Here is a 142,589-nt window from a genome sequence, read left to right on the forward strand (position 1 = left end):
CCATAACTTTGCGCACTTGTTCCTCTTACTGATGTGTTTTGACTAATCACACTTATACTTGCCAGTCAGGCACTGCTATTTTTATGCTGTAAATTCAGACTCGTCTGATGACGACTATTTTGCTTGTGGAAAGATTTTGCTTCCTTCGTGCAACTCATTCATTAGCTCTGCCCTTAAAACAACATTTGCTATAACTACAAATTAAATTAATGTACTCTTTGCCAGTACTACTTCGCTGCCCAAAAATTTAGTGCCTCTTTTAAGGCATTTACTTACTTCAGGTATGTACAGGCCTTTCTTCCCAGCTTCACATTGCTTTACCATACCTATCCTTGTCATACCGTTTGTAACTGCATAACAAGATGTATATGGCTTCTCTGTACATTTCTGGTATGGCAGCCGCACACTCACTTCCATTTCTACCACTCATAGGCGATAATACCACAGAGGTCAATGTGGGATGCGCAAAGAAAGTATACATTAGGACAGTGCGGCGAAATTTGATGATAATGGGCTATGGAAGCAAATGATCAATGTGAGTCGCTTTGTTAAAAGTATGCCATCACCTGCAGCACCTCTCCTGGTTAGTGATCATATTGGTTGGGACTAGACGACTGTAAAACCATGGCCTGGCGCGATTTCAGTTGGTAGGAGCTGATAGTAGAGTTGAAGTTTGGCGCAGACGTTATGAATCCATGGGCCCAAGTTGTCAACAAGGCACTGTGCCAGCTAATGGTGGCTCTGTAATGGTCTGGGCTGTATTTGGTATGGACTGGGTCCTGGTTATACACTCCTGGAAATTGTAATAAGAACACCGTGAATTCATTGTCCCAGGAAGGGGAATCTATATTGACACATTCCTGGGGTCAGATACATCATATGATCACACTGACAGAACCACAGGCACATAGACACAGGCAACAGAGCATGCACATTGTCGGCACTAGTACAGTGTATACCCACCTTTCGCAGCAATGCAGGCTGCTATTCTCCCATGGAGACGATCGTAGAGATGCTGGATGTAGTCCTGTGGAACGGCTTGCCATGCCATTTCCACCTGGCGCCTCAGTTGGACCAGAGTTCGTGCTGGACGTGCAGACCGCGTGAGACGACGCTTCATCCAGTCCCAAACATGCTCAATGGGGAACAGATCCGGAGATCTTGCTGGCCAGGGTAGTTGACTTACACCTTCTAGAGCACGTTGGGTGGCACGGGATACATGCGGACGTGCATTGTCCTGTTGGAACAGCAAGTTCCCTTGCCGGTCTAGGAATGGTAGAACGATGGGTTCGATGACGGTTTGGATGTACCGTGCACTATTCAATGTCCCCTCGACGATCACCAGAGGTGTACGGCCAGTGTAGGAGATCGCTCACCACACCATGATGCCGGGTGTTGGCCCTGTGTGCCTCGGTCGTATGCAGTCCTGATTGTGGCGCTCACCTGCACTGCGCCAAACACGCATACGACCATCATTGGCACCAAGGTAGAAGCGACTCTCATCGCTGAAGACGACACGTCTCCATTCGTCCATCCATTCACGCCTGTCGCGACACCACTGGAGGCAGGCTGCACGATGTTGGGGCGTGAGCAGAAGACGGCCTAACGGTGTGCGGGACCGTAGCCCAGCTTCATGGAGACGGTTGCGAATGGTCCTCGCCGATACCCCAGGAGCAACAGTGTCCCTAATTTGCTGGGAAGTGGCGGTGCGGTCCCCTACAGCACTGCGTAGGATCCTACGGTCTTGGCGTGCATCCGTGCGTCGCTGTGGTCCGGTCCCAGGTCGACGGGCACGTGCACCTTTCGCCGACCACTGGCGACAACATCGATGTACTGTGGAGACCTCACGCCCCACGTGTTGAGCAATTCGGCGGTACGTCCACCCGGCCTCCCGCATGCCCACTATACGCCCGCGCTCAAAGTCCGTCAACTTTACATGCGGTTCACGTCCACGCTGTCGCGGCATGCTACCAGTGTTAAAGACTGCGATGGAGCTCCGTATGCCACGGCAAACTGGCTGACACTGACGGCGGCGGTGCACAAATGCTGCGCAGCTAGCGCCATTCGACGGCCAACACCGCGGTTCCTGTTGTGTCCGCTGTTCCGTGCGTGTGATCATTGCTTGTACAGCCCTCTCGCAGTGTCCGGAGCAAGTATGGTGGGGCTGACACACCGGTGTCAATGTGTTCTTTTTTCCATTTCCAGTAGTGTAGTTTCCATAGTATACACCACCTGAATAATAGCCGTAATCTCTGCAAGTTTGTCGGCCGTAGAAGCCACTACTCGAGATTTATATTTTGAGTAGCTGCTAGTATAGAGTGCTCATTGGTTGGTAGTGTTGGAGAAATATAGTTCTTAAGAAATCACCGGTTCCTTTCGTTCCAGTAAAACCACGCGTCTCTCGGAGCAAAGTAGATGGGTTCTTTGTTGCCTATTTCGGTTGGCAGTTTTTAACTTTGGTGACTCTGATTCTTCAAATTCCATAGTAAAATGTGTCTTACGTCTGTATATGAGGAATCTGATAAGGACATGAAATCTGAAATCAGCACACGAATTTCACTATCAGACAATCAGCACAGGACCTTCACTACCAGACAATCCCAAAACATAATATTATGCCATCTCAGTGCTAACATTTGCGGTAGTAAATTGGGATTCCACTTCCAAGCGATATTTCAATACCGGTGTCATTCGATGATGAGTAGTCATTAAAAAACGTATTTAAATTGCCACAGTGTAATTGAAATAGTGATTACAATGATTTCTGTGTATTCATTATCAAATCGGCGTCACCATTTGTGGGTTCTGGTAAAAAGAATTATTTATTTCACACCATATAAATGAAACTACCAACAATGCCCACGTAACATAACTTTATAACAACAGCTGCAATGGAAACGATAAAAAGATAAACATAAGATCTTTTTCTATGTGCAAGCTGGCTGGTGCGAATTGAGAAAACTGGTGCGACATACAAGTTAAGGTTTTCAAAGCATTTGAAGCACATCTTTATAACAACGCCAAAGTCAAAGTTGATGTGCAACTGTAATCATAACAAGGAACAGTAAAATCTGTGACATATTTGGAAGTGGTATGTGTCACTGAAGTTGACAGGAGTAGGAAGGGAAGGGTATGTTTAAGCCGTAATATTTCTTATTTATTAAGTGTCACTGCTCTCTAGTTGCCGGAAACAGGTTCGATTGTGTACGACATCGCGTCAACAGAGACCGCGTGGGAATGTACATGTCACAGTAGAGAAGTCAGTTCGACAGCAGTGCAGCGCATTCTTATAGAAAATTAGTCGTAATGCATCGGAATCCCTGCTGTATGAATAAGTTATTTAGGACACCCAGTGAATTATAGTAGATACGCGATAATTTGATGGTTTACAACTACGAACATAAAGTAGCGGAAATCTATAAAGGTTAAATACTTGTTTCGCTTCAGGAGGAAAAAGTGTGAATAATTTGCAGTTGTGTGACCGTATTACTGCTACATGACACAAAGAGCAGCTGAAACAAGCAGAAAGATTTAAATGTCCAGGAAACTAGACAGAGAAAGGATAGTGCCATACCTCTGTGAGGAATTTGAAACTTTTAATTAAGGTCAGGAACATGTAGAGAAACTACGGCTGAAGTTTGAAAGAATAGTTGACCATGTGCTTTTAGGTGTGTGCCCAGTAGGACAGTTCGTAATGGAAGAAATTCTCCTTGGTGTACAGTGAAAGTGAAAAACTTCTAAAGAAACAGGCACTACTGAATAATGTATATAAAATAAAACATAGGCTATAGATAGATTTTGAATGAAACGTGTTTTGCACTCAATAGACTCAACACTTGAAGCCTTCAGTGACTTCGGTATCTGAATGTTATTAAATGATTTTTCACAATACTCGAGGAAATTCTAGGTGTATGTAAAGGCGATATTTTTGGTGCACAGCCACTCATGGATGAGACCGGATATGATGTTTAGAGTAGCTAAGGAAAATCGGAAATGCTTAACTCTGTTTCTAAATGTTCCTTTACAAGGAAAACCCAGGAATACTGTCCCAGCTTAATTCTCGTACCACTGAAGAGATGAGTAAGAGACATTTGTGTTAGTGGCATTGAGAATGACTGAAGTCATTAAAACTGAAGGAAGCTCCTTGGCCTATCAGATTCTACAATAAATTTTCAGCTGAGTTAACCTCTGCTAACTATATTCTATCATAGGTCCCTTGAACACTGCTAAATATTGCTCGCATACAGATCATGAGGATAAGATTAGAATAATTGCAGGATGCACAGAGACATTTAAACACTGATCTTTGCACACTTCATACTTGAATGGTACAGTGAGACCTACCCTCTGCTGTACACTTCAGTGGTTTACAGAGTATAGATCTAGATGTAAAGGTGTATGCAAATAAATCGGTATTATAGTTAACGAACTGGCAGGGTGAAAATTTCAATTTGTTTATTCAAAAAATATTCTTCTAAGACATGAAAAAAGGAGGCACTGTGCAACATCATCAACCAAATAACTGTAATCATATCTGAGTGCTGTTTATATTGACAGTGTCCAGTGGAAAATTCTGAAAGCTTTAACAACATTTTGATTTGAACCCTTATACTGTGCTTTCTGCTAGTACTCTGGAAAATTACATACATGTAGGTAGAATGTTTCATTACATTGTGTTCTCTGTGTCTTGTGGAGAGGATGTATACTTTGAGTGTATGGTAGTTCGCATGTACACTAATACAAATTTTATGAGGGCAAAGGCCTATGTATTGCTTCAGAATGGTACTTCTAAAAGAGTTTGTAGTTATCACGTATGGTTGGTCAGTAATAACACACACTAAGTATTGAATATGCATTTCTTAATCACTGAGCCAAAATGAAAAAAACATAACATAACAGAACAAGAAGTTACGTGATGAGAAGATGCTAGAACAAAAGCAGTCCAAAGAAATAAGTCAAAGGTAGGGCACTCTGCACGAGGGATGCCACAAGTTAAATTGAAATCTCCACATAATTTATTTTATTATGTCGAAAATAAATTTTTTTAAAAATTTAATGAATAATTTTAAATTACCATCAAACACTCTGCATTGCTGTGATCTTTCCATGAATTTCTACCACTATAGTTTCAAAATACTTGTTACAGGATCTCAAACTTTCAGTGTTCCCATATTTGTATCCTTTCTTTGATAAGTTATTTGTTTCAAATCCTTTGTATCCACTTAGTGAGCGATTCACTTGATGTAGGCCCTAGGTAGAGTCAGAACACATTTTTCAAACCCCCGCCCCAGTAGCGGCGAGTATGGCAGAGGAAAGCTTCGTCACACACATTCATAATCTTCGTGCCAGTGCAGTGGTTGTCGGCGCCGTCCGGTGCGAGAAGTAGGCACGTCGGGACCTGCGGTGCAAGGGTCCCGTGGGTCCAACGGCTACACAGGCGGAGAAATATTGGCCGAAGGCAGGTCGACAATGTCGGCAGGCAGGTCGACAATGTCGGCAGGCAGGTCCGTGAGTGACGACACTGGTTTCAGTTGATTAACAGACACAGTCTGTGGGTGTCCATGTAGTTGGATGATGAATGTGTCCGTACCATGATGTAGTACATGGTGAGGGCCCGAATAAGACGGATGCAAGGCTGCTCACAATGTGTCATCCTGCAGCATCACAGTCGCACGAAGCGAGGTCCTTGTGGATGGACATAGGTGGGATGGAGTGAGGGTGTGGAAGGTGGGTGCGGAGGCATGCGATGTGCATATGAACTCGGTCAATGAGAGTGGGAAGATCCACGGTAGTCGCTGACAGTGAATCCTTCATGAACTTGGCGGGAAAGAGGAGGGCGTTCGCCGTATAGAATTTCAGTGTGCGGTGCCACCGTTCGACCAGGTCGTTCTCCTGTCTGTGGTAAGCCGTGGTGTGAAATCTGGCAAAGCTGCAGAGTCATGCTAAGAGGATGGACTCAAACTGACATCCCTGGTCGGTCGTGAGAGACAGGGGACAGCCGAAACAAGCAACCTACACCCAGATGAAATAGCCTGCTATGGCCTCGGCCATGATGTCGATATGAGGGTCCACCTCAACCCAGCAGGTCACACAGTCAATGATCGATAAGATGTATCTGTAACCCTTGAAAGGAGGAAGGGGACCTATGACGTCAATATGGAAGTGCCAAAGACTCCCTGTTGGAATGTCAACCTTGCTGCGCTGGCACGGGACACATGCATGGGTCCAAGTGTGGCAGTTGTGCTTCATACCGGGTCAGACAAAACGCTCCGTAACCAGCGGTGTCGTAACTTGCGTTCCAGGATGAGCCAAGCTGTGCAAGGCAGTAAAGACCCCATAGCGAAGGGCAGTAGGGACCAAGGGGCAGGGTGTGCTTGTCGAGGTGTCACAAAGGACAGGGATCGTCAACCCTTGTAGTATGTGGGGCTGAACAGAGAGCAATGACTCTTCTGATATTATTTGTTGTATATCATCGTCTTTGGCCTGAAGTTGGGCGAGCTCTTCCAGATTCAGCGGTGTGGTTAGCTTGCAGGTGCCGGAAAGGTAGTGCGCCACAATGTTCTCCACACCGTGGATATAGTATGTGTCTGAAGAATGTTGACAGATGTAGTCCATTGGCGGAAACACCTCGGCGGAAGGATAACAAGTAGCATCTACGAGTGGCTTGTGATCTGTAGACTGGGTGAAAAGTACTTAAACCGACAAACTCTGGGATGTTTTAGGGTACATCAAAACAAATATTTTTCCCTAATGTCATTTTTTCCTATGAGGAGTATTTAAACCAGTTGAGGGAGATTTCTCGGGCAGCAAATTAATTAAATCAACAGACACTTTTCCATTTTTTTATGACAAAGAGACAACACATTAACACAATCCAATTTCAGTTACAGTAGATTTTCAAAAATGCCTCCATTGACATGTGAACAAAGGTTACACTGTCGGATGATGTTCTATCTGACACGGGCAACCAGATCCTCTTCTGATGCAACAGGAGTTTGAATAAACAAGGTTGCGCTTCTCTCCCCACACAAAAAAGTTCAGAGAGGACATATCTGGGGATCGAGCAGGCCATGGTACAGGACCACCTCTGCCAATCCACATTTTTGGGAACCGTCGGTCCAGGAACCGATGTACACAACGACTGAAATGTGCCGGTGCTCTGCCATGTTCGAACCACATGCGTTGTCTTGTAGGGAGTGGGACGTCTTCCACCACTTTTGGCAATGCTCTGGCGAAAAAATTGTTATAGTGCCTGCTATTTAATAGCCTAGGTAGCAGATACGGCCCAATTAAACAGTTTCCAACAACACCGACCCACACATTAATGAAGAAACCGCACCTGATGAGCACTATAGTTCTGTTCTTTTATCTTGGCGGTTCACGCATGCCCTCCCAGACGAGGGAGATTGCTGCATTGCCAGTTGCACACACCAAGAGAAGCAGCACCATAGTATAGTTCGCAATCTTACATTTAGGGAGGAGTGCACAGTGTACGAAATAAGTCACCACGGCAGCGTTAACCATTTCGCTGCTACGGAGACGTGCTCCCCGCATTCCGCGCTGTACGCGATTTTCTCATGACTCCACTGTTTGCCTGTGCAGACACATGGTGTTTCGACTGCTTTGACACACATTATCATTCGATTTGGCAAAAACTATTTCGCCCAAAAATTTGATTTTTACACATCTTCTTGACTGATACCTTCCCCCCCCCCCCCTCCCATAAATGACATAATTTTGTTTCAATGTTCAATGCAGTTCTTGTACAGCATTAGACTTAGTAAACCATTGCATGAAATTTTGAAGAGTTTTCAGACGTAAAAGTCCATAGCGTATACTCTCCATTTGGTTGATTTTAGTTGCCACTAGAAATTTCAAAAAATTACATTCAAACGAATAAAATTCATGAAGACAGAGACTTTGATATTGTTTTAAAATAAAGAAAATATTAGGCACCAAACAAGGTTTAAACTCAGAACCTTTCGGTTAGCAGCCAAACACTTTAACCATTACGTTAATGCAGCTCGTCGTTCAATAGATCTACTGGAGGACTTTAAAATATCGTGCAAAATACTGACAAAACACTGTCGGTATTACTATGAATTACTCACATTTCGTCAAAGTACAATAGGAAGTAAGCAATTACCACTGTTCTTTATTGCGAAAAAGTCGTTAGTGAAAATGATACAAACACCTACCCTTGCTACCTCCTGAATTAGGAGGCTTATTGCTTGTTTGGTTTAATTAATTAATTTGTATAAAGAATGCTTTTTCCAAACTTTCTATAAAAGAAAGTCTCCTATCAAGACATTGCTTTTGTTCAATTACTTTATTTATGACTGAATGTTTCTAAAACTGAAGACACTCGTCCGTGCTCTGCACTGCAGTCGAGCTCTGGCAACGTCGTTCTCTTTTCCTTGACTGACTGTGTTTTGTGACGTCAGATGCGCAGAACAAACCTAAACTCGGCCGCCAACATAAATGACACGCACTGTAGTAACTGTGGCATATGGATTATCCTCACTACAAACATGCAAATTGTGCTTGTTGAAGACTCCATCACACCCGAACGTTGCTTTATCGGTAAACAACACAGAGAATGGAAATACAGGATGCGTTCCACACTGTTCCAGGTACCACTGCGAAAACTATGCTCTGGGTGGATAATCAGCTGGTTCCAGGTTGTGGACACGCTGTAAGTGAAATGGACATAACAATTGTTCTCGTAGGACTGTTCTTACATTTGTCTTATTCGTCCTCATGTTACGTGCAATTGTACGAGTGCTGATGGAAGGATCCCGCTCCACATGTTGCAAGAGAGCTTCCTCATATTGCAGCGTTCTTACCATGCGACGGCATCCCTGTCTAGGTAATCTTCTAAATGACCCAGTCTCACGCAGCCGTTGGTACACAGCAGCAAAGGTCGTATGATGCGGGATACAGCAATTAGAATATTGTTGTTGATAAACCTGCTGTGGAGCTCATCCGTTGGGGAGTGCTACATAGTATGCACCAACCATATCATTGTAATAACTCCAGGTCTATCACTCCATTAGTAAACAGAAACAATGCACTACTACACTGGTGGATAGCAGTTGCCTACAACTGAAGATCGTAATACAGCCTCCACTGGTTCAAATAATCCTCATACGAAAAAATGACATTAGGGAAAAATATTTGTTTTGATGTCCCCTACAACCTCCCAGCGTTTGTCGGTTTAAATACTTTTCACCCTGTAGATCAAGATAGGTCGCCCCTTCAGGTCACTATGGAAAATTGCCTCGTACACTGCAAGCAACTCGTGGTCGAAAGCTGACCATTTACACTGGCTCTTAGTTAGTTTCTTGGAAAAGAATTGGAGGGATTGGGTGGAATCAGCGGCGTGCTTGTGTAAAACAGCACCCACAGCTGAGTCACTGGCATCTGTAGCGATTGAGACATGGGCCTCAGGATTATGGTGGGCAAGTGTGACGGCCTTGGCGAGGGCAGTTTTAAGGTTACAAAGTGCATTGAGCATGGGTTTGGTCCACTCCGACTTCCATTTCCCAGTGGTGTTCGTCAAAGAGGACATTGGTGAGGGCCATTTGGTTGGAGGCAGCCTGAGGAATATGGTGACGATAAAAATTAGCCATACTCAGAAAACGACGGCGCTGGGCTTAATCCTTTGGGAGGAGGGATATCAAGTATGGTTTCGGCATGAGAACTCATTGGTCATAGGCCGTCGGCGGAGACGGTATGGCCTAGGAATGTCACTGATGTGGAACACAGTTGAGATTTACCATGGTTGATCACGACACCATTGGCAGCAAGGATGTAATGAATGGCATCAAGGTGAACTTGATACTCCTCAGCAAAGGAAGAAAAGATCACTGTAGCATCTAAGTAAGCGTAAGCAAATGGCAAAGGGAGCAGAATGGAGTCAATGAACCACTGCCATGTTTGCGCATCATTTTTCAATCCATAAGGCGTGTAACAGTATTCAAATAGGCCGAAGGGTGTGATGATGGCCGTCTTAGGAGTGTCCGGGGGATGCACAGGGATCTGATGGTATGTCTCGGAACAATTTGAAACAGAGAAAAAATTAAAACCATATAGTTATTGCATGAAATCCTGTATATGAGGAACTGGGTAGATATCGATAGTGATGCAAGTGTTAAGGGACCTGTAGTCCCTATACATGCGTAAGGTGCCATCGTTTATAGGAACAAGGTGAATGGGTGAAGACCAATTGCTATTGGAGGGGTGAAGGACGCCCAAAACCAACAGATCCTGGACGATCTCCTTGGCGCGCAGAAGTTTGGAAGTGTTTAGGCGCCTGGCCTTATAACAGGTGGGCCGTTGGTGGTGCAAAAACCTACAAAAAGTGCCATTACTGATGGCAGATACTCATGAAGGGTGGTCAGCAAGAGGGGTCAAGAAGAGATCCGCAGGCAAAGTTGCTTCACTGACCTTGGTGAACCGAGGCGGCGTAGGTGGGACATTGGCTGTAGTAGACGATGGAAGGCATGGTGAAGGAGCAACCCTGTGTGAAGAATCAGGAGGGGCGCATGCAGGTGCAGCTTGGAGATTCGTCCGCAGGGATGCGAAAACGACAGCTAGTGGTGGAATGCTCAACACGGGCAGGTTGGTGAGAAGACGTGGTAGAGGCGTATGTTGGGTTGCCTCGTTGCGGTTCTGCAGATAGACGATCTATTGGCAATTCAGCAGAGGTAGAGGCTATGCGGGTGCATAAGGCAGCATTCTGGGTGCGGAGTTTGTTGATTTGTGAGCGCACGTTTGACATGTCAGTGAACTGTGCAGTAATGCGCTTAAGCAGGGATGCACATGTGGAAAGCGTAGCCAAGCAGGTATAGAGCAAAGTCATCCTGAACTCACGCGAGCATGGAACAGCAGCATCAGATGGCGGCTTGCAGGTCTGGTGAAAGGTCATAACAATGTAAAAAATCCAAGCCCGATCACAGGTTCATCCACATCAGCAACATGGAAGGTCCAAGGGAAGGCGTGGACAGGTAATAGGGGAAACAATATCATGATGGAGCCATGGACTGCAATAGGAGAATGATTATCAGCAATCAAGGAGAAGGTAGTAGGTGAAAGTGTCACCGGCATAACGCTAACTTCGACGCTAGTGTTGACGTGTCTGTGGCATAGAGACATCGCGTTGCTGAAGCGAGTGGTGCCATGTCGGACAGTAGGTGCCGTGAAGGAACATGGTGGGATGTGGCATCTAATCATGCCCGCCAGAATTGTTTGGGTATCGCGCAAGGCGCACAACAATTGCGGGCCGCATCCCCGTAAGTTGCATGGAACCAGCACAGCGGATTGGCCAGTAAGCAGGGCAGTGCGGAATGGGAGGGGACCACAGCTGATTGCATTGGGGCCGGTAACCAATCGGGCTGCTGCTCAAGCGAGGTCAGCGGCCGTCAGGAAACTGTAGGCAGTACCTTCTCTAGACTGCTAGGTGACAGCTCCTGACTGGCAGCTGAGGCCCCTATGCGAGTGCGCTGGCCTCTGCTGGCAGAGAGCAGAACACTTCAGGTGTGCCAACTGAGGGTGATGGAGATGTCATCCATGACAGGCGGTGTCTGTGACGAATGATAGTGTAAGCTCGATCTTCCATGCATAAACAAACGTCAAGTAGATCAGTGACGTGAGACAGTAGATGGATTTGCCGATCTGAAGGCATTTTGACCATGCACAGGGTCCAAAACGCGGCATCAAGTAAGGCTTCATCGTCAATTAATACACATAGCTGCCGCCAAAGCTGGGGAGTGCAGTTGTTGAGAAGCTCGTTGTGAATAATGTGGTGGATGGTCTCCACTGGAGGGAGACAAAGGCACTTGATGAGCAGTCCTTTTGCTGTCGAATACTTGTGCAAGTTTCTGTTGAGGTTCGGATGAGCAGGTAGCTTGGGAAACCTGCTGGGTAATACATGTTGAGGCAGCACCAGCAGTCGGAGATATGCAATCAGAGCAGGATGCCTCCGACACTGGAAGTGCAGTAGCAGTGAATGGTGTGTTGCCCAAGGTCTGCGTGGGGTGGCACCCGCATGCAGCACACAGTGTGGAGGTGGTGGGCATAAAAGTCGCCACAGTGTGTCCAGACGAACAGGCCTGACAAAGAACACGGCACAGGTATAACAGCTAGTGGCGTTGCAACAGCGGGCTGAAGGCGGTCGAGGTGCAGCCATGAGGAGGCTGACCTGGGAACTGCAAGAATGTGCAATCCTGTGCATAGAAATGTTCGATTCATGGTTCTGGATCTTCTTTGGCATGTCAAACCATCTTGAAGATAAAGGCGTTGATGAAGGATAAACTGCAATGTCTTTAACTGGAAGATCATTCCACAATGTCATTAGGCGGCATGCACTGTTCATGTTGTGGCTGTTGTGCTGCCACACTAGACGGTGGCCATGTTGAGCTGGTTAAGGTTTGGTGGCCGTCGGCATGGCCGGGCATAAATAATTGTTCACTTTTAACCAAACTCGCATTAGATACATTTGACCACTCGTGGTCCCAAGCATGGTTAATAGGGTATGTGGCATTTGCACCATAGATCCATTGTGGCGGAAACAATGTGGGCTGGCACATGAAGTTCATAAATGACGAAAACAAGCACAAAATAACTCACAATGAGACGATGATGATGATGACGGTGTTGGGGTCACCAGTGTGGTTATCACATATGGTTGGTCAGTAATAACACACACTAAGTAGATTTATTAATCACTGAGACAAAATGATCAAACGTGGAAGAACAAGAAGTTACATGCTGAGAAGCAGCTAGAACAAAAGCAGTCCAAAGAAATAAGAGTCAAAGTTAGGGCACTCTGCGCCAGAGACGCCACAAGTTAAATTGAAATCTCCACGTGGTTTATTTTATTATGTAGGATATAAAAATTTTAAAAAAGTTCATCACACATTTTAATGAATAATGTTAAATTACTAGCAAACTCTATGCATTACTGTGATCGCTCCACAAATTTCTAGCACTGTGGTTTCAAAATGCCCATTACAGGAGCTCAGAATTTCAGTGTTTCTAAATTTGCATTCCTTCTTTGCTATTTGTTTCAAATCCTTTGTATCCACTTAGTGAGCGATTCACTTGATGTAGGTAGAGTCGGAACACATTTTTCAAAGCTTATTTCAGGTAAAGCAGATGCCAGACTGAGATTCATTGGAAGAATCCTAAGGAAATGCAATCCGACAACAAAGGAAGTAGGTTACTGTACGCTTGTTCGCCCAATGCTTGAATACTGCTCAGCAGTGTGGGATCCGCACCAGGTAGGGTTGATAGAAGAGACAGAGAAGATCCAACGAAGAGCAGCGCGCTTCGTTACAGGATCATTTAGTAATTGCGAAAGCGTTACGGAGATGATAGATAAACTCCAGTGGAAGACTCTGCAGGAGAGACGCTCAGTAGCTCGGTACGGGCTTTTGTTAAAGTTTCGAGAACATACCTTCACCGAAGAGTCAAGCAGTATATTGCTCCCTCCTACGTATATCTCGCGAAGAGACCATGAGGATAAAATCAGAGAGATTAGAGCCCACACAGAAGCACACCGACAATCCTTCTTTCCACGTACAATACGAGACTGGAATAGAAGGGAGAACCGATAGAGGTACTCAGGGTACCCTCCGCCACACACCGTCAGGTGGCTTGCGGAGTATGGATGCAGATGTAGATGTAGATATAACTGCAAGGTAGCCCTACATGGAATATAAGAATTAAAATATAAAGAATTGTTCGATAAACATCAGCACAGTGCAGGAGTTTTTCAAATTTCCCCATTAATGTAAATCAGTGTCCACTAGCAGCTACATTTCATAATTCCTTTGTACTGATAGTGGCTGTAGGATCAAAATGGTGTGTGTTGTTTTTGACATGTCCAAAAGAGCAGACTCTACATATACAATTAAGGGGAGATTGGCCAATGATCTTGTCAGTGCAGATTCACACCACATTCGAATTCTTATGGGATTTGGCAAAACGCTACGAATAGTGAGGATAATGGGCAGGAGCACTGCATCAGTAATTTGCAGGTAAGTTGAGAATTTTGGTCTGACGAGAGGCATGCTAGGGAAGTCTGTGCAGTTGCAATGACCACTGTGTCCAGATGGCTCAGTGGTCAGAGCATCTGCCTAGTAAGCAGGAGACCTGAGTTCAAATCCGGGTGTGGCACAAATTTTAAACTTTCTTCATTGGCGTAAATCAGTGTCCACTAACAGCTACATGTTGTAATTCCTTTGTGTCTTAATCTCTACCTCCTCCATATCTGTGCTGCATTGAAGTAGAAGTTATATCCACACACATTCAGCATTCCTATTTCACTGCTGAAATGTCCTGAAATTTGTATATGTGAAGTGCTTTGGAACACGATTAAGAATGGAACAAACTCTGTTAAACTCTTCTAACATTAGCATTGTGAGAGATGATATTAAATTCAAATGATTGGCTTCCAAATTCAGTGAATTGTTTCTACAGTAGCTGATAACATGAGGGGGGGGGGGGGGTGGCAACATAGAAAGCAGATTTATTAGACTTGGTTAGACATTGAATGCACCATCAAACAGCAGTTTTGACAAATCATCTATTATAGAAGTCACAAGAATCATTAGGTCACTGAAAAGCAATAGGCTAACTCGTCAATTTCTATTTCAGTGAAAGTACTAATGTCTTGTGCCAAGATAAAAATCTTCTCGGTTTTGAAACCACATCAGTCCCAATAAAATTCTTGAGTTTTTGTGTCTAGTTCTACCATTGTCGTAAGGAGTAAAACTACTGACTGCCAGGGATGGCACTGTCTTGTGCCAACTTGGTAATTCCTTGTCTGAGTTACCTTTGCAACCAGATAGTGGGTCAAGGTACAGGTCTTGAAATATTGAAGTATGTGGTAGTACACTCATTTATAAAAGTGGAGATAAACAAGTGACCTCTTGTTAGAGACCCATCTCTCTCCTTTCCATGCGATCAAACAGTTTTGAGAAGGTATCACAACAGAGCATTGAACCACTTCTCTGATAATAATCTGTCAACAGCAGCTCAGTTCAGCTTCTATAAGAGCTTCTGTACAAAGGAACTAGTAGATATCCACAAAAACTCAGTTCTAGTTTAATAAAACAAGAAAAGCTGTGCTGTTGCCATTTTATGTGATCTTACCAAATTCTGTAATTACATAGATCATAAATTCCATTAGGGAAACTAAAATGATATATCATTAAATGGTGAAGTCATGTATTAACAATACAAAACAGAGGGTCACATTGACAAGTGCTACAATAGACATAAGACTGAATTCAAAGTGGACATCTTTAAATATTGTTTTTCCACAATATTTGGCAATTGGCTCCTCCTGTTCTTGGCCTGTGTAAATAACTTACCTGAGACATTGGAGAACACTTCTGAAATGTCAATATTTGTCTTAAAGTTTAACATCTGATCTTACAAAGATTGGTATAATGCAATTTCAAGCAAATAAAACTGATTTGCAGACAACGGAAGTAGAGGTCAATTGGCACACCCTGAGTGAGGCTCTGTGTATGAAATTCTTAGGCATCTAGATGGATAATAAACTGAGATGGCACCTGCATGCGAATATGGAGAAAGTATCAAGAACACTGTCAGCTGTAATTTCATCTCCAATTTATTTTCCTCACTACTTTTTCAGTGATATAATATGCCACCATGAGGCCCTAAACAACAAAATTAGCAGCAGTGTTACTAACAAGACTTGCATGACGTAAAGTTACAAACTGGATACATTAGAGCATATTTGTCATTGATAATATCTGAGTAAGTCTCAAAAATGCCAGTATGTAAGGATAATCCACAAGCTACATTTCTTATGTAATACGGAGGATAATAAGAACTGTAAAAACAAGTCTCCAAATATGGGTAAGCCAATAACGAAGTATATGTTCTTAGTATATCAGTGATAGTTAAATATCAGTTAGATAAGTGGACAGTTATAATAGCAGCCTAATCTTGCTACTAATAATCCTACACACAAATTTATTCATTATTTTATTTATTTGTCCGTGGACCATTTGGTACAATAGTATTGGATATGTCAGCATCATACAGAAATATTTACATATAAATTTTTGCAAAATAGTATAGGATAAAATGAGGATAAGGCAGGAAATCTACTATGACCTCATCAAAGGAACCATCATAGCATTCACCTCTGCTACAGGGGACTCTATGGAAAACCCAAGTCAGAATGGCTGGACTGAGGATAAACTCCAGCCGTTCTGAATGTGAGTCCACTACATTAAGACTGGAGTAGCAAACTCCCTCAGTCATGCTTGTATGGAGAATAAAAAAATCTAGATTGTGAGTGCAACATGCCCAGTCAATAAGTAAATAAATGAAAAAGAAATTTTGAAAATAAAACTGCTTCTGAAAAAGTGAAAACATATGAACAAATCACATGACACTGCATAAAGTACAAAATGCACAATAAGTCAATCAGTAATGTCGGTAAAATGTGAAACTTTGATTTAAAACACAATAGCATATTGTGTAGCACTGCTAAAAGGTATAAAGCACAAGGGTATGAAAACCTGCTAAGAATATAATATAACCATCACAATTAGGTTAGCACCACAACTTATCTCAGCAAAGGTGTGTCGCACTGCATCTAAAACAGAGGATACAGAAGTCCAACAGGAGAATCGTTCTTTGCAAAGACCAACACAGTGCTATAGCTCCATCAGCAGTTAACAGAATCACAGGAACTCAACATAGAATCATACAGGGTAATGTATTCATTTACATTGTAGAAACTCTTCTGAACAAAAAGTGATTTTAACTATGATCTAAAAGCTGTTTTCATCTCCAGCATCTTTGTATATGTTGGCAGTGCATTATTTTAAAGAACGGCACCAACATGACTCATGTGTCTTTGAGTGCAGGTTGTTGTTCTGTATGGAGGGACCAATGGTTGCGAGTATTATAACTGTGATAGATGAGGTTGGTTAGCAGATTACCAACTCTAGCTCGTCATCAAGCCATATTTGTATATGTACAAGGAGGGGAAAAAAAAGTCCAAACTGAGCTAAGTGACAAGATTCAAATAGCGCTTCACTTTAGTGTAAAAATTTCATTTAATCAGCTGTTAATTTACCCCAGAAAACTATTCCATAAGCTACAAGGACTAGAAATAACCAAAATAAGCCATTCTAGCAACATCTATTAAGCAGACTTTAGAAATAATTCTCAAAGCAAAACATGAAGAACTGAGTTTCTGGGAGGTTAGGTACATGGTCTTTTCAGTTTGTCTTGGTCAACATACGTACCTAATTTATGTGCACCATGTCCGTTGGCTCATTTCCACCCAGTACCAGATGGAGATCTTGGTTTCGACTAGCCTTCCCAAATGTTACTGTTGCATGTTTTCTTCACATTTAGGGCCAGCCTGTTGGCACTAAATCATGAATGAAAGGACTTAAGGACTTGATCATTTGTAGTGAACAGAAATTTCTTAATGTCACATACTAATCTGATTTTATGATTAGCATGAACTGATGATTTCCACAACTTGTAATCTAGTTTGCAAATATGATTGAACCATTCATTTTCTGTTCCTTTTATCCACATTACATACAACTTTATCTAAACGGATTTCATAACTAACCGTATCGAAAGCTTTTGACAGCTCTAAAGTAACTCAGACAACAGTAATGTTGTTATCAAAATTACTAACTATTTTAGTTGTGTAATAATTTCTTACTGTTTCCGTACTTCTACCAGTTAAAGAGCCATGCTGGTTATTATTCAGTGTGCTGTGTTCATCTAAGCACTTCATGAGTCCTGGTTTCATTAACCTGTCAATTACTTTAGAGAATGTCGAGAGGAGTCAAATGGGTTGGTAATTTTCAGCATCATGCCTATTCCCACACTTGAATAGAGACAATTTTTGATCTTTCATGAACCAAATCCTACTAAACTTAAAATCATCATGTGGCTAACTGTATAACATCTTAGCTGTATGCTTGAGGCCTACGTTAAACTAGAGACACTGTCAAAAATTAGAAGAATGGAAAACCTTCTTGTGAGAATTGAATGTGTTAATAGCAGTATCAGTATCGAAGTAGACAGCCATAACAAATATCACACAATCAGTATAGGGAAAGTTGTAAACAGAAATCAATAGAAGACATTTTTTTAATTTTTTATATATAAATATAATAAATGGGTTACGTTAATATCATTTGTAAATACATTGTATTTGCACAACTTAACTATTTATGTAGGTAGGCTGACATAAAAGAAAATGTACAAATCAAATCTAATAATTAGAATGGGGTACTGTGCGCTGTAGGATTGCCACCAGTGACACCGGCCATGCAGAAGCTGGTCCGTTAAAACATACAGAATATTGCAATGCTGGGACAATTTACACTATCTGCCTCTTACAAGTCACTTGTCCATTCCATTACATTTTTGGTGGTTGCTGATGCCAGTGTTGAGAACTTGATTGGAGTGGGTGCGTTTTGGACATCCTGATTTTCTGTCACTAACCTTGTGCGCGTTCCAGTACTGTATATTCAATTAGAAACACTGTGATAAGTTCATGGACCTTTTTTTCGGAAGGTATAGGGTGTGCTATGAATTTTCCTTCTCGAATTTCTTCAGAAACCATGGTTTGACCTTGTTTTTGTGATGCGCATCCTATTCCTGTCACCCTGAAAGATCAAATGAAAGCTGAAAGCAGAGCTGAACAGACGTCAATCTGTAGGAGCAGTGCAAACCTATTATGGCTGCTGAATGGTTATGTCTGCTGGTTGTAGTTCAAAAGCCGTTGGGTAAACTTCACCACTGTGGTGGCCTCAGTATTGCTGTCAATGTGCAGTCGATCAAGGATACATATCCTCTACCGCACCAGGAGAAACTGCGAAAATTGATTTGTCTGAAGCATATCTGCTGGTCCCTGTGGACAGATTCTCAGCAAGTTCTGGTTTTGAATACTCCTTTTTGTCTCTCTCAATATATGGTGTGGGTAGCACCCCTGCTATTTTCTAATGATTTTTAGAGTAGTTGACAATGCCTACCAGGTTGCATTAATTATCAGGATGATATTGTTGTCACAGGCTCCTCCATGGCTGATCACTTGAAAAAATTGTAGACTTTGTTTTCTTCTTACAGTCCGCAGGCTTACATCATAACCTCACGAAATGTTTATTTAGGGTTCGAGGTCTCGCGGAATGGGGTTTTCCCTTTGCCACATAACATTGCTGCTGTTGCATTTGAAAACTGCTTCCCCAAGAAAATAGCTAAATATACTCGTAAGAAACCATGTAACAAACCATGGCTTACTAAGGGTATAAAAATATCTTGTAACCAGAAAAGGGAAATGTATCTGACAGCAAGAAAGATTAGTGACCCAGAAACTATCAAACATTATGGCAACAATATCATCCTGATAATTAATGCAACCTGGCAGGCATTGTCAACTACTCTAAAAATCATTAGAAAATAGCAGGGGTGCTACCTACACCAAATATTGAGAGAGACAAAAAGGAGTATTCAAAACCAGAACTTGCTGAGAACCTTTGTCCACAGGGACCAGCAGATATGCTTTAGACAATGCTATATTAAGAAAAGTTATTAAAAAAATCCAGAAATATGTGTATCATGTCTGAAATCAGCAACTCTGATAATAAAATTAAAACAATGGGAATATTATTAAAAGAGAAACAGGTCAACCAGGAGCACAGAAAGACAGTATTACCATCATATTGAATGAAAACTTTATGTACAAAAAGTTAGAAGTTGAAAATATTTTTAATAATCATTTTCTAAATGTTGTGGATATAGTAGGATCCAGGTGTTCATTAGAAGATGCTAGGCTGTTAATGGAAGAGGCCATACCTATGCAATTTGATACAATTGAAATCTCACCCACTTCTCCCTCTGAAATTAGGAAAATAATAAACTTGCTTAAAAGCAAAACCTCACATGGAATTGATGGCATTTCCAGCAAAATACTAAAAGATTGTTCTCATCAGATAAGTAAGATTCTCAGCCACCTGTGTAATAGCTCTCCGGAACAGGGCATTTTCCCTGTTAGACTGAAATATGCTATTGTTACAGCTTTGCATAAAAAAGGGGATAGATCTGATGTCAACATTTACTGTCCAATCTCCCTTCTAACAGTTTTATCCAAAATTTTTGAGAAAGTAATGTATTCAAGAGTAGCTTCACATATCTGTAAAAATGGAGTACTAACAAAATGTCAGTTTGGTTTCCAGAAAAGTTTTTCAACAGAAAATGCCATATATGCTTTCACCAATCAAGTTTTGAATGATCTGAATAACCAAGCACCACCCATTGGGATTTTTGGTGATCTCTCAAAGGCTTTTGATTGTGTAAATCATGAAAGTCTGCTAGACAAGCTCAAGTATTGTGGCATGAGTGGGACAGCGCACAAATGGTGTAATTCGTACCTAATTGGAAGAGTGCAGAGAGTTGAAATAAGCAGTTCTCATAATATGCAAAGATCAGCACATTCCTCAAACTGGGGAACTATCAAGAATGGGGGTTCCACAAGGGTCGGTCTTGGGTCCTTTGTTGTTCATTAATATATATTAATGACTTGCCATTCTGTATTATTGAAGAGGCAAAGTTCTCTTTGCTGATGATACAAGTATAGTAATCACACCTGACAAACAAGAATTAACTGATGAAATTGTCAATAATGTTCCTTGTAAATGGACCCTCACTGAATTTTGATAAGACACAGTACATACAGTTCTGTACAGTAAATGGTATGATGCCATTAATAAATATAGACCTTAATCAGAAGTATATAGCTAAGGTAGAATATTCAAAATTGTTAGGTGTGTCCATTGATGAGACATTAAATTGGAAGAAACACATTGATGTTCTGCTGAAACGTTTGAGTTCAGCTACTTATGCAATTAGGATCATTGCAAATTTTGGTGATAAACATCTTAGTAAATTAGCTTATTATGCCTCTTTTCACTCATTGCTTGTATATGGCATCATATTTTGGGGTAATTCATCACTGAGGAATAAAGTATTTATTGCACAAAAGCGTGTAATCAGAATGATAGCTGGAGTCCACCCAAGATCATCCCACAGACATTTATTTAAGGATCTAGGGATACTCACAGTAGCTTTTCAGTATATATACTCTCTTATGAAATTTGTTATTAACAACCAAGGCCACTTGAAAAATAATAGCAGTGTGCATAACTACAATACTAGGAGAAAGGATGATCTTCACTATTCAAGATTAAATCTAACTTTGGCACAGAAAGGGATGAATTATACTGCCACTAAAGTCTTACCAAATAGTATCAAAAGTCTGACAGATAACCAACAAGTATTTAAGAAGAAATTAAAAGAATTTCTGAGTGACAACTGCTTCCACTCCATAGAGGAATTTTTAGATATAAATTGAGAAAAAACAAAAAAATAAAATAAAATAAGTTGTGAAATTAACATAATTATGTCAAGTATTGGAAAATTTGACTCGTTCCACATCAATATGAAATATTGTATTCATGATCCATAGCACTAGTATTAATCTAATCTAATCTAACCTACCAGCAACTGCCACTTTGGCCTATCCATTGCATGCAAGAATGTACCTTTTTGCTGGAGCCCATATTGTAAACTTGCTTTTCAAACATTGAAATCCAAGCTACTCTTGGTCCTTTGTTTAGCTACGTTGTAATTGGTGGAGACTTCAATCTACCCTCGATTTGTTGGCAAAAATACATGTTCAAAGCCGACAGTAGACAGAAAACATCTTCCGAAATTGTACTAAATGCTTTCGCTGAGAATTTCTTTGAACAATTAGTTCATGAGGAGCCCACATGAATTGTAAATGGTTGCGAAAACACTCTTAACCTCATAGCCACAAATAATCCTGATATAATAGAGAGCGTCATGGGGCGGATACAGGGATTAGTGAACACAAGGTCATAGTAGCGAAGCTCAAAACCATAGCAGCCGAAACCACTATAAATAAACGCAAAATATATCTCTACTTAAAACAGCAGATAAAAATTCACTTGATGCCTTCCGAGGAGAGAGTCTTCATTCCTTCCAAGCTAATTATGTAAGTGTAGACCAGATATGGCTCAAATTCATAGATACAGTATTGACAGCAATAGATAGATTCATACCGCATAAGTTAATAAGAGATGGGACTGATCCACCATGGTACACAAAACACTTCAGTACACCGTTGCAGAACCAACGAAAAAAGCATACCAAATTCAGAACACAAAATCCCCAAGACTGGCGAAGTTTCACAGAAGCTCGAAATTTAGTGCGGACATCAATGAGAGATGCTTTTAATAGTTTCCGCAACACAAACATTGTCTCAAAATATGGTAGAACACCCAAAGAGATTCTGGTTTTATGTAAAGTACACCAGTGGCAAAAAAACAATCAATAATGTCACTGCGCAATAGCGATGGAAGTGCTACCGATGATGGTGCCACTAAAGCGGAGTTACTAAGTACAGTTTTCCATAATTCCTTCAAGAAGGAAGACGAAGTAAATATTCCAGAATTTGAAACCAGAGCAGCTGTTAGCATGAGTGACATAAAAGTAGTTAGGTGTTGCGAAATAACTCAAATCACGTAAGAAAGGCAAGTCTTCTGGTCCAGATGGTATACCAATCAGGTTCCTTTCAGAGTATGCACACACAATAGCATCTTTCTTAGCAATCATATACAACCGCTCACTTGACGAAAGGTCTGTTCCTAAAGACTGGAAAGTAGCACTGGTCACACCAATATTCAAGAAAGGAAAAAGGAAATAGGAGTAGCACATTGAATTACAGACCCACATCACTGACCTCAATTTGCAGTAGGAATTTGGAGCATATACTGTACTCGAACATTATGAATCCTCTTGAAGAAAATGACTTATTGATACATAACGAACATGGATTCAGAAAATATTGTTTTTGTGCAATTCAGCTAGCTCTTTATTCCCATGAAGCAATGAGTGCTGTCAACAAGGGATCTTAGATCGATTCCACATTCCTAGATTTCCAGAAGGCTTTTGATACCATTCCTCACAAGTGACTATTAATCAAATTGTGTGCATGTGGAGTATTGTCTGAGTTGTGTGACTGGATTTGTGATTTCCTCTCAGAGAGGTCACAGTTCATAGTGATAGATGGTAAATCATTGAGTAGAACAGAAGTGATATATGGCATTTCACAAGGGAGTGTAAGAGGCCCTCTGCTGTTCCTGATTTACATAAATGATCTAGGTGGTAATCTGTGCAGCCACCTTAGATTGTTTGCAGATGACACTGTAATTTACCATCTAGTAAAATCATCAGACGATCAATTCCAATTACAAAATGATTTAGAGAGAATTTCTGTATGGTGTGAAAAGTGGCAATTGGCACTAAACAAAGAAAAGTGTGAGGTCATCCACATGGGTACTACTGCATCAAAACAGTCTTTGGACTGAAGGCAGTGACGGATTATTTTTCGGTCAGAACTGATGGAATAAAAGTTCCGCAATAAAAACAACTATTACTATGCAATTTGAAACAAATTTCGTTCGAAAGCGCGCGCGTGTGTGTGTGTGTGTGTGTGTGTGTGTGTGTGTGTGTGTGTGTACAACTCACTAGAAAGTCAAATTGATGCTTGCTAGCTCTATCATTGATCAGGACTATAAATTTTTAATGTATTTAGCAGTTTTTGGTATGGAATCAAAGACTTGCGTGCTGTGCCAGTGTGGGTTGCCCTGGAAGAAAGCAGTTGAATCACACCTCACTAATCTGTACAAGGACATTGATCAACTGAGCGAGGTGGCACAGTGGTTAGCATGCTGGACTCGCATTCGGGAGGACGATGGTTCAATCCCACATCCGGCCATCCTGATTTAGGTTTTCTGTGATTTCCCTAAATCACTCCAGGCAAATTCTGGGGATGGTTCCTTTGATAGGGCATGGCCGATTTCCTTCCTTGTCCTTCCCCAATCCTATGAGACCAATGACCTCGCTGTTTGGTCTCCTCCCACAAACAATCCAACCCAACCCTACCCAACCCAACCCAACCCAACACTGATCCCGAAGAAACTGTGGAGTAAAACCAATAGCTCCAGACAGATTATGCATCACTTGAAACAAAGCAACTGTCAGTGCACAATTTTTTCACTGAGATAACATCAAAAATCTCTGACGTGACCATTCACCACTTTGTTTAAAAAAAAAAAGTAAAATGCAATACCTGAAAACTGTGAAATAAAACCTTGTCTGGTGAAGCAAATGAAGTGCTAGATTTTGCAGAGAATTGCCCCTTTGTTGTCCAGAATGCTCTCCATGGTTTTCACTGGGAAAAATAGTCCAGCTGCTGTGCATTTAGTTTTTATGTATTTTGTTAAAAATGAACAAATACAATGTAACAGGTTTTGTATAATTAGTGACAGTCCAAGACATGATACAGTTGCAGTTGCCTTTGGATGAAACGTGAATTTACATAAACAAAATGGAACAAATCTGTAGAAAATAGCATACTTCAGCAATGAGTATGTAGCTATTACAAAAATTTCTGTGCTACCAACTCAAAGATTTTGGTGTAAATGCTGAGTGGAACCCTTTTTTTTTTGTGCTGCGATTGGAGACACTGGAGCACAAGATAGCCTGTAGCACACAAAGCAAAACCTAAATTCTCACACATTTTGATTTACATAAATTCTGTGAGTAAAATTTGAATAAAATTGAAATAATTTTTGTTGAGAAGCCACAAATTGAATCAGCCAGATCTTCCCAGTGTTTTCTTTGGTACAAGAGAAAATGAGCAGTTTATTGCAGTTGATCTTAAAGCAATTCAAGTGAAAAAGGTTGTCAGGAGACTTCATGTTATTAGTTCCCAAAATATCAGAACCAACTGATCATATCTCAGAATTTATGGTTTCAACATTGAAACCAGTGTTGTATGTTGCATGCATGTGTGACCACAGCTGGTGGGTTGGGAGTGTTTGTCATTTCATTTGAGGTGAATGGTGCTCTTGGATCAGCAATATAGTTTATCAGAATCAGTAAATAGAGTTGATGAGAAATTTTAATCACTGCAACAATGATGCTGTGAAAATCTTTATGTCAGCTTGGGAATTGTAAACAGGGCCAAACAAGAGGTTTGAGAAACTCTGCTCAGTCTGTTTAAAGAACCCATGCAAGGATTGGTAACTTTTATTAAGCAATTTCCTGTAGTGACCCGTGTAAGATTCCACACCTGCAATCTGGGCATACAGCTGTATGGTGCACCACTAGTCACAAGACGCTAGCATCGGCAGAGGCCTCCACTCTCGGGTGTGCATTTAGCCTCTCTGTAGTGCACTGTACTGACTGGGTGACGACTTATAGACTTGGGCCAGTTCAGCCTTGCTCTCAGTCATATGTTGACATTCAACCTGTTTATCTCGAACTAGTACTGCAGCCACTCCATGTTCCAGTATCCTTGAAGTAATAAAGTGTTAGGTTTGTTATTATCTGTGTGTTCTTGTAGTCAGAACACATTGGCGATGAGTAGGGCTATTTTTCACGTGTTTCATTGTGCAGTTGCTTTTCACATTTAGTTGTGACCCCCTTTTTTTTTTACATGGAAGGTCTGCTTCACATGGAACTTCTTATGGTCATGCGACAGGCTGTGCCGGAGTTGTTCTGTCCCCTTTTGTCCTCCTCTGTTTCCTCCTCCATTCCTGCCATTTGATGAGGCAGCAGAAGATTGGGAAACATACAAACATCGCCCACGGCAACATTTTTACACCATCCATGGTCCGGATGCAGAGGAATGTCACACACTGTTTTTGTCTTGTATTTCTCCTGCTTTGTATCAGATGTTGCGGAATTCCTATTATCCCCATCACACATGTGCTGTGGCCACTAGGGTTGAATTCTATGTACGGAAGAAACAGCCCCATCAGCCTTACCATGTCGGGGCTGCGACTCAAAAGCCTTAGTAGCCAGTGCCATTTTGTCACATCCAATTCAAAAGAGTTGAATGTGAATGTTGTGATTCATGAAGTTATAATCTACTCTGCCCTGGATAAGAAAGTCCGGCAGTGGGCTATCCAATTAGAAAATTCATCCATCTATTAGGTATTGTCCATTGCTGAGTCACATGAGGTCTCACACACCGCTGGTCAGCAGCTGGAAGCATAGTGCGGTATCATGGTGATACAAGGTGGCCCGGCTGTGTCCACTGCATCCGGGGATGATGACATAGTGGCAGTTCAAGCTGATGAGTCTAGTGACTTCTGCACAGTGTGTAAACAGTGTCCCAGCAGCCGCTCCCTGTTGCCTTATGTGCATTTTGTTACTCACACCATGATAGATTTGTGTCCTCAGCATTGGGACATCTATCGTAAGTGTCGGAGAGAAGGCACATTGTAGCAGTCTGCCAATCAATGGCCAGAAAACAGTTTCAGAGAATATGGATATGGATATGCAGGAAGTGTCATTCTTGCAGCTGGTTCGTGATCAGAAGTCTTTAACAACCTTTTTATTGAGGGTTTGGTTCACTCACAGCAGATGTGTTTGCAGATGGATATCAGCATGGCTGTTTCCCTGCTTAATGCCCAAACATATTCAGACGTTGGCTCTTCTCCACTGTCACCTGTAAACAGGAGCCTATGGGGCTATGGTAAACAGCAAATCTGCTTGCTTGGTCAATTCACTGTTAACTTTATCTGTAGATCAGTAACTCGGGCTATTACCATTATTGTTGTTCATTATGTTAGTTCAGCAAACCTTTACGGGTTTGATGCCTTTTAGGCCTTTGGCTTTTTGGTCACCGACTCCGTAGAACTGGTATCTGCTGACATCCAATATCAGTCATTGGAATCTCTGTGCTCTGAATTTCAGGATATTTTTGAAGAAGGCCTAGTGTTTGCATTAGACCTTAAAGTAGTCAGCTTGTTCTAGATTTTTTTCGGGCTCGGCATATTCTGATAACCCTCCACATCCAAGTCAAGGCGGAGCTGGACCGGCACGCATCTCTCAGGGTTGTGGTTCATATTTCCTCTAGTAAATGGGCCACACGCCTTATCATGATGAAGCCCTACCCATTGTCATGTCTGGGAGAGTTGTTCATATGCTCAGCAGGAGTAAGTTCTTCTCAAAACTTGATATTTTCAAAGCATATCACCAGTTATCCTTGGATGAGGGTTCAACTGTATCATGGTTCTTAATATGCCTTTCGGCTTGTAACAGTACCAACTGTTAATGTTTGGCATCGCAAGTGCCCCTGCAATTTTTCAATGCTATCTGGAACATGTCACATCCACTTTTCTGTTTCAGCTACTTGGATGACATTGTGATTATTGTACATACCATGAGTGACCACCTGCATAATCTCTGGGCTCTTTTTCAAAAATTTTGTGCCGTGGGTCTGTATTGCAATCTACAGCAGTCTTAAATTTTTCCATTGCACCCTTGAGTATCTGGGGCACACCATATCACAAAAGGGTGTCCATTCCTTCACAAGTCTGGTCTAGGCCATTATGGATCTGCTGTGTCCCTTATTGTTGCCTGAACTGTAGGCTTTCTTGGGTAAAACTGATATATTACCACTGGTTCATTCCTGGAGCGTTCACCAATACATACCCTCACTACCTTCTTCTCTACAAGGTTGCTTCCTTTGTCTGGTCTCCAGCAAGCGACCAAGCCTTTTCCTTGCCAAAGGATTGCCCACCTTGGTACCTAAACTTTTGCTCCTAACAAACCATTGGTTTTGGCTACAGACGCCTTGTGGTACGGTGTGGGGACAGTCTTCACCAGTCAGAATGCAGACGGCTTGGAGCAGCAACTGAAGTTTGCATCCAAAACTCTGTCCAGCACGGGTCCACTACTCTCATGTCAAGGAAGAGGCTTTTGCCATTGTGTATGTGGTCACCAAATTTCACATGTTCTTGTGTGGCGCCACATTCCAACTGATTACAGACCACAATATGATAGTTTCATAATGCAGTCTGTCTGGCCAGATCCTCTATAAGGCAGCCCACAGGTTGCAGCAGCTAGCCTTGTTCGTCTCCAGATACGACTGTGACATGAATTTTCACCCCACTGGATGCCATGCCAACACGGACACCTTATCCAGGCTGCCTGTCTGTCCAGACCCCAAGTTTGGTCAAGAAAAACTCATGTGTTTTTATTTAGATGTCTTCTCTTGCCAAGTGGTAGACGGCTTTCTGATCACTAGCGCCCAGGTCGCCAAGGACACAATGTCTAACCCCGTCCTCAAACAGTCTTTACTGCTGGATGCAGTGCACGTTCCACCTTTTGTATCTTACCATCTTTTTACTCCTCCTTCAAAAGTTCTACACCCAAAACCCAACACAGTAGTCATCCTATTTTGGGGGTGGTTGTCAAGAACCTGCACAGTGGTAGCACACTGGTCATGCATCACACTATTGCTACCTGAGCAGGAACACCCTGTGCACGCCAATGAGTATGTGCCCATCATAACTGGGGCACAGGTACCCTGGGCAATGGTTAACCAGCCAGGCTGCAACTGCTATGGCTGGGTGGTGCCCATGAGGAGAGCCCCTGTTCAGTAGCACCAAATCTGATGGCTCACAAATTAAGCAGATAAGCCTTCCTTCCGATAGTCGCCACATGGCCCCATCTGTCTCTTCAGAAGGAAAGGATTACTATAGTGCAGAAAGATATGACCCCACGGTGCTTCCTCCTCCGACTACACTTTAGGAGGAATTGTAGGGCTAAAAGACAAGGGGAGACATACTCCTCAGAATACTTAGTTTGCTCTAAGACTGATAGGGACTCGTTTTAGGCCATAAAGCCATTACGTTTTGTTGGGGACAGGTTTGGGGAAGTACCAGTGAATTCAAAAATGAAAAGTTGTTCAGTTCTTAATAAAGCAGCATCTCCTGCTCACTCACTGGTACTGCTCACTTGTGACAAGCTGGGTTACATTCCTGTAACTGTTAACCCCCGCCCCCTTCCCAATAACAGCCTCAATATAATACAAAGTATCATCTTCCATCCTGACCTCCTTTTACAGACTGATATCAAGTTATGTGCAATTTGGAGTGACTGTATTTTGTCCTTTGTGTACAGTGAGTATGACAGAAAATATGGTTAATAATAGACTTTTCACCATGGCCTTAGAAGGTGACTTGTTACCATAAAAGGTCAAGGTGATGGAGTATCAAAGTGATGTGAAACTTTTTTTTCCTCCTCCCATGCAGTGTTTCAAATGTGTGGATTTTGGGCACATGTCTTGACACTGTAATGCCAGCCCCATCTGTACAGATTGTTGGTGGCAGTTGCACATGAATTCTCCTTGTGCCCCTTCCCCTGTCTATGTCAACTGCAGGGAGCAGCATTCCCCCTCATCACCGGACTGCACCGTATTTCAAAGAGAAAATAGAATAAAAGACTCTTTGAAAGACTTAGATATCAGAAGGACAAAAGCAAATATGATCGTTTGCATCCTGTATGTATGAAGTTGACCTTTGCTATCTCTACGATAATGTAATCCTCTCTAGTAACTGTATCCTTGCCCTTTGTGCCTTCCTTCTGCATCTGGCACTTGGGGCTGCTCAACTACATCTGCTTCCCTCGTGGTTAGGGTTCCTAGTGTTTCTGCCACACCCACTTTGGGAGTGTCAACACCACACTCACCTGGGATGTCTATCACCTTCCCCCAGCCAGAGAAGCAATACCCTCCTGTGGCATCTCTCACTGTAAAGGGGGCTCTTGGGATACTCCCGTCCCAGCTATCTGCTGATCTGCATCTGTATGCCAGTTAAGTATACCTGATTTCTCCCTGAATGGTGTAGTCTACAGTGACCCAGATGCTGTCGCTGCATTATTCAGGAGCCTCTGTGTGTGAGAATTGTTGGCCTGCATTTCATGTCCCCAGAAAGAACGTAAAGCACATTTCACTACGCGTAATCTAGAGCCATAGAATGCTCCATTTAGTGAGTGGGAATCCCTCAGTACTCTAGCCCTACAAGCTGACATGTCTACTGGGTCAGACTACATCACAGCCAGACGCCCGCACCTATCAGTGGATAGCCAATGTCCCATCCTTGCCTTTTTCAACCATATGTAGAGTGAGGGTGAGTTCCCATTTCAGTGGTGAGAAAACATGATCATCCTTGTACCAAGACTGGGTGCACAAATGTTCTTTGCAAGTTGTGCAAATATATGGTGAACTGGTGGCTGTGTTGGTACCTTGAATCTCGTGGTTTTTTGGCTTTGTCCCAGGGTGTTTTCACCAAGGTGCCTCTACAGCTCACAATTTGATCTGCCTAGAATCTACCATCTGGTCAGCTCTTGCCCAATGTCAACATCTTATCACTGTCTTCTTCGACTTGCAAAAGGTTTATGACACCACATCAGATCATCACATCCTCGTTTTCCTACATGAGTGGGATCTCTGGGCATGCTCTCAATTATGGTCTGGAACTTCTTGTCAAAACTTACTTTCTGGGTTAAAGTTGGTACTTCCTGCTGGGCTCTACATTGAGGTCCTCCTTTTTCTAATGGCTATCAATGGTCTAGCTGCAGTTGTGGGGTCTACAGTGTCCCCTCCCTGTAGGCTGATGATTTTTGCGTTACTATTGCTCCTGTACTGTGAGTGTTGGTGAATACTGATTGCTGGGTGTCATACGAAAGGTGCAGCCCTGGACTTTCACCCTTGGCTTCTGGTTTCCAGTCACCAAGAAATGCATCAAGCACTTGTCTCACTGTCACACTGGCACTCCGCGACCTGAATGGTGCCTCAATAACTAATTGCTCAGTTTGCTAAAGTCGTATTGCTTTCAGGGAATGGTCTTCAAAGCCCAGTTGACGTGGCTTTCCCATCTTTGCCAACTTAAACAAATGTGTTGAAGGCTCAGTAACACCAGCTGGGGTGCAGCCCACTGTACACTTTGTGGCTTTACAAAGCTCTGATTCTGTCCCACCTCGCTTACGGAAGTCTGACATATGGCTTGATATCACATGCAGCATTGTGTATGCTGGAACCTGTACACCATTAGAGGGTCCAACTTGCAGCATGTGCTTTTTGGACCAGCCCTGCTACTCATGGAGGATGGGTTCCTCAACTGCAGATCAGACACCAACAACTCCTGCTCAACTATGTGATACACATTCACTTGAGAGGTGTCCTATTGCCTGCGTGACCCAGTGGACCTATGGCTGCCCTTGCTCGCTATTCCAGCCTGGTTCCTGCCCTTGCCACCTTTTTAACTCTTCTTACTCTTTCACATCTGTCTCTGATTTACTGTCTTGTTGCTATTGTTCTGTTTCCTGAGATTTTATCAACTTATCTATGTTGCCAATAAAATAGAAAGAAACTTCCACATGGGAAAAATATATTAAAAACAAAGATTCCAAGACTTACCAAGCGGGAAAGCGCCGGTAGAAAGGCACAATAAATAAAACACACACACAGAATTTCTAGCTTTCGCAACCGACGGTTGCTTCTTCAGGAAAGAGGGAAGGAGAGGGAAAGACGAAAGGATGTGGTTTTTAAGGGAGAGGGTAAGGAGTCATTCCAATCCCGGGAGCGGAAAGACTTACCTTAGGGGGAAAAAGGACAGGTGTACACTCGCACACACACACATATCCATCCGCACATACACAGACACAAACAGACATTTGTAAAGGCAAAGAGTTCGTGTAGAGATGTCAGTCGAGGCAGAAGTACAGAGGCAAAGAAGTTGTTGAAAGACAGGTGAGGTATGAGTGGCGGCAACTTGAAATTAGCGGAGGTTGAGGCCTGGCGGATATCGAGAAGAGAGGATATACTGAAGGGCAAGTTCCCATCTCCGGAGTTCGGATAGGTTGGTGTTGGTGGGAAGTATCCAGATAACCCAGATGGTGTAACACTGTGCCAAGATGTGCTGGCCGTGCACCAAGGCATGTTTAGCCACAAGGTGATCCTCATTACCAACAAACACTGTCTGCCTGTGTCCATTCATGCGAATGGACAGTTTGTTGCTGGTCATTCCCACATAGAAAGCATCACAGTGTAGGCAGGTCAGTTGGTAAATCACATGGGTGCTTTCACACGTGGCTCTGCCTTTGATCGTGTACACCTTCCGGGTTACAGGACTGGAGTAGGTGGTGGTGGGAGGGTGCATAGGACAGGTTTTACACCGGGGGCAGTTACAAGGGTAGGAGCCAGAGGGTAGGGAAGGTGGTTTGGGGATTTCATAGGGATGAACCAAGAGGTTACGAAGGTTAGGTGGACGGCGGAAAGACACTCTTGGTGTAGTGGGGAGGATTTCATGAAGGATGGATCTCATTTCGAGGCAGGATTTTAGGAAGTCGTATCCCTGCTGGAGAGCCACATTCAGAGTCTGATCCAGTCCCAGGAAGTATCCTGTCACAAGTGGGGCACTTTTAATGTTCTTCTGTGAGAGGTTCTGGGTTCCTCGAACTTGTTTTTAATATATCTATGTTGCCAGTTTCTTTTGGTAATGGAGGTTGAAGAAACACTGCTTGGATGCAGAGGGTGTCGCCCCCATTGCATAACATGTTTCAGGTGGCTCCAGCTGCCTTCAACTCTCTCCCACCTTTGCCCTCTTACAGCTCTTGTACTTCTACTTGCTTCTATTGATTTTCAGTTACAATCGGGTTCATCGAGATTTGACTTCTGTGTTCTTTTTCTCTGAGGTCTCCTCCTGACTTGAAGTAGTTTGCTCCCTTTTAAGACCATCAATCCAATCCAGTCTTTATGCATTAAATGTCTGCTAGCACCTCTGTCTTAGCCCATTCTTCCTACCCCACTGCATTCACCCTTTTTTCTCTTCCTTTATTTTTCCTCTCTCTTCTCCCATCACATTGTTCACCTACCCTATTCGTTGCCTACTCCTTCCATTGCATCCATCTCTGACAATATGCCCACTTTTCCCTTTATGTGTGTGTGTGTGTGTGTGTGTGTGTGTGTGTGTGTGTGTGTGTGTCTGTGTGTCTGTGTCTGAGATGGTGTTGTCAGCTTTGGCCCAATTACTCCACCCGTAGCCATCACTCCTGACAGCTATTCATGTCCCCTCTCCTACTTCTGAACAATTCCCTATCCTTTTCCTTACCCTGCATGTCTTACTTCCTCACAGCAGTGTCAATCCACCCCTCCCCTCTTCTCCTTCCCTGTTTGTCATTTCACACAATGTAAGTTCGAATCAACATAATATTTTGGATTTTTTGAGGAGAAAATTGATGATAGGAATTTCTTAAAAATATATTGCTACATTGAAGGAAGCCTTTGCTTTAATAAGGAAGCCTTTGCTTTAATGATTACCAACCAAGTGTGCTTATCATACTTGTGACACTCTCTACCCTGTTTTCCAATAATGCAAAATGAGATTCCCTTCTTTGAACCTTTTCAAAGAAATCCTATCTGTTAAGGATCTGAACGTCTATTTGCAACATTCTGGGCACAGTACCATCATTTTCATGCTGTGCTGTAGGGTCCTAATCCATGTATTGTGTGTGTGTGTGTGTGTGTGTGTGTGTGTGTGTGTGTGTAAGGCCTCTTTTCATTCTTTTATGTCAAATATAGTGTGTTTCATGGTTAGGTTCACAGTGCATGGCATATCCTTAAGAGCTTAGGCAATTCTCTTGAATATTTTTTGCTATATTTGCTACATTAAATAAGCCTCAAATATGATTAGTTCTGAGGTCCATTTCCCAGGCCATTGTCTCTGTAACCTGGAGCTTCCGTTTGCCTTATTTGTGCGTTGCCTAGCATTCTGAACTGTTTATTAGACTTTCATAGGCATTTTTGCCTTCATGGGTTCAGCATTGATTTGCTAGGTACGGGCTTGGCGACCCCAGGGTTCCTGAGCTGGGAACTGTTAAGCACCACCAATGCCCCGTCACCGTAAGCTCTCAGCATGCTTCAGTGACCACTGCGCAGCGGTGGAACGTTGTGTGTCTCAGGGAGCGGGGATCTTGGCTTGACTGTCCGGATCACGAGGACAGGATAAACCTCTATAAAAGAAACCTAAATCTCAAATTGTGCTGCATGCTGAGGGGGTGCATGGCTGTTGAGGTGGAACACTCATTAGTGGGCAACCTTTGGGGAACTTGGTGCACCTCAGTTGTATAAGGCTTACTCAGTCACAAGAGGCTCTGTCTGAGTAGACCCTTATTTCCATACCTGCTCGTGGGACTGAGATGGAACCTGTGCCGAAGCAAGCTAGGATATTTTTTATGTCCCCTCTTGTTTTGCGATCTGCCTCCTTAAAATTCATTTTTTTCCTGACTAATTACCATTAACATATGCGAGTATAATCTGCATTTTCATAAAAGAGAGAGGTTGGCCCTCAGTTCTAAAGAATATAGCACTAGATCTAATTTCATGCTTAGTTTTATGTATGTAATTGATTTTCTGATTTATTTAGACTATTCCTAGTTAGTAGCTTTTATTATAGGGTGAAATCAGAATTGTTTCATAACTTAAATTCTATTGTTGACTTATAAACAAATGTAAATTCTGTACTAATTATAAATATTTGGAGGAAAAACTAATAGTATTCTTAAAGGAGCTATTTGGCTCTGTTCGAGAACATGTTAGCAAAGCCAGCCCTTAATTAATTCCAAAGTAATTAACAGCTTTGTCTGAAGTATTGTTTGCATGATGATATCTGTTATTTCATCATTTAAACAAATAATTTGGCCTAATTCTTGTACTAGAAGAAACTGTTAAAAAGAACCAATTTTTTCAATGTGTTCAGTTAATCGAACAACTTAAGTTTCAGTAGTAATTTCTGTAAATTAAATGTCAAAAATGTGTAATTTCAGTGTCTATTATTGTGAGGATATATATAAGGGCCCGATTTTTGGTCCCGAGATAGTAAGTCCACGGCAGAGTTACAGATGAGAAATCTGAACAACAATATCTATCAACTTATCTGTGAAATAAGTGTAACACAAGTAGGCCATGTGGTAAAACAATGTCTGTTCCATACATACCTGATTATTCAGAAGGAACTGTGAATTATGTGGTTATGTTTTTTATTGGTTGTAGAAATTAAACAGTAAACTATTGTAGCAGTATGTGGATGTTTGCCTGCAACCTGTTAATGAGGCTTATTGAAAGTTAAACAATAGTGCACTGGACATATAACTGTGTAATTTTGGGGGGAGGTGGTTGTGAACAGTGAAAGTGAAGAACTGTGAAACGCAACTGTGCACGTGTCGGCTACATTATAGACAGTAGTCAGTATTGCACTTCCACCCCCTATTTTTTCTGCAGCGCAGTATGTCGACACTGAGAACAATCAAGGAGGAAATAAAGTAGCTGAACGTCTCAAACCTTCGAGATCATCTTCTCCTCCTCCCAGCAGGAAGGGTGTACCGCTTGGGAGTATTCACACCCATTCATCCAAAAGAATGAGAGAAGCTAGTTGTCCTGATAGTAAGAATACTTTGGACTGCAGTAACAGGCATCATGGGTTCATGAATAATACTGTGTTTCTGGTGATAAAGAGAAAGGGGGGGCATTAGAAAAAGTGTCCCCCTTATATATCCATAAGGGTTTAAAAGGCCTTGCTGGAACATTAAAATCTATAAAACAATTGCATAATGGCTCGTTATTGGTCGACACTTAACAGGTCAAAGCAGTTAGAGCTTCTTAAGAAATCACAGAAACAGGTGGCTATGATATCATTGTTGAGATGCACAGTTGTCTCAACTCCAGTAAGGGCTCTGTCATATGCTGAGATATCATGGACATGGACATAGCAAACCTGAAGCAAGAATGGGCATCCTAGGGAATAGTAGATGTGGAGCAATGAACGTGCAGGAATAATGGACCAACTGAAAAGACTGCCAGTTTCATTGTCACATTCAGTTCACCAACACTGCTTGAACATCTTATGGCAGCGTTCCTTCGACTTCATGTTCGGCCTTACGTTCCAGACCCTGTGCTATAAATGCCAGCATTTTGGCCATACAACCATGAGATGCAGAGGTGAAGCAATCTGCTGGAACTCTGGAAAAGCTGCTCATGACACTGGGACTGGCTGCCCTTCTCCGGTGACCTGTGTTAACTGCTCTGGGAACCACCCAGTCTGGAGCCAAGACTGCCCTGTTTTTTCTGAACGCAAAATACAGAATATAAAAATACAGAATATAAAAGTGTCGAAGCAGATCCCCTATGCCAAAGCTACGAAACCTACTGTCTTTGCCTATTCTCAAGGCAGACGATTTGACACAGATGACACCTAGTGTGCCTGTATCCATCACAAGCACTTTTACTTGCATGTGTACATGTCTAGGGAAAAGAGTAAGGACAAAGCAATCCAGGCAGCTGCGCCAGGAAAGACCAACAACAGTTGTGCAGCAGGCATCCAGAAGGTACAAGAAAAGCAGAGTGCCTCTCAATGCCCCCTTGCCTCCTCACCCTCAAAGGGACAGGGGCGATGTTCGGGTCAAAAGCTGTTGTGAGCGCCATCGGACATCATTATTTCCTGTCTGACTGATGAGGAGGCTATCTTGGAGTTAGGTGCCTTGGATCCAAGCAGCCCTTCCACTCCCCCTCGCTCTTCAAGTGCTTCACCTTCCCGGTGCAAAGATAGGGGTAAATTAAAACCCCAATGATGACTTTGCTTCCATACTACAGTGGAACATGAAAGGATCCAGGACTCATATGGAGGAACTGAAACTCCTAGCACAGGCACATCCCTGTGCTTCTGTTTATAAGAAACCCATTTTAAAGAAACAGATGTCCTTGTGCTACAGGGCTATATGCTATACTGAAAGGATGACCTATCGGGGGAAAAGGGACAAGGGAGGTGTCGTAGTGTTTGTCACTAATGGGTACCACTCCTCTGCTCTCCCCGTGGCTGCTGACCTGCAAGCAGTTTCAGTTCAAATTCTTGTGTGTTGAAGGATCATTGTTTGCTCACTGTATTCACCTCTACAAGATGCACTAGACTCTGAGGCTCTCACGGATCTTATTGCACAACTCCTGTGACCATTCCTCCTCCTGGGAGACTTCAGTGCCCATTGTGTTCTGTGGGGCTCTACAATACTTGCTCTCAGGGTCAGGTTTTGGAGGGCCTCATGTCTCAAGACGGGTACTCAGACACATTTCTCCACCACTACTGGGTCATTCTCAGCCATCAACCTCTCTTTCTGTTCTCCCACCCACACTGACTGTTCACTGGGAGGTCATTGACGACCTTCATTCCAGTGATCACTTCCCAGTCTGCCTTCAGCTATTAAATGGCTCAGCACCTGAAGTTAAGCCCCCAAAATGGATGGTCAGCAGGGCTAACTGGACACTTTTCAGCCATCTGGCTGTGTTCGAACTCTGCGACAGCGTCCCAGTCCTTGGTGGAGTGCAGTTCCATGATCCGGGAAAGGCATGCGGCTCTTCGACATTTTAAATGCCGACTGACAGCAGACAACCTTGGGGCCTTTCAGGTCGTGAAGGCCAAGGCTCGACGTGTCACTTGGGAGAGTAAGAAAAGGCCAAGCGTTCCTGGACTCCATCAATCATTCCACTTCTTCTATAAAATTTGGGAAGCTGTTCGGAGGATTTCTGGTAAACGCAACCATTTACCAGTAGCAGCAGTGCTGAAACAGGAGTGCCTCCAAACAACACCCATAGACATTGCTCAGAAGCTGGCCGAACATTTTGCTCAAACTACTGCCAACGCAGGCCAGGATCCAGCTTTTTGTCAGTATCATGTGACTGTAGAGAGGAAAAAGTTGAACTTCAGTTCCAACAGTTCTGAGGCCTACAAGTCCCCTTTCTGCATGTGGGAGCTTGAATCAGCACTGAGATCTGAGACACTGCACCTGGTCCCGACCAAATCCGGTATGCATGCTTCACCATTTGCCAGTGGCATCAAAGGAAATCCTTCTCGAATGTTTTAATCTAATATGGCAGACAGGCAACTTCCCCAACTCGTGGAGGTAGGCTATTATGATCCCTCTCCTCAAACCAGGAAGGGGCTGCACGTGTCCCAGTAGTCATCGGAGTATCACCTTAATGGGCTGTGTAAGATAGACCCTGGTGTGAATGGTTAACCATCATCTGGTCTCGTTGTTTGAGACCAGGCAACTCCTTAGCTGCTCTCAGTGTGGATTCTGAAGATTTTGGTCCACTATTGACAATCTGACCCTCCTAGAGGCAGCTATTTGCAGGTTTACCCCCTCAAGTATCACTGTATTGGCATATTCTTCAATATAAGTAAGGAATACAATACTAGAATGATATTTTCACACATCAGTGGAGTGTGCACTGATATGAAACTTCCTGGCAGATTAAAATTGTGTGCCAGACTGAGACTCGAACTCAGGACCTTTGCCTTTTGCGGGCAAGTGCTGCTCTACCATCTGAACTACCCAAGCATGACTCATGCCCCATCCTCACAGCTTTACTTCTGCCAGTAGCTCGTCTCCTACCTTCCAAACTTCACAGGAGATCTCCTGTGAAGTTTGGAATGTAGGAGAATTTACCGTCTTTGATGCAGAATTGTATGCAATCTTGTGAGCACTGGCGCAGATGAGACTTTCTCGCAGTGTTGTATTTCTCATCTACTCAGATTCTCTGAGCTCCCTTTACTCTCTCCAGTGTTTGTACCCAGCAGGTACAGTAACACAGAAATCCAGGATGCCCTTGTACAACTACATTGACTGGGGAAGGAGGTGTCTTTCTGCTGGGTGCCTGGGCATATTGGAACTGCAGGGAATGAAAGGGCAGATCAAGCAGCCAATGAGGCATGTCGTGATCCTCTGGTATTTCGGTGTACTATCCATCTGCATGCTATCACTTTGCTGTTGAAGTACAAAGTCATGTGTCAATGGGGAGATGAGTGGCTGGCTCCGTATCATCAAGCCCACAACTTGGCCGTGGAGCACTTCGTTTCACCTATGTTGGTGGGACGAGGTCCTTCTTATTCGTCTTCACGTAGGCCACTGCCCCATAAAATATGGATTCGTACTCCGGTGAGAGGATCCTCTAATGTGTGGTACTTGTGGCTTGCAGATCATGGTGTGCTACATTTTATTGGACTGCATTTTATTTTGCCAACCAGCGGACTGTGACAGATTTGCCAGCGGATCTGCTGTCTATTTTATATAATGATCAAATGAATGTGGTTAGGGTTTTAAAGTTTTGTGAATTGTCCAATGTTTTTATCAAGATTTTAGGGAGATGTTCTTAATGTGTCAAAGGGTGGCTGGCTCACACTAGTTTTTTGTAAGTGGTCATCCAGTTACATTTCCCTGTGCTTTTCTTTTAGTTTTTCTGTGTTTTGTTTTCTCCATGTCTTAAGTGTCTTAATTAGCTCTCATATCTCCTAATTGGTTTTAGTGCATGTGATACCGGGTGACTATGTGGTCATTTCAAGTGCATGTGTGTACAACACTTTTAGTTCATCTTCACATTTGTTTGTTTTCACACACACACACACACACACACACACACACACACACACACACAAAACCACAACCACTCAGCTTTCATGTAGTTTCAGTTTCCAATGTGTTATCCATGGAAACTGTGAATTGTGTTACCAGTCTGAGGTACTTGTACCGCCAAGTTGGTACTATACGGACATTGTGTAGATTAGTGATTTCCTACCTGTGGGCTGAATGGTCCATCCCTCTTCCCTTTTTTTAATGAGCAGACCCAGAACACCTCATCTTCTTCCAAAGTGGTCCAGCCAATCTAGATAGTTGGTTGCTCATCCCTGATGTAGACGTTGTTGTGGTTTAGAACTGGTGGCTGTTCTTGAGAAGTTGCAACACACATGCTTCATTTTGGTACTATTCACTAAGTCCTATGCATTCTAGTAATGTGTACCAAGCATTAAGTTCATTTAGAATTTCTGATGGAGATTCTGCTATTAGAACTATGTTGTTAATGTATAAAAGTGTCTCTGATATTGCTTTCTGTAGATGTTATTTGACATAGTTCATGACCAGATTGAATAGCCATTGACTCAAACCATATCCTTGGTGGACCCCAAGTTTTACCTAGATTTCTTCACTGACACTTGCAAGGCTTATAACTTTTGTCTTGATGTACTTATGCATGCCCTTGAGAAAATATCTGTAGTACTCTGGAACTTCCTTGACACTTGGTCAATAAACACAAGGTGGAGGACTTTCTTGAGGTCTTCGTATTTTGCCTTCAGTATGAGTATGTATATAGTGCCCATTATGCTAGTAAAACCACTTTGGTTGCGCATAGTTGTTGTTACCTTATTTAATCTGTTTGCAAGCACTCTTTCCCACACCTTCCATGTGTGAGAAGTTAGTTTTATGGCACAATAGTCCTCACAATCAACTTCATAGCGACCGAGTGAGGTGGCGCAGTGGTTAGCACACTGGACTCGCATTCGGGAGGAAGACGGTTCAGTCCCGTCTCCGGCCATCCTGATTTAGGTTTTCCGTGATTTCCCTAAATCGTTTCAGGCAAATGCCGGGATGGTTCCTTTGAAAGGGCACGGCCGATTTCCTTCCCAATCCTTCAATAACCCGAGCTTGCGCTCCGTCTCCAATGACCTCGTTGTCGACAGGACGTTAAACACTAACCACCACCACCACCACCACCACCAAATTCATAGCCTTTGTTTTTATAGAACAAAAGTGGGTTATTTCATCTCTATTCATCTGGCATTCTCCCTTCTATTAAGGTAAGGTTAAATAGTTTGAGGTGCCATAATATGTTGGAATTCCTGCACATCTTTAGAAGTCCAGTCAGTATTTCATCAGGTCAAGTTGCTTTACCATTTTTACATCTTTTTAAGGGTGATTTTCAATTCTTCTGTCAACTATTGTGCTTCTGTACAATCTATGAGCACATGAAGGTCTGGTTCTTTTCTAAAGCAGTTATGAGACTTTACAAATATATTACCTGACAAAAACAGTGAAGCATCCAGAAGGGGAGTAGGAAATGAGCTGGAACTTCGCAGGTTGAAAGGATCTATGAATCAGGAATCGATCCTGTAGTCCTCCTGGCCACAGTACCTCAACATCACATAGACAGTTCATGGAGACACATGCCCTGTGTGGAGGTTCAGTGCTCTGTTGAAAAGTGGCACCACAATTCTGTTGCTGAGAGGTAACACATGAGGATCCAGAATGCCTGAGACATACCATTGTGTCATCTTAGTTCACTCAGTTACTACAAGCTGTGACCAGAATTCATACTCGATGGCTTGCCACACCATGATTCCAGAAGAAAGACCTCTGTTTCTCTCCAAAACATTGGAAGAGTGGCACCTCTCCCAAGGTCACCATCATTCTTACTAACAATAGTCATCCTTGGTTGTGAAGAACCATGATTCATCTCTGAACACTATGGATACTGTTCATTCGCAGTCCATGCTTTCTAGTCACAGTATCATGATAAATGCTGCCATTTTTGTTGTGTTGTTAATTGTAGCCAATGCAAGGGACAGTAATTTCCTAGTTTGGCTGCTGCTAGTCTCCGAACAATAGTGCGGGATAATGTAGAATATTGCATGGATTCCATTACATATTCTCAGACATTAGGTGTGGATGTGAGAGGTTTACTATGTGCTTCATGCACTATACAATGATCCGTCTGTATGGTGGTCAGACGTGGTTATCGGAACCTTGATGATGAGTATGCTTGTCCTCAAGTTCCCTGTCCTCAAGTTCCCATGATGTTCAACATTGGGCCACTGTCACCTCTGTGGTCCCACAGATCTTAATATTGCACAACTTTACCAGCCAGCCAAATGGAGAAACACAGTGAAACTCATTTCTAACTCATGTCAGTCGCTGATAACACTGTCCCACATCTGCATATGGCATCTCCATGCCATTCAGAGTGATCATCCAACAGCTGATACTATTCACACAATGGTGTGTATGTGTTCGAAATTACCTTGCCATCCAGCTGTGTCTTTTGGGTGCTTCACTTGTTTTGTCAGACAGTGTTTAGTACCAATGTTACTTAGGTGTACCATTGTCCTGTGTTTGACCTACTCCCTTTGAGACTGTACCCCTATTTGTGTATCTCTGATAGTCTGATAGCCTCTAACCTAGAAAAGCTGACCAATTCATTCCATACAGCTCCCAGAATGTGTGTAGCAGCCTCCTCATTCCATTATTTTCAGTGTTTTGAAATGTTTCAGAGGACTGAGCTTGCAGTAAGTCTGACAGACATGTTTGTGCTTGGTTTCCGGAAAGATTTATTTACATATAAAGATATTACTAATCAGTTTGGAAAGTCCTCAGGAGAGTATAAATAATGAAAGGAGTAAAGATGATCACTCGCCATATAGTAGAGGCATTGAGGAGGTAATAGGCGTAGAAACAATGTTGAAAATGTAATTGGGCCATATTTTTTCCTTAAAAAATGTTTTGAATGTAGTTAAACAAGAACAGTAATAGAAATTCCTGCGTGGAATAATCCATAAAATAAGGGAAAGACAACCACTCACATATAGTGGACTGATGTATGTGGTGCATAGGTATAGGTCACAGAAAATGGTATTCACATTATCTTTTGAGCTCTTGTCCTTTTTCTAGTAAAACTACACACATTTGCACACACAGACGCCCAGTCAATCATACACACAAGGCAAGGATGGGTATCAGAGTAGTGTGAGGCATGTCTTTCAACAGATGATTCAACAGCTGCACAAGAATATGAAATGAGTTCAGAGGATAGAACAATTAAGAGATTTAGAGACAGGCATAGGGTAGAGGTGAAGGCATGGGATAGAGCAACGTGAAGATGAGGAGGAGGGAAACAGGGAAGGATGAAGGGTGGAAATTGAAGGACAGGTAAAAGAGGAGGGGAGAGAGAGAGAGAGAGACCACAATTTGGGGGGGGGGGGGGACTGGTGAGAGAAGGCAGTACACGATGTGAATGGGGAAGGACTGGTGGGGATAGGAGAGCAGAAGAGAGAAGGGAGAAAGTAAGCTGCAGCAGTGGGAACAGTTTATCAGAGGATTAGGCCAGGGGTATTTCAAGAGTGCACCATCTTCTTTAAGACAGTTCGCACAGTGCAGCTCAAAGAAACTTGTGCTGGCAGAGTGTATCCATATGGCCCACAAATAAAGCATGTTTGGCAATTGGATGGGTAGCCATAGTTTGGCGGCAGCCATTCATACAGACAGTTAGTTAAAAGTCACACCGTCATAGAATGCTGTACAGTAATTGTGGCATAACTGATGCATAACATGGCTACTTTCACACTTAGTCCTGTGTTTTATTGGGTAGGAAATGCCTGTGACTGGACAGTGGTAGGAGGTGGTGGGTGGGTGTGTGAGGCAGGTCTTGCACTTAGGCTGACCACAAGGGGATGGTCCATGGGGTGCAGTATTGGACTAGGGATGAACAAGGATGTTCTTTAGGTTGAATGGGTGACAGAACTCTATTTTGTGTGATGTGAGTAAGATTTTGTTGTTGGTATCCCTCATCTCAGGGCAAGACGAGATTGTTGAAACCCTGATGAAGGATGTAGTTGAGCTATACACACCCAGTGTGATACCAGGTGATCAGAGGAATGCTGGTCAGTGGCCAGTTGACATGTTTACGAGTGCTGAGGAGGAGATGGCATGGGAGATCTGTTGATGGATGACCTATATAGGATATTGTCTATCAGTAAAAGCTCTGGAATGTTATTGGTATAATTCAAAAACTCATGATTTCCTCTGCAGACGCAGGTAGCAGGGCAGTAATGAAGAGATGTTTTGGCATGGGATGGGTGACAGCTGTCAAAATGAAGATACTGTTGGTGGTTAGTATGACTGTAGGTATTTGTGGAGCCATCTGAAAGGTGGAGTTCAACTTCTAGGAAGGTGGCTCATTGAGCTGAGAAGGACCTGTTGTAGCGGATTTAGGACTAGATGTTGAGACTTTGGAGGACAGTGCAAAGGTTGTCCTTGCCATGAGTCCAGATCATGAAAATGTCATCAGTGATAACCGGATAGGAAGGATTTCTCCAGCTATCCCATAAATAAGTTGGTGTAGGACAGTGTTATGAAAGTGTCTATGACAGTACGACAGATTTATTTACATATTTGCCCTTTGAAAGTAAAGTAATTGTGGTTCAGGATATTATTGACTGTGAGGATTAAAAAGGGGGGTATTTCACCTGCCTCATATACCTTGGTTCCTCCAATAATTCTGAGAGAATGTAATCTACTCCATGTGCCTTGTTTGGAGCTACGTCTTTCAGGACTCTGTCAAATTCTTCTTGGTGTATCATTTCTTCGACACATCTTCCGTGTTACATTACTTTTTAGTTTGTTTCCTTTGTAAAGTATTTCTGCATCTTCTCTCTATCTTTTAGCCTTCCCTTCTGTGCTTAGTAAGGCTTGCAACCTGAGCCCCTTCGTATCCTTAAAGCTACTTCTTTCTTCCTTTTTTATCTTTTTCTTTTTTTTTCAAAAAGTTTCTTTAATTTTTCTGTATGTGACATCCATCTTCTACATAGTCATGCATGTCGCTACAGCTTTGCATTTCTTCTCAACTTGTTTCTTCTTTACCATTTTGCACTTCCTGTTAATCTCATTTTTGGTGCTCCATTTGCTACATTTTTATGTTTACTCTTTTTGTCAGTTGAATTCAATACCTCATGTGTTACTGAAGAAATTTTACTGGGTTGTATCTTTTTGCCTGTTTGATTCTCTGCTGCCTTTACTGTTCCGTCTTGCTAAGCTTCCCAGTTGTCTTCTGCTGTGTTCCTTTCTCACATATCAGTCAATAGTTGCATAATGCTCCCTTTGAAAATTTTGACGACAGCTGGTTCTTCCGATTTATGCTGGTTCTACCTCCTTAATTGCTTACTATTCTATTATTTACTTGGCTGTAATCAGAATTTATAACCACTTAATTATGGTCAGAGTCCACATCTATCCCTTTAAATGTCATTTCCATTAGTCCTTGTTCTTCTACTATTTTTCCGTCTTTTCTTTTTTCAGCTGTTGAATTCTAGTCCGTCACAATCCAGTTTTAATCCTCTTTGTGTGTGTGTGTGTGTGTGTGTGTGTGTGTGTGTGTGTGTGTGTTTTGCCTATGATAATGTGTTAACAATGTTATTCATAGTGGTTTGAGTTCCTATGTTCTTATTCATTATGATTAATTTTTTGGTACCCGTATTTGTTTTCTTTATCGAACTTCACATTATCCATTCCCCTAAATACTCCTCAAACCTACCCAGTGAAGGGAGATCATATTCCATGCTCCAACCTTGTGATGCCAGCATCCTCCTCAGTAGTAACACTTGATAACACACAATTATCAGTGAAATTTGAAGCGTTGTAGTTTTTGTGGCATGGAATCTCATTAACTGGTGTAGAATTGTCTTCAGTGATGAGTCCTGCTTTGAACTGAGCCCTGGTAGCCAGCGAAGACATGTTTGTAGGGGCTCCAGACAGTGGTGGGAAAACAACCTGACTGGTGCCCACCATCCGGCCCAACAACTGGGAGTGGTAGTCTGGGCTGCCATTTCTTTCCATAGCAGTACTCCTATGGTTCCATCTGCAGCACCTTTCTAACAGAGAGGTATCTCGGTGATATTATACACTCCATTTTGTTGCCCTTCACGGCAAGCCATACTGGGCTTACATTTCGGCAGGATAAGGCCTGTCCACACACAGCAGGAGTTTCTGCTGACAACCCTATCAATCAATGCCAAGTAGAATTGCTACTTGCGTAAAGGCCAGGGGTGGACCAACACAGTATTAACTTCTTGAGTTTATAAAGCTCTTTCTCTTGCATAAATCATCCATTTTTATTTTATTTTTAATTATTTATTTATTTTGAATTTGTAATCATTTGTTTGTCTTAACATGCACATCGTATTTACTGATTTCCCTTCTATTCAGATAATTTCTTTGTGGTACATACTTTTTCTTTCTTCTTAAGAGTGTATATGCCATTTTATTTGAAAACTTTGTTGTTGATTCAACTTAATGTGAAGATTAACTTTTTGTTATAGAGCAGTTTTATGCCAGTATTTTTATTTTCCAGCATGAGCTACAATTCAAATGCCTTTGTTAAAGTTTTGCTTCTACACCAACACAGCCCGTTAATTTCTGTTTTCAAAGAGGACGTTCTCAACACAATTTGTAGGAACACTCATACCATAGTTATCAGAATGAAGTGGCTCCACTCCTGTAGTCCTTCAGAAAGTTTTGTTTCATTTGATAACCTTTTTGCAATTTTAAAGAGAAATCATATGGGGTTAGATGGACTTTACTTGCTGATGATTCACAGGTGCACTGAGATTCAATTGATGGCCTGGAAAATGATTACCAAGGCATTTGTAGACAGGAAGTGTGAAAGAAAAGACAACTACATTTTGTTTACTCAAGTTGTTCTATACACAGTATTAAATTATATCAAATTATTATGCTCTTTTCATACTACCCTGAATAAAGGCCTGAGCAACATTTTTTGTATGTTTCACACTGCGAAACTCTTTGAGATTAGAGTGATTTCATGTTTGTTAAGCAGCCACCCTTGGAACTTGTGTCCACTAATAACAGTTGTGCAGTTTCATTATCCCAATCATGACACTTTTTGTCTAAATGACATCAAACAGCTTTGTCCGCTTACTGATGTGCCATAGTGTGAAATCGGTTCCCATAATACATCAGATAAAATACAATTAGTAGTCAGTCTATTGATAAGATAAAGCTTCATAATTAATTTGTAGTTTGTTTGCAGGTACAGTTCTGCTGCACACTGAAATCCTGTGTTGCTGTACCATAGCATGTTGCACAGAGGAGCCAAAGGAAAATTGTGCTGTTAATTTTTATCAGTGGTACAAATGTTGCAGCTGTATCATACCAATCCAGATGACTTCTGTAGCTATCTAGAGTGGCCTAACACACAGCTGCAACATTTCCACTGCTGCTGAAAATTAATTGCTGAATAAACTCCAGTTTACCAACAAGCTTTGATATTTTGTTTTACCTTCTCTAGCAGTGTGATATGGGATAATGACACAGTGATTTCAGTGTGTGTCAGTACTGCAGACAAACCAACAAAAAATTATTTAACTTTGTTTTTCTGTGATCGCCCCATGTACCATCATCGGGTTGTAATATATCAAAGTGATTTTTTTTTAAAATATTTAACTACTTTTTATCTATCTTGTATATTGGATACTATATGTCCACAGTAGAAATTAATTCAGATGTTTTCCCTTACATATGGTTGTTTCTCTTTCAGATGCTGTTGTTTAGGTTGTTCCTGTCAACTACAGATATCTTCTGAAGAGTGATGCAAAAATGTTTATTTGGAAAGAAAAAGAATATGTTGAAGGTGGAATACTTGATGAGGAATGGGATTCTGTCTAGTCTCGTTGTTAATCTTACTAAATCAGATGTAGTGTGGACATTGAAGGGCCATGTAGTGACGTATATCACATAACTTAATTTCCTGAACTAGTCATGTGGACTGATGAAGCCAGAGTTATAGAATTGGTTTTACTGATGTAGTTTATTAGCACATTATATTTTTTGTTTTACCAAAGAGCTGTTGCTTGCCATATTTACCAAAGAATACAGTTGTAGTGATTGTTAATGCAGCACACTGTTTGTTCCAAAGGCTTTTTTGTAGTTACATAACATATTTTAGTTGTCTGAAAAACTTTTCCAGCAACTCTTTTGTTAGGGAAAATACATTGATTTCATTTGAGTGTGAAGGGGAGAGCTTTAAGTAACTGAGCCACACAAGTTAATGCTGGATTCAACTCTTGCTGCTGCTGCTGCTGCTGCTGCTGCTGCCGCCTCACTTTACATGAGTGTCTATGTGTAACTCAGAGATTCTGTCATTACAGACTGACTACCAAAGTAACCGAAGTGCCATTTGGCATATTGTCTTGCCAATCTGTCTCTTACTGAGATGCAGAGTGTAAATTTCTAATGTGGATATTGTATAAATCAGATGAGACTAAAATTTTAAACACCATGTGCCTTCTATTTATGATATTTTTCTTGATCTGCAGTTGGCTTAGCAACCAAGCATTAGATAAAATAGAGGAGCAGATTTTTGAGTTTTGACCCTTTTGTGATTTAGAGAAGGAATAGAATTCTCTTGTGTTGTTGCATTGTAATAGACAATTAACACATCATGAAGAAAGAAAAAGAAAAATCAAAAGATAAGAAAGAGGAGGACAAGAAAGTAAACAAATGTCAGTACTGCAATAAGAGCTTTGCTGCAGTGAGTGACCTCACAAAGCATTTGAGAATTCACACTGGTGAGAAGCCATATGAGTGTGCTGACTGTGGTGCTCGTTTTACTCAGGGTGGGATCTTAAAGAACCACATTGTGGCCAGACATACTGCACCTGAGCCGTTCACCTGCCAGTATTGTAAACGGACATTTCCCATTAAAGAACGATTGAGACTGCATATGCGAACACATACTGGCGAACGACCATACGCATGTCCAGATTGTCCTCGGCGCTTTGCTCGTGGTGGGCAACTTCGACAGCATAGAATAACCCATTCGGGTAAAAAACCATACCAGTGCCAAAAGTGCCCAAAACGCTTCACTTCCACAACAAACCTAAGTATGCATATGAAGAGGCACGAAGGGATACGTGATCAAGTATGTGATGTTTGTGGCCAGGCTTTTTTCCGGCGTGAAAGTCTGAAGAAACACGTTGCTTGCATTCATGGTGACGTCCATGCTTTTCGCTGTGATATATGTGGAAAAGAACTGAAAGGCCACATTGTTCAGCACTTACGCACCCACATGAGTGAGAAGCCATATGCTTGTAAGATCTGTGGAGCGGCATTTGCACAACGCTCACAGTTACAGGTTGGTGCTGTTTGTAGAAATTACTTACTTATTGATCTTAATGAAACTGACATTAAGAATATGTTTGTATTGTTGCAACACATATAGTGAGCATTTTTGTCTTATGAACATGACAGAAAGCTGTAGGCTGAAGTTAAGGCTACTGTTTATATGTTGTGTATTAATTATACTTTCCTTTGGTTTTGATTTAAAAGCAGTGCTTCTATGTTCTGTAAAATATTATTTGTCTTCAGTGAGTGGTCCTTTTACGACAACCTTTCCAAAACTGTCTTGTAGCTAGTCATCATTCGAATATCAGATAAGCACTTTGTCAGCCATTAGTTGATAGTATGAAGTTGTCCTGAGCATTCAGCCATATTAGCTGCTTAAATGTTGATAAATATCTGGCAGAGTTCTCTTCACACATTGTCATTATGACAGTAGTTTGTCCACCACTACCTGAGTGATCAGTGCATCTGACTGCCACACAGGAGATGCAGTTTGTTATTGGTAGTGCCAGGGATTTTTCTGTAGTTAGCAGCATTCAATGTCACGAAGCCAGCTAAGGGGCTATTAGAATAAGTAGCAGCACCTAGGTTGGGAAAGCTGAAAACGGCAAGGAGAGCAGTGTGCTGACCCCCTTACGCTGAAAACCACATCCAAACAATACCATTAGGTAGAGGATGACTTGGCAGCTGATCAGCATTGCATTGTCCTGTGAGCCTGTCACAGAGTTTCCTTGTCTTTACAACTGCTATATGGATATTGTGATCTACTATCGAGACTGAAAATGAAAAATATATGCCCCTAGTATTCCCAGTGATGTAGCACAGAATCATTCAATCTCTGGCTAAATTATTTTATATTGTGTAGGTCCTGTGACATACATCACTCAATTCGCCACAAAACTTGTCTGTGGAGAAGATGACATAAGCATGCACAATTCTGAAGGAAAAATTCTGGGATATGGAAAAGCAACAACGGCCTTTGTTAATGGAGTGCATACACAGGGATGTCATTATAGATAATATTGACTTAGTAACCAACCACCCAGTTCTTTTCAGGCCAGATGTTTTGGACAGCATTGTTCTCCAAAAGTTGTTCACAGTTGAAGTTTCATTTGTTTGTAAGTTTGTTCTCAGCTTTCTCTCAGCAGATATAACTGGAACTGGGGTTTGCCATTTGCTTCCCAGAACAACATCCTCATAAGATTTCCATATCATGTTGTCCAATACATTGTACAGTGCTGGATGCCAAATCCTCCTTTTGTGGATGTGCCACTTGCACTTCAGTTTTGCACACGTTACCTTCCATACTGATGGCGTTATCTGCAGTTCTAAATTTGATGTCTTCTTTGGTGAGGTTATATTTTCTGAGATACATTCTACAACAGTAGAGGAACAGGAGATGACTTAATTTAATATTTTTTAAGAAGTTCATTAATATTGTCCATTTAGCTAGTTCTTGTACTCTTCATATATAGTGCCCTTTTTGGTTGCATGTTTCCAGGATTATGTAACATTCTTTTGTCTGTGCCTTTAAACCTCTGTGATGTTGGATGTTGTGCAAAGTCACACTCATAGCTGTGTCTTGAAACTATGTACTCTTGGTGATGCCTGGCATGAGGCAAATTATGTGACACACTGCTCTGCAGATTTAATTGAAAACATTTATTGGTGGAGCCAGAATAATTCTCTGCCCCACTGCTCAAATAAAATCAGTCAAAATATGAATCTCCAATGTCACCTTGACCTTAAAAACAAAGTTGTGCTTCTCACAACTCTTCATGTCCATAATTAAAAGCCTTGTGCGCAACTGCTTTCAGGAAATATTCAAAGATCTGACCACTGGACTGGAATTTGTTCACCACTAACAGTTCAACACACTGCTTTCGACTGGCTCCTAGCATTGTGTGTCGGTTACCTCCACAACAACAAAAACTGGAATATAGCTCAAAGTCAAAAGGGAAAGAGTGACACAAAAACACCAAACTTAAATTTCCATGGAAATGAATACAATTTACTGTCCTCAATGAAAACCTCCCCAAGTTCGCCTCGTTCACCAAACACCATATTCCAGCTAGCTACTTGGCTCCACAACCTAATTCAAGGCCTCTGCCTATTGAGTGCCTATATGTTTGCTAAATAGCAACACTTGCCTAGAAAACTAGACTAGTTCAATCTGAAATCCACTCCCATACACAGGAAGACTCTTTTAAAATCTCTCATTGTAAGAAATAACTTTATCAATCACGAAGTATCATCTCTGCACAACTTCTGAAGTACATTGCAAGGACACAATCACTGCCTCAGAGAGCACACGACATCCACACCACACTAAGTCCAATGGCAGATCCCTTGATTTTGGTTGCTCCCAGAATTAGCCATGAAGTTACTTGGAGTTCAGGCCTTCCAACTAATCCAAATCAGGAGCAGAATATAGGATCATTGCTCATTTCATGCCACCACTAATAGAGCTTCGATAAGGTCCTGTTTCACTGCAGAACTTCCTGAACTTTCTCTGCTCAGAATGTCAGAAAACACCAGCTTTCTTGGGGAATTTACTCGCCCTTAAAGTCAGCCTAGTCAGTTCCAGCTGCTGCCCATTTAGGAGGATTGGGGAAAGACTGGCCCAATGTCTCCAGGCTAAAGAAAAATCTCTGTCCCCGTGCAACCAGAAACTGGCAGAGGTGACAGTAATAATGCGGGTCTTCAACTATCATCGAAGTCCCATAATTACTGTACATTTTATCTAGGTTGTGATTACTGAGAGCTTGTTAATACAGATGAAATATTATGACTGGTTCTGAAACATTCCTCAGAAAACTGAAATGAACAATTTAAGGAAAGATAAGTTGCTACTTACCATAAAGAAGACACAGTAAGTTGCAGACAGGCACAATAGAAGACACTTACACAAAGCTTTAGGCCACAGCCTTCATCAGCAAAAGAAAAATGCACACCATTCGCACACAGACCCAAGCAAGCACACCTCATGCACACATAACCACCAACTCTGGGAGCTCAGGCCAGAAGATAACTTTCATGTGGGATGGATGCATCAATCTGGAGGGTTTGGGAAGGGGAAGGTACAGTATGTACAGGTGGGTGGAGAGAGGAATGCTGTCCGGCATGATATGCATGGCTAGAGTGCCAGCAGGCACAGTGTCAGGAGGTTTTGTTGGAGGGAGATGGGGAGAAAAGGAGCAAAAAAGGAGAGAAGCAGCTCTGATGGCTCATCCACACCTCTGTCCACATAAAACCAACCAATCACCTACAGTATCTGCATTTTGACAGCTGTTGTCCCTTTCATACCAAAAACTCCCTCCCATACAGCCTGGCCAACCAGGGATGGTGTATCTACAGTTACAAGAACTCCTTTGGCCAATATGCTGTGTATCTCACCAAGGTCTTCGCAGGCAATCACTTTCCCCCAGAACTAGTCCACAAACTGGCCTCCTGTGTCTTTTCCCCTCATACCCTCAATCCTCATACCACCCTCAAGAACCATCCACAAAGGAGTCCCCCTTCATTACCCAGTACCATCCCAGAAAGGAACAACTGAAATGTGTCCTTCACCAGGGCTTTGACTACCTACATTGTGCCCTTGAATGAGGGACATCCTACCAATAATCCTTCCCACCCCTCCAAAAGTGGAGCTCTGTTACTGGCCCAACCTCCAAGACATCCTAGTCCATCCCTATACCCCTTGCCACAAGGATTGTATCCCTGTGGAAGACCCAGGTGCAAGACCTGCCCAATCCACCCACTCAGCACTTCATATTCCAGTCCTGTCACAAGTTTATCCTATCCCATCAGGGGCCGAGCCACCAGTGGAAGCAGCCACGTCATTTACTACCTCTGCTGCAATCATTGCACAGCTTTTTATATTGATGTGACTACCAACCAGCTGTCAACCAGGGTGAACGGCCACTGCCAAACTGTGGCAAGAGCAAAGTAGACCAACCGGTGCCACAACATGCAGCTGGACACAACACACTTGATTTCAGTGGCTGCTTCACTACCTGAACCATTCTGTATCCTCCCTGCCACCACCAGTTTTTCGGAAATACGCGTATGAGAGTTATCATTACAACAGGTTCTCCACTCCCATAATTATCTTGGCCTCAACCAGTGGTAACATACTGCCCCCCACCCTCCCTCCATCAGTTTCCATCCCTCTGTCCTGTCTTTCCCTCCCATTCTTGTCTTCCACCTCTGCCACCTTATGCCAATACACCCATGCACCTTTCCCTGGCTTCTCTCCTTTTTGCTCCTTTTTCCCCCACCCCTCTGCTCCACAACTTCCTGACACTGCTCCCTTCCCCTTCCCCACCCCCTCCAGATTGCTACTTCAATTCCACATGATTATTGTATTCTGGCTGTGCTGCCAGAGGCGTCATTTATTGTGCCTGTCCGCAACTTATCGTGTCTTCTTTATGGTAAGTTGCAATCAATCTTTTCCTACATTGTTGATATCCCTACAAGAAGTTTCCCTTTTTAAAACTGAATTAAAAATACTCATTGTGAATTTAATAGTATTTAGATTTAAATTCATTGGAGGAAATCTTTGACAAGACAAAGATACAACATGAAAACCACAAGGTCACCTTAGGTAGGGTATACTGACTTAGTGTAGTTGATCGTCTCCATTGGAGAACTGTAGCCTGCATTGCTGCAAAAGGAGGACATAAAAGGCACTAGCATTGACATCTCAAGCACTCTGTTGATTGTACTCAGATGTGTAGGCACCCTCGGTGTGGCCGTTTGTTGTGTATGTCCTCAAGAGAGTGTCAATAAAATTTCACTCTGCCAGGTTGATGAACTCTTGGGGTTTATTTTTCATTTTCCAGTAGTGTGTGAGTGTAATGACAGGTATAAATATTTGTCAACAATTTACCAACGAATTATTGAATGCCTGACTGCTGATGCTATACATATTAAAATGTACATAAAAATAATTTTGATGGCAACATTTTACTGTTCCCAAAGTTTCGGCACCTTACTGATCATTTTAATGTGCACGCACAGGACGAACATCTCACTCATATTTTCCATGTGTGTGCACAAATAAAGGACTGTATGAAAGAGATCAAAAGGGTAAGATAGCAGCTGTCTACAGGAGCTGCAAAATCACACTGAAAATTCTTGGTGGACTTTTTGAACGTCTTTTATGGGGAAATGTATACAATAAAACAAAACATGAGATTTGAATGTTTCATTGACTATCACCTGCACTTGTCTTGTTCCCCATTATTTTCATTAGTTTCCTCAGGAACTGTGCTAGCAACAGGACGTAAGTTCATGCGACTTTTTATTCAGAATCACTAAAACTATCACCCTCTCAAATCACGTTCCTTTCCTCCTGACTCACTGATGTACACAAAAGTAAAATGATTTGTTATTTATGATTGTAATAAATTAGCAAGTAAAAAATCGGTTAGGATCTTTATTTGCATACTTCCCATAATAAATGCTGTGGAATTTTAGGATGCAGCTTAGTTAGCAGTATTGTCTGCTAGAGAGAGAGAGATATTTCACATGAAGATATCTGCAATATGGTGAATAGATGTTCGTGAGATGAATGAGGAAGTGGACAGCCTGGTTCTTGTGCTGTAAAAGATGATTTACTTTGACACCAGGTGGATATTTATTTCAGCCACCATTGTTCTGCCAATATAAAATAGGAAACTGCTTCCATCTGATTCAATGCAAAACACCAGATTGGCCACATAAGAATAAACAATCTGATACTGGTAAACCAGTTGAAAGTTAGAAATCATCACATGTTATTACAAACTAAAAATTATTGTAGAAGATAAATGTTTTAAGGAAAAGCTAGGACCACACCAAGTAGGGGTGTGTGTGTGGGGGGGGGGGGGGGGGGGGGGGTCGGCGTAAGACATGGAGAGAGAGAGAGAGAGAGAGAGAGAGAGAGAGAGAGAGAGAGATTGGTTTTTGGAAAGGGGAGGGTGGTGGTGTAGAGGGAGATATCAAAGCTTGATGATGATGATTGTAATAATTATGCACACATTTGTTTAGTTCATAAAAGACTCAAGATTAGGGTTAATTAGTCAAATTAGTTGTGGGGACTTTCATGCTCACATTTATATAATAATTATACATTCATCTCCCCTCCTCACCAAACAGCCCCAGTCACCAGCAAAACTTGCAGATCAAATTCCAGAATGAATCTATCACTGACCGGCAGTGTGTGTATCAAACTAGGACTTGGACCTAGACTCTTTACTTTTGCGTACAGTTTATACTATCTTCTCATGACTTGCAACCCACACTCACAATTACTGTAAAATTTTCAAAGTAGGAGAGAGGTACATGGTAAAAATTGTGAATGTGGAACATGTGTTATGCCTTGACAGCCACAGATGAAAAAAAAACTTGAATTGAGTACTGTTCTGACATACGATTTTCGTTTGGCAGAGAGATGTGCTTTCACATCAGTGATGTTTTAAATAATTATGAGTTTGTAATTGTAGATTGATGCTGTTGTGCAATAGAAGGAAACACAAAAAGTTACCTTTTTAGTGCTTGTTTTTATTGTATGGCTTAATTTTCCTTTATTACATATTGTTTGAACCTTTAGTGTAGAAACAGTGTATTCTGGCTGTAATTTATTGGTACATGTAGTTTCTACAAGTGGTCACCAGAAGATTTTTAATTATTGCTTATTCTCTTTCAACATTGCAGTTGCTCTCATTGTCGTCTCAAGCGTCATTAAGTTTGGAGAAACATAAGTACCGGTATTCATTCACACTTCATTGTCACCTTCCCTGATATACTACAGAAGGGCCTTTTACTCCTTTTTTATTTGCTGATATATGCAGGTCTTATCTAAGAATTTTATTTTCAGCAGTCATAGAGTTATTCGGAGTTGTGCTGGCTGTGATTCTTTGATTTCTCCACAACTGTCAAGTGAGCAGTAGCGATATCATCACAGTTCATCATTATTAGGAAATGGCAACCCGTCATGTGAGTAACATGATCAGTAAGAGCTCACACCAACTTAGTATTTTCATGGACATGGGTGTGGTTCTCTAATTGTGATGCTCTGGTGGATCATAAAATATAGTGTTGTTATTTCTAAATGGTGGAGGTCAGCTTAGAAAATTCTTTAGTCACACTTTGGTCTTTAGAAGTGGACCATCACAGCATCTTTTAGCATGGTATCTGTTTCAGCTTGGTCTTCATGTAGATAATTTTTCTTACAGTTTGTAAATCGGATTTGTGCTTCTTCAGCTATTACTGAGACTGAACTCCAATTAATTTTTCATATAATCACCTCAATCGGTTTCTCTCTCAGCATATTTGCATGTTAACAGCACAAATTAACATTGGGAATCAGGTCCTGCTTAGTCCTGTTCTCCCAAATACCGATATGCACATTCACTAAAAGAACAATATTTGAATATATCACGGTGAAGGTTTAACATACAACATTTGTAAAAATATTTTTTGAGTGACATATTTATGCTGGGCATTTGTGTGACAGAATATCTAGTTTACAGGACACATAATCATAAGTGTGATGTATCCATGGTAAGTAAGAATGAAAAAGTAGTGTTAATTATTTTTAATAATTACCAAATATGTTTTAGGAGTTATACATTGGTGTGAAGGTGTAATTAAATGTTGTGTCACTAATTATGGATGTCTGTCAGTGACATATCACATATAATTTGTCTGTTACTTTGATTAACATCAACTTGCTCCATATTTGCTAGCAATACTTATAATTTGTCTTTATTAGCATTCTGAAAACCAAAAGATTACTAGCTTTTTTTATTTCCTTAATTTAACTTACAGGAAATATTAGGCAGTGTTTAGTATGGCAGTGATTATCCTTTGCTTTTTTAACCAAGTTTCCAGATGAGAAATGTACAGTTTTATGTAGAGTCTGAGCCATGGTGATTCTACACTTTTTTTATACACTGGAAATTCTGATACAGATAGAGGCTCTACTGTGAAGATCTTTTAAGATTAATGGACTCAAGTGGCTTCCTCACTCCAGGGAGGTGCTTAATCATGAATGTTATTTTTAGGGCAAATGAATTGGCAATATTTGATTTAATAATTTATAAGACTGAAGCAGTTTTCTTCAGCGCCAATGCTTTGGCTGCTTTTGAAGACAGCAGAGTGCTGACTTGGATGTTTTCATACACTGACAGAAATCAGCTGTACGGTACTTCGAATTACTTTCACCAGGGCGTATAAAAAAAAAAAAAAAAAGATCAGAAAAGTCATTTTAAAAGAGTTAATCACTGTGCAGTTCATTTGAGCATAGATTTAAACATTAATTTTAACATAAGTTCTGAACAAAACAAAGTGACAGCCCAAGATGCATCCAGAATGCTAACTTAAGAAAGGACATACATTCAACGTATAGAGGCTGCGAGCATGCCTTCATTGGTAAACTTTATAGACGGAATGAAAAATACCTAGGTGTATAGTATATGCATGGAACGTATGAAGCAGAGGCTGTGTTACTTTGAGTTGTTGCTGTTTTGTGTAAATAGTAAGAAGTAGAACAGAACTATGTGTAACAAAGAACTTCCATAGAAATTCCACAATTTGTCAAAGACTGTTGATTTCAGAGACACAGGTATGCATGATTAATGTAACTAATCAGTGCGCCGTGAGAAAGACCTAGGTTATGTCTCATGTATAACCTTGGGTGCCATGAAAACTCATATTATTCCTCTTTTCTGCTCAGTACCTTAATAACTTGCTATTGTTCTCCTGTTCTCCCATAATTTGTGCTTCGAAGTGAAAAATTCTGAAAGAAAGAGGCTGTTTAACATAAACTCTCAAGAGGTGGTGTATTTATCTGATGAGACAAGAAACAAAAATCCACAGAAGTGAAATTGAAGCTGATGACAAGATTGTTTGGGAAAGACTCAGTATCAAGGAATCAGCAGTGGACACAACTGGGCTCTTCTGCCCCCCAGACTCACCCATAGATGTAACTGGAAACTTAAAAGAAACCCTCAACACATTAGTACATATGTTCCTCAATCATATGGTCACTGTTGCAGGAGACTTTAACAGTCCCACAAACAATTGAGATAATTGCAGTTTTGTAAGTTGAGGTTGTGACAAGATACATACAAAATAATACTAAATGCTTTCTCTGCAAATCACATGGAACAAATATTTCAGAAGTCTAGTTCTGCTGGAAATATATTAGATATAATGGCAATAAATAGACCCAACCTCGTGGAGGGTTTCATATTGAAACTGGTATCAGTGACCATTAAGCAGTTGCAGTAACAGTGATTAATAAAATAGTGGCTGCTAAAACAAGTACAAAGCTTTACATGTTCAGTAAGCTAGATAAACAGACAGTTGTTTCGTATCTTGAAGAGGAACTCAAAACGTGTACCTCTGGGCTGGAGCATATAGTAGAGCTTTGGCTCAAGTTTAAAAGAATAGTTAACCATCCACTGGATAGGTGTGTACCTAATAAAACAGTTAATGATAGGATAGAACAGTCACTGTAAAGAAACTTATGTTAGCTGTAAAACAAAGCATACGGTTATAGATAATGACATGATCAGTGGTATGTGTTTGACTGTCAAGATAGCAGTGCATGAAGCCTTCAGTGACTACTATAGCAAAATCTTATCAAAATATCTATCACTAAACCCAAAGAAATTCAGCTCTTGTGAAAATTTTTTCATTGGCACCAAAGTTAGTGTCAAGATGCTCATTGTTAACATGGGAACTGATATTGAGGGTAGCCAAGAAAAAGAAAACTGCTCAACTCTATTTTCAGGTATACCTTTACAAAGGAAGGTACAGAAGTGCTGCCTCATTTTAACTGGTGCACCACTACAAAGATGAGTGATATTAGTGTCAGTAAAGTTGAGAAACAATTAAAACAGTTAAAATTAAACAAGACTCCATGGAATGACAGAGTCTGGCAGATTCTGTACTGAATTTGCTGCTGAATTATCTCCCATTTTTAACTATAATTCACTGTAGATCCTTCAAATGAAAATATGTGCCCAGTGATTAGAAGAAAGTGCAGGTCACACCCACAAACAAAAAGGCTAGCAGAAAACGGTGCAGTTATTGCTGTAACGTGGACACAGAATGATTTATCTGATTTCCAAAAGGGAATGGTCATAGGCTTCCAGGCCAAGTGTGGAAGCATTTCCAAAATGGCGTGTTTGTAAACTGTTTCCACGTCACTGTGGTTAAAGTATATCATGCGTGGCAAAATGGCATTATCCAAAACTGTCACCAAGGCAAGTGTGGTGCATCACAGGTGACAGATGACAGAGGAGAACGATGACTGTGGAGATGTGTACAGGTGAACAGAATTGCAGCTGTTGAGAAACTAACCACCTGGATGAACCAAGGGGCTACCAACATTGTGTCTTCAATGACCATTCAGTGAACATTGCTGCATGTGAACCTCCTCAGCAGGTGCACGATTCGTGCAACCGTGCTTGACTGCTGTTCATTGGTAACAAAGACTTGAATTCATGTGCCGGTATTGCAACTGGTCATCCACAGTGTTGTGACAGGTGGTGTTTTCAGATAAATCACATTTTATGCCCCATCAGGCAAATGGCCAAAGACATGTATAGTGTGAAACTTCTGAACAAAAACAAGGAAGGAACATTATGGTTCTGGATAATGTTGCCGTGACATTCCTTAGGTGATCTTTTCATTCTGGAAGGCACAGTGGACCAACTGTTTTTCCTCGGCACAATGGCATTGACCAACAGGACAATGGAATGTGTCGCACAGCTCGCAGTTTTCGTGCGTTGTCCAAAGAGTGCCACCAGGCTCCCCAGGTTTAAACCCGACCAAGAATCTGAGGGACCACCTCGATCAGTGTGTTCATGCCACGGATCCTCAACTGAGACGCAGCTGGGCACAGCACTGGAGTCAGCATGGCTCCATATCCCTATCAGTACCTTCCAGAACGTCATTGACTCTCTTACTGCTTGTCTCCCAGTTTTCCAAACTACAAAAGGTGGTTATTCAGGCTTTTGGCAGGGGGCTACATTAGTGTGACTGGACAGTGTATTTAAGTTCATAATGACTGAAACTGCTAACATTGTATAATAATTTGAATTTTATCATAATGATTTTCATTATTTTGTTACTGCCACAGTCATGGAGTTGATGGCACTTTTCTTCTGTATGGAACTGCACAATATGTTAGTATTTACTAATCTACTATATCAAATCCATCCTACAGTAATAATGGCCTTTTACTTTCTCTTTTTACAAGGTTCATGAACGTATTCACAGTGGAGAAAAACCTTACAAATGCAAAGTGTGCAAAAAAGGCTTTGCTCACTCTTCTGCTCTCAAGATGCATGTTCGAGGCCATACAGGTGAGAAACCGTTCAAGTGCCTGCTCTGCCCTTCTGCCTCATTTGTTCAGTTGCCTCATCTCAAGAAGCACATGTTGTGCATCCATAAAACATCAAAACCTTACATGTGTATTCGCTGCCGAGAATTTTTCAAGAAGAAAGATGAACTAGAAGCTCACGAGCAGAACTGCAAAGGAGAGGTAGTCGATAATACAAAAAATTTTGTTGGGTCTTCTGACATGGGAAAAGAAAATGAAGAAGATAAAGAGAAGTCTCTTGTACCTCCCATGCCTGTTGCTAAGATGAGAATGTTACTGGCAATACTTCTGAAGAAGATTTCAACTCCAGAAAGGCTGGAGCAACTAAGATTTGGCAAGCGTCTTGTAGATGATGTGCTTTGTGAATCTATAGAGATGTCTGGCAGAAAACCATGTTCTGAGAAAGACATTGATGAAGGTGAAAGACTGAAAAAGAATGTTGAGATATTATTGGAATGGACAGTACCAAAAACATATATGGACAGGTTTCGGAAAGAGGGTAGATCTGCAGAGGCACTTTTAGAAGAACTCACATCGTAATGTACTTGTTGCACAGAGAGTATTCTATTGGAATTTAGGTCTAGTAATGACACTGTTATAATGTTTTAAGAGATTTATTTTTCAAACACTAAAGAAGGAGCTTAAATGATCTTTTTGTAATACCAAAGGATATTTCATTATTTTTTATTTATTATTTTTGTATTCATAAAATTTTAGAATACTGAATAAACAGATAATTATTCTTGACTTGTATATTCTGTACATTAACAAACAACTCAGAATTACTGTGGTGAACCACACGTGATGATAATATAAGGCACTCTGTGTACACTCAAAAAGACTGCTTCAGTTTTCTTTGTTGCAGCTACAGTTAAGATACATTAATTGCGAGAAGAAAAAAAATGTATGTTTGTGTGGCTCAGAGCCATTGGTGCCTAACTTACATTTATATGTAAATGGAATATTAGCTCCAAAGTTTCAGTCTTGTAGAAAAATCAACACAAGATATAACAAACCTGTCTTTCATGTATTGTGAATGTGAAGGGATTACAAATATTTAAATATTTTTTCAAGGTACTAGTAAAAATATTTTAATCAATTTTAATCATAATTCCAAATGTTTGCCATGTATTGTTGTACAAAACTTCTTGAATAATACTTTTGAAGTAATCAGTCACAACACTCTGTAGAAAAACAAAACCCATTTATCCAGATCCATCATTGTAATAAACTTGGCATCCAGTATCAGTCATTTTCTCTCTTTAGGTTGTTATAACATTCATAGTGCACTGGAGGCACATACTGCAAAAGATCCACAAGATACTCTTCCTTTTCTTCTGTAATAGCTCTGCTACTACACCTTTTGAGTAGTAGTTCTGTTGGCAGTGCAGTTTTCTCATTGCCAACAAGTATCTTTTGCTGGTTGATCAAATGTAGATTGAACGGAGTATTAAATATTTGCGAAAGTACTTACAATAATAGTTTTCTCAGCTTTACATTTATAAAGACTGTATATAATGAACAGATTCGTTGTAGGTCTGAATATGTCAAGCATGGATCTTTATTATGATGATAAAATATGTATGCAGGGAATTTCTTTATGAAATTACCAGTAGTAAGTTCTTTTTCGGTACTTGGCTTGTTATAGGGCACATGTTTACCTCATTTTTCAGAGGGAGGAACAAGTTTATAAAATTTCCCATTTCAGTAGGAGTTTCCATCAATAGCGCAGAGTGTGAAGACTTACAACCAATGTGATCGTCCCCCTTTCCATCTTGCAGTAAGTTAGATCTTGTCATATTGTGATGAGATGGATTTCCTTCTGTATATATTCTTCTGACCCATTACAAAGACAGTTTTCATTGCTCACTCCATTTTGCTGTGGCTGACAAATATTTTCTCCCAGTTTTCTTATGGTATTTTGATAAAAAATGTTAGGGCAGCTACAGAGTTCTACTGAACGTGACTCAATTTTTATTATTAGCTCATCAGTTGTTAGTCTATACTCATCTTCATACTGACACTCCTTTAATTCAACAACTTTTTCTGGCTGAGGAAATTTGCAGCTGGTTTGTACCTTTTTTTTTCTTTAAAAAAAGGATGAATTATGTGTTCCTGTAATGAACTGCTCTAAGTGCCGGAGTCATCATTATTGCCACAAAACAAATGCCAGACATGACTAACTAATTTATTAAATTTATTTGGTTGCATGATAAATTGATAATTACTTACATGTGTGATTTGCAGATCTCAAACTTTCTTGTACCATTTGCTGAGTTTAGACATGGTTTCTCTTTGGTTCTGTCACCTCTTTGATGGAATATCCAACTAGTGTCATCGTTCTGTTACCTAATATCGTTCATTTTCCATTAAGGTTTAGCTCTTTAGTGTATGAATTAAGCATCTTTGTTGTACTTAGAGAGAGAGAGAGAGAGAGAGAGAGAGAGAGAGAGAGAGAGAGAGAGAGTTCTGTTTAGTCTCAGAATTGCTTCATGATAGCACCTCACAATGTCTTAAGAGGTATTTCTGGCACTATCAGAACTTGTGTATCGTCATTAGGATTTCACTGTGATTTTGAAAAGTTTAATGTTATTGATTTTGTACCTGTTGTGTTGAGCTGTGTAAAAATTAAGCTACTTTAGAAAAAAAAAAAAAACTACAGAGACAAATTGAGTCCTTTCCCAGTTAACCATGTGTCTAAATTTGTCGCTGATTTGTTCACAATTTCAATATGCAGATTGTGAACGTAAAATAAAATTTTTAAGACACCCATTTTTTTGCCGATATTAGCACTTTACACAAAGGGTTATTAGTACAGGGTGTGGCAGCATTCATAGCAGGGTATTAAAAACACACCAACAGGCAGTAACTGAAATTTACTGATTACCTCTTATGTCAATTAATAGTTAAAGGTATACCATTTACTAATGTGTAAGTCATTGTCCATTGCATGCATTACTTTTTAGTATGAATTCTGTCAAATGATGCCCCCTCTGCACGACACCTTCATCCAAGCGGCATTGGAAGCTTCCCATAACTCTGTGTAATGTATTCCGTGGGACATTACTGCCAGCAGTTCTGATGCAATCCTTCAACTCAGGAATGGTGGCCCAATGTGTTCGGAACACTTCTTGCTTCATTTAGCCCCAAAGGAAAAAGTCTGCACATGAAAGGTCAGGTGAGTGAGGCAGCCAGGAAATGTTGCCAAAACGGGAAATTACTCTACCAGGAAATGTCTGTCACAAGAAGTCCATGCAAGTTTTGGCCGTATGCGATATTGCTCCGTCTTGTCGAAACCTTAATTGTTCCACATCCTCATCGACCATACATAATTGGGGAAGAACGAAGTCTTGCATCATCTTTAGGTAGTGTTCACTGGTGACAGTTACAGACTCACCGCTGTCATCCTCAAAGAAGTAAGGGCCAATAATCCCAAAGGAAGCAACTCCACACCACACTGTGACACGAGAAATGTGCAAGGGCTTGATGTGCAGTTCGTGCAAGTTTACATCACTCCAATAACTCATATTCTGTTTATTCACTGAAGCACATAACTTGAAATGAGCTTCATCTGGTATCAGGATGGTATGCAACATTTGTGGATTTTGACGAAGGAAATCACGCATGATTAAGCAGAATGTTTCGCGTGAAACCCAGTCATGAGGTCTAATTTCCTGAACAAGCTGCAGCTTATATGGGTGAAAATGGAGATCTTCGTGCAATATTCTCCTGAATGAGCGATCGGACATATGCACAGTTTGCGCATGATGATGAGCAGATATTTTTGGGCTGTGCAATAGTGCAGCATGAACACTTTCCATTGCTTCTGGTGTCCACACAGTTCTTTCACTTCTTCCTGGTTTACCATTGCAAACAGAACCTGTTGTTCGAAATACATGTACCCACCTCACAGTGGTCCGTCTATCTGGCACTTTCCCATGACATCCCAAGCTGAAATGTTGCCAAAATAGACACTGGGTAGCAGTAACAGAGTAGTTATTCTTGAAATAACTTTCAACAGCAAAGGCACGATGCTTTGCATTTCACCACTCCATATCACTGTCACACTCGAAATGGCAGTTCATTAGTACGTGAATGCGGCACGAGCTGGTGTGCATTCCTGCAGAACATCATTGTACTACACTAGTCAAATTACGCTATGAACACTGCCACACCCTTTATTATTAATAATGATGATGATGATAATGATAATAGTAATAATATTTAAATAATAATTATTAAAATTGGTCAACTCATGTAAATTAATTCGTGGTGAGTCATGTTATTGATTTGCGTAGTGTGAAATTTATAAAATGTAAAATCCTTGAATCACCCCCTTTAATATTGTCAGAGAGAGAACCATAGAAAAAATAGGTAAAATTGATGGATTTAACTTTGTTTGATAACAGTTATGCATATTGTGATGGCAGCCAATAGTATGGGCATGGGCAATAATTGAGAACCTTAAAGAAATAGTCATGGGGAACTACTTCAACACAAATTTTCTGTTTGCAGAAGACGACTTTTGTGTGTGACATAAACAGCAAATGTTGTTTTTGTAAGAAGAAAGTTTAAAATAGTGTATGGAGAAAACAGTTTCAAGATGGGGAGACTGGTTCTCATTTTAAGGTGGCTTTAAAAACATTGGACAGTTATTCTGAAGTACGGTACAATACTGCAAGACATGAATGATTTGTCACACAGTGTTTTTTTGGCTTCCCTTTAAAATATTTTACACTTGATTTTCAGCAAGTTGTATGCTTTTGAGACTGGTTATAGATTAGGCCATATGTCTATCTCAGTATGATTAACTTGAGCAATAGAAACAGATGGATGGACGTAGAAAAACTACATCCATTTTTAACAACTGAAGTACAGAACCCAGTTTCTGTCTTCTTCAATACCCTTAATCCTTAACCTTGTTAGCTGGAACATGGAAGCCACGTGGACTATCTTGAACATCTGAAATTAACGGGCTCTTACTGGAGAGGAAAATACACCAACTTGAATTGTCCCAAGCTTTCTTTTAGAACTACTTCTACCTAGATGGGTTGTGAAATTTAACTTTGGTTGACAATGGTGGTGTTTCTTTCTTATTGTTAAGTGGAAACTATTATCATGATGTCATAAAGTCATAGGGTCCAGAACTATATTCAGTTTTCAGACATAACATTCCAGACTACATAGTTTTGAAAATGTGTTGTAGACTGGCAGGGCAGACCATAAAGTGTGTAATTTCATTGTATCATTGATAGTTGGATGTAAGCTGTTGTTCCATAGACAAATTGTTGTACAGCAGCTGGCCTTTATACCATGTTGTTGTTGTTGTTGTTGTTGTTGGTGGTGGTGGTGGTGGTGGTGGTGGTGGTGGTGGGCTTCAGTCCGAAGACTGGTTTGATTTTTGAAAATATATTCAGCTATCTTAAAAGTGGTTAAAATTAAAATTTAAAACAGCCTTTATCGCAATCTTGTTAAAATAGTTATTGGAGTGAGTGACCGGTTTCGACTCTATGAAAGAGCAGTTGCACGAGTGTTGGCGGAACTTATCTAACAGTGTCCGTCCACTGCTCTGGAGTCTGAAGATGACTCTTTCATAGAGTCAAAACCAGTCACTTACTCCAGTAAATATTTTAACAAAATTGCGATCAAGACTGTTTTAGATTTTAATTTTAACTGGTTTGATGCAGCTCTCCATGCTACTCTATCCTGTGCAAGTCTCGTCATCTCTGAATAACTAATGCTCCATACATCCATATGAATCTGCTTACCATACTCATCTTTTGGGCTCTCTCTGTGTCAATATGACTTTTATCACCTGACGCTTCCCTCCAGTACTTAATTGGTGATTCCTTGATGTCTCAGAATGTGTCCTACTCATCTTCTAGTCAGGTTGTGTCACAAATTCTTTTCTCCCCAGTGCTGTTCAGTATTTCCTCATTTGTTACCTGGCCTACCCATCTAATCTTCATTTTTCTCCTGTAGCACCGCATTTCAAAAGCTTCTTAATACCATAGAAATTCATTTCTCAGGAAAGCTGAACTCTTTTATTTTTGTTAGTTCAGCAGTGAAATGTTTTGTGCAAGAATCTTGAGCCATTTGCAAGTTTAATTGTTTGAGTCCTTATTGATTGGTTAGAAACTAACATTGTTCCTTCTTTTTTGAATTTTGTCTAAGATAGTATTTGAAGAAGTTTATGCCAGGCAGTAAGAATAATCAGTGGCAATTCAGTTTTCTGCATAGTGTGCACGACTGTCATTATCCAACAGTTGAGATCACTCTTTGCCAATGTAGGAGACATGGTTGAGTGTGTTCAGAGCTCTGTGCCAGTAATATTTGGCCTTAGTATTTGTTGTTCCTTTCAGCTACTAGCTGTAGAACGATTATGATCTCCCACGAGTAGGCAAACGATGAATTTTGCAGGCAATGTATAACTTACTTTTCGTAAGAAATCTCTTATATTATGTTTTTGCCCAATAAACTGGTACAGTACACTAAATCAATGGGCCATGATAAAATATTTTGCTATGTGCAAAAAAACTACCATGCAAGTCTTAAACGTTTGTGACACACAATAAACTTGCAACAAAGTTTTGAACTTGAAAGATGTTATCTTGTGATTGACCATCAAAACATTTTAAGAAACAAAATATGGATGTTGATTTCTTGATGTCAAACTAAAGTTTTAAATCATCAGTTTTAATCTTCAGTGAAAGTATTTCAGTCAGCTTTCAAGTATGTTTTTAAACAAAATGATATGAAATGTCGAACTACAGAGTAAAGACACACATAACAGGTAAATTATATTAAAGATCTTTTGTTTTTGTTTTGTTTTCAATAATGGAGAAAATTTAAACACTTTAGTATAATATAATTAGTGCCATTTTTCATTGTTGGTAAGCTCTTTGCCAAAATCTGTGCCTAAGATATTGTTTGTGGAATTGAAATGAAGGAATATTACCCAAGATTTTAATTGCTAAAGCACTTATATTGAGTCACATCTATTAACAAACATGCAGAAAACACCATATATAAGAAAATACATAAACTTAATATAAAAGAAATAATCCTCCTTTCATTCTTGGGTGAAACAGATTTTTATTGAAGAATCTGCTGTTAAGGAGTACTATATATCATATAGTGCATAAAAGAAAATTTGTTTCACAGAAGACACGTAAGGGCAGATGTGTGAAGAGTAAACAAACTTGAAATTAATGAGAGCTAATCAGAGAAAAGGTAGAGTGGGAGGGGGTATCATCAAGCCAGGATTTCACCTTCTCAAACCTGTTTTTGTTTAAACATCTGTTGTTTTATGTTAGACTTCATTTTCCCAAAGGTCTTGAATTTTGTTTATTTTCATAATTGGACATTATATACTTAAAATTGTTAATACATTTGACGTAGTTAATATGCACAAATATTTTAACTTGTACTCCTTGTGCATTGTAAAACTAAATGAATTACAAGCAGAGTGTTGCTGAGGACAACTGTTTTGCCTTTAGAGATCACTGCCATATTTCATTATTGTATTTTCAAACAGTTTTTTCAAATGTGACTGTAGTCTTGTTCAGATTTGATGTGTTACTAGTTCTGTTGCTGACTGTATGTATAGATCTTATGTATTTGGAATTGACCTTGGAAAATAGTAAGCAGAATTAGCAAATGTTATTTGTTAAATACTTACAGAAAAAATACCAATTCTCCTTCCAGACAGGTCCTGAAATGCTCAGCCAGATCGTAACACAGTGTGTGAATATGTTTTAAGTCTGTCTTAGTATTTAGAAACCAAAACTCATCAGCTGTTCAAAGTGTTAAAGGAAATTATGTGTGTTCTGTGAAGCAATACAAAATAAACTCAAAACCCTGTTACGTTGAATATGGATATTTTGTGTGTTGTTTCCAATCATGTGTTCTCAATAAAATATATGTTTATTCCTCCTCCTTTGTGAACTTTACGTACTTTATTTTATTAGATGGCAGATAAATGTGATGTTTAGGTGTTACATATATTGCTTCTTTCATTTTGTCGAGTAGTTAGATACACTGAATTTAGTCGGTACTTTCTTACATAAAGTAGTGATTATACATCTACAGTTGAATGACATTTTCTTTGTTTTCTCAAATTCATGTTTCTTCTAATATCATTATTTTCTATGCAACCACTTGTTAATGTTCATCCAGATAAAAAGCAGTACAGCCACTTCTCACCCTTAAAAACTATATTTAACAGATCTTACATAATAGCAACACAAGGACAGTGATTATTGGCTGTGTAATTAGAGATACAGTAAACCCCTATTTAACGTTTTTCTAGGAACCAGAATCTTTTAACCTTAAATGGGGGTTTACCTTAAATCGAGGTTTTGATAGAAAGCAAACCTTTTCCAGAACTCACTGCTTGTATTAACATGAACTGCACCAACACACATAATTTACACAATAACAACAATAAAACAAGGAGGCACCTACCCTGCACACTATACTGTAATTACAATTTTTTTTTTGTAGCACTAATACAGTAGTCAAAGATCATAATTTCCCAGCACACTACAAAATTAAAATATCCACAAAATACTTACACAATTACAGTAATATAATAAAATGAGTTACTTTTGCTATACACATATTACACAACTTTCACAGTGCCTCATTTTTTGAAATACCTGTAATCAAAAATGGTAGTTTTCTTTTTAGCACTGTTGAATTTTAGGTTCAAAATGTCCATCTCCAATTGATTTACTCTGTCTATAACAGGGTTTCCCTCTTTAAATGCTGTGACAAATCTCCAGACAATGTCTATGCTGGCAATAGCTTCACTGAATGACAGTGTTTGCATTTCTTTGTTCCTAATATCGTCTTCTTAGATACCTTCATCATTCTGCTTTACTTCATCTTCGCAGATTTCCTCAACATCTTGGTTGCATGTAGTGATGGCATCATCATCACAAGCCACAAATTCATCAAAAGTGATGGGTAAATTGTTAGGTACCTGCACCCAATCATGCATATCTGCTACTGCTTTGTCACCGTCTTTGTCATGAGTGCGCATTTCATTAAATCAAGCCTTATGAAAGCAATTTGAGATGGTTTCCTTAGTTAACATTTACCAAGCTCCTGTGAGCATATGCATTGCTTGCAGGCTGTTCAATTCAAGCACTTAATTCCTATCAATAAAGGCAAGTGCCTTAAGGGACATGAGCTTCCCGATACTTGCTTTTCATGCTATGAATAATCCCTAGATCCATGGGCTGGAGTCTGCTTGTGCAGTTTGCAGGAAAGAAATGACTTTCACATTCTGCAGAAATCCGAAGTCTTTTGGATGCGGAGGACACTTGTCCATAAAGAGAACAACCTTCCTGTTTTTAGCACCCATTCGTGCATCAAAAACTTGCAAGAACTTTTTGAACAAGTCCGCAGTCATCCAAGCACTTTTATTGCTGTAATACTTATACACAGCAGCGTAGCACTGTTCTTAAAGCAACGTGGTTTGTGGAACTTTCCAATTACTATGGGATCCAGCTTGTCGCTGTCATCTGTGTTGCTGCATAAGAGAACAGTAATTCTCTGCTTGGTCATAGTTCCTCCATGGCATGCTTCTCCTTTAACACTTAATGTTTTAGAGGACATGAGTTGGTAAAACAGGCCTGTTTCATCCACATTGTACACATCCCGAGATTTGAAAGCTTCCAAGAGGGATGAGCACCTCTCCTTCCCAGTGTTCAACACCACATAATGTCCTGCAAGTTATCCCATAGCGTTCTTTGAACCTATCCAGCCAACCATTCGAAGCTTTGAATTCTGTTAGCCCGAGTTTCCCTGATATCGTAGATGCTTTCATTTTTATCAATGTCCCATCAGTTGGTAAATTTTTAGCAGGGATCCATTGAACCACTCCATTAGCTTCAATTCCATTTCTTCGTACGGCGACTTTTTAACATTTTTTTTCTCTGCTTTGCTTTTGAACTGCACTGTGTTTCGTGATCTAGAATCTTCTCCTTATTCTTTAATATTCCTGACAATGAAGACTGTGCAAGTCCCAGATAGAGTTTTTCTTTTTGCTGCCAAAGTCAACTTCACTAGAAAAACGAATGTGAGTGAGCAAACAGATATACAGCCGGATTCTCCATGCAATACACAATAATACACGAACAGATGCAAACTTGCGTAAACCGACGCTTTACTGTAATGCTGCTACGAACGTACAGACTTGGACATAGCTCGGCCAAGTGCAAGCATGGAAAGTGGCGTGAGTGTTAGCACACTGTACATTGTTAGTCTTTGGTGCGCTTTGCTAAGTTCGAGCTTGGTCGTGCATGTGGCGAGGAATCAATATGGAATATGATCGATTGCATCCAAACCCGTATTACATTGCAAACCACTGACAACAGTGAAAATTCACGATATCTATCGAAATACAGTATTTCGGATCTACACGCACGTGAGCTGTGAGCATTGAGCAGTGATGTCGTAGGCGAGCTCGCTGCACTGCATACTATTACATAGTCGTGATCTTTCATGTTTTATAATTAACGCTAGCGACTCCTTGTCACTACTTTCGTACAAAGCATCATCCTCTGTGCCATCCAGCGCATTGGGAATATAGTATATTTAAATGCGTGATGAACAGTTTCACTTGGGAGACATTTCCAAGATTGACTAATGCACATGCACACCTGAGACAAGCTTGCACACTTTACTTGTCCTGTTGGCGTTAATTGCCTATCTTTTTCTTCAGGCACTGTGTATACATATTTTTCTGCTTGCCCATAAAAGGTTTGTATGAATGAACATCTAACGGATGCAGAATGGATGTCATCCATTCTGGAATTACAACTACAGTAAGTCCATTTTACCCTCTGCTATTTTTTTTATTCTTTCTTTTTCGCAGATGGTTTACAGTGACCTGTGTACGAATCTAACACAAGCATACGTGCCAAACCTTTCTAAAACCATGTCCTCCGTGAACCATCCAATTTCTTCCATGTGAAATGAATGGTGGCAGTTTATGGCCATCGGCTGTGCAAGCCAGCATGAATATCCGGTGCGCAGTTTGATGGTGTAACGCTGAAATGCGACAAGTTTTTCCCCATATTTTACAGGCCCAATTGTGGCTCCCTTTAAAATCCTGAATTTTCTGACATGCTTTTACTTTAACTATATCTGCAGTTACACGTAAGCATTGTCGCTGCTTCCTCACAAAATCGTTCACTACAACTTCCAACTCATAGTGGCAGCCACGTTTTGGTCCAGCAAATGCTTTTTTGTTGCTGGAACAAGCTGAAAGTTGTTACTTTTGCTGTCTCCATGTCGTACCGAAGTTCAAAAGCAGACTAAAACAAATGTTTTTGTAAGCACTGCTCTCATTAGCTGGAGTTGTCGAAATGTAAAGCCACGCTTGTCAAGTTTCTTCAAAACATCCGTTTTGATGGTGTAGATGTAAAGAGTTTTTTAAAATTGCTATGAATATTTGAAAAATTGCTAAATTCTCCCATGATAAAAAAAAAACCGTAACATTCATTACTCGAAACTAACACAACGGCTTCTGTGGTGGCATCTAGGTGCAAAAAGCAGCAATAAAGGCCAATAGAGAGCCTGTATATTACACAGGCTCTCTAGGCCGCAAGCCCTTGCGGCGACAACTAGCGGCATTTTTCGGAACATCTTAGGCTTTGCACCCGAATGTAAACTGCAGGCAGTTTTTTGGATTCCAAACCATGGAATAAAAGTGCGGCTTGCATTCGGGCCGCAAAAGCCACTATTGTATTGTTTTCGTATTTAATATGTGTGTGATGCTCTTAGGTTAATTAGGTTTAAGTAGTTCTAAGTCTGGGGGACTGATGACCTCAGATGTTAAGTCCCATAATGCTTAGAGCCATTTGAACCATTTGTAAACCCCAAGCCAAGGGAGAAATAGTGAACTGAATAGCAAAGTAAAGCAACAATAGAGTACTTGACCTGAAGCTATTAATGACTGTCCTTAGTTTTTTGCTGCCCCTCTAATTTTCCCCAAGGATTGCTTTTAAAATTTTAGAAAACTTTCTACACTGAACGTCCTGTGGATATGTGCTCTCCCTCTCCCCCTCTCTCCTGCCCTGCAGTCATGAATGGAACAGAAATGGAGTATCTGTTACTAATACCATAAGCCCGATGTTTCTAAATGTATGAATCTATAGCTCCTCACAAAGAATATTTTGACTGGAATTCACAATATTACATTCTTTTGTGTTATTGTAGTGTGTGAGTGATCGTTAGGTGCTTTTTAGGCAATGTAAGAGTATTATTATTATTATTATTATTATTATTATTATTATTATTATTATTATTAATACTATTATTAATACTACATACAGTTTTATCTGTTTGTAAAAGATTATCTACAATCTGTGCTGATTTTGTGTGTGAGCTCTACATTTAATTTTAGAATTTTAACCTACATATGAGGGGAATCTTTTGTGTGGATATCAGTTTCCATCACTCTCAAGCAATTCTCATTGTTCCAAAAGTTTAGTCAAAAACTGTTATTCATTCCTACTTAAGTGAGTGCAATTTTAATTACTATTTTTTTCATTTTCAAAAGATTTGTTTATATTTTAGTACTGTTGTCTATGTTGTGAAATAAAAAATAACATCACTTTGCGATTGTGTGATTGGCTTTATTTGTATTTCCTTAACACAGAATGCTGAACATTACATTACATTAGCTATACTCCATATATTTTGTGGACGAGGGTGCCTCAGAGTTGTAATTACATTTGAACTTTGTGCATTCCCTCTAGCCATCTACAAAAATTTAATTTTTCTAGACTTGGGATGAAGAACCATATCCCCATTCCTTCACAGCCTCAGCACCTTCTCTCTCATTAGCTGAACCTGTTCCTTCTCAGCCCAGCGTCCCATCTTCCTACATGTTGACTGCCACCTCTGTGATGGCTGTATCCATACATCTATTTGCATCAAGTCCATTAACAGTCAACAGTACCAGCATTTTGGCTGTTGTTATCCCTTCAACACTGAAAAATCGCTCCCATGTATTTGGGCCACGCATGGATTGTGCAACAGGAGTGACAAGAATTCCTCGCTCAGTGTGCTGTATTTCTCACAAAGGCCTTCATAAACAGGCACTATCACCCAAACCTAGTCTGCAAACAGACCTCCTGTGCTATACCCTCATACGCTGCTAATCCTTGAACCAACCCGCAAAGGAGCATTCTCATCACACAATATCATCTCGAACTGGAACAACTGAACCATGTCCTAATACCAGCGCTTCGACTAGCTGTCATTGTGCCTGGAAGTGAGAGACATTTACACACAATCCTGCCCTCTCCTAAGATGCTATTCTGCCATCCACCCAACTTGCACAGTGTACTAGTCCATTCTTAAGCCACACACAGTCCCAACCCCTTGCCTGCCTCATGGTGGGATGTAACAAAGCCGTTTTGTAGCTGTACTGAGACCAGAAGATGTGATCCCTTTCAAACGGTGTGTCGCTCTGAAGCTATCAATAATACTTTTTACCTCAATTATTTTCTTGTATGCTTGCCGTCTAGAATTCTCTTGATGCAGTGAACCTACTATGCAGCGCCACCAACTCTTCGCACGTGACTTCTCTGTCTGAAGAGGATTGAGGACTGGAAGAGAGCTTTGTAGTATTCAAGCTTATGAAGTGCTGTAACTGCTTTTCAAAGAACCCTTCTGTATTTGTTGCTCTTAGTTAACAATTGCAGCATTGGGTGAGCAGGTCTCTTATTAATCAGATCATCTCCATACCAAATCTCAGAACAGAATAGATGAGAATGTCATTCCTCTTCAGCTTCTTTCAACTATTTCTGAGCATTGTCAGTCTCGATAGCGTCTCTAATTCCCTACATTCCAAAACACCGCCAGGCTGTGATGACGAAGCATAAGCAACCTCTCCGCAGTCGATGGAGACTCCCATTCACCATAGTGCCTAGCTGACATATGTGTGTGTGCGTTTCGGTCCGACTCTGTATAATTAGCAAATTGGGGTGTGCTCAGTTGGAAGTTCTCTCCACACTAACTAACTAAATAAAGCTGCCAGTTCTCACAAACAACTTTCGTGAGTCTAAGAGACTAAGAATGGAACATGTTATTCCAAAGACTCTCATGTTATACCACGTATCTCCCCCCCCCCCCCCCCCCCCCTCATTTAGATGAAAGTCATCATATAATTCAACTTATGTAACTAATTACAATCATTTTATAACTTTAAATTTTGGGGAATGTAACTCATGATTAAACTTGACATATATTAAGATCAAACTCAATTTTATTCTTTCACAGTACAGAACTTGCAATTATATTTCCTACTTACTTTTCAGTTTGTGATCACTAGGTTCTATAGTGAGTGCATTTATATTTTGATTATTTCTTTAGCACATATTTATGGTCACCTAGTTAAGAGAGAAATTATGTTTTTAATAATCTTCTTTCTTTATCCTCTCTCTTTTTCTTTAAACTACTATTGCCATCCAACTACTTTGCAGTTAAATTGTTAGATTTTCATAGATGAAGAAAATCCATAAGAGATTTGAATTATTTGACCAGAATGGATCATTATTTTGCCACTTTTGTTTGAAGGTAGTTCACATCTCACTGTTTGTAAATTGTTGTCTACAGCAGTAAAATGATCTCAAATTTATTGATACAGAACAGGTTTATGACTTTTAATTAACATAAGGAGTTACATGCTGACATTTTCCTCTACACAACTTTCTGCTATTTCAAATCCCAGATTTGTGATAAGTCAACATGTTAGAAAACAGGGATCAGTCATTGCCCAGATAAGTATTTGCTTTTGAGTGTTTTGGAGAATACTTCATTAGTGTGATTAACAGCCACATTAGAGTTTTCTACCTTTGTAAGAACTGCACTTAACATTTTATCCTTCAGCCAGGTACTGTGTACCTACATTATTATCTTTGTGATGTAGATGTCCATCTCCTTGTCCCTGTACATAAAAGAAATGTTACAGATCATTCCTTCCATGGATTCACCTGACCAAGGATTAGACCATCCCTTCTCCAGGTTCATCACTAGTCCCTGTCTACATAGAACTGTGTCCACCCAATTTTAACAATTGGAAATTGTATCACAACTTGGAACCCTTACCTTTATATATTTCAACTATGAAGTTTCTACATATCCTTTTCATCTTACCTGGCTATTTCAAATGCATGTTCACTAACTCCTTCTTTTATAACCTTTTGCAGTGCTGTAACTCACGTACATTCTTTCGAATTGTGCAATACAGATCCTTCTCTCATGTTATCCTTGTGAAAGACAAATCACTCACAACCTATTTATTGTTACCATTGTTATCTTGTGTTGTGTATATTTATTATTGCAGCAGTCAGATTGTGGTCCTACTAATTACGTCCTGCCGGGTCTGCTGAATAAGCTCTCGTAGTAAGGTCGACTCAGTCCATTTGAAAATGCGTTGTGCCTTTCCTGAATAGAACAGTCGCTTTATCTTCAGAAACTTCGGTATAACACCGATGGCTCTGCAACGAGACAGGAATGTGAGGGAACACAAAAGCTGCAGCTTTTGTGTTCCCGACGGGACTTGGCAAGCACAAACTGTAAGTTAATGTCTCTCCATATTACTATCAGTAATAAACTGTGCAGCGGTGACTGGGATAAAATTGATAGACTACTGCATGATACCATGGGGGAACGTATGTTGACAACATCTAGTAGAAAGAAGAAGTAGTTTGATAATTTGCTTCCTAATCAGACTGTTCGGCATTTAGACGTTTCCCGGACCGTTATCAATTTATCCAAACGTTCGTTATCTGACGATGAGACATCTGTGCTTGCCAAGGGAGGAAATTTTGCTGTTAGTCCACATTTTGTGCCTACGGAAGAAATTATAGCCAGTGTAGAAGCAGGAATTCGCAGCGTGGATTCAGTAACAGCGGAAGAAATCCATATAGAAACAGTGAGAATATTAGCCAATGCAAAACTGCCAAAGAGTAATATAACAGTGGGTGAGAGAAGATCTTTAAAACTCCTGAATTATGATGATAGTATTTTGATTCTCCCAGCTGGAAGCGCAACAGTGGTTATGGATGTGGCTGACTATCAGGGTAAAATTACTAATCTACTGGATCCACAAGCATATAGGAATGTGAATAAGGACCCCACTAACAATGTTCTCAGAACTGTGTCGCAGTTAATAAAAAAGTCCTCCATTGAAGAGAGTGTACAGAAAGGTCTCTGCAATTCGGTTGCGCTACCACCAAGGCTTTATGGATTGCCCAAAATTCATTAAGAAAATGTGCCGTTAAGACCGATACTAAGTGCCATCGGTTAGCCCACCTACTCATTAGCCAAATTTTTGACTACGCTGTTAAAGCCACATGTGGGCCGTTTGGGGTATTATATAAAGAATTCGACACATTTCATCAGTAGATTGAATGGCATAGTGGTCCAGCCAGAGGACATATTGGTCAACTTCGATGTGGTATCGTTGTTTACCATGGTTCCACGTAATGATATATTGGAACAGCTGGATCGAATTTTTCCTGCCGATATTTCAGAACTGTTTAAGTGTTGTTTGACGACCACGTACTTCAAGTAGAATGAACAGTTTTATGAGAAAACGGATGGCTTGGCTATGGGAAGCCCCCTAAGTCCCGTAATTGCAAACTTCTTTATGGAGAATTCGAAGAACAGGCCTTAGGTACTGCCAGCAAAAAACCAAATGTATGGTTCCGATACGTGGATGACATGTTTGTGCTGTGGAGACATGGCAGGGAGAAACATCCACGAACATCTGAATAGTATAAACTCGAGAATTCAGTTTACAGTGGAGGAGGAGGTAGACGGCAAATTACATTTCCTCGATGTGCTTGTTTTTAGAAACGAAAATGGTAGTTAGGGCCACTCAGTATACCCCAAACCCATGCACATGGACTGTTATTTGCGCCAGGATTCGAACCACCACCCACAACAGAAGCGGGATGTTATCAAGACGTTAGCGGACAGAGCTAGAAATATTTGTAAACCTGAGTTGCTGGACGCTGAGATGGAACATCTCCACAATGCACTAATGAAGAACGGATATTTGTCCGCTGAAATAAAAGATGCGTTGAGGCAGCCACGCAGAAATCATAGTGACGTACAGACTACTGCAAAATCTATGGTTTTCCTGCCGTTTGTTAAAAATTTAACAGAAAGAATAGGGCAGATCTTCACGAAGCGGAATATTACCATAATTTACAAGCCCACCAGGAAGATACAGGAATACCTTAATCCTGCCAAGAACGCTCGCAAACCATTGGAAAAAGCTGGAGTGTATAGGATCCCATGCAGCTGTGGAGATGTTTATGTGGATACCACTAAAAGAACTGTTTCTAAGCATTTGGAAGAGCCCAAGGGCAATTGTAGAAGAGGAGAAACAGAACAATCAGCTGTTGCGGAGCATGCTTTCCAGCCAGGGAACCACAATATTCGTTTCGAGGAGACGCAAGTACTAGCGGCCACAAGCGAATATTACGAAAGGCTCTACAGGGAGGCAATCGAAAGGAGGAGGGCGTGAAATTAAATGGTATATGGATGCGGGTGTTAAAGATTATGTATACCACCCGTCCACTACTGGGTGAAGGCAATGGCGCTCGACGGCGATGGACAGTGGCCAATTGCACTCACATTTTCAAAACACGTGACGTCACGCCTCGGCGAGGGATCGCATGGACACGGAATTTTGCGCCAGTCAGTAGCGAGCCAGTGGGTATGTTGAACCTTGCATCGATCTACAGACCCCCTCGAAGATGTCTCCTGCAGTTGGAGACAAAACGTTGGGAATTGACACAGAATTCATCAACCGACCACGGCGTAACAGCCCGGATAATTATAATGTACATGATATTTCAGGCCGCGTAAGTCTACATTTTAGTATCAGACATGTCCATTTCACCTACCCAGCACATTCTACTGTAGTCCTGTCTCAGGAGGCTTACCCTATCCAATCAAAAGCAGGGCCACCATCACAGCTGCAATTTCTGCACAGCATTGTACACTGAGGTGACAGAAGTCATGGGATAGCAATATCCACATATGCAGATGGCAGTAGTATCACATATACATAGTATAAAAGGGCAGTGCATTGGCAGAGCTTTCATTTGTACTCAGGTGATTTGTGTGCAAAGGTTGCTGACGTGATTATGGCCACACAGTGTGAATAAGACTGAACTCAGAATCACAGTCAGAGCCAGGCGCATGGGACATTACATTTCGTATATCATGAGGAAATTCAATATTCTGAGACCCACAGTGTCAAGTGTGTGCCAAAAATACCAAATTTCTGGCATTACTTCCCAACACAGACAATGCAGTGGCCAACGGCTTTCACTTAACGACCAAGAGTGCCAGTGTTTGCGTAGAGTTGTCAGTGCAAACAGACGAGCAGCACTGTGTGAAATAACTGTACAAATCAATATGGGATGTACAATGAATGTATCTGTTGGAAAAGTGTGACAAAATTTGGTGTTAAGGCCTGCGACAGCACACTTCCGATGTAAATGCCTTTGCTGTTATCACAACATAGCCTGCAACACCTCTCTTGGGCTCATGACAATATCGGTTGGACTCTATACAACTAGAAAATTGTGGTTTTGTCATGTGAGTCCTGCTTTCAGTTGGTAGGAGACGATGGTGTGGCTGTAGTGTGGCACAGACCACATGAACTCCTGAACCCAAGTTGTCAACAAGGCACTGTGCAAGTTAGTGGTGGCTCCATAATGGTGTGGGCTATGTCTACGTGGAATTGACTCTGTTGTTTGGGTTGTGGTTGTGTTTGGCTACTTGGAGGCCATTTGCAGCCATTCATGAACTTAGTGTTCCCAAACTATGATGATGGAATTCATAGACGACAATGCACTGTGTCACTGGACCATAATTGTCTGTACTTGGTTTGGGGAACATTCTGGACAATTCAAGTGAATGAACTGGGCACCTGGATTGCTCAAAATAAATCCAGTTGAACATTTCTGGAACATAATTGAGAAGTCAGCTCATACAAAAAATCCGGGACTGGCGACACCTTCGCAATTATGGGTGGCTGTAGAGGCAGTGTGGCTCAGTATTTCTGTAGGGGGATTCCAATGACTTGTTGAGTCCATGCAACATCAAGTTGTTCCACTATGCCGAGTAAAAGGAGGTCCAACACAATAATTAGGAGGTATCCCATGACTTTTGGTACCTCGGCGATCACTCTTTGTGACACAATTTTTTGCTTTTTCTTGGTTGGTTAATTTTTTATGCACTCCTTCATAATAAATTTTTGTGTTAGTACTAAAAATAAGTTGGCTGTAGGATGATTTTGTAATGGGAGCAGTTTGCTATGTGAGGCTTGGGCAATGTTTGGCAGTGCATTACAATTGTAGCAAGTATGTTGTGTGGCTACACAATATGAAACTGAATGCATCAATGAAATAAAAATGTATGTGACAGATCCCAGTTGCAGTATCATAATAGTGCCATAGAGCACTACAGTTGTGTTTTTATTGTATATGGTTAGATGTGGCTGTAGCATTAATAGGAAGTAAGTTGACTGCAGACTTTGGTTTTCTGGAAAATGAATGTACACTTTGTCTTTGGAGGGACTTTCCAGAAAGTGTTCCTGAAAACTTGATATAAAAGGGTCTAGACTATTTACTACAAGTACACAGTGTCTGTGTCCTGGTATCTGCACAGGTACACTAGGAATTGCCAGAGAAAATCTTTTTTTTCATATAGTTCCCAGCAAATGCTTTAACTGGCAAAATTAATGTATTTTCTTGAAATGAATATGAGCTCTAGTACTCCCACAAAATGCAGAAAAATGATTAAATTCGTCAGTATCCATATTAATAATCAGGTAAAATGGAAGGGGTATACTGTCAGTGGCTGTAGAACCTTGTCACATTTTATCAGATCATCTGTTTTTCACTGTGTCGATGGCGGTACAAACCGTTTTAATATTCCTGACACTCATTCTTTGCTGTCCTATCGGTCAATATTATGGTTGCTGCTTTGTGTGTATTGAAGATGTGAGGAATTTTTAAACTAGTTACTGTTCAGAGCTTGTGGGGCTGCTGCTCCTGGACTCTATTTCTCTCTTCACCTTGTAATGAAGTTTTGCAAATGAAAGACTGTTGCACTAGAAGGAAAAAGTTCCCAGAAAGCCCACCGCAAATTCTCAAAGGTTCAAGCTAGGTAGATCCACTTCCAAAATTGTAAAATACTGTTAACTAGAAGTGTTCCATTCGCAGCTCCATGTTGAATGCACCTGAATGTTGCACGGATAGAAACAATCACAGTGCATCCAGCAACAACCATGAAACAAACAAAATGTGGTTTGTGAATTTTACTCAAAAAACATCTAATTAGAAAATGCGTTTCTAGGAAGAGAAGTAATATGTCATAATACAACTGATCTCACAATATTTATAGTGGCCCTATTATAGTTACCTGTGATGATAAACATGAAAACAGTTGATCTACAGACACCATCTTTCTCACAATGATTCAGTGATTAAGGCACTGGGTCCCATCTGGGTGAAGTGGTGGTCAAATCCCTGTCCAACCAGTTACCCTGGTTAGCAATGTCTATACAAGCACGCCGAAATATTTTGCTTAAACTCAGTGTATTTGGTAGTGTTTCAGTATGTGGCAGTTTAGTATCTTCCTGTTAGTGCTTGATAAATGCTGCTTTTACTTTTGGTGTGGTTATAACAATCTATATCATTTGAATTTCCTCTTGGTCAAGATTAGCCCCACCATGTGTGGTAGGTTATATGGCAAAGAGGGTGGCAATTTTGATTCTCCTGCTGGTTGGCATCACCAATAACCGGCTGCCCAGTGGTGACCTGGAGACACAGTTCCCTTTCCCCAGTGGATACTGTCAGCCACTGGTTAGTGGTCGTTTGGATTCATCTGAAATACACCCTAAGAGAAGAAGATGGTGTCAGAACAAGAGTCCTCTAGTTTCCCCAGCACAAGAAATAACTGGTAAAGTAAGGATAGTCTAGAATTTAGGAATCAAAAAACCTTCACTGCAGTAGCTAACCAAGTATCATCTGCTAATGATGTTTCGGATGTATCTATTCCCCATGTGAATGAAATTTCTGCTTCTGATTCTTGTCAACAAAACGTTTGAAGCATTCTTCCTATAGGTCTGTAACTACTCAGCAGTCTCCTACTTCTACACATGCACATGTGCAGTTTTTATGTATTATGTATGGGAGGAAAAATAGGCTGCCTGCACCCTAGGGAAAATTTTGCATCTTTCATTACGAGAACTGAAGGATGTTTTAATTACTATATCTGCTGTAAGAAATACAAGAGTGAAAATTGAATTTAAAACTTCAGAGAAGGTCACTTCCCTAGTAAACAGTGAATTATTAAAATCTAAAAATGTAGTAGCATACTTTTCTTCATTCATTGTTCACAAACAGGGAGTTATAAGAAGAGTTGATAAAGATCTTGAAGAAGCAGAGATTTTGGAAGATGTGCAATCTAATTCCCTGTTGTACATGTTAGGTTTGCCAAGAAATATGTAATGGATGGTAAAGAATAAACTGTCAAACTGCAGACCAGTCTGTTAACATTCTCAACTCTCGGACTTTATGAAGCACTGTGTCCATCCATGGACCTAGGTGTCCTATAGATACTTAGGTGCCAATTGCCAGGCAGTGCTTGAAATGCCCCTCCAATACAGACACCTCAGCAAACAATGTCGGTTCCATATGAGATGAAGCAGATGTAATAGGCCTCATTCTGCCAAATCCTGCTCCTCTCCTGTTACTATTTGTGCTCCCTGTAGGGGTCAACACCCATCCATGGATCAGCCCTGTCCTGAATATCATAAGTGTGTAAAGAGCTCAGAAACTAGCTACATTAAACAACATGGACTCCATGGATGCTCTAAACATTGCTTTCATGCCAACCTATGTGTCCATCACTGGGTTGCTCATTACCACTCAGAAAAATACCATTGCACCACATTAGCAAAACACACAATGTTTTCTGCCACTGCTGGCCACAAACATACATGGACAACAGCCTGAAAATGGGGACAGAACTCAATGTGTGAATGTGCCTCTTCTGGCAAATGTTGCTCACCAGCATAGCCGGCGGCAGGGGGAAGTCAGTCATGATAACGTACGAGTACATTAGTCGTCCCCATTACCAAAATCTTGTATACCTCTTAACATTAACTCACACTTATAAAAAGGACTCCCTATCTGCCTGATACCCACAGCTGGGCAATTTCAAAAGTACCACACCAACAGCAGCCTCTAGTTCACATTGAACTGATCAGTAACATAACGAATGTTATTGACGATGTCATTCAGAATATGTAACAAAACAGTGTTCTGATAAATTAAAATATCAGACATCTTGTAAGGGGGTTCTTTTCTTCTCTTCCAGCCTAAATTATGAAGCCTATTGAAGTATTGCAGTGGAATGCAAGATAAACTAACCCAGAGAAAGCTTACAAAGATAACTATTCATTAGTCAGCCTGATGCTGGTTCAAGTTTCAGCAGACTGTTCACTTTAAAAATTATTTCTGAATAGGCAAATATGTTGTTGATGGGAAAGATAATGTTGCTATTTTTGTAGTAAATGCGCTGCTGTAAAAAAAGTCCTACTCAAAGCAAGAAACAATGAAATCGAGTTAGTTGCTGTGCAGATTCAGTATACTCACAAAAAATTTACAGTTGTCTCTGTGTATAAACCTCCCCACTATAGGAATATGAATGATAATTAGAAACACCTAATAAGCCAATTTCAGGCTCCTTCCATAATACACTCCTGGAAATGGAAAAAAGAACACATTGACACCGGTGTGTCAGACCCACCATACTTGCTCCGGACACTGCGAGAGGGCTGTACAAGCAATGATCACACGCACGGCACAGCGGACACACCAGGAACCACGGTGTTGGCCGTCGAATGGCGCTAGCTGCACAGCATTTGTGCACCGCCGCCGTCAGTGTCAGCCAGTTTGCCGTGGCATACGGAACTCCATCGCACTCTTTAACACTGGTAGCATGCCGCGACAGCGTGGACGTGAACCGTATGTGCAGTTGACGGACTTTGAGCGAGGGCGTATAGTGGGCATGCGGGAGGCCGGGTGGACGTACCGCCGAATTGCTCATCACGTGGGGCGTGAGGTCTCCACAGTACATCGATGTTGTCGCCAGTGGTCGGCGGAAGGTGCACGTGCCCGTCGACCTGGGACCGGACCGCAGCGACGCACGGATGTGCGCCAAGACCGTAGGACCCTATGCAGTGCCGTAGGGGACCGCACCGCCACTTCCCAGCAAATTAGGGACACTGTTGCTCCTGGGGTATCGGCGAGGACCATTCGCAACCGTCTCCATGAAGCTGGGCTACGGTCCCGCACACCGTTGGGCCGTCTTCGGCTCATGCCCCAACATCGTGCAGCCCGCCTCCAGTGGTGTCGCGACAGGCGTGAATGGAGGGACGAATGGAGACGTGTCGTCTTCAGCGATGAGAGTCGCTTCTGCCTTGGTGCCAATGATGGTCGTATGCGTGTTTGGCGCCGTGCAGGTGAGCGCCACAATCAGGAATGCATACGACCGAGGCACACAGGGCCAACACCCCGCATCATGGTGTGGGGAGCGATCTCCTACACTGGCCGTACACCTCTGGTGCAGCCCGCCTCCAGTGGTGTCGCGACAGGCGTGAATGGAGGGACGAATGGAGACGTGTCGTCTTCAGCGATGAGAGTCGTTTCTGCCTTGGTGCCAATGATTGTCGTATGCGTGTTTGGCGCCGTGCAGGTGAGCGCCACAATCAGGAATGCATACGACCGAGGCACACAGGGCCAACACCCCGCATCATGGTGTGGGGAGCGATCTCCTACACTGGCCGTACACCTCTGGTGATCGTCGAGGGGACACTGAATAGTGCACGGTACATCCAAACCGTCATCGAACCCATCGTTCTACCATTCCTAGACCGGCAAGGGAACTTGCTGTTCCATCAGGACAATGCACGTCCGCATGTATCCCGTGCCACCCAACGTGCTCTAGAAGGTGTAAGTGAACTACCCTGGCCAGCAAGATCTCTGGGTCTGTCCCCCATTGAGCATGTTTGGGACTGGATGAAGCGTCGTCTCACGCGGTCTGCACGTCCAGCACAAACGCTGGTCCAACAGAGGTGCCAGGTGGAAATGGCATGGCAAGCCGTTCCACAGGACTACATCCAGCATCTCTATGATCGTCTCCATGGGAGAATAGCAGCCTGCATTGCTGCGAAAGTTGGATATACACTGTACTAGTGCCGAGATTGTGCATGCTCTGTTGCCTGCGTCTATGTGCCTGTGGTTCTGTCAGTGTGATCATGTGATGTATCTGACCCCAGGAATGTGTCAATAAAGTTTCCCCTTCTTGGGACAATGAATTCACGGTGTTCTTATTTCAATTTCCAGGAGTGTAGATGGAGATCTGAATTCCCATCATGTAGCTAGGGGAGGAGACCTACAGTAACAGAATGGCTTTGATGAACATTACCAAAGAAAATAACCTAGTGATAGTCAATGATGGATCTCTCCGATCTCTCCCTGTGGTGTCATGGATCTCTCCCTGTGGTGTCTACACCCTACTGTAGAGGTTCTGCAGTAGATACAATGTTTGGCACTTCTGCTTTACTAAAGTTTCTGAAAAAGTAGAATAACCAGCCTTGATAAACACTATGGAAGTTGCAGCGGATGTCAGCAATCCAAAGAAAAAACAGCTTACTGCTATGAAGCAACATCCCAAATGCTCTAGAGACATTGCGAAACACTAACTTTGATAACTTCTTGGAAGTGAACAAAGTAAATGTGCATGTTAACAGATTCCTGAAAAAACAAAAATCAATGCATTTGTTCTTCCCTCAATAAAGCAGCCAATATGACAAACATTTTGTATATAAGTGAAACAAAGGCTTTTAGAAACAGCCATCTGCAGTCCACTCTTCTTCCTGGGTTAAGGAATTTGTCATTACCAATTGTTCCTTCCATAATCCCATTCTGTAATTGCCCCCCCCCCCCCCCTATTGAAGATGACTATCATGACACCTTGCATCGTCCATTCTTTAAAGAACAACTAAAAGTCACTATTAAATCATCGAGAGGCAGCTGTCCAGATATTGATTCTATTCATTATTCTGTGCTTGAGAATCTGCCTACAGAAAAGGAAAATATTTGTTTTTTATTAATTCGTAATCAGTATTGGATGAAATAGGTCCTGATGGAAACATGGAAGGCATAAGTTATAACTCCTCTTCTGGAAAGTGAGAAAGATTCAAATGTTGCCTCTAACTATTGATCTAATGCTTTGTCATCTTGTATGGTAAAAATGCTGGAGTGAATGGTTAAAATAAGAATGGAAGTTGTGGCTTGAAAATAGTAATTTCAGGTGAATTTAAATGACAGTTTCTCTGAAAAAGCAAATTTTTATTTCCTGTCCCATCTTTTCCAATCTGAGCTTGTGCTCTGTCTCTAGTGACATTGTTGATGGGAGGCTAAACCCCAGTCTTCCTTCTATACCCATAAAAAATTGTGAACAAACTTGTGTCGTTTGTTACTCAACAGTATAACAAAACTTCTAGTCATCCATTGAAGTTAACTTTGGTTAGAGCACACTCTTTGAAGTTCTGAAGTTATCAGTAATAAAATGTAACTTGTACAGAAACTTGCTGCAGTTAGAAGAATCAAAGAGTGTGAAAGGGGAACAGTAGTTGAGAGTGGAATGAGACAGTGTTGCAGTTTATACCAAATGTTATTCAATGTGTACATAGAGCAAGAAGGAAGGAAAACCAAGGAGAAATTTAGAAATGTAATTCAAGTTCAGGGACATGAAATAAAAATTATAAGGTTTGTCAGTAGGACTTGGAAGATTAGTTGTACAGAATGGACTGCTTCTAGGGAAGAGGTTATCAGATGAATATCAACAAGAGTAAAACGAAACTAAATGTACTTGAATGAAATTGAGTAATGTTGAAGGTATTCAATTTGGAAATGAGAGTCAAAAAGTAGTAGATGAGTTTTTCTGTGTGTGCTGCAAAGTTACTAATGATGGCCAAAGTAGAGAGGATTTAAAATGCAGACTGGCAGTAACAAGAAAAACATTTTTGAAAAACAGAAAATCATTAACGTTGAATATAAATTTAAATCTTAGGAAGTGTATTTTGAAGGAATTTGTGTGTAGTGCAGCTTTGTACACAAGTTAAATTTGGAGAGCAAACGGTATAGACAGGAAGTGATCAGTATAGGCAGGAAGTGATTAGAAACCTTGAAATATTGTACCGCAGAAGAATGCTGTTGATTAGGTGGGTACATCAAATAACTAATGAGGAGGTATTGCATTGAATTACTAAGAAAAGAAATGTATGCCACAACTTGACTAAAAGAAGTATAGTGTATGGTTAATTTGGTACTGGAGTTCAGTGTGTGTACGGGAGGGGGGGAGGGGGAGGGGAGCTACAAATTTTAGAGTAATTTCAAGGCATCCTTACAGTAAACAGTTTCAGGTGGATGTAGGCTGTGTTAGTTACCACAGATGAAGAGACTTGAACAGGATAGCCTGTAGAACTGCATAAAACCAGTCCTTGAACTGAAATAACTAAAACTGGTAATGTAAGAGCATATGTGCAGTTTAGAAAAGCTGGTGTTTTTGGAAAGGGTCCATATGGCAAAGGCAGTGAAGCAGTCATTGAAATGAAGGATATCATGTTTGGCAGTGTGTTCAGCAACAGTGTGGTCCACTGTGTAGGTTTGGTGGGCAGCAAAACACCACTGTTGGAGGGGTGGGAATTATAGTGAGAAGGACATTTCTCATTTCAGGGCACAACGAGATGTAATCAAAGAGAGACTCCAGTCCTTGGTGGTACTGAGTTATGAGGGGAATGCTCCTGTGTGGCAGGACGGTGGGACTTTGGGAGGTAGTGGGAGACTGGAATGGTGAGGCATGGGAGATTTGTTTTGTACAAGGTTGGGAGGATAATTATGCTCAGTGAAGGCTTCAGTGAGACCTTAATATATTTTGAGTGGGACTGCTCATCACTGCAGATGCGACAACTATGGATAGTCAGGCTGTACGGAAGGGACTTCATGGTATGGAACTGGTGGCAGCTGTCAAAGTGGAAGCATTGCTGGTGGTTTTTATGTGGAGAAAGGCACTGATGTAGCCATCTTTAAGGTGGAGATCAACATCTAGGAAGGTGTCTTGATGGATTGGGTAGGACCAGGTGAATCAAATTGGGGAGAAGTTGTTGAGGTTCTGGAGGAATGTGGATAGGGTGTGTTCAACTTTGATCCAGATAACAAAGATGTCATCTATGAATCTGAACCAGGTGAGTGGTTCAGGATTTTGGGTTTTTAGGAAGGATTCCTGTAGATGGCCCATGAATAGATTGGCATAGGGTGGTGCTAAGCGGATGCCCATAGCCGTACCCCAGATTTGTTTGTAGGTTATGCCTTCAAAGGAGAAGTAATTGTGGGTGAGGATATAGTTGGTAATGGCGACCAGGTAGGAGGTTGTTGGTTTGGAATCTGTCGGGCGTTGTGAGAGGTAGTCTTCAATAGTGGTAAGGCCAAGGGCATTAAGAATGTTAGTGTACAGGGAGCTGGCACCAACTGTGACGAGCAGGTACCATGCAGTAAAGGGACAAGAACTGTGGAGAGTCAGTGGAGGAAATGGTTGGTATTTTTTAATATCAGAGGTTAGGTTCAGGTAATAGGTCTAAGGTGTTGGTCTATGAGGGCAGAGGTTCTCTCAGAGGGGGCACTGTAACTGGCCACAATGGGGCATGCTGGGTGGTTACATTTATTGACTTTAGGAAGCATGTAGAAGGTAGGAGTGCAGGGAGTGGTAGTGGTGAGTAGAGAGATGGACTATGGGGAGAGGTTCTGGGATGGGCCTAAGGATTTGAGTAGTGACTGGAGATAGTGCTGGATTAATGGAATGGGGTCACTGTTGCAAGGTTTGGAGGTAGAAGTATCTGACAGCTGGCGAAGAACTTCCCCCAGGTAATCCTTGCAGTTCAAAACAACAGTAGCGGAGCCTTTGTCTTCAGGTTGGATTATAACATCAGGATCAGTTTTTAGATGGTGAACTAACCTTATATCCGCAGAAAGAATCAAAGTCCATATCAAACCCACTGACCACCAGCAATGCCCCCACTTCGACAGCTGCCACCCATTCCATACCAACAAGTCCCTTCCGTACAGCCTAGCCACCCGTGGTCATCGCATCTGCAGAGACGAGCAGTCCCACTCAAAATATACTGAGGGTCTCATTGAAGCCTTCACTTACCATAATTATCCTCCCAACCTTGTACAAAAACAAATCTCCCACGCCTTATCTTTCCAGTCTCCCACCACCTCCCAAAGCCCCATCATCTGGCCTCAGTTGAGCATTCCCCCCGTAACTCAGTACCACCCAGAACTGGAGCAACTGAATTACATTCTCCACCAGGGTTTCTGTTACGTCCCGTCGTGCCCTGAAATGAGAAATGTCCTGCCCACTATCCCTCCCACACCTCCCACAGTGGTATTACACTGTCCACCGAACCTACACCATATACTTGTCCATCCTTACACAGCTCCTGCTCCCAATCTCTTACCTCATGGCTCATACACGTGTTATAGACCTAGATACAAGACCTGTCCATTACATCCTTCCCCCACCACCTACTCCAGTCCGGTCCCAAACATCACCTATCCCATCAAAAGCAGGGCTACCTGTGAAACCAGTCATGTGGTCTACAAGCTAAACTGTAACCACTGTGCTGCATTCTATGTAGGCATCACATCCAACAAGCTGTCTGTTCACATGAATGGTCACTGACAAACTGTGGCCAAGAAACAAGTGGACCACCCTGTTGCTGAAAATGCTGCCAAACATGATATCCTTCACTTCAATAACTGATTCACTGCCTACATATGGAAGTTATTTGACTCCGTTGTTTCATTTTGAAAAAGTTATATTTAATACTTGTTCATGTTATTTTGGGAGTTCTGCTAATAAGCATTGTTGATGACTGTTAAATAAGGATGTTAATATATTGTTGTTAAACACTCTCAAGACCAAGGGAACCTTTTGACAAGATCAAACTCCAATTAATTTACTGAACAGTGAGCTACAACAACAGCAGCTCCAACAGAAACAGCAACTGCAATGTTGAACACAAAGATGAATATTGTTTTAAGTAAGAACATTGTGTAATGAACAGTGTTAAAAAAATTGTTCTGGGCATCTTATCCTACAACTAACTGAAAAAAAGATTCTATTCAGGTACACTCTCTCCAACAGAATTGTACTTGACCCTTATTTAATCAGTTATTTATCAATATTTGTATTATAGGTAGGACAGGATCCCATTAGAAGGCGCTCTTCTAGTATATTAACAATACTCACTGGTTTTAAGATGCAGTACATAGATCATCACTGCTACCATATAATTTATACAGTTATAGGTTGCCAACAAATTCTTATATAGAGTAGGACAACTTCTGTAGAAAATGTTTTAGACACTTTCTGAATTTGGGTAGGTCAACACCAAAAAATTTGATTCCAGCTGGTAGGGCATCTAAATATGTTGATGTCATGTACTAGTCGTGTACCCCAGTGAGGCTCATTTTTTTTCTTTGTAAATACTGTTTACTTCATGGGTCACGCCTATGATACACAGTGTTCAATTTTTGTAATGTTTTACAACAAAGGCAGTGGCAGTTATTCCTGTGACACAACAGAGCACTGCCTACTTGTGATTGTTAACAGTAAACCTCTCGGTCATCAGAGGACTTCCATCTTACATGTGATGAAAGGTGACCATCCTGTTTCGATACATTCCTCTAATCGAACGAAGATTTATGCGACATACTCCATTCCCCTGTCGCATCTTGGGTATAAAATCGAGACTCCATTTTCATACCTAAGATGATTCTACGTTAGCAATAGGTGTTTGTGAGAGACTTCAATCCTCATGTATACATCTGCTTGACAGATGTCCTGTTTACAAAGTTAGTGGCGGCATGACGTGTAATTTCACATGTCGGACGCCGCTTCTATGCATTTATCTGTTTCCTCGTAAGAGATATTCTCTGTTACTAATGATCATTTTATATAGACACTATACATCTCTGGAAAGCTACATTGTGCATGTATTATGCAGAACCAGTGTTTTAAGGAAGTAGTTTTTTTCATTTTACGGTTTGCTAACATAGTTTATCGTAGAGAAACCTGCAATAAGGACAAGTGTTATGTGCTGGAAATATATTTCTTACATTGGAATATTAACAGCATTGCATTCCACATGATTAATAGATCAGAAACTGAAACAATCTAACATTATAGTCTGTTTTAAGTGCAGAACCGTGTAGCCTTAGGAGTGCATGTGTTTATGTTCTCTCTTATCAATACCCTCCTGGTACTGATCCCAGACACTAGAACAATACTTTAGAACTAAATTACATAAAATGCTTCTAACTCCTTCTGTCGGGAGCTCCATCCTGCATAAAAGCCACGCATCTCGTGTTCTTATCAACCGTTTGCTGTTACGTCACAACACTTTCAAGTCTTATACTGTACACTGATAAGGGGTGATAACCTCCTCGACATGCACATCTGGAGAAATCTTGTGCACTCGGATGGGGGCGGACTCGACAGGCTCCATTCATTCATGAGACGCAGAATGTAGCGGTCTACTCCTGGTCAGCTGCAGGTTAAATCGGAAACTGTGCTGCAGAGCGGGTTGGTCAAAGACAGTGCAAGGGAGTCCTTCAGCCTCTAACTTTATCGTAAGAATGCGAGAATGTCCTGTGACCCTCATCCGCAGAGAGACAGATCGTAAATTACGCACTATTCTCGAGGTGTTAGAAATATGTAGATCACTGTCTTGTATACTTTGATGATGTATATGTTTGAGAATTAAGAATTAATGGACATACTGCGCAGTCATTATCTGCATTCACAATAGTACTCGCAAAGTAGAGGAGGGGCGGTTTAACAATGATACTGAAATTGGGAAGCAAGCTGTCATATCATTGGCCAGTGTTGAAATTACTGTAAAATTGCTAAAATCATTTGCACTATTAACTGTGATGCTTATTATTACAGTACATTGACAGTATCTGTCGCATCCCATCTGTCCACTGGTATGCTGTTGGTAACCACATAATGACTGACTGACATCACTTGTTTGAGACAGAGAAAGAGTCTTTGTGGAGGGGCAACACCTTCCGGGGGGGGTGGCTAGCACTGAAACAGTGATCACGTACATTACTGCAATATGAGGCATCAGTCGAAATGGAACACAGAGTTATCAGCTATTCTGTCACTGTGACAGATGAGTTTAAATGTAGAGGCTCAGTTACCACTTCTCATCCATCTCTGTATGCCTTTGTATCAACTGTTTAGTGACAGCTCAATCTAGATCAGTGGTTATACAAAATAAATTGTATATAGTGAAAATAGTGAGCAGAAACCACAAACATCAGTATTTCAAGAGAGTCTGTATTGCGACCCTATGTTGCAGTTTAGATTGGCAATCATAATCCTTGTGTAATCTAATCATAATTATTGTGTAATCTTCACAGAGGAGTATACAAAAATGCATCTTCCATTGACAAAGTGTATAATAGTAATACAATAGCTCACTCACGCAGTCAATTTGTGAAATACTCACATTGGCCTTTCTGCATGTTTGTTGTCTTCCACCACCTCAACTGACTAATTAACACTACACTCATTGTAACTACTTCATGATTGTAGCTGAAATAAGTAACTTTACATTAAAAACATCTTCTGTGTGTAACTACTCTTTTTGTGAACGGATCTCGCCATATTTTCAAGAATCCCATTTACAAATTAAGTTGAAAACATGGTTAATGATGACACGACCTGTGGGTAAATTTTCATAATTATAACAAGCAACATCACATGATACAATCTTTCAGATGTAGCATTTCTCTATGTAACATTGTGGGTTGTGTCAATATTCTCTCTAAACCTATTCAAATATTACTTTATCTGACGAAGTACCCACAGTAATTATAGCACAACTGAAAATTTAAGACAGATAGATACATAGTTATTCGTAGAAAGAGTGGCATCAGACAGACTCAATGATCAGTGTGAAAAATATTGACATCAGAAACATGAAAGGTAGAAGTAAATGTCACATGGCTAGTACCCTTGCATCTGTCACACACATGGGATATGATAGACATTGTATCCTCCTGAGGGAGTTTACTGATGACAGTTGTAGTTTCATGTAAAATCTAACAAGCTTAGTATTAGAACAGACTCCATTCACGACCTCCATAGTGTACAGTCTCTGTAAAGAAACTTCTAAGGCAACAGAGATTACTGAATGATAGGTGTAAAACAAAGCATAGGGCTATAGGTAGAGAGATGCTGAATGGAACGTATTTGGCTGTTGAGAGAGCAATGTGTAGTACCTTCAATGAGTAGTGTAGCAGAATATTATCAAGTAATCTTTAGCATAACCCAAGGAAATTCTGATCATGTGAAACACTGTTAGTGGCACCAAAGTTAGTGTCCAGTCCCTAGTGAATGAGTGAAATTGATGGTAGTAAAGCAAAAGCTAAAATGCTTAACTCCATTTTCAAATGTTCCTTTACAAAGGACGACCCAGGAGAATTACCCCAATTTAATCCTTGTACCACTCAAAAGATGAATGAAATAAGTATTAGGCCAGTGGTGTTAAATATCAGCCAATATCTTTAAAATTGAATAAAGCTTCATGGCCCGATGGAATCCCTGTCACATTCAATACTGGATTTGCGACTGTGTTAGCTCCTCTTTTAACTACAACCTATCTTAGATTCCTTGAACGAAAAACCGTGACCAGTTCTCTGAAAAAGGCACAGGACACAGCCATCTACAAGAAGGGTAGTAATAAGTTATCCACAAAACTTCCATCCAATGTCCTTGACGTCAATTTATTGTAGCATCTTAAAACATATTGTGAGTTCAAACATAGTTCAGTATCTTGAACAGAATAACCTCCTCAATGCCAATCAGCATGGATTTCGAAAACATTGATCATGTGAAACCCATTTTGCGTTTTTATAACGTGACATACTGAAAGCTGTTGATCAAGGTAGGTAGATGTTGTGTTTTTTGATTTCCGAAAAGCATTTTGCTCAATACCACATCCACGCTTATTGCCAAAAGTACGAACATATGGGGTATCAAATGAAATTTGTGACTGGATTGAGAACTTTTTGGTAGGGAGGATGCAAAATTTTACCTTGGATAGAGAGTCAGCTTGAGATGCAGAAGTAATGTCGTGTGTGCCTCAGGGAAGTGTATTGGAACCCTTGTTGCTCATGTTGTATGTTAATGACCTTGCAGACAATATTCATAGTAAAACCAGGCTTTTTGCTGAGATGCAGTTATCTGTAATGAAATATTATCTGAGAGAAACTACTTAAATATTCAGATGGATATTGATCAAATTTCAAAATGGTGTAGACATTGGTAACTTGGTTTAAATTTTCAGAAATGTAAAATTTTGCACATCATAAAACACAAAAAACCGTATTATCCTATGACTATAACATTCATGAGTCACTGTTGTAATCGACCATCTCATACAAATACCTGGGTGTAACACTTTCTAAAGATATGAAAAGGAATGATCACATAGGTTCATTCGTGGGTAAAGCAGGTGGTAGACTTTGGTTTATTTGTAGAATACTGGGGAAGTGCACTCAACCTACAAAAGAGATTGCTTAAATATCACTCACGCATCCAGTTCCAGAAAATTCCTCAAGTTGGTGGGACCCATACCAGATAGAACTAACAGGAGACATTAAACATACACAGAGAAGGGCACAACAAATGGTCACAGGTCTGTCTAATCAGTGGGAGAGTGTCAGAGAGATACTGAAGGAACTGAACTGGAAGACTTTGGAGTCAGATGTAAACTATCCTGAGAAAGTCTGTTAACAAAGTTTCAAGAATTGGCTTTAAATGATTACTCTAGGAATATACTGCAACCCACTACGTATCACTCACATAGGGATTCGGAGGTGGTGTGTGGCGGAGGGTACTTTGAGTACCTCTATTGGTTCTCCCTTCTATTCCAGTCTCGTATTGTTCACGGAAAGAAAGATTGTCGCTATGCCTCTGTGTGGGCTCTAATCTCTCTGATTTTATCCTCATGGTCTCTTCGCGATATATATATGTTGGAGGGAGCAATATACTGCTTGACTCCTCGGTGTAGGTATATTCTCGAAACTTCAACAAAAGCTCATACCAAGCTACTAAGCATCTCTCCTGCAGAGTCTTCCACCGGAGTTTATCTATCATTTCCACAACGCTTTCGCGATTACTAAATGATCCTGTAACTAAGCGCACTGCCCTCCATTGGATCTTCTCTATCTCTTCTATCAAGCCTATCTGGTACAGATCCCACACTGTTGAGCAGTATTCAAGCAGTGGGCGAACAAGTGTACTGTAACCTACTTCATTTGTTTTCGGATTGCATTTCCTTAGAATTCTTCCAATGAATCTCAGTCTGGCATCTACTTTACCGACGATCAACTTTATACGATCATTCCATTTTACGTTACTCCTATTGCCTACACCCAGATAATGTGTGGAATTAACTGCTCCCAGTTGCTGACCTGCTAATTGTAGCTAAATGATAAAGGATCTTTCTTTCTATGTATTCACAGAACATTACACTTGTCTACATTGAGATTCAATTGCCATTCCCTGCACCATGCATCAATTCATTGCAGATCCTCCTGCATTTCAGTAAAATTTCCATTGTAACAACCTCTCGATATACTACAGCATCATCTGTAAAAAGCCTCAGTGAACTTCTGATATTATCCACAAAGTCATTTATGTATATTGTGAATAGCAACGGTCCTATGACACTCCCCTGCGGCACATCTGAAATCACTCTTAATTCGAAAGACTTCTCTCCATTGAGAATGACGTGCTGCGTTCTGTTATCTAGGAACTCTTCAATCAAATCTTGCAATTGGTCTGATAGTCCATATGCTCTTACTTTGTTCATTAAACAACTGTGGAGAACTGTATCGAGCGCCTTGCGGAAGTCAATAAAAACGGCATCTACCTGGGAAACCGTGTCTATGGCCCTCTGAGTTTCATGGACGAATAGCATGACTGGGTTTCACAAGATAGTCTTTTTCGAAACCCATTCTGATTCCTACAGAGTAGATTTCTAGTCTCCATAAAAATTAATTTTACTCGAACATAATGTTGTTGTTGTTGTTGTCTTCAGTCCTGAGACTGGTTTGATGCAGCTCTCCATGCTACTCTATCCTGTGCAAGCTGCTTCATCTCCCAGTACCTACTGCAACCTACATCCTTCTGAATCTGCTTAGTGTACTCATCTCTCGGTCTCCCTCTACGATTTTTACCCTCCACGCTGTCCTCCAATGCTAAATTTGTGATCCCTTGATGCCTCAAAACATGTCCTACCAACCGATCCCTTCTTCTAGTCAAGTTGTGCCACAAACTTCTCTTCTCCCCAATCCTATTCAATACCTCCTCATTAGTTACGTGATCTCTCCAACTTATCTTCAGTATTCTTCTGTAGCACCACATTTCGAAAGCTTCTATTCTCTTCTTGTCCAAACTAGTTATCGTCCATATTTCACTTCCATACATGGCTACACTTCAAACAAATACTTTCAGAAACGACTTCCTGATACATAAATCTATATTCGATGTTAACAAATTTCTATTCTTCAGAAACGCTTTGCTTGCCATTGCCAGTCTACATTTTATATCCTCCCTACTTCGACCATCATCAGTTATTTTGCTCCCCAAATAGCAAAACTCATTTACTACTCTAAGCGTCTCATCTCCTAATCTAATACCCTCAGCATCACCCGATTTAATTTGACTACATTCCATTATCCTCGTTTTGCTTTTGTTGATGTTCATCTTATATCCTCCTTTCAAGACACTGTCCATTCCGTTCAACTGCTCTTCCAAGTCCTTTGCCGTCTCTGACAGAATTACAATGTCATCGGTGAACCTCAAAGTTTTTACTTCGTCTCCATGAATTTTTACACCTACTCCAAATTATTCTTTTGTTTCCTTTACTGCTTGCTCAATATACAGATTGAATAACATCGGTGAGAGGCTACAACCCTGTCTCACTCCTTTCCCAACCACTGCTTCCCTTTCATGCCCCTCGACTCTTATGACTGCCGTCTGGTTTCTGTACAAATTGTAAATAGCCTTTCGCTCCCTGTATTTTACCCCTGCCACCTTAAGAATTTGAAAAAGAGTATTCCAGTCAACATTGTCAAAAGCTTTCTCTAAGTCTACAAATGCTAGAAACGTAGGTTTGCCTTTTCTTAACCTTTCTTCTAAGATAAGTCGTAAGGTCAGTATTGCCTCACGTGTTCCAACATTTTGACGGAATCCAAACTGATCCTCCCCGAGGTCCGCATCTACCAGTTTTTCCATTCGTCTGTAAAGAATTCGTGTTAGTATTTTGCAGCTGTGACTTATTAAACTGATAGTTCGGTAATTTTCACATCTGTCAACACATGCTTTCTTTGGGATTGGAATTATTATATTCTTCTTGAAGTCTGAGGGTATTTCGTCTGTCTCATACGTCTTGCTCACCAGCTGGTAGAGTTTTGTCATGACTGGGTCTCCCAAGGCCGTCAGTAGTTCTAATGGAATGTTGTCTACTCCGGGGGCCTTGTTTCGACTCAGGTCTTTCAGTGCTCCGTCACACTCTTCACGCAGTATCGTATCTCCCATTTCGTCTTCATCTACATCCTCTTCCATTTCCATAATATTGTCCTCAAGTACATCGCCCTTGTATAAACCTTCTATATATACTCCTTCCACCTTTCTGCCTTCCCTTCTTTGCTTAGAACTGGCTTGCCATCTGAGTCGAACATAATACGTGTTCCAAAATCCTACAACTGATCGACGTTAGAGATATAAATCTATAGTTCTGTAGATCTGTTCGACGTCCCTTCTGGAAAACAGGGATGACCTGTGGCCTTTTCCAATCCTTTGGAACGCTACGCTCGTCTAGAGACCTACAGTACATGGCTGCAAGAAGGGGGCCAAGTTCCTTCGCTTACTCTGTGTAAAATCGAACTGGTATCTCATCAGGTCCAGCGGCCTTTCCTCTTTTGAGGGATATTAATTGTTTTTTCTATCCCTCTGTCATCTATTTCGATATCTACCATTTTGTCATCTGTGCGACAATCTAGAGAAGGAACTACAGTGCAGTCTTCCTCTGTGAAACAGCTTTGGAAATAGACATTTAGTATTTCGGCCTTTAGTCTGTCATCCTCTGTTTCAGTACCATTTTGGTCACAGAGTGTCTGGACATTTTGTTTTGATCCACCTATTGCTTTGACATAAAACCAAAATTTCTTAGTATTTTCTGCCAAATCAGTACACAGAACTTTACTTTCGAATTCACTGAACACCCCTCGCATAGCCCTTCTCACACTACATTTCACTTCTCATAATTTTTGTTTGTCTGCAAGGCTTTGGCTGTGTTTATGTTTGCTGTGAAGTTCCCTTTGCTTCCGAAGCAGTCTTCTAACTCGGTTGTTGTACAACGGTGGCTCTTTTCCATCTCTTACGATCTTGCTTGGCACATACTCATCTAATGCAAATTGTACGGTGGTTTTGAACTTTGTCCACTGATCCTCAACACTATGTATCTGAGACAAAACTTTTGTGTTGAGCCATAGAGTATCTGCTTTTTGTCACTTTTGCTAAACAGAAAAATCTTCCTACCTTTTTTAATATTTCTGTTTACGGCTGAAATCATCGATCACTAATCTACGTTTTGGGAGAAAGTTTTCATGTGAAATGAAAGGTTGGAAATTTTGTCCTCAATTAATATATTCTGAAACTTAGGTGAACAAGTATCACTGCCAAGCCTGTGCTGGTCTTAACACAGTCACTCACAATCCCTTTCACTCACGTTAGCAAGTTTATGGTGTTGCATTTCCCGAAAACGCAATAGCTACAAAAATACTGATTGCTTTTGATTGAGAATGCACGCCAAATATTAAGTCTGTCGGTACCTAATGCAGTCACAAGTTTTAGCCACCGACCTGCTCAATACGACACGCAGAATATATGTCTTTTCTCGTCACAAAATTCACTTAAAAATTCCGAAATTTCTACACACCCATCGGAATAATTATGCCGTCACTTTACCACACTTTTGATGTAGGAAACACTGCTCGATCCGGCAACTTATAATTTCCATCGGAACTATTACTACTCACGTCCGAACTGTTTCATGACTAGGCTCCGACTCTTCTCTAGAATACTCTAAAGCCGTCGGCACACGGGCCGTGCATCCGAACGTTGAGCGTGTTGAGTTTCTGACGTCATAGCGTGGAATAGCACGTTCGGGAGTTTTTCCGAACGTGCAGTGGAATATCTGGCATGTCATATATTCTGAGCGTGCGTCTGAGCGTTGACCAATGAGATGGCACAACGCCACCTACGTCATACGCACGCCGCGCGAGGCCTCGCACGCCGTCTCCTTTCAGTACAGAGTTGTGAGGCGCCATATTGGCAAACATTTCAAGCTTGTATGTATATATGCCGTTTATTAGCACCAGCAAATTCAGAATCACTCGAAAACCATTTGTTAACTATATGATTCGTTCCAATAAAATAACGAGAAACATCATATTCATGGCAAAAGAATTATTGCAACTTGCGTATTATGAGAATATGCTATTTGAAGGCAGTGACGCACTGAAGATCCACCCACAACGCATTGTTCTTGGTACAACTTGTTATAATTATATTTCAATTAGTAACATATCTACGATAAGGGTTTCTGCAACGGGCGATGTACTTTGATTACTTCAGTATGCTGTGTTGTGCGTTTAGTGTATTGAGTAGTGCCACTGCCTGCTAATCATTTTATTGTTGGGGCGTGAGTTCGCGTCTTGACATTCCTGAATTTTGTTTCCTTAACATTCGCGTTTTTATTAGGTTCTGATAACTTATTATTAGTTTAATATAAATATATACTATAATATTTGATGTTATGTAAATATAAGTTCACCTTTTTTGAGGGGTAACTGTTCGATTGGCTTAATCTACAGGACAGCTTGCGCTACTTGTATGAAGATATTTTACTCATTTTTCTTTTACGCTTCGTAATTCACATGTTGCAAAGATTCTCCTACTGGGTAGGAACAGTGATTAAGTGAAACTGACCTTGGGGTTTTACTAAAATGTGGGAATGATGAAAAAAATGTTTATGGTATGCGGAGAAGTATTCCAAATTTGTACTGCACTGTTTGTAATGGAACTTTTATATGTCTCTGGCCATATTGATTGGACATGGTACTTTCCTTTTCGTGGACGATGGAGGAAATGTGCGTTTTAATAGAGCTAGCGTGGGAATTTTAGGCTCGCCCATTGAGTAAACAGTGTGATTTATGAACTAGAAACATTTCACAAACTGCCGCTGGAGTGCGTTGCTATCGTGTATACCACGTTGGGGCCCACGTACCGTATGCACAAATCACATCATTACTGAGCGTTCAGTGGCACGTTGAACTTGGCACGCTCAACGTTAACGTTCGACAGCACGGTCCGTGTTTAGTCTTCTCTACCAGCAGAGAAAGGCATGCGAAGAATATTGCTTTACCATTGGTCAGTTTACTCAACAGCCAATAGCAAAACAACATTCTCCCACGTCGGTCCGCGCTTTTCATCAATAACCAATCGCAAAATAGTAAACCTAACGACTGCTCTTTTTACCGACGTAATTATCTAATATGCTGAAGTTTTGTTTGTGCATAAAGTTATTTACTATTGTTATTTATAACTGAATTAACTTTCCCTTTACCATAAACTTACTTTACAAATCTATTCTACAAAAATCCCCTTTGTCCACATCCATACTTCTTCGAAATGTTCCCACACTAAATCCCACTACATAACTCGTTAAACAAGTATCTTCATATTAACCCTAAACCACACTCACTCATCATTCATATTGCTAAAACATATTTGTAACATTTTACATACACAAAAAGACACAATAACACTTTATGAAAATACGAACAGTTTATGTAAAACATTCTATTACTTTAGTGCACTCTAGTGGGCACAATCGAAAGTAAATCAGTCCCCTATCCAATATTGTCCTCTACCGGCTGATATATAAACTACATGCACGTCCAATCTCACATCACCATCTGTCACTATCCAGCTCTGAGACACATCTCCAACTTAACCACCTCCAAGACAGGATCGGTATACGGCACTATGCCTCATCACGAGTCGGTTCTCTGTTTAACTGCTCAAGTTATTTTTCAGACAATGTACTTACAAAAAATGTAACTGGATTCTTTGTCCCTGCCACCCATTATAAACTTTTGAGTCTCCCAGTCTATATCTGGCAAAATAAAGTCTCCACCCAGAACTATGACATGGTCGGGAAATCTACTCGAAATACTTTCCAAATTTTCCTTCAGGTGATCTGCCACAACAGCTGCTGAGCCAGGGGGCCAATAGCGACATCGAATCACCATAATGAGATTTTCACTCTGCAGCGGAGTGTACGCTGATATGAAACTTCCTGGCAGATTAAAACTGTGTGCCCGGCCAAGACTCGAACTCGGGACCTTTGCCTTTCTCGTGCAAGTGGTCTACCATCTGAGCTACCGAAGCACGACTCACGCCCGGTACTCACAGCTTTACTTCTGCCAGTACCTCGTCTCCTACCTTCCAAACTTTACAGAAGCTCTCCTGCAAGCCTTGAAGAACTAGCACTCCTGAAAGAAAGGATACTGCAGAGACATGGCTTAGCCACAGCCTGGGGGATTTTTCCAGAATGAGATTATCACTCTGCAGCGGAGTGTGCGCTAATATGAAACTTCCTGGCAGATTAAAACTGTGTGCCCGACCGAGACTGGAACTCGAGACCTTTGCCTTTCATGGGAAAGTGCTCTACCATCTGAGCTACCGAAACACGATGCTGTGGGTACCGGGCGTGAGTCGTGCTTTGGTAGCTCAGATGGTAGAGCACTTGCCTGTGAAAGGCAAAGGTCCTGAGTTCGAATCTCGGTCGGGCACACAGTTTTAATCTGCCAGGAAGTTTCATCCAATTAACATGTTTGCGCCAGCTTTAACTGTGACCTTCACCCAAATTATTTCACATTTCGGATCTCCGTCAATTTCCTTCGATACTATGGCACTTTTTATCACTATAAACATGCCTCCCCTTTCACTGTCCAGCCTGTCTCTCTGGTATACATTTCAATCTGAGTTTAGAATTTCATTACTGTTTACATCTGGTTTCAGCCTACTTTCTGTCCCTAGTACTATGAGGGCATTGTGACCGTTTATAAATGAGAGCAGTTCTGGGACCTTTCTATAGACGCTCCTGCAGTTTACTATTAGCACATTAATATTGTTATTTCCTGTTGCGTTTTGCCTACTACTACCTCGTCGCGTCTCAGGAGGCGTCTTGTCAGGCCTAGGGAGGGAATTCTCTAACCTAAAAAACCCACATGTGCACTCCACACGTACTCCGCTACCCTTGTAGCCGCTTCCTGCGTGTAGTGCACGCCTGACCTATTCAGGGAGACCATACATTTCTCCACCCGATAGCGGAGGTCGAGAAATTTGCACTCCAGATCGCAGAATCGTCTGAGCCTATGGTTTAAGCCTTCCACTTGGCTCCAAACCAGAGGACCATGATCGGTTCTGGGAACGATACTACAAATAGTTAGCTCAGATTCCACCCCATGAGCGAGGCTTTCCGCCTTCAACTCCGCCAACCGCCTGTGTGAACTGAGGATGACCTCTGAATCCAGCCGGCAGGAGTCATTGGTGCCGACATGAGTAACAATTTGCATTTGGGTGCACCTGGCTCTCTATCGCTCAGGGCCTCCTCCACATCTCGAATGAGGCCCCCCAGCAAGCAGACAGAGTGAATACTGGCCTTCTTCCCCGACCTTTCCGCTATTTCTGCAAGGGGCTCCATCACCCACCTAACATTAGAGCTCCCAATCACTAATAAATCCCTGCCCCCGTGTGCCTGCTCGAACCGTGCTGAAAGTTATCCCAAATGTCCACTCACAGGCAGAGCGGGCAATGCCACACGGCCAGCCCCCACATTGACCCTCCGCCTCGTGCGCCGCGAACGCCACTGAACCCACCACTCCCCTTGGGGGGAGGGTGGCCCAGCCGCGCCCGGTACCCGCGAAAATGTATCGACAACAGGGACCGTGGATGAAGCATGTAACACCTGGGGTGTATCATGCGACGCACCAGACTCCCCACTGCCGCTACACTCCGAGTCAGCAGCCTGAAGACGGCTGACTGCAGTCAGAAACATGTTCAACTGTTCGCCAACAGTGGCCAGCTCCTCCTGCGTCCTTACACAGCAGTCACACATCCTATCCATCCTAAGAAATCAACAATTTACTGTAGAGAGTTCAGTAATCAACTTTTAACTAGACTGCTAATTCACTAAAGGCGGCTTATAGCTGACCAAACTGTGGTTACTTGTTGAAAACAATGAAAATAAGCACTACCTGTCTCTGGATTGTATTCAAAACAAATACTAGCACTACAGCTGACTAAATGGACTCTCTCTGACTGTATTCAAAACAAACACGAAATCTATGGAACATTATTACTAGTACTCGAAAATTAAAGCTTCCTAAAAGCAAAAACACACAGAAAAGAAGTGACAAGTAAAAAAAATACAGTTGATACTTAAATTAACGTAGCTTGCTGCAAAGCAGATGGCAGTTGCGAACGTCGAAAATTTGTGCTGGACTGTGACTCAGACCCGGATTTACCAATTCATAAGAGTGGTTGTCTTAAACATTTCAGCCATCTGAACATGGTCTGTGACCAACACAAATTTCCAGCTTATTGCACGCTGCAATGCAGTGTCCCTCTTCCTTTACGCCCCTACTCGCAAATTATTTATTCCCGTAGGGGTTCAGATGATATTAGTGGCTCCGCACTGAAATAAATGTCAAAGAGCGGTCGCTCTCTGACAGAAATGTGTATATTTGAGTGGTGTCAATACTGTCAGACTTGTTATGCAGTTAAGGCAAGCGCTTATGAGGGTAGATCCGGGTCCGAGTCCAATTCCAGCACAAATTCTCTACTTTTGCCATTGCATTACCAAAATACCCTGTGCAGCTGTAAGTCACGAATTCCAACCCACATCTTCCGTTTCTGTCCACATATGCTGTTTTATGTAAATATCGATTATTTTGTATTGCTCACTTACAGATATGGTTTTAGATGTGCAACATTTCTCAGTCCATAAACTTTCTTTGCTTTTGTACATACTAATCTGTAGCCATTTTCTAGTATCTCAAGTGGCTCAATATACACGTCAAAAAATTCATATAGTCCGTGTTATTTGCTTTAGATTTCTTATAACTTTCTTCTAGAACAAGGTCATCAATTCCACAACGTTTCACCTTCACTTTATTGCTATGCCTCTGTTTTCTCCTAATGCTGTTCGGGGATTTTTCTCTCGTCATCAGTAACGTTTTATACAAGTTTATTCAGTTAATTCCTTCATCTGATTAGGAATTTTCTTATCTTAAAGTAAGTCATATGGAGTAAAACCTATGGTTTACTGCTGTAAACTGTTCAGTACATCTTCAAAGTGATTAATGTATCCATCCAGTTTGAATGATATTTACTACAGTAAGTCCTACACAACTGACCTATTCCATCACATACCTCTGACTTGAATTACATGATGAACCATGAACTGAAACTAGTACATGTATTATGTTTCTCTCATCAACAAAATTTTTCATGTTTTTGAAGCCAACTGACTCCCATTATCTGTAAGAATTACCTTAGGAACACCTACATTTTGAAAGTAATCTTCAGTGATGAGTATGATTTTATTGCTCATCACTTTTGCAAAATTATAGTATGAATCTATCAATATATATATATATATATATATATATATACAAAAAGATGATGTGACTTACCAAACAAAAGCGCTGGAAGGTCGATAGACACACAAACATACACACAAAATTGGCCCACTAGATGCCGCTGCCATAGGTCAAACGGGTATCAACTGCATTTTTTAAATTAGGAACCCCCATTTTTTATTACATATTCGGATTGTACGTAAATAAATATGAATATTTTAGTTGGACCACTTTTTTCGCTTTGTGATAGATGGCGCTGTAATAGTCACAAAGTATAAGTAAGTGGGATCACGTAACTTTCCGCCAGTTTGGACGGTATTTGCTTCGTGAGACATTACCCGTGTTAAAATAGACCGTTTACCAATTGCAGAAAAGGTCGATATCGTGTTGATGTATGGCTATTGTGATCAACATGCCCAACACATGTGTGCTATGTATGCTGCTCGGTATCCTGGACAACATCATCCAAGTGTCCGGACCGTTCGTAGGATAGTTATTTAAGGAAACAGGAAGTGTGCAGCCACATGTGAAACGTCAACCACGACCTACAACAAATGATGATGCGACAAGTGGAACATCAGCGACCTTCCCCTGGGCTCAGCAGCTGTTGTGGCTGAGCACCTGAAGAATAATTTGGAAAATATTCCGAGTAGATTTCCCCACCATATTATAGTTCTGGGTGGAGCTTTTAATTTGCCGGATATAGACTGGGAGACTCAAACGTTGATAACGGGTGGCAGGGAAAAAAAATCCAGTGATTTTTTTAAGTGCTTTATCTGAAAACTACCTTGAGCAGTTAAACAGAGAACCGACTTGTGGCGATAACATATTAGACCTTCTGGTGACAAACAGACCCGAACTATTTGAATCAGTTAATGCAGAACAGGGAATCAGCGATCATAAAGTGGTTACTGCATCGATGATTTCAGCCGTAAATAGAAATATTAAAAAAGGTAGGAAGATTTTTCTGTTTAGCAAAAGTGACAAAAAGCAGATTTCAGAGTACTTGATGGCTCAACACAAAAGTTTTGTCTCAAGTACAGATAGTGTTGAGGATCAGTGGACAAAGTTCAAAACCATCGTACAATATGCGTTAGATGAGTATGTGCCAAGCAAGATCGTAAGAGCAACCGTGGTACAACAACCGAGTTAGAAAACTGCTGCGGAAGGAAAGGGAGCTTGAGAGCAAACATAAACATAGCCACAGCCTTGCAGACAAACAAAAATTACACAAAGCAAAATGTAGTGTGAGGAGGGCTATGCGAGAGGCGTACAATGAATTCGAAAGTAAAGTTCTATGTACTGACTTGGCAGAAATTTTGTTCCTATGTCAAAGCGGCAGGTGGATCAAAACAAAATGTCCAGACACTCTGTGACCAAAATGGTGGGAAAAAGAGGATGACAAACTAAAGGCCGAAATACTAAATGTCTATTTCCAAATTTGTTTCACAGAGGAAGACTGCACTGTAGTTCCTTCTCTAGATTGTCGCACAGATGACAAAATGGTAGATAACGAAATAGATGATAGAGGGATAGAGAAACAATTAAAATCGCTCAAAAGAGGAAAGGCCGCTGGATCTGATGGGATACCAGTTCGATTTTACACAGAGTAAGCGAAGGAACTTGCCCCCCTTCTTGCAGCGGTGTACAGTAGGTCTATAGAAGAGCGGAGCATTCTGAAGGATTGGAAAAGGGCACAGGTCATCCCCGTTTTCGAGAAGGGACGTCGAACAGATGAGCAGAACTATAGATCTATATCTCTAACGTCGATCAGTGGCAGAATTTTGGAACAAGTATTATGTTCGAGTATAATGACTTTTCTGTAGACTAGAAATCTAGTCTGTAGGAATCAGCATGGGTTTCGAAAAAGGCGGTCGTGTGAAACACAGCTCGCGCTATTCGTCCACGAGACTCAGAGGGCCATAGACACGGGTTCACAGGTTGATGCCGTGTTTCTTGACTTCCTCAAGGCGTTTGACACAGTTCCCCACAGTCATTTAATGAACAAAGTAAGAGCATATGGACTATCAGACCAATTGCAAGATTGGATTGAAGAGTTCCTAGATAACAGAACGCAGCATGTCATTCTCAATGGAGAGAAGACTTTCGAAGTAAAAGTGATTTCAGGTGTGCCGCAGGGGAGTGTCATAGGACCGTTGCTATTCATAACATACATAAATGACCTGGTGGATGACATCGGAAGTTCACTGAGGCTTTTTGCAGATGATGCTGTGGTGTATCGAGAGGTTGCAACAATGAAAAATTGTACTGAAATGCAGGAGGATCTGCAGCGAATTGTCGCATTGGTGCAGGGAATAGCAATTGAATCTCAATATAGACAAGTGTAATGTGCTGCGAATACATAGAAAGATAGATCCCGTGTAAGTAGGCTGTTTAGTTTTTTTTATTGGTAACGCCGCCGCTATGTAGCGCTCTGTATGAAAATCACTGGCTGTGCCGTGTGCAGTCTGTGGCTGGTTGGCATTGTTGTAATACTCGCCATTGTAGTGTCGGGCAGCGGCAGCTGGATCCTAACAGCGCGTAGCGTTGCGCAGTTGGAGGTGAGCCGCCAGCAGTGGTGGACGTGGGGAGAGAGATGGCGGAGTTTTGTAATTTGTAAGACTGGATGTCATGAACTATCATATATTTTTTGACTATTAAGGTAAATACACTGTTTGTTCTCTATTAAAATCTTTCATTTGCTAACTATACCTATCAGTAGTTAGTGCCTTCCGTAGTTAGAATCTTTTATTTAGCTGGCAGTAGTGGTGCTCGCTGTATTGCAGTAGTTCGAGTAACGAAGATTTTTTCTGAGGTAAGTGATTTGTGAAAGGTATAGATTAATGCTAGTCAGGGCCATTCTTTCGTAGGGATTTTTGGAAGTCAGATTGCGTTGCGCTAAAGATATTGTGTGTCAGTTTAAGCACAGTCGTGTAAAATTTTTCTAAGAGGACGTTTCATATGTCGACCCTTAGCCAAGGATACCTCACTGGAATCTTCTGATTTTTTCTTGTAGTTTGTGTAGTTAGTGTAGCCTTTGTTTATTGCTAGCGCCTTATCATAGAGAGAATTTCCTTTGTAGTTGCAATCTTTCATTGTTGTACAGTAAAACAGTTGTGGCATGCATGTAGTTTTGCACAAAGTATTTCGCAGCTGCGCTTGCAATTAATAGATATTATTTTCAGTGATATGTTAATGTGTTCTCTTATTTTTGCTTTTCAAATTGTGTTTTTTTCTGCGTTGTCGTGTGAAATATTGTGACAATAATGGCGTGTGAAAAACGTAATACTAGGCTCCAAAGTAAACTGAGAAATGACAGTGAAGACGAAAGCAGTGTGTTAGCGCCACCATGTAATGAATCAACTAATGTTCAAAGTAGTAATTTGGTAATCGTGCATAGGGAAATGGAGCGGGTTGCAAATAATGGTGTAGGCAGTGAAACAATTAGTGAACAGGGAAGCATTATCGATCGATCGGTTGGCAACAGCTCGCCTCAGGATTCCGAAATGACAGGACACAATATTGCAAATACTGTAGATTCAGGTTTTGCGTCCTCACCGTTTTCTCAAATAAGTCAAGACACATTTTCTGTTTTTCAAACTGCGAATATTGCCGGTGCAAATGCATTGCCGAATAGGACTAAGGAACATGTTTCAGACACCAGTGCATTGTTATTACAATTAATATAACAAATGGGACAAAAGCTTCAAAAGTTAGATACAATGGAACAAAATCTTCAAAAGTTAGACACAATGGAACAAAATCAGAGACAAACACAGCAAAAGCTTCTAAAGTTAGAAACAATGGAACAAAATCTTCGAAAGTTAGACACAACGCTTGAACAAAATCAGAAACAAATGGGACAGAATCTTCAAAAGTTAGACACAATGGAACATAATCTTCAAAAGTTAGACACAATGGAACAAAATCTTCGGAAGTTAGACACCACACTTGAACAAACACGTGAAGATTTAACTACTGAGTTACATAACATTGAATCGAAATGCCAAAAAATCTGTAATGACGTAAAAACACAAATTTGTGAGCATTTTCAACCTATGTTTTCGCGGCATGAAAATGCATTACAGAATCACGAAGGAGCCATAAAAGAATTGCAAACTGTTGTTCGTGAAAATCACGACACCTTGCAAGCTAAAATGGACTCAGTTGCATCCAGCGATTCGGTTACGCAACTTGCAAGAACTCAGGAAAACTTAAAGGTCATAGTAGATTCGATTTCAACTCAAATGGACACTCTGAAACTTGGTTCAGAAAAACACACTGAGGAAATGTGTTCACTATCGGAGAAAGTAGCCGAACTTTCAGATCAGTTCACTAACTTATCTACAAAGGTAGATGATGATCTGAATGATACAGAAGAGTACGAACAAATTAGGAAATTCAAACAAAATCAGAATCAAATTAATACACAACACCAAAGAGAAATCCGGGAAGTGCAAGATCAGCTGACACAGGTAATACAAGAATTACGTATTTCAAAGGACAGTCGCGCTCCAACACGGGAAGAGGGACTTATAAATACAGAAAAGCCACAAAATAATAACACAGGGCATTTCGGAAATTGTGAAAGAAATTGGCAAGGTGCACCGAATTTTGAGATGGAACTGCCGACACGACGTAACAATGAACGATATGCTACCCGCCGACACGATGATATTGACTATAAGCTGTTCGTTACTACACTTAAATTCAAAACATTTAAGAATTCTGGCAACGACATTCATCCACAAGCGTGGCTCCATCAATTCTCTCATTGTTTTCCTCCCAACTGGTCACTAGAGCACAGATTAGAATTTATGTGTGGCTACTTAGAGAATGAACCAGCTGTAAGAATGCGATCGGTCATTCACGATTCCCACAGTGAAGGAGAATTTTACCATGCCTTCCTCTCAGCATATTGGTCCCAAGCCACACAAGACCGAGTAAAACATGGCATCATGATGATGAAACATTTTGAACAATCTGAATTTTCCAGTCTTGTGAAATATTTTGAATACATGTTGCAAAAGAATCAGTACCTGTCAAACCCATACAGCCCGTCAGAACTCATCCGCATTTGCTTAATCAAACTGCCTGAACATTTACGACAGATTATTTTAGCAGGACGATGCAAAGACGACATTGAAGCTTTTCAGGGACTGTTAAAAGAACTGGAAATTGACACTGACAATCGCGGTACGCGAAAACAAGAGCACAATAATTACAGGTCACATCTGTCACAATTCCGCGATGACAGAAATAATACACGACAAGGCTATTCTTAAAACGTAAATCGTGACCAAAACAGACACCACCCGTATGACAACCGTTAGCAGAGTAGTAATTATTACAGGGAAAGATCACCTCTCCGCGGTAATGACTATCACAGAGACAATCAGAGAAACAGACAATATGGAAACCAAAATAATTATTATCAAGGGAGACGGAATAACTTAAGACGCAACGGTCCAGCGCGCAGTTACGATTCAGGGAGAAATTCTCCACCACGTGACCGACAATAAAGAAACTATGGAATCTACCGACATGACGACACACGATATGATCGTAACGACAGACCTGAATTGCAGCAGAACTGGCGGGATTCAAACAGAGCAGGGCCCTCTCGACAAGGTGAATTTGTAGAAGTTAGGTCTCCAAATCCCATTAACGACTCGCGCCAACAAAGACACAATAGGCAATGACTCACACCGCTGGCAGCCACAAAACGTACGCATGAAACTGACGACGCAGCTGCCGTAGCTAGTAATTACGTAAAAATGGAAGACATTAGGGACATCTTACTCCAGGAACAGGACGTAAAACATAACAACATTGCATATCCTGTGATTCACATTACAGTAAATGACGTAAAATTTACGGCAGTACTTGACTCAGGCAGTCCCATTTCAGTAATTAGTGAAACAGCTTTTAGTAAATGCAGCAAATCGAAAGATTGTCCCACACTTCCGTTACGCAAGATTAAATTACAAGGTGCAGTCATTGGAAAAAGTGTAGATGTACGTCAACAAACCAACTTAGAATTCTTTTGTCAAAGCCACAGCTTCTCTATGAATTTTCTTATTGTTCCATTATTGTCGACGGAAATTATACTGGGAGTAGACTTTTTGAATGAATACAAAGCAATCTTAAACTTTCACGATGCTGAAATAAGTTTAGAGAAAGAAGGTGAGTCAATAGCTTTGAAATTTGAAGATTGGCTCTCAAACCATGACGAGAAAATTAATCGGCTTTACCTTCTGTTAGACAACAGTGCGGAATTTTCTACGGAACTAGACACTAACAATCACTCTGCAAGTACTGACAGGGATGATATCGACGGCATATTTGAAACTAATGAGTTAATTCAGAATAAAATTCAAAAAATTGAGAATTGTAATAACACTGATAGGCAGGACCTTTTTGAGATTTTACAAGCACATTCCACAGTTTTTACTCACAAAACAGGAACAATCAAGGGATTTCAATACCAATTTCGTGTTCGTGAGCATACTAAATTTTGTGTTAGACCATACGTAATTCCAGCACATTATAGGGACTGTGTTAGAATAGAAATACAATCTATGCTTGACGACGGCATTATTGAGCCTGCAGTAAGCTCATACAACAATCCATTACATGTTGTTGAGAAGAAAAATGGATCGATCAGGCTTGTCTTAGATTCGAGACAAATCAATACTATCATTATTCCTGAAACAGACAGGCCGCAAACGTTGGAAGAACTTCTTCAAAATTTTAATGGTGTAAAAGTGTTGTCTTCCATTGATCTCAGATCCAGCTTTTATCAGATCGAACTTCATCCAGAATGTAGAAAATACACAGCTTTCCTTTGTTTCGGCGTTTGTTATCAGTTTCGGAAACTTCCTTTTGGCTTGAACATTTCTTCGGCGGCATTCATTCGCGGGCTAAATTCCATATTACCTGTGTTCTTAAAACGTCACATCACCTTATATGTGGACGATATTCTGATAGCAGAAGCCTCATGGGAACAACATAATCGCATCCTCAACAGCGTGTTACGTATTTTTGCAGAATCTGGAATTACAGTTAACTTGGAAAAGTCTGAATTCGGTAGGACAAAGCTGAAGTTTTTGGGACATATTATTTCTTCTGAAGGCATCCAGCCGGATCCTGAAAAGTTAGAAGCAATCAGAGCCATTCCAGTTCCATCCACAAAAAAACAAGTCCGCAGTTTTCTAGGTCTCGTAAATTTTTACCGTCGTTTTCTGAATATGCAAATTCTAGTTACACCAAAACTTTGTTCTCTCACTGGAAAAAATACTATTTGGAACTGGGACGAACAAGCACAGTTGGAATTCAATTCTTTGAAAGAATCGTTACTTAACGCGCCAATACTAGCTCATCCAGATCTCTCACAAGATTTTTGCCTTAGCACAGATTCTTCTAAAGTCGGTCTTGGTGCCCATTTATTTCAAGAAGCCACAGAAAATGACATTACTGTTCAGAAAACCATTGCTTTTGCTAGCCGAGTGCTAACAAAATCTGAAAAAAATTATTCCGTTACTGAATTAGAAGCTTTAGCTATCGTTTGGGCATTTAACAAATTCCGTTTCTTTCTTTATGGTAAGCACGTAAAAGAATACAGTGACCATCGTGCATTACAATTTCTTATGTCTTCAAAATTAAATCATGACAGGTTAAAACTTTGGGCATTGTTTCTGCAAGAATTCCACTTCACAATAGTCTACATTCCCGGCAAGGAGAACATTGTTGCGGACGCACTGTCACGCGCACCGGCTGGGCTTGAGAAATGTAACACAGAAAGCAACCTCGAGAGAAATTTCAGTATTCTTTACATCCAGAAAGTCGCCTTTGAAAACTTCATCACCACATCGTTAAAGGACATTGCTCATGAACAAGATAAAGATCCGATTTGGAAAGACATCAAAAGTAAATGGCATGAAAAGACACACACACAGATACGGCATTATTATCTGGTTAGAAACAACATACTGTTCAAACGATGCACTGTTGATGACAAGCCTTGGGTACTTTGCATTCCAGACGATTTTGTTAATAAGCTCATTTGGTACATTCATTTCAGCTATGCACATTTTGGTCCACGAAAATGTTATCATATTCTTCGAACGACTTGTTATTTTAACAATATGGAAAAGAGAATTCGAAGAGTCTTGTCTATTTGTAAACTTTGTCAAAAGGCGAAACCATCTACTGTCTCTCATCGTGCTCCATTGTTTCCTATCATTCCTTCTAAATTAAAAGAATTTGCTGCTGTTGATCTCTTGGGACCGCTTGTCAGAACATCTAATGGATTTTCGTATGTTCTAGTCGCTGTTGAACTTACTTCAAAATTTGTTTCTTTCACTCCGTTACGTAAAGCCACTGGACGGTCTGTATCCAACGCCTTTGTTAGAAATTTCTTACATGAAGTTGGACACGTTAGTAAAGTAATTTCAGATAACGGACCGCAATTCAGATCTGCTGTTTGGTCACGCATGCTTCGTAACCATAAAATAAAACCTGTTTTTATTTCATTGTACTCACCACATTGTAACCCGTCTGAACGGATTATGAAAGAAGTCAATAAGCTTTGCAGACTTTATTGTCACAGAAAACATCAGCATTGGGACAGATATTTACACTTATTTCAAAACGTGCTGAATGAAATGCCTCATGATTTCACTACTTTACCACCTGTTCTTGTACTGAAGAATAAAGAACCACCAAACAGAATCAGAGAGCTTGTACCTTTTCCGAATACACGTAAACTTCGACACAAAGACATAATTGATTTGGCTATTAAAAATATAAATTCTGCTGCAGACAAAAGGAAAAAATTACACAGTAAAGCAAATGCAAAGAAATTATATATTGGTCAGAAAGTTCTCATTAAAGCTCATCCATTGTCACATAAGAAGAAACACTTGAGTCACAAATTCTTTCTAGTTTACAATGGACCTTACAGAATCCGACGTATACCACATGATAATTGCGTTGAAGTTGAAACTCTGCGTACTAGGAAGAGTAAAGGTTTACACCACATTTCACATGTAAAACCGTTTATTGAAAGATAATCTGCTTTTTAACTTGGTATTTGCCATATAACTTTTCACTTCACATTACTAGTATGCTTTGTCAGACTTATAATCTCTTAACATGCAGCAATATTTAAGTTAAATATCCAATCAAGAACCAAGAGAACTTATCTAAACAGAAATTACGAATGCATTGTTACAGTGAACAAATGACACAGTGTCATTGTGTGTGTGTACATTCTTGCTTGTTAGTCGCACGATTATGTAACGACCATAAGGCTGACATAATTAGAACATTTACCAGTACTACTAATGAGATTTTAATGCAACATTTTGGTTTACTTGCAAATACATTCTGGATTTAAAGTACTTTCTGTGAGATACCAGATGACACAGTGGTTAGTATATGTGACAGCTACACGATTTTATCACGACGCCACTAATGAGTGACAATTTACAATGTTGCTTTTGTGGTGTATCTGTTTTATATCTGCAGTTTTTCTGAATAATTCTGGAAAGTAAAACATGTTTTACTAGTAACTTTTGTGGTATAGCTACAATGAGACAGCCTTTTCTGTAGCACAACAATACGTTACAGTACAGTACTTACTTCATCACAGCAATAAGCGTAGTAACTATGATATCTATACGCAAAGCATTTCACTTTTGTTTATCATGAGGTAAGTACATTGACTTCTTCAGAACTTAGCTTTCGGAGGACAATAACTACGACACTTCCACAGAGATTGTCTTATATCAAGACGCACATTTAGCGCTACAGGACACGCATTTAACTATTTATTTTTCAACATATTTGAATTACAAAGAAAGTTTTCTGTGATACATTTCATTCCATTGCTGTAATCTGTAACACCTGAGGATATAATTACATTAATCCTCAGGGGGGTACACGCCTACTTTGTGTACCATGTCTATGGCAAGCACAAGGAGCCCTAGCTAATATGGTATTTGCTTATACAACTTTACACATCGGTACCATATTTCTCTAACACATTAATTACACAGCTATCTGATCATTTAACTGGGAGAGACAAACATTCATTTTACTACATCAGTGAGAGATGTTTACGTAATTACACAGTTGGATAACTTCACACTTATGAAATTGTATTTTGTCTGTACTTTATGAACTGTTCATATTTTTTCGGAACCATTGTGATACTATGAGAGCTTTGTATGACATATTTGGTATGGGATCATGATTTTTAAAGTACGTTTGAGGTAGATGACACTTTTGACATGAGCAGAGCATTTTTTTAGGTTTTGAAATTATTGGAGGAAGCTACGACGATTTTGAGAATTGACTGAGGTGTTATGATGTTATTTTTACGACGACGATGTGTATTATGCTGCTGAGGTATGTGTAAGCTGATCCTATATGAGTTATTTGGTTATGCTACGTATCTGTTATGATGAAATATTGAAGAAGTGTCGACGAATAAGGTAAGGAATAATGAGTAGTGGTTACGGACTCTGGTTTGTGAAAAAGGTTGTTGGAAACCAGGAATCGTACTTTAAGAGTTATGAAAACTATGTATATGCGTGAATGTATCACTATGCTGTCCAAAATTTTCGAACACTATTATTTTTAAATGATTTTATTTCTACAGATTTGTAACGCAAATTCTTGACCTGTGAATTTTTTTTATATGAGACTGCCACTGTAGTGGAAACTGGTGTCGTAAATATTTCGGTAAGATAATTAAGTGACCACCTGCACGTAATGCGTCGTGGGCACCCAGCTGCGCGACAACCACCTGACAAAAGAAAGCCATTAGTTTGTGCCTTTCAGAGGCACAGGTAAAAAAAAAAGGGAGGCCATTATCCTCGCTATTGACATTCCTTTGTAGAAAGCACCGCAAATACGATACGCTCATTACTGAGAAAGATACTTACATCTGACACCTGATTATAACAAACGTCTTTCTACGAGAGTTGAGAGAATTCTACTAACTTATGAAATGTCACATGACTATTGAATGATATTTTTATGCTTTGTCCATAGTTGCTTATTCCATTTGATATCTAGTTTCCAGCTGTGTTGCAGCATTGGGTTTATAAAATAAAATTAAATGCATTTGCTAATGTGAACACTTTCTTCGACAGGTCTATTAAATAATTATTTTATGATCCACATTCTGCGAAAAAGGAGCTCTTGGAATGGAAAGAGCAATAAGAAGCGACTAATAACAGTAACTGTATATATAATTTTCTTTTCAAGTACTTGGTAATTTATTTCACTGAATAAGTAGTGGTGCACCATTTTAATTATATAGACATTAAGATGTGAATATACATTTCCCTTATCTGCATTGTTGTCTTTAACGTAATATTTTTTCTGCTTGAGCTTTGTCATGTTTAGGTATAATTTATAGCATTTGCTGCTGCTGCTATGTGCCAGGCATAGTGCTACTGAATGTCACTTTGTATTACTAGGTTAAGCCAATTTTATTACTGATTTATTTTTTTTGTTTGCTGCGCATTGCCTTATATTAGTTGTAATATTGCTGCCTTTTTTTGGCAATTTCCATTTCTTAACATTGCTGTTTGTGTAAATTGTTTTGTGCTGCTGCATTGCGTCGTCCCTTAGTTAAGCATCTGAGCTCAGTAGATTTAAGTTAGCTTAAGAAGGGGTAGCCTATATAGGAGAATGAGTTGCGATGAATTTGAAGAAATGCACTGAGAGGTTATATGAGAAAAGCACAGAAAGCAGGTATAGATAGGACTTTTTGGAAATAATGAAGAACGAAGGGAGATCTCTGAGAAGTAAAGAAAGTTTTGTTTGCAAAATACTGCAGTAAAACAAACCCTGTCCTTTCCTTGTGTTATCCCACTATGTGTTTGTGTACCCTTGTGTATTTGTTTTCTTCCTGTCTCTGTATGCTGTTTCATAGAATTTTTTCTTTTCTAATATTAAGCTACATTCACTATGATGAGGAATACTGTTATCCTCAAATATAATTTGCGTTAATAACATGTTATTTACTTCATAAAGATGTTTACACATTATTTATTCTGTTTTGTTCTAATGCTCATGTGTGAGGTTGATGTTTCAAAAGTTACTCTGATCTTTTATGTATGTACTTATGTCGTAATTTTTGTAACACTGATGTATTTGCTATTTCGATTCTTTTGTAAAGCCTATACTACTGCAAATGTTATCTGTATTGTTATGTTATTTAAAGATGTATTTTGTACCTTTGTTATTGTATTCTCATGTTATAAAATTGTAATTGACACCAGTTCATCAAATTAAGTAACTTGTAAATTACATTTCACTGCACACGTTTCTGTTGGTCATAGTATATGGACAATATGTGAGAAGTAGGGACTGATAGTGTTTGCACGTGTGTTAATAACTCAGTAAGGGACTGGATAACAGCATTGCTGGTTCTAAGGACATTTCAAAAACAATTTTTCTGAGTGCGCAAGTGGTGGTTATGGACTTGTTATATTTTCCGCAAGACTCTTCAATGGTGATTGTGCGCCTGCACAGTCAAACAGATGGCTGCTGGCCATCTCTACAAGGACTACAGTGGGTCTACACCTTTGATGACCCACCAATACCATTATTTATACAAGGACTGCAATGGGTCTGCACCTCTGGTGGCCCACCAATACCGTAATCTCTACCAGCACTACAGTGGGTCTGCTCTGTGATGACCTACCTACCGATAGTCTTCAATGTCGACTGACTCTGTTGTGGCCCATTACCTGTCTGCATGTCAAGAGTCAGCACTGTCTTTCGTTGGAAGGACAACACTACTTCTTCAAGACTGCTTAGAAATCCACTACTTCCAAGTGCAATTTCTTTTATTGCTCAGACTTTGAAAAAGAAACACTGGATTTTTTACTGTGATGAATGATCAGGACTGTCTATATGGACTGTGAGAAAATTTTAGCTTTTGACCAACATTGTATCGATAAGTGTGTGCATTTCATTTCTTTGTTATTGTAATTATGAAAAAATTTTCAAATCTGTATTGGCCACTGCCCAAAACAACTTGTAAATTTTTTTGTGGGGAGCATGAGGGCTATGTAAGTAGGCTGTTTAGTTTTTTTTTATTGGTAACGCCGCCGCTATGTAGCGCTCTGTATGAAAATCACTGGCTGTGCCGTGTGCAGTCTGTGGCTGGTTGGCATTGTTGTAATACTCGCCATTGTAGTGTCGGGCAGCGGCAGCTGGATCCTAACAGCGCGTAGCGTTGCGCAGTTGGAGGTGAGCCGCCAGCAGTGGTGGACGTGGGGAGAGAGATGGCGGAGTTTTGTAATTTGTAAGACTGGATGTCATGAACTATCACATATTTTTTGACTATTAAGGTAAATACACTGTTTGTTCTCTATTAAAATCTTTCATTTGCTAACTATACCTATCAGTAGTTAGTGCCTTCCGTAGTTAGAATCTTTTATTTAGCTGGCAGTAGTGGTGCTCGCTGTATTGCAGTAGTTCGAGTAACGAAGATTTTTTCTGAGGTAAGTGATTTGTGAAAGGTATAGATTAATGCTAGTCAGGGCCATTCTTTCGTAGGGATTTTTGGAAGTCAGATTGCGTTGCGCTGAAGATATTGTGTGTCAGTTTAAGCACAGTCGTGTAAAATTTTTCTAAGGGGACATTTCACCCGTATCATTTAGCTACAAAATAGCAGGTCAGCAACTGGAAGCAGTTAATTCCTTAAATTATCTGGGAGTACGCATTAGGAGTGATTTAAAATGGACTGATCATATAAAGTTGATCTTCAGTAAAGTAGATGCCAGACTGAGATTCATTGGAAGAATCCTAAGGAAATGCAATCCGAAAACATAGGAAGTAGGTTACAGTACACTTGTTCACCCACTGCTTGAATACTGCTCAACAGTGTGGGATCCGTACCAGATAGGGTTGATGGAAGAGATAGAGAAGATCCAACAGAGAGCAGCGGGCTTAGTTACAGGATCATTTAGTAATCGCGAAAGCGTTATGGAGATGATAGATGAACTCCAGTGGAAGACTCTGCAAGAGAGACGCTCAGTAGCTCGGTACGGGCTTTTGTTAAAGTTTCGAGAACATACCTTCACCGAGGAGTCAAGGAGTATATTGCTCCCTCCTACGTATATCTCGCGAAGAGACCATGAGGATAAAATCAGAGAGATTAGAGGCCACACAGAAGCATACCGACAATCCTTCTTCCCATGAACAATACGAGACTGGAATAGAAGGGAGAACGGATAGAGGTACTAAGCGTACCCTCCGCCATACACTGCCAGGTGGCTTGCCGAGTATGGATGCAGATGTAGATGTAGACCTTGGCGGGTTAACGTATGGTCCGGCATTATTGGAGGAAGGATAATTGGCCCCCATTTTATCGACGGCAATCTAAATGGTGCAATGTATGCTGATTTCCTACGTAATGTTCTACCGATGTTACTACAAGATGTTTCACTGCATGACAGAATTGCGATGTACTTCCAACATGATGGAAGTTTAGCACATAGCTCGCGTGTGGTTGAAGTGGTATTGAATGGTATATTTCATGGCAGGTGGATTGGTCGCCGAAGCACCATGCCACAGCCTGCATGTTCACAGGATCTGATGTCCCCAGTTTTCTTTCTGTGGGGAAAGTTGAAGGGTATTTGCTATTGTGATCCATTGACAATGCCTGACAACATGCGTCAGCACATTGTCAATGTATGTGCAAACATTACGGAAGGCGAACTACTCGCTGTTGAGAGGAATGTCGCTACACGTATTGCCAAATGCATTGAGGTCGACAGACATAATTTTGAGTATTTATTGCATTATTGTGGTATTTACAGGCAATCAGCATACGTTCTCAGAAATGATAAGTTCACAAAGGTACATGTATCACATTGGAACAACCGAAATAAAATGTGCAAACGTACCTACGTTTCGTATTTTAATTTAAAAAACCTACCTCTTACCAACAGTTTGTCTAAAATTGTGAGTCATATGTTTGTGACTATTGCAGTGCCATCTATCACAAAGCGAAAAAAGTGGTCCAACTAAAACATTATTATTTCTTTACATACTACACGAATATATAATGAAAATGGGGGTTCCTATCATTAAAAAAAAACCAGTTGATATCCGTTTTACCTACGGCAGCGCCATCTAGTGGGCCAACCATAGCGCTGTCTGGTTTCCCCCTTCAAGCTAGACAAGTTTCGTTCTTTGTAGTTTTTTCGTTTGACACTTATTTCGTGAGATATTTGGCCAAGGCACGACCAATAGACCACCCTGTATATGTCTGCTCTTTTGGAGCTATGCCCTGTAAATGTCCTTTTCAGGTTTGATTGCTTACTTTTGCACATTGGCACCTGTTACAGGTAGCTAATTACTTTTTAACTTTCTTAGCAATGCTGTAGAAATACACTCCTGGAAATTGAAATAAGAACACCGTGAATTCATTTTCCCAGGAAGGGGAAACTTTATTCACACATTCCTGGGGTCAGATACATCACATGATCACACTGACAGAACCACAGGCACATAGACACAGGGAACAGAGCATGCACAATGTCGGCACTAGTACAGTGTATATCCACCTTTTGCAGCAATGCATGCTGCTAGTCTCCCATGGAGACGATCGTAGAGATGCTGGATGTAGTCCTGCGGAACGGCTTGCCATGCCATTTCCACCTGGCGCCTCAGTTGGACCAGCGTTCGTGCTGGACGTGCAGACCACGTGAGACGACGCTTCATCCACTCCCAAACATGCTCAATGGGGGACAGATCCGGAGATCTTGCTGGCCAGGGTAGTTGACTTACACCTTCTAGAGCACGTTGGGTGGCACGGGATACATGAGGACGTGCATTGTCTTGTTGGAACAGCAAGTTCCCTTGCCGGTCTAGGAATGGTAGAACGATGGGTTCGATGACGGTTTGGATGTACCGTGCACTATTCAGTGTCCCCTCAACGATCACCAGAGGTGTACGGCCAGTGTAGGAGATCGCTCCCCACACCATGATGCAAGGTGTTGGCCCTGTGTGCCTCGGTTGTATGCAGTCATGATTGTGGCGCTCACCTGCACGGCGCCAAACACGCATACGACCATCATTGGCACCAAGGCAGAAGCGACTCTCATCGCTGAAGACGACACGTCTCCATTCGTCCCTCCATTCACGCCTGTCGCGACACCAGTGGAGGCGGGCTGCACGATGTTGGGGCGTGAGCGGAAGACGGCCTAACGGTGTGCGGGACCGTAGCCCAGCTTCATGGAGACGGTTGCGAATGGTCCTCGCTGATACCCCAGGAGCAACAGTGTCCTTAATTTGCTGGGAAGTGGCGGTGCGGTCCCCTACGGCACTGCGTAGGATCCTACGGTCTTGGCGTGCATCCGTGCGTTGCTGCGGTCCGGTCCCAGGTCGACGGGCACGTGCACCTTCCGCCAACCACTGGCGACAACATCGATGTACTGTGGAGACCTCAGGCCCCACGTGTTGAGCAATTCGGCAGTACATCCACCCAGCCTCCCTCATGCCCACTATACACCCTCGCTCAAAGTCCGTCAACTGCACATACGGTTCACGTCCACGCTGTCACGGCATGCTACCAGTGTTAAAGACTGCGATGGAGCTCTGTATGCCACGGCAAACTGGCTGACACTGACGGCAGCAGTGCACAAATGCTGCGCAACTAGCGCCATTCGACGGCCAACACCGCGGTTCCTGGTGTGTCCGCTGTGCCGTGCGTGTGATCATTGCTTGTACAGCCCTCTCGCAGTGTCCGGAGCAAGTATGGTGGGTCTGACACACCGGTGTCAATGTGTTCTTTTTTCCATTTCCAGGAGTGTATATATTTTCCTGGATCTTTTGAACACATTTTAATGACCCATATATCTAAAAAAAACTTTTATATGTGCATTTTACAAGAGTAACAGCGTGTTACTCTGGCTGATAAACTTTCCAGCTGTGACTATGTGAGCTATGCCATCGAAATTCTCTTAAATACCTGATAATACTTCTGAACTTTTTCATACTCCTTTCCTAAAGAGCTTTTCTCTAGTTTCCAGTTTTCATCATGACTGTTATTCCTTATAACTTGATTACAAATTCTTCTAATCCCTTTTTCGTGTTTTACTCCTATCATGTACATAATTCTGAAACTTTTCTCTCCATCCCCATTACCATTCACACCTTCAATCCCTCCCCCCCCCCCCCCATGCCAATTCAGATAAACCATCTTCCATTTTCATTTTCCTTCCATTTTATGTATTTTACTGTATAATGAAACTGTTGCAGGTAGACTGCCACCTTGTCATTCTACTGTTATATATCTTACACTCCTGGATATAACATAGAGTTGAAAATAATTGCTGAATTCCACAAACCCCAAAAAATGGCCAGAATTTCCTTGTCAGTAACTATGTAATTCTTTTCAGGTTTTTAAAGTATTCAGCCTGCAAAGTAATTGAGTTGTGTTCTGTTTCCCGAACAACTATCTTCTCTTGGCATAGGTGTACTACTGATCTGTAATGACTACTGCCTGCCATCAAACAAAATGGTAATGAAAGATCAAAAGATCAGATTTGTGCAGTATTTCACTTTTACAATGTTGCTCCATTATCGCATTGAAAGCTACCTGACAGTCCTAATTCCACACCCATACTGTATTTTTATGTAAAAGCTTGTTCAAATGTGTCATATCCAAGCCCTGCGTTTTTACATTTTCTATAAAAATTAGATAATCGAAAAGACAATTCTTTGTTTGATCTTCATTTTGAAAATTTTACTATGGCTAAGATTTTATCACTCTCAGGCAAAATTCACTCTTCAGTAATGCTGTGCCCATCAAAATTTGTTAGTCTCATAGTACATTTACATTTTTCTAGTTGTAATGTGTTTCCCCCCTTCTTAATTTCTTTCCAACTTAGCTTCAGTTTGGAATACTCTGTTATCATTTACCAAAATGTCATACACAGTTTTGGAAAAAAATTCACTTTATAAAACAAAGTGCAATGCCTGAATAAATTCTGCCCCAGAAATGTTTAAGTCTAATGGTAATACACAGTATTGAAAACATCTCCAATTACATGAGAATGCAAAGGATTTTCTTGAATCAAATTTTAATGCACAATTTGATGGAAATCGAAACTAGTCATATATTTAATATCTTCCAATTTATTTAATAATTCATGTCTCTTTTCTGAGTGATTTGTTTTCCCCTCCAAAAATTTATTTTAGTGTCTGGAGTATGAAACAAGTCTTTCTCCTTCACACATTTTTGAGACTACTGCTAACAGGTAACCGAACCAATTACAACTTCTCTCTATTATTTTCTTCTGCAGTTCATCTTCCTTTTACAGATTGGTACACCTTAAGGATTGATCAAGAATAGATCATGTGGTCTCAGCTTCAGCTTACATTGGTAATTCCTCAATCTCCCTAGTTTTTCATCAAAGATGTCACAATAATCTTACAAAAAATTTCCTTTATGTACCTAGGCCACCTCCCATCTAAAGCAAGTCATGTTCATTGTGCAATTTATTTTACCAATAAGTGTAGTATGTGACCGACTGTTATTGGCTCTTGTATTCTGATCCTTGTGTGGAAGAAGGAATAATTAATCATTTTGAAAGTGAAGTTAACAGAGGATAGTGACATCCTATTGCTTTTGATGCCTCAGGGTTCATATACACAACACATTTCTGCAGAAAAATCTCTCGAGGCGATAAAATTACTCTAGGATATATTAATTTTCTACAAGGTTGAGATGTACTGTCCCTAATAGGGACCTAGTACTTTCGTCTATGAGAAGGCTATGGGACTGAGACAAAAAGCTTTGTGTATATGTAAGCTTTTCTCTTTGTGGAAGGTTATTAAATGCTTTGGAGTCACCAGAAGAAATACTTCTGTCCACTTGAAACAATGCCACCTTGTTGACATTGGTTGAAACTACACTGCCAGAACTTCTAGAACTTTCCAATTCACTCATGAGTTATTGTTGCAACAATGCATATGGAGTGCATAAACTGATAACATTTACAAATCAGTAGGACATGCAGTTCTGCTGTACCACCATGCAGGAAAACCCATTTTAGTACATGGTGTAGTTTTCATGGATGGCGATTCAGGCGCTGACTCTGGCTTCCAATCGATCAGAAAAAGACAAATACCGCCCTGAGATGCATTATCCCACACCTGCTCAATCTTTTCACATACTTCCATAAGAGTTGTTGGTTGATTAGTCACACGAGTCACTAGTAGTAGGGTGCTGGCGATATGAGTGCAGTTTGTTAATGTGGGTTGCATACATTCTGGGGTAATCATACAATCAGGGCAAACTGGATTGATTTGTGACATCAACCTATTGTTACACCAGTTGATTTATGAACCCCAGGAAGTCGATTTATGACCCCCTGGAGATAATCAGTCCTGAGAAATGCTGACTCTTCCCCCTCCTCCTCTCCCACCCCTTGGGGAATTCCCAAACCCTCCCACCTCCCTCTCACCGATGCAGGCACACTTTTGATATCAAATTAATCGACTAATTAATGAAAGTGATCAATCGATTACCCCCTCCTGCTGCTCCCCTCCCCTTCCCCACTTCTCACCAGAAAAAATTGGCGGGAATACCGCTCAGCCTGTGCAGAGCTGTTGATGTGGAAGGTGCAAGTATTATCATGTCCATGAAGTAAATCTCCTAATTATGTAATTACACTGCTGCAGATTGGAGGCATCGTTTAATTGGAAAATTTCCTTGTGTGTGTTCATATTGAAGTGCAGGGATCGACTGAGGTAGCACATAGTGTCATTACCAGTGGATGTCCCACCCATCACCCCCTCCCTGCCCAGCCCTCCCAGAAAAAATCGGCGGTAAAAATCGCTGAGCTGCTGGACTGGAAGGATACCATGACAGGAAATTCAGCTACATTGCAGAGGGTATAATAATATATTGTTTATTTATAAAATGCAATTTGGAGGGATTGTGTTTCCCTTTTATTTTGCGAGAAAATCTCATCATTCTCTACAGGTTTATAAGATGCAGGTCTAGTAAAATACATCGAAAAGAAGTAATTAAACGCTCATTCTCTGTTAAGTTATTGGACTGTATATTTATTACCTTGTCCAGCGACTTCATGTCCTAATTACATAAATAAACCACTGCAGTTTGGAGGTGTTCGCCTGTTGGAAGATTTTTGTGTGTGTGTTCACCTTGACATGCAGGGATCGACTGAGCTAGTGCACAGTGCCACCACCAGACGATGTCTCACCCCCACACTACATGTCACTACCCTCCCCACATCTCCCAGAAAAAACTGGTAGGAAAAATCGCTGAGCCACAGGCTAAGCATCTCATGACACGAAATTCAAATCAGTATCAATAATATATGGATCCATATTCTTCATTTAATAAGTTTCTGGGAGACAGGGCTCCCCCAAGTAGGTAGGGCTCATGTCTGGACCCCCACCTCCGTTTCCCCTAATACAATAACTGTAAGCAACAAGGATTGGAATGAAGTGCAGTATAGTGGCCGCCATTTGGAGTTTCTCGCACGTGTGTCTGTCGCCCAGACGCTGCCAGATAGATCGAAAACCGCCCAACGTCTTAATTACAGATCAAGGTACTAAATACCACCGAACATGGACTGGATATCGGCCTCCTTTGACCTCGTGGTCCCAAACAAAGCATCAAGTGGCGACATTTTGTTGATCGGGAAATTCCAGACTCACTTCCTGTCTCTGTCTCTCTCAAGAGAGAATGTGTATGTGGACCAAAGTCTCATAAAACGTGCAGATGGAAGTTTTCATCTCTCCTTAGAATGCTGTATCCCTGTTGGACAATGCTGAGGACAGTGGAAGAACAGACGCATTTTCGACATCAAAAACCGAGAGAGTCAATTTGCGCTACCCTATCAAATTAATTGTTTAACAATTTGTGGCAGTCAGGCAGATCGTTTAAAACACTCACCACCACCTTACACTGATACTTCTTTGTAATAAAAACATTTATCAGTGTCTGAGAATCACACACAAACATTTTGCAAATCAAGTAAGTTAATTTCCCCCACAAATAGATCGTAGTGATAAATATATGTGAGGTTTGTATGCACCGATGTTTGACAACGCAAGCACGCTCCTCCACCACAAAGATTCCACTAAAAATGCCTGGTGAAAAAATCTTACCGATCACACAAAATGGCAATTACGAAGAGCATACCATCCATCGACTACTGAGAGCCGCGGTCGCACCACTGGCTGGCACCATGCGTCGTTCGCGGGCTCCAGTCAGGAGAGACTTCAAAACGCATTGGCAGCTGCACGCCCATCCCCAACATCCACACACTGGCCCTACGAAATACTCAGAGGTCGGAGAGACTGTCACCAGGCAGTTAACGGATCAGATTACATGGGGGAATAATCGTCCAATGCAAACACACATCACGTTGAATTTTTCACGCAACAGGCACATCTGCTTCTGTTGCCACTCACCCAGCATATTGGTCACTTCCCTAGTCAGTCATCCAGAGAGGGTCGCCGCTGGGACTTGTCCCTGTGGCCATGGGTGAGAATCAACAGGTCAAATCATTTTTTGTAGCTAACAGCTCATCACAGGCTAAGGTACTCTGTGACTTCTGATCGACCGAAGCCTTGTGCACACTTATGACACTGGCAGTGGCACATTGCAGGACAAGCAGGCATGGCTTCGACATATAGTTCTAATTGCAATTCCACCCTAACATAGACTCTCTCCAGTTTAAAAAATCAATTTCACCCAATCCGAGACAGGGTTGTTGTTGACCACACACATCGAATCTCTCATGTGAAGTGTATGCTTCTCCCTTTTATACGAGTTATTTTCGAAGAAAGAAGAAATCTGGGTACACACGCGTTTTTCACATCGCTGAAGTATCGTTACTTGTTGTGAAAATCCGATAAAGTATGGCACAAGGTATATTTCCTCTAAGTATTCTCTCACCAGGTAAAAAAATCTCTTCTACTTAGCTTAATATCTGTTATGTCGCGCATTACGCGGTTAGAATATTAAACTCATTTTTTGCTCAAGACCGAGTGCTTAGGTCTACCTCTGTCATAGGGTGCTTCCTCACTTTCAAACTCCCTTAAAGTAACCACATGCTTCGTGACTTACGAAGTCTCTTAAGATAACAATACCGAGAAATAGTAAATATCAGGTTAATACTACATTTCACTTTATAAATTCGGTAATAGAGCTGATTTATTTGATAGTCTTCTCTCCCTGTGTAGATGGGAGGCTGAAATATCGGTAAAAGATATCGCTGCAACGAAAAAACGCCTGATTACTGCTCCAACTCTCGAACCATATCCATGGCACTATAGCACTCACTTCCACTCATGCAACAGTAGATCACTGGTACCAAATTGATAGGCTAATTAATTAAATTAATCATGAGAGTTACTTTGCATGACAAGTAATTTTTTCCAGTAGTAAGATCAATTCGCCAGCTAGCTCAAATGGGAATCCCCAGAGGGAAGGTGATGTTCTTTTTGAGGAACATAGTTGAGAACAAACATTTGAAGATGGCCACGAAAGGATTCTACTACTGCCAACATACATTTTGCATAAGGACCACATTGATAGGATACAAGAAGCTAGCGCTCATAAGAGGCACATAGGGAGTCTTTTTTCCTTACTCTATTTGCGAAAGGAATAGAAAAGGGAATGACTAGTATTGGTAAGGGTAGCTTCCACCACACTTCATGCGACAGCTTGTGAAGTAAATACATAGATGTAAATGTGTATTTAGTCTACCTAGTGAGATGTCGCTCCATCCATTTACAGGCGCACAAAACTCACAGAAGAATTTTGTCTCTTATTTATTAAGAAAACAAAAGATGGAACTTCTGTCACTGATTGTCTCACAGTAAACATCTTCATATTAGGTCCTAATTTTCTCACTTCATCACTTTGCGAGACAGATGTTTGCCTGCAACACATAGAAGAAGCGGTATATAGCTCAACTCTCAACTGCTGTTTCATCAGAGTATCGTTTACCTGCCATGTCCTACCGGATCTTTCAGTCTTCGACATATAGCATTTGAATCCACATAATTTATACGAGTAAGAGATCTCCCCTGCCAAATGAAAGACCTTTACTAATTCTCTCGAAATCCCATGACTTTCTGACAGCACTGTTTCATTAGTTGGAGGGTTATTACAACGGGAAAGAATGGCACACTAATGTACAGGAGGCACAACCATGTGGAGTATATGCGGATTGCACAAAGAAATTCAAAAGCGTAATTCCTATAATTCAGCGATATCAGTTGACAGTCTATACATATCATCCTCTACATGTCCTGATCTCCTTTACCATATTCCTATGATTATTACGTTAGAAATATGACAGTCTAATGGTGTCAGAGACTTCGCCGATAGCACAGTCTCTCTCCCTCCTCCCCCCTCTCTCTCCCACATTATTTTTATAACATCTAACAGAGTAGAACTAACCTGACTCAAGTTCTGTTGCCCTTACTGTAGGGGGACCATGTCACACAGGCTATCACTCAGAAGAGAGAGTTCCTCTGTTGTTCTCTCTTAAGCAATTTGATACATTGTTTTTCTGCTGTAACACATCCAAACAGTGTATGACTACAATTTTGTACACTACCAAACATTTTGTTTTTCTTACCATGACTTCGATGTCTGTGTCAAGTGTTGAACCGACATTTACACGTTTTAATCCATCAGCTCTCACAGAAAGCTGGACTTCGCATGGTGTAAGTTAAGCTGCTCCCACAACATACAGGATGGTTGAAATAAAACACAGAGAAAAATGTGGAGGACATCTCACTATATGAAAACTGGAAGAGTTTACAGCATTCTGGAGCGCTTCTGAACAGCTGTCCGAAGGTGATGACGTCTACATTTAATCTCATTTTTCACAATAATCGGGTAGCAGATGTCTCAGATTTCTGCTTTTGAAGAGTCCCTGAGTACTGATCCCTCATATTGGTGGTGCATAGTGCACCCAGGTATGCGATCGCTGTTTCAGTGTTCTAGATGGTAGTCATCCTGATCCCCAAATCTTCAGAAATTGCATTTTTCATTTTTTCGACTTACAATTCATAACTACAAGTTGAATAAGGGCGTATCCTGCACAGTTTAAACCCAAGAGCATGGATAGTGTGTACCATCAATTGTCAATCTCACCAGTGGAGGAATGGAATGACTTTGATACACCCAGACGAGGATGTAAGTACCCTCATTCCTCCACATTCTTGTCGAATTTTCATCAGTTTTACGTATTTTCCTTCAATTTTCGCAATTTTACCAGATTGCCCGTTATTTCGACGCATTTTAATCAATAACTCCAGGTCCAAACCACCATTCCCGACGAATTGTCACATCAACAAAACGTCTCATGGCGTCGATCTCGTGATGCTATCAGCCAATGACCTTGCAGCATGGTTTTCAATTTCTGTGTCATTGCTAACCCCCCCCCCCCCCCCCTAAATTACTCTGTGAGGATCATATTCATGTGGGCATATTGTGAAACCAGTTACATTGCCTACATGACATGACACAAAGACTGTCTCTAAGTGTGGGAAATATCCATCAGCAGAAAGGAAGTGCAGAACTAGGTTCCTTACCCAAAACACTTCTTTAAATTCGTCAAGATTTAATTATGATTTGCATCTCCCTGTGTATGGAATGGAGTCACAAAGTATTCTCTCATTCGTAGGATAAAGCTGGAGATTCAAAGATCTAGCACTCTGCTCTCTATTTTGAAATAAGCTACCCCTTCGTTGAATCTGTCGGCTAAGGACGCTGAGCAAAGCTCAACCCTCCCTCCAGCAGCGTTTCCAACTTAATTTGGATCTGACCAGAAGTAGGAGAAAACTATACTTGCTATATCCAATAACTCGTGAAGGAACAGAACAACCTGAGTTCAATGTAATCAATACACTTTGACATTTTGCTTTAGCAAAGAGAATAACACATGTTCCAAACCTGTACTGGCCGAAACTAGTAATATAGATCATTATTCTCATTCCAGTACTGTAAATGATGTTCTGTGAATACTGTTCCATACCATTGACACTCGCATCACCTGTCCAATTACACGCGATCTCTCTAGATGCTTACATGCTGAGTAGTTTATCTCTCCTTATTGGTGTATAGTAGACACAAGCCTGATACGTTTGAAAGTATTTTGGTGGTATAACAGACGATTCAGAAGACGAAGAAACGCATGATTTATGCAAAATGGAGCTCCAAACACAAGGAGTTTGAAACATTTTATGTAAATCTCTTGCGCTATCAACAGAATTCTTGTAGTGATTGAATATCATGCCAAGAAGTTATTAGGAAGGGAGAAATGATTATATAATATAAACACAGACTCCTGGTTATATGGTTCTGCACTTAAGCATGCTATAATGTTAAAGCAGTGTTATTCCTAGTATATCACATGTGTGGAATGAAACGCTTTTAACACTCCAATCCAGGAAATATATATTTGCAACACATGACATCCTCCCAACTTGCAAGTTTTCTGTCCCACTCACTACGTTGAGAAACTACAGCCTTCAACACTAGAAGAAGGAAACATAGAGTCTTTGTGATCCATGCACTATGTTGCTTTCTGGAGGCACATGACATCAACTCTTCACATCCGATTACAGTTTGGAAGTTATGCTATGTTCACATCAGTCATATGAAATGATTGTCAGCAATGTAAAATGCATTAAGCAACGATGTCTTACGAGGAAATAGACAAACGCATTGCAGTGGTGTTTGATATGTGAAATTACACACCATACTGCTCTAAATCCATGAATAGAACACAGTCTCTTCCACACACAGCATCTATCAAGCAAATCACAGGGATTGTAGTGCATCACAAATCCCATCACTAACTTAGAATCACTGCAATTATGAAACCGAAGATTCGATTTACGTGCAAGATGTGGCAGGCGAATGGGATACTTTGCATACATCTTCATTTGTCTAGAGGAGGATGCCTAAATAGATTTTCCAACAGTCTGGTAGACATGGCCCATTACAGATGCATCTGAAGTCCTCTGCTGACTGTGGTATGGAGAGGTTTACTGATACCATCGCAGGTAGATAATGCTCTTAAGTCACACACAGAACAACGATTGCATGTATGTCGAACGTGGGTTGTACCACACAACTGACACATCCAGAAAGAACAGCAAAAAAGAATGGTTAAATGTGTGATAAATGTCTGCTGAAATATCTTCCTTTCTCTTGAATGAATCATCAGTCTACCTCAGTAGACATAGAACAACTGTTTTACAAGGTATTTGTTAGCTGACACTAAGAGATTGTGATTGGTAGAGAATACAGAGAAGCACATTGTTAATACTGTTTGTTAGACTTTAAAACATGTAAACAGTTAAGCAGTCTTACAGATGGTGAAATACACTCCTGGAAATGGAAAAAAGAACACATTGACACCGGTGTGTCAGACCCACCATACTTGCTCCGGACACTGCGAGAGGGCTGTACAAGCAATGATCACACGCACGGCACAACGAACACACCAGGAACAGCGGTGTTGGCCGTCGAATGGCGCTAGCTCCGCAGCATTTGTGCACCGCCGCCGTCAGTGTCAGCCAGTTTGCCGTGGCATACGGAACTCCATCGCAGTCTTTAACACTGGTAGCATGCCGCGACAGCGTGGACGTGAACCGTATGTGCAGTTGACGGACTTTGAGCGAGGGCGTACAGTGGGCATGCGGGAGGCCGGGTGGAAGTACCGCCGAATTGCTCAACACGTGGGGCGTGAGGTCTCCACAGTACATCGATGTTGTCGCCAGTGGTCGGCGGAAGGAGCACGTGCCCGTCGACCTGGGACCGGACCGCAGCGACGCACGGATGCACGCCAAGACCGTAGGATCCTACGCAGTGCCGTAGAGGACCGCACCGCCAATTCCCAGCAAATTAGGGACACTGTTGCTCCTGGGGTATCGGCGAGGACCATTCGCAACCGTCTCCATGAAGCTGGGCTACGGTCCCGCACACCGTTAGGCCGTCTTCCGCTCACGCCCCAACATTGTGCAGCCCGCCTCCAGTGGTGTCGCGACAGGCGTGAATGGAGGGACGAATGGAGACGTGTCGTCTTCAGCGATGAGAGTCGTTTCTGCCTTGGTGCCAATGATGGTCGTATGCGTGTTTGGCGCCGTGCAGGTGAGCGCCACAATCAGGTCTGCATACGACCGAGGCACACAGGGCCAACACCCGGCATCATGGTGTGGGGAGCGATCTCCTACACTGGCCATACACCTCTGGTGATCGTCGAGGGGACACTGAATAGTGCACGGTGCATCCAAAACGTCATCGAACCCATCGTTCTACCATTCCTAGACCGGCAAGAGAACTTGCTGTTCCAACAGGACAATGCACGTCCGCATGTATCCCGTGCCACCCAACGTGCTCTAGAAGGTGTAAGTCAACTACCCTGGCCAGCAAGATCTCCGGATCTGTCCCCATTGAGCATGTTTGGGACTGGATGAAGCGTCGTCTCACGCGGTCTGCACGTCCAGCACGAACGCTTGTCCAACTGAGGCGCCAGGTGGAAATGGTATGCAAGCCGTTCCACAGGACTACATCCAGCATCTCTACGATCGTCTCCATGGGAGAATAGCAGCCTGCATTGTTGCGAAAGGTGGATATACACTGTACTAGTGCCGACATTATGCATGCTCTATTGCCTGTGTCTATGTGCCTGTGGTTCTGTCAGTGTGATCATGTGATGTATCTGACCCCAGGAATGTGTCAATAAAGTTTCCCCTTCCTGGGACAATGAATTCACAGTGTTCTTATTTCAATTTCCAGGAGTGTATTATTTCAGAATGGTTCTGTAATTGTTTTAATTTTTCTAATTTTTCTTTCCTTTTGTATAAATAATATCTCCAATACTTGTAACAACAAGATGATTATTATTAAAATTTTCTGTTACTACCAATAATCAAACATTTTGTTTGTCAGTTTTGTTTTATTTCCAGGTTTGTTCTTACCGGTAGAGACGCCATTTAAATAAATAAATAGCATTATAAAAAGTTGCTCTTTGCTGTGATCTTCTGTGTAAGAGTCAATCTATATTTTGAACACAGTCTGAGCACATTCTTTCACATTGTATATTTGTGCGATCAATGTCTGTTTCAGCAGACACTAAGAATACACTCAGTAATAACGCACTACGGCAATGATGTGACTGTACAGTGCCTAGCTAAGTGTGACACTCGTGCACTGTCGAGTATTGTCGGACACCCTCGCCCCCTCAGTATGTAAAAAAAGCTTAGTTAAGCATTTTGCCATTGGGTGTTTTCAAATGAACAGGCCTTCTAATTATGCTTTTGTTTCACTAATCCAGAAGATAGAGGGGAAAGGTAAAAAACTGACCTAAGTTGCATAATGACAGAATGTGTAGGTATCTTCAGTCAGAATTTTCAAGCAAATTGCTCAGTCAGTGCTAGGCTGTTTGCTGTTAGGGCACGCTGTACCTTCAGAATGTACATTCTGAGTAAACCCAACAAACACAGCTCAAATATGCATTTGTACAGTGTAAAAGATACCAACAGTCTTACTTTGGGAAAAGAAGGAAGAAAATATCTAGCACCACTGCAACCAGTTCTCAACTCTAATTGTACATTACGACTCACAGTTGGTACACATCGATGAAACTTGTCAGTCTACATCAGGGTTGTCCAACATGCAGGATGCAGACCACAATGTGATGCATGGCCATGAAGAATCCGACCCACCTTAGCCTGACGAAATTTTGAAATTAACCTCCTTTTTCGATTACATACAGGTGTAAAGAAACATGCATATGGGATTGGGGGGGGGGGGGGTGGTCGTTTATCTGTGAACCTACTAGCATGTCCAGTTCCATGCCTGCTACCTGCCTGGCATTTCCCCACCAGTGACTCACACATGTGCTACATTGTCCACACAGGCAACACAAGCTTCATCTTCACCCATGTTTACTCACTTTCTTTGTTCATTTCAGTCAGTCAGCCAGACCCACTGTGTTGTTGCAGTGCTTGTACGTTGTGTAATAGATAACTCTGAAATTCACATATTTCCCATCATTTACAAGTGTGGTTAAAGGTATGTAAATATATAAAATTTGTTTAATTCAGGAACTGTTTAATTAGTCAACATATTAGATCCAAAAGCGAAATGTGCTTGTGTCATAGTGGGAGTGGCTGTATGTGTGGCTACATGTGTATTTGCCTGTAATGGGATTGTACACAAGCTTAATTTCTCTAGCAATGTGTTGCCAGCAATATGGGCATGAGACTGAAACCTGCCCTGAAATATTTTGTGTAGGAAGAATACTCTGAAATAAATAATAGTCAAAATTTTAACGGTGAGACACACTGCAAATATTTTTGAAACGCCTAATTTGCCAAATTCATAGCTTGCCAGACGGCTGGAAAAATGTATACCCCTACAGTAGCTGTAGCAGACAGCATATATCCAACAGGGGAGGGGGGCGCATGTCTTTGGTTCAGGGCACATTGGTAAAGAGATAACATAGCACAATCATGCAATCATGATTTTATGTAGGTTGACTCTTACATAGAAGATAACAGCAACCATTCACTTTTTACAGTGTTGTTTATTTATTTAAATAGCGCCGTTCCGGTTTCGAACCAACAGGTTTATCATGAGATGGCTAGTTCACATTAAAATAAATTTTACATTATTTTTCGCCATTTGTTTTTCCAACTGATGAAATTTCCTTGGAGTGTTGATGTTGACGAAAAATCTTAATTTGAGATAGCCGTCTGAAGATAAACCTGTAGGTTCGAAACCGGTAAAGACGCTATTTAAATAAATAAATAGAATTATAAAAAGTGGTTCTTTGCTGTTATCTTCTGTGTAAGAATCAATCTATATTTTGAACACAGTCACGGGTTCAGAATGTTAGTTTTCAACAAAATAGCAATCATGATTTGTAAAGTGAATTTTAGTTCCTGTTGATAGTTTCCCTGACACAATGGTTCACAGTTACTATTTGCTCAGATTTGCATTTAATATCTGTAATAATTAGCAGTTTCAATTGTGGTATCACTAATTGTTAATTCAATTAATTTTGATTCTTATTTCCTCATATATACAATATATACAATAATATTATACATTTGAAGATGCGATTTTAAAATCCCAGAATCAGTCATGATTTGAATAAATAATTAGAACAGCTGAAGTGAATCTCTCCAAATCAATTATCACGCACACGTCCTACGAACCAAATCTTGTTCTTCATATGTGCTTGTAAATAATGTCTGTCTCTAGGTTCCAGATTTTCACAATAATATGGAATACAATTACTGATTTCAACCTTACAAAGCTGAAATATGAAGAATGTGGTACACAATCAAAATCACCTACTTCTCCAGAAGACTTTCATAAGTTTAATAAACGTAAACATGGTCCATAATAAGCTATAATGTGATGTTTATTTAATTCTGTGATTGGCTAATTTTGACTAAGCATAAGCATCATTGTCAAACATATTTTTAACATTTGTATTTCACGTCATTTTCAAATCACTATAACTAGAAGTAGAAAGTAGCCATATTCCATCATTTTATTAAAAAGGATCCACACTACTGTGACACCTTTTAAGATCGACACCTAGTAGAAATTAGCTAGACACACAATTAAATAAACATTGCATTACAGCCTACTATGGACCATGTTGATGTATATTAAGCATTTGGAGGCTCTAGATCCCCAAAAAATAAAAAAATCTACCTACATGAGTATTATTTATTAGTTAATTTCTTGGACATTCACTTGAATAGTGTCGACATTTCATTAGAAATTGGGGAAACATTCGTAGAAACAGAAACTAGATCAGTTGATTAGGTAAATTGTGGTTCGAACAATGACTGCAGTGTTAGTTAAAGTTTATAAGAAAAACAGACTACCTGCCAAGCCCAAAGAAAACATGTATAGTAATAGCTTTCAGTGAAAGACAACAGGCTATAAATTTTTAGTTAAAGGGAGGAGGGAGAAAAAGCTTATACATTAGCAGTATACAAAGCCAGTTTCGTTTTGTAAAATCTGACCCGCATTGTAAAAACGGAAAAAAGATTTAAGTGGGGCACAAAATTTGTGCAAAAACAAAAGTGCCTATAGTATTAAAGAAAATTATCCGAATCCTTTAAAATTTCTTTTGAGAATCACTGCATTGTTATCAAGGGAGAGCTAGGAGACTGGGTGCTCTGAATTGTGAGATGAAAGTTACTGATTTCCTGGTTAAAGAGATTCAGAAATTATATGGCAATGGAAGTCGCAAAATTACGAATTTTACCTCAAGTAAGCATATTTAAGAAGTGTGTGTAATAGATAATACTATACAGTAAGTCGTAGCTGACTTAAAAAAAGAACCCCTAAAATATTGTGTATAAGGCCAATCAGTCAGGTTTCGTGCAAGACCTGCACACATACCGTTTCTATCATTTTGTGTAGAAAAAGACAAGAGCTGCTTTGTGGAAGATGAAAAATATTCAGTCACTGCGCTGCCACCTATTGCCAGGTACTAAATATCAGCAACCTCAGTAGTCATTAACATCGCGAGAGAGCTAAACGGGACGCTCCGCGGTACTCACGAACTTCGAACGCGTTCAGGTAATTCGGTGTCACTTATGTCATACATCTGTACGCGAGACTTCCACATTCCCTACTTGTCCACTGTTATACTGCACAAAAGCGTACAGCCCGACCTCGTCTGTTGACAGTTGAAGAGGGTCGTAATAAATATAGGCAGACATCTATCCAGACTACCACGAAAGAATCCCATACAGCATCAGGATCCACTGCAAGTACTATGGGAGTTAGGCGGGAGGTGAGAAAACTTGGATTTCATTGTTGAGCGGCTGGTCGTAAGACACACATTATGGAGGTAAACGCCAAACGAGGCCTCGCTTGGTATAAGGAGCGTAAACATTGGACGATTGAACAGTGCAAAAATTATTGTGTGGAGTGACGAATCATGGTACACAATGTGGTGATCCAATGGCAGGGTGTGGGTATGGCGAATGCCCAGTGAACGACATCTGCCAGCATGTGTAGTGCCAACAATAAAATTCGGAAGCGGTGGTGTTATGGTGTGGTCGTGTTTTTCATGGAGGGGGCTCGCACCCCGCGTTGTTTTACATGGCACTATTGCAGCACAGGCAGACATTGATATTTTAAGCACCTTATTGCTTCCCACTGTTGAAGAGAAATTCAGAGAGGCGACTGCATCTTTCAACACGATCAGGCACCTGTTCATAATGCACGGCCAGTGGCGGAGTGGTTACACGGCAATAACATCCCTGTAATGGACTGGCCTGCACAGAGTCCTGACCTGAACCTTGTAGTTCACCTTTGGGATGTTTTGGAAAGCTGACATTGTGTCAGGTCTCACCGACCGACATCGACACCTCTTCTCTGTGCAGCACTCCATGAAGAATGGGTTGCCATTTCCCAAGAAACCTCCAGCACCTCATTGAACGTAAGGTGGTGAGAATGGAAACTGTCATCAAGGCCATATTAAATTCCAGCATTACCGATGGAGGGCGCACGAACTTGTAAGCCGTTTTCAGCCAGGTGTTCGGATATGTTTGATCACATAGTGTATTTGTATACAACAATATTAGTGATAAGTAATAGTGGATTACTGATTCCACAGTTTTATGTCTTTATTCAGGAATTGCAGGACAAATTTTGGAGCAAAATTTTAAGAAAACAACTGTTTCATTGCAAAAATCTTGTACTTGACTTAGCAAAATCTGGAAAAATGGGTGAGAATAAGTTACAGTTTTACATCTGATACATCTTCTGACCAGTTTCATAAAATAATTCATTGCATTTGTTGGACTCTTGGTTAGACATAACAATACCTCTGTCTTTAGCAGGACGATGAAAAGACTGTCAATGTAATTTGGATTCCATCTGGAACAAATTGTGTGATTCAGCCTCTTGATAAAGAAGTTCTTCTGCAGTGTGAAGAATATTTCAGAAAATTATCAGACAATATAATTTCTCATAGCTCTTTTTCGTTTAAGGTTCATCACTCGATCGGTATTGTTAAACTTGAGACATTTGCACTTTGTCAGTTTGCGTCAACACATTTTACGAATTTGATGGCGTATACCTGGTAAGCAGCATAGTGTGCAGAACAATGCCCACGACCATTTCTTACTCGATCCCAGTTTTGTATAAATAAAACTGGTAATTACTGTGAAATGTCTGAATGCATTAGTTTTTCTTTTATCATGTGTGCCTGGTCTAAGGGAAATGTTTATATTCATCATCCAAGAGACACTTCGCATTTTTTTGAGGACTGCAACAAATGAACAAGAAACTATTTCACTGTTAGTAAAATATAAGTATGTGTTATTTTAAAATTATTAGGAATTGTTGTAAAATATTTCATGTCTACAAATTGAAGTCCTAATTGATTTGGTCTGCAGTGGAACATCATACATTTCTCTGATTCTCTTTCCGCTACTAGTCACTTGTGAACCAATTATATCTGCAACAGTTTAGATTTCGATATCAGCTGCAAGGTATTCAAACAGTTAATGATTTGCGGCATTTTTTGTGAATTCTAAGGCTTAAATCTTACAGATGGGCACTTTGGCTTTGCACTATATGCCGCTACATTCTCTAGTCATTGCTGTGCCTACTTATTCACCAATTCGCGCTCTTGACAGGAAGGGCTCAACAAACCACTCTTCATGCGACAAATATGACTAACTTCAGAATTATTTTAAATCCTTGCAGTGCACCTTGGGAGCTAAACTTTTGACAGTGCATTTATTTATATGAATTCTTCCTACGTGAAAAATTTATACAACCATTCCCTTTTGAGTCGCCAAGATTATGTTTGCAATGTTTCTGGGATTGCTGCAACATACCGAGAAGAGGCCTAGTATGGCGGTCATGTTGCTAGTGCAATCGCTTGTTCAGTGGACAACTATGGCAACTATTGTTTATTATTCACTGTTTCACATACCTTTGCTCTGTCGTACATGTTTCGCATGGACTTTCGTGATGTGGTGTTGAATGGATGGCGGCAACGTTTCCTGAAAATGAGGCTTTTGTATGAGCTCCAAAGCCTGTGAAATTTATTTTGCACAGTAACCCTGTGAACTGACGTCAAATTATACACCATCTGTCTCTCTCTGAAATTTGTGGAAATAGGAAAGAAAAGTTAAATTTTATTATAACTGAGGTTTTTTAAAGAACGAATTCACCTATCAACTACTTATTTACCTATACTTTATTTTATGTTTGAATTGACTTTGAGAATATTTATAATTTTGTTCCGGAAGATGAATGCAGTTATGAAGATCAGTATATTTGTTAGCTGTATTGGCTCTTAATCAGTTAGTGAATCAACATCAGGCAACTACAGGAGTTGGTTGTTCGTAACTATCAGTGCTGTTATCAAGTACTGCTTATGCAGTGTCAATGATATGATATGAAAAGTGTAAGTTTTTCATTGTTATGTACACATAAAAATGAATTAATCTGTGAGTATAGAGTATTAAATTAAATTATTTCTTATTTCTATCTATTACTGTATATAAACTGTATATGTGACATATTATTGTATTTAATTACTGTATTGTTACATATGTATAACATATTAACTTTAATTTGTTTGTTTTATATATGTAATAAGGTCTGTTCGCAGACACTACTACATAAGATGCTTTTATTCATTTCTTGTACCAACACGTAACAAATCCTATATCGCTATATATGATTAAATAGATGCTCATTAAATAATAATAATACTAATAATAGTAGTTGTTAATGCAGTCATGTCATCCATGAAAAAATCGTAAGTTGACACAGAATGTCATGCGTTCAAAAGGAGTTGGTCTGAAGCATATTTTGTGATTGTAAAAATGTAAACATATTGTATCTCATCTGTTATGAAGGAATATCAGTTTGCATGGAGTACAACATAATACGCCATTATTCTATGAAACATTCTTCCCACTACAATAAACACAGTAAACAAATAAGGCCACTGTACCAGTTCATTGGTTGATCAATGACCGATCATAGACCTTGTTAGAACATATCAAAAGGGAACTCAGAAATTGTAAGCAAACTAAGCTTTAAGGTAGCAGAAGCTATTGCCAACAGAAGAACACATTTATCTTATGGAGAACCCATCAAAGAATATTCGTAAATATTGGCAGCAGAACAGGTATGATTAGTGAAAAATACAGGCTTGTCACATCAAACTATAGCATGATGAGTTGATGATATGTCAAAAGATATTGTAATTTCAATCAAAGCACAACTAAAGGAATGTATATTTTACAAGTCAGTGTGAGGTAAGTACTGATGTTTTAGATACAGTTCAGCTGGCATTCTTTATGAGAGGATGACAGCGAACTATCTTGCAATGGAGATATTACTTGACTTTCGTTTAGTGAAGGGTACAACAGCATTATGAGACATATGGTAAATAATTAAGTAAAAAGTTGTATGGAAAAGGTTGATGTTCAAGGCGAAAATCGCTCTGGCATAGCAACAGTCAGTGCACCAGCGATGACATTGAGAACAATGGATTTTTGACTGGTGAATAACAACGTTACACAAATGATTGTACAACACCACTACATTATTCACCACCAACGGCTTGTGTCAAAGTTAATGATTTGTAGAAAGTGGTGGAAAAGATAGTATGGATTGTCAGTTTCAAATGCGCAAGACGACTAAATCATAGAGAACTTCAGATTTTCCTGTCTGAAGTATTCCCAGTACATGATGATATGAGATACTCTGGCTGAGTTCGCTGGGGAGAAATAAAATCCTCTATGACTGGCAAAGGACTAAGTTTCATCTTTTTGGAGAAGGAATATTGGTTGAATGATCTAGCGTTTTAGTTGACATAACTGGGTATCTTGCCGAGCTAAATTTGAATTTACAAGGTAAAAGTCAACTACATGTAGAAATATATGGACATACTCAAGCACTTTTTTAAAAATGTGATCTCGTTAGAAGAAAGACAGCTGGGTCATTGGGAGATCTCGTCTACACGAAATCAGGAGACACTGTATCTCGACAAGTATGTATTTTTGCTGAAAGAAGTAAGAACTGAGTTTGAAGAAAGAGTCACAGATTTAAAAAAAACCTGTATAAAAATGGTCCAATACCCTTTTGAGGCTAGCCACACTTATTTACGTCACGATGACGCATACATCCCCAGTTCCTCCGTAGGGGACGACTATCGATTTTCATGCTCGTATGACCGTAGACTGTGGTCGTATCAAGTTTGAGCACAGTGAGCCTCCTGTGGAGCGGTCATCCATCTTAAGACCATATGTTTATAGAGAGCTATCACCGCAGTTAGCCTAAAGTCTGGCAGTTTCACACCATCATCTTGTTGATACATGCCACCACCTAGGACAAGCTTTTGTAATAGGATTTTAACGATGGGAAGTAACATGACTGGCTGCTATTTTCAATATGTAATAATTTCCTAGTATTAAAGTAATGTGTGGATAACGAAGTTAGGTTAATTTCAGAAATGATCTGCAAATGTTCAGTTATCATGTGTGTCTCATTAGTGTTTAAAAAAACTGAAACAGATATATTGGTAGAACACAGAAATATAGAAGGATCTTGACCACACAATTCTCCATTAAGCGTTAAGTGTTTCCAAATTTCGTCATCAGTCTGAAGCTGTGGAATGAAGTATACAAGAAAATTAACGATAGAAAACACAAGTATTTCGATACACAGAAATTTCAGTTAGTATTGTACTAACATAAAAATCAAACTTTTGTACAAAGGTCACAAAAGTGAGCGCATAGACTGAATACAATACAAGTTTCATCTCATTAATGAATATTTGATAGTGCCATTGTCAATTCGAATAGAACCAGTGCCAAACTGAGTTTGACAATTAAACTATCAAAGAGATAAGCGATGGCCAATAGGCGGCGCTAGCTTTTGTGGAAGAGAAAGCCATACTAACACAGTATGAAAAGTGCATCGTTAGGTAACACTGTAGATAACTGAAGACTACATCTGTAACTTCAGATTAGCTGTGTGTGTGTGTGTGTGTGTGTGTGTGTGTGTGTGTGTGTGTGTGTGCAACCGACTTTACTTCGCCCTGACGTTGAAAAAGGAGACACATGTACTGTTATGGGAAAACTTATTATCTTCTACTTGCTCATCCAATGACAGTTAATTTAAGTACCTCAGCATAGGAAGATATAGCCTGCATCTTCCCTGGAAGAAACGGGAATTTTTCTATTTCTTTTATTTCATTGCACTCCTGCTTGTATGTTATGTATAATACTGTAATTTTGTCATAACCTCTTCTTGCATAGTATATAGGTGGGAAAGATGTGATATCCCTTCCAATTTGGAAACTGTTAATGCTATTTTATTTTTTCCTTGATCGTTTTTACATACTGTAGTTGTAGTAACTCACAATACAGTTAGGTAAGTAGTAATAAAGCAATGTTTTACTAACATATGCGGCGAATCATCGACACAAACAACGTTCGTTGTATTTTCAAACTTTCTATTAATCAAAATTCCTGTCAACAAGCTCCATGCTTGACAAGCACATCAAACAATACTATACACACTCAAATGTTTGGCAAGCATAGGTAAGTTAGACAAAATGTTAAATCATTTATAGGGGCCTTAAACATGAGGTGTAGGAAGTGGAAGATTGGAATCTCGTCAAATACCGCAATATTTTTATGTTTGTAAATCTAATCAAAGGGCTTTGATGATAATTTTTATTGAATTAATTGGTTTAAATTATTTTTTTATTTCTCACACCTTACCATGAAATTTACATCATCTTCTTGACTTTTTTATTTGTTTTTATCTTCCTTCTTATCATTCTTTATTTCGTTTGGAATCTGTTTGTGTCGTTTATAATCTTCACCCAAGTGCCATCCAGGACTGCTCATCGGTTTGTAATGTGCAGCACAGTTTCAAATAACCAATGACACCGAGAAATTACAGTTTGCTTTTAGCGTTAAAAATGAAATTCTGCTGCGAAAGATGGCTGTGCAAACAAATATATTATGATCTTTTTCTGTCTCGAGTTTGCCCGTAGATCAACAACGAGAACAAAGCGATCATGACTTTAGTTCTGCTGCAGACTGTTGATCGACGTTTTCTCGGTTACAGTCCCTATCACGGGGCTGTGATCATGAGTTTGAGTTCAGGGCTAGAAAACCTACCGCCTGCCACACTTCAGTCATTGTTAACTTAAAATCAGCCGTCGATAGAGCGCCTACCATCTCCGTCATACTTCGCGGCGGCTGCTTCCAACATTGCTCTGGATCACACATTAAGAGCATTTATAAAGTGACCTGCTGGTTTTCTGTGTGGCGTGTAACCGAACGGTAGTCGGCAGCAAATCTTCTAACACTGTAGCGGCAAGTAACAGACGTTATCTATCAAGTAATTTTAA

At 40.7% G+C, this 142,589-nt stretch overlaps 1 protein-coding gene across 1 annotated transcript; it reads left to right on the forward strand.

The window, feature by feature from the left end:
* The first annotated feature begins 3,034 nt into the window (after window positions 1-3,034).
* LOC126355168 (zinc finger protein 501-like) lies at window positions 3,035-60,874 on the forward strand. The gene is made up of 3 exons (XM_050005379.1): window positions 3,035-3,130; window positions 47,165-48,760; window positions 60,005-60,874. Exons 2-3 carry the CDS (start codon window positions 48,068-48,070, stop codon window positions 60,665-60,667), a joined length of 1,356 nt encoding a protein of 451 aa, XP_049861336.1. The 5' UTR covers window positions 3,035-3,130; window positions 47,165-48,067; the 3' UTR covers window positions 60,668-60,874.
* The last annotated feature ends 81,715 nt before the right edge of the window (window positions 60,875-142,589 follow it).

This window comes from Schistocerca gregaria, chromosome 3 (genome assembly GCF_023897955.1).
Source record: "Schistocerca gregaria isolate iqSchGreg1 chromosome 3, iqSchGreg1.2, whole genome shotgun sequence".
Lineage (NCBI taxonomy): Eukaryota > Metazoa > Arthropoda > Insecta > Orthoptera > Acrididae > Schistocerca > Schistocerca gregaria.

What these genes read in the sequence shown, in the direction of transcription:
- LOC126355168 (XM_050005379.1), top strand. Translation starts at nt 48,068, where the DNA reads ATGAAGAAAGAAAAAGAAAAATCAAAAGATAAGAAAGAGGAGGACAAG. An exon ending in CACAACGCTCACAGTTACAG is followed by an intron (nt 48,761 to 60,004) that starts GTTGGTGCTGTT and finishes TCTTTTTACAAG; the next exon opens with GTTCATGAACGTATTCACAG.